Genomic DNA, 118,909 nt, shown 5'->3' on the forward strand with positions numbered 1-118,909 from the left:
GGCTCTAGGCAGCCGCAGAAGTGGGAGGTGGGCGTCTTCAGGAGTCTGAGCGGAGCAGGGGCGCGATTGGAGAGAAGGCAGGCGGAGAGTCCTAGGGGCCCGCGGGTGGGCGAGGGGTGCCGGCAGCGGGGCTGGAGGAGAGGTGTGGCCGGGGAGCGCCAGTGAGCGGGCAGGAGCCGCGGATGCGCCCATTCTGGGCTCTTTGATGACCGCCCTCCATTTCCTTCCTTTCCACCCTCCCTGTCCTGCCTCTGTGTGCGTGTGTCTGGGGAGGGTGGGAGAGCAAAGCCCTTCCATGTCAGCAGGACCTAGGATTGGGGGACCAGCAGGAGAGGCTTGAGTGTTTGCCCATTTGACTCTCCAAGTTTCTCCAGACTCATTGAATCCCAGATGGGGACTCTTGCTCTTTCTCTGGGGCTTGTAAACTAGTTTATCCTGAGAGGTATGGTAGCTGCTGAATTTCAGCGATTCATTCAGTTTCGCTCACTCACAGTTGGATTTTCTTTCCAGAAGGAGAGCAAGCTGTGCTGTCTCCTTGGGATCAGTACAGCCCATCTTTGGTGCCTCAGGGAGGCCATGCTCTGACAGGGTGCCTGAGGGAAGGTGGTCTTTGGGTGGGGCGTACACATCATTCCTGGGTCTTGCCTCTTCTCCTTTACCCCAACTGTCCTGAGTTTTTGTGGTCAAGGAGAGTTGGCAGCTCACAGTCTCCAAGGCTACTCATTATACTGTTTACCAAACACTCCCTGGCTGTCCTGATGAAAATCAAGAGACCAGCTCAAATAATTTAAACCTGAGCTGCGGATGTGAGCTCACACTTTTCTTCCCTCCTCTTGGGTTCCTCTCTTTGCAGTTATTTCAGAATGCTGAAGTTCTGTTTTAACCCTCCTAGGATTGCCAACTTGGATCCCAGGGAGAGGGGACCAGGTGGGTCTTATTGAGTGCTAGCCCTCCTGTTCCATCTTGAAACACTCTTATTCCCCCAGCTTTGCAAGCCTGCCCAGAGCTGCCTCATAAAGGTTTTTTTTTTTTTTTTTTTTTTTAAATATTTATTTCTAGTTTTCGGCGGACACAACATCTTTGTTTGTATGTGGTGCTGAGGACCGAACCCGGGCCACACGCATGCCAGGCGAGCGCGCTACCGCTTGAGCCACATCCCCAGCCCCCTCATAAAGGTTTGAATGGGCGCCAGTGCAACTTGGATTTCTCTTGATTCACCTGGAAAGCATTGATCTGTGTTCGTTTAAACTTAACTGGAGTTGTTTGGCAGCCTCCTTTGTGAAGTTGTGCTGGTTGAGATACGAGGCCACTACATCAAAAACTTTCCTGAGGGGCTGGGGATATGGCTCAAGTAGTATCGCGCTTGCCTGGCATGCGTGAGGCACTGGGTTCAATTCTCAGCACCACATAAAAATAAAATATTGTGTCCACCTAAATCCAAAACAAAAAACAAACAACAACAACAAAAACTTTCCTGAAGTGTGTTTTTCTTTTGACAATTGTCTTAAAGTTATAAAGAAATTGGCCATTAGGCCAATGATATTTATTACTTGGGAAAGTAATATAACACAGGAGTAGATGAACAACTCATTTGAATGGAAATGGTAGTTTTTTTAAATAATATTTTTTTCGTTTTATTTGTTCTTTTTAGATATACATGATATTGGTGTGTATTTTGACATATATAGGGAGTGTGACTTTTTCTAATTAGCATTCCATTCTTGTGTTGTACATGACGTGGAGTTACACTGGTCTTGTATTCATATATGAGCATAAAAAAGATATGACTGATTTATTCTACTGTCTGGAAATGGTATTCTTATCTCCTGCTGTTTTGGGAACTGGAACTTCATTACTTTTAGCCCAGATGTTAAGAGGTCATAATATTTAAATAATTTAAAATTATGCATATGTAAAAAACAATATCTAGGTTTTCAACAGGGCCTGCTGCTGTGAAGCAGGATTGCCTTTACCTGGTCCTGGGTGTCCAGTCCAGATTTCGGATAACCAGGTATTTCTGGGGTAGGAGCAGAGGGGTTCTTGTCCTTAGCCATTTCATTACTCCTCTGTCACTTGAAAGTCTGTGCTGAGTTAAGACATGATGCCAGGCTTCCTGCTTCTGAAGGGATCATCAGTTGATTATTCCAGGATGTGTGGAATATCAAACAAATTAAAGTAATATTTATAATAGCAATGGCACCCTGTGTTTAGATGTTGCTGTAGCATTACCAGTGCTCCCAGCCCCCCTCACCTGAACTGCCCAGCTGACTCGAGCCTGCCTTATCTGCCATCTGATTGTATTTCGGCTTCATGGAGACCGCCCTGTAGATTATGTGGGTAATGGCCATGTTCACATGAGTGATAGTGTCAGTTCATTTTTTTTTTTTCCCCAGTTGTTTGGAACTGCCACTGCATACCTGAAAGCAGCAGAACCACCTTGCATTCCATAGGTAGAGTCCTTTCTTTATGCCCCCACCTGAAAGCATTGTTCTTTTGAAACTTGGCTTCTGGTGGGTCTCAGTGCTGTTCTGATAGTTACGTTCTGCCTGCTGAACGTTACATCCTAAAACAATTCTCCAAGTATTTTGCACAATGTGACATTTTTGACATCTGTGTAGTTTCAAAGGTAACTGTTTGAGGGGTAGCAGGCGTCTGAGAGCACATATTTTGGTATTTTGATTAAAATCACATGTAAAGCCAGGTGCGGTGGTGCACTCCTGTAATCCCAGCAGCTTAGGAGGCTGAGGCAGGAGGAACTCTAGTTCAAAGCCAGCCTCAGCAACTTAGTCAGGCCCTAAGCAACTCAGTGAGACCCTGTCTCTAAAGAAAATACAAAATAGAGCTGGGATGTGGCTCAGTGGTCCAGTGTCCCTGAGTTCAATCCCTAGTTACCGCCCCCCCTCAAAAAAAAAATCACATGTAAAACAAAGATCCTAAATCTCTGCTTAAGTTATATATTGACTCATGCTTATTCTCATCAGTGTGTGTTTATTTTTTTTGCTTAATAAAGCAGAGTACCAGGTAATCATTATTTTTTTTTCTTAAAGTCTTTTCCTTTTTTTTTTTTTCATTTTTCCTCTCTCCCCCCCCCACCTTCTTCTTCTTCTCTGTGATGGGGAACCCAAGGGCTTAGTTACACAACCTAGCACATGCTAGAGAAGTCCTCTACCATTAAGGCTCACCCCAACCATTTATTTATTTATTTAATTTAGTTGTAGGTGGATAGCATGTCTTTATTTTGTTTGTTTATGTAGTGCTAAGCATTGAACCTAGTGCCTCTCATATGCTAGGCAAGCGCTCTGCCACTGAGCTACAACTCCAACTCCCACCCCTAGCCCATTTTTAAAAATTTTTAATCTTCAATCACTCACGTTTCTTGGCTCCACACAGAGAATGTGGCAGTGTATACAAAACAAACTCAATTATCAAAGATCTCAACAAGAAACTTTAGAAAGGTTAAATAAGGATAGAAACTTTGCTATAAATTTAGAAACCACAGGTGTGATGGTTTGTGTAACATGCTCTGTAGCTATATGAAATTTTTTTTCCCTCCTCAGAATATGGGATGGTAGTGTGATAGGACGTGATGGAGATCAGGAGCCCTAGGCTCTGTCCAGCCTTTCCCTGACTAGCCTTGAGGTCAAGGACAGTCAACACAGATCTTGAGGTCTCAGTTTTCATATTTTCTTTTTTTTTTTAAATATTTTTTAGTTGTAGATGGACACAATAGCTTTATTTTATTTTTATGTGATGCTGAGGATTGAACCCAGTGCCTCACACATACTAGGTGAGCACTCTACCGCGGAGCCATAACCCAGCCCCATCAATATTTCATATTTTCTTTTGAAAATTTTTTGTAGTTGTAGATGAGCAGAATACCTTTATTTTATTTGTCTATTTTTATGTGGTGCGGAGGATTGAACCCAGTGCCTTACACATGCTAGGCAAGCGCTTTGCAGTGAGCTACCTCAGTTTTCATATTCTTAAAATGTGGAGCTTAGAGGTTCTTAACCTTTTGAAACTCTGAAAATAACCATGATCCCCTTCCCCCAAAAGATGCATGTGGCCAGCTTGAGGGGCCTGGAACCCAGGTTAAGAGTGGGATCTGCCCCCCCAAGCCGCCTCTCTCATGGCCTGGTGGTATCGTAGTGGGCATCTCGCATGGCCTGGTGGTATCGTGCTGGGCATAGCACCTTCTTCAGCTGCCTCTTGCCTCCTGTATTCTATAACCCTATTTTCCTGATCATCTTTGAGCTAATAATAACAGTGGCTTTTATTTATAGAGGACACACATTCCAAAGCATTTTCACCTATCATTTTTTGTGTCCAGAACATTTCTGAGTGGATGGTAGTGGTAGATGTTCCTTTTTGTAATGAAGAAAGGGTCGCCAGGCGTGACCACCACTCTGACAGGATCTCGAGTGAGGCTTGTCCTGAGACTAGAACTGGACTCCAGTTGCCAGCATGGTTTTTTTCCATTGGGTTTGCTTCCTTGGTGGTTGTCATTATGAGTTATGTTTGGCAGTGTAAATATCCCAGAATGTGTCACTTGCAGCGGAAACTATTTGTGCGTCTCCTGAAGGACTGTTTTTCTGTTGGAATTTGGATCCCTAAACACCTTTCTGCCTGACCATGGAAAGGTTATTTATATATTTTTTTCTTGCCACATTTTTCAAAGGGGCAAATTTGTAGAGCTTGGGTTTTTGAGCAGATTTAATGTTTATTGATTAAAGAGTACATTGAGATGATGACTTTTCAGTTGCTTAGCACTTCAGAAAGTTGTGAAATAAATGTTATTTGAAAATTCCAAATGTTTGACTTGTCCCATCCAAATATGTCCTCCTGGGCGAGACGCTCCTTGTGGCTTGAGGTTCCTCCCTGGGCTCAGAGTCTCTGGGTGGGTTTGAAACTTGGGTGTGGATTGTGCCAGTGACCATGACTATCTAACAGTAGCTTCTTGTGGCCACATTCCTAACACCTTCAGGATTGAGTTTTGTCAGTTTATAAGCAGAATAGAGAGCCTCAGCTATGTAAAGAGCACATGTATGTGAAAGAATACAAAACTTTTTAAAAAAAATATTTATTTTTTAGCTTTTATTTATTTATTAGGTGGTGCTGAGGATCAAACCCAGTGCCTCACACATGCTAGGAGAGCACTCTAACACTGAGCCACAACCCTAGCCCCATGAACATGAAATTTTAAAGCTGCACAGATGTTAGATTGTTTATTTCTGATGAAAGTAATCATCCTAATCAGTGTTTTGATTGTGCAGCATGGAAGTTGGTAGAGCTGCTCACAGTAGGCATCACTCACGAGTGGCAGGTAGCAGAGGAATCCCCCATCCTCCTGTCAATCCATGCTGGGGTCTGTCAGGAGAAGGGCTGACTAATCTTCATCATTGAGGTGTGGAAAAGAGATCTGTGTGTATCACAGACCATTCCTTTAAGATACCTGCGAGTACAAGGTGGCCACACATGGCCTCAGGGACATTGGACATGAAGCCTCTCCCAGGGAAGGGCCTTCTTGCGGTGAGAGGAGCTGTTGGAGGCTCCTGCTAAGGCTGACTGGTGAGCAGTGTGCCACCACCCAGAGCAGAAGTCTGGTGGGAATCCAGGCAGTCAAAGGCGACGCTATGATGGAGAAAGAGCAGCAGGTTGTGCCACCAGGCAGTTCCAGTTACTGTGGAGTGTGGACGTGGCCTGCCACAGGCCTGCTTCTCGGCTCTGCCTGCACTGCCTCTTCCCTGCAGGTTGGCCCATCCCTTCCGTTGGCTTCCTCTTTGATGTAGATATCGACGGGGGGGGGGGGGGTTGGGCAGGGGGGGCAGGGAGCTGGGGACACTGATAAGCTGCCATGGAAGTGCTGGGGTTTCACTACTGTCACACTCTGGGCTGCTTGGAGGTTGTCTTAGCTGCTGGTGTCTGGACGGGCATCAGTAGCTGAAGGGAAATGGGTGAGGTGTGGTGAGGGGGCTGCACTGGCAACTGCGTTTCTGTTGTGCCTCTGGCACCTAGCTCTGCCTGCCACTCTGGGCCCTGAGATTAAGGGACTGTTGTGCTCTGTGGAGTCAGCTCAGGGTCAGCAACAGGCCTAGAAACAGTTATGTTTCACGGTGACAGTGCCAGATAGGAGGGGGTGCACAGTGGGAGGGGAGGAGGGCAGGTGGGACTGCTCACGGGATGTGGCTGAGACTGGCCTTTGCTAGCACTGAGGTGGGATGATGGAGGAGAGCCCTGGGCAGAGGCAGAGTCGTCAAGAACCTGTGTGCAGGTGGCATGTGGACGGGCTGCCGGGTGTGGAGGAGGGAAGGTCAGTGGGCAGGCTCTGTGTGCTGGGCTTGGGTCTGAACCCCCTCCTGGAGACTGGGGCCCACACAGAGCCACTTTAGGGTATTCCACAGAGGAGGATGAAGGTCTTGGCAGAAGCGGGAGGTGGGTAATGGGTCAGCTGCCTGGGTCTGCTCTTTCCACATGGTTCATGCTCACAAGTCTATGAGGTTAGAATGGAACCTTCACTGTCAATTCCTGCAGAAAAAAGGTCATGTCGCATTAAGGAATCAGAGGTTAGAAACATGGCTTTTTTTTTTTTTTTTTAGTTGTAGGTGGATATAACATCTCTATTTTATTTATTATTTATATATGGTGCTGAGGATCGAACCCCGTGCCTTGCATGTGCTAGACAAGTGCTCTGCCACTGAGCTACAACCCCGGCCCCTAGAAACATAGTTTTATTTTATTATTTTTATTTATTTAGTTTTTTTTTTAAGGTGGACACAATATCTTTATTTTACATTTATGTGGTGCTGAGAATCGAACCCAGTGCCTCACGCACGCTAGGTGAGTGTGCTACCACTTGAGCCACATCCCCAACTCCTAAACATAGTTTTAAGTAAGCCCTGGGTTCTGTTTCCAGCTCCACCACCAGGTGACCCTGTGACCTTCCTTGGCCAAATGTATCAACATTTCTGAGACTGGGTATCTTAGTTTGAGCTGCTGTAACACAGAGTACTTCAGACAGGTAGATTGTAAACAACCGGGATTTACTTCTCACAGTTCTGGAATCTGGAAGTCAGATCAGGGTACCAGTAGGGTTGGGTTTTTTCCCAGATTACAGACAGCTGAATTCTGATTGTACCTTACAGTGTACCTTATAAGGCCATTAATCCCATTCATGACGTCACCCCCTGTTTAGATCTCAGATCCCGCCTTCCAATACCATTGCAGTGAGGGGCAGGATTTGAATAAAAGAATTTGGGGGAGACATAGACATTCAGTTAATTGTACCAGGACACCGACAGCCCCTTTTTCCTAGGATTGAGGTAGGTCCTATGAAGTAACAGCCCCAGAGTTCATCATGTGTGCCTGATTGATAGTCCTGGCTTAATAATTTTGGTGTCACTCAAAGTATGTGTAAGTGAATATGCAAATTAAGCAAAGTGTACCTTTAAAGTGCCATGTTGATTTTATTTTATACAATTCTGAAAATCCTTCTAAAATGTTTTGTTCTTCCTTTAGGTAGAGTATATGTAATGTGTTAGACTTCCCTTGGTGACAGGGGTCCTGTGTGGCATACCCTTGTATCCTGGCTCTCCCAGCCTGTCTCCTCCCTTCTCACCAACTCTGGGTTTCTGCCTGCTTCTCTCGACTTTTTGGGAGTGAGGCTGAGGTTGGGCGCCTCTTCCCTGGGTTTTGAGGGCAGCCCTGCCAGGTAGGGGCCTTCCGCCCGGCTTGATGACTCTGTGCTGAGGGTCATGTTAGTGGCTTGCAGAAAGCCTGAGACTGGGATGAAGGGATGTGGTTGTGACTGAACATGGTGCCTAAGAACAGGAAGGGAGCCTGTGTGACTGTGATAATCACTCACATGTAGGCGAAGAAAAACGGAAGGACTTGGAAAAGTAAATGATAAGGGCGGGGACGCAGCTCAGTGGGTAGAGCGCTGGCCCACACACAAGGCCCTGGGCTCGATTCCAGCACCACCAAAAACTGTATGTGCACTGATCTGATCACATGTAAAATATTATTAAAATTTTATGCAGCAGTGATAGTTAAGGCTGTGGAATTATGGAAAGTCTTCTTTTTTTCCAGACTGTACCATTGCCCATTATGTTTCAGAATTAATATTTAAGTCATAACTTGATTTTATAATTAAAAGAAGTATATATAAAAACAGTCTGGGGGCTGGGGTTGTGGCTCAGTGGCAGAGCACTTGCCTGGCACATGTAAAGCACTGGGTTCGATCCTCAGCACCACATAAAAATAAATAAAGGTATTGTGTCTATCTACAGTTAAAAATTTTATTAAAAAAACCAAAAAATAATTTGGTTGCCAAGGTCTTTGCAGCTTATCACCAACTTCCCCACAGCCTTCATTTTGTTTTCAGAACAACCTTGTTGGTTTGTTCCCCTCTTCGTGGTTCAGAGGAGAAGAGGCAAAAGTGGATGGGTCAGTGACTTTGCCTGAGGCCACCGACCTAGACCCGGCCTGGGCCTGAGCCAGAGCTCCCAGGGAGGTAGTTGAGAGGCCCTCTGTCTGTACCTACAGGGTGGTCTGTAGTACATGAAATCAACTGTGGCTAGTGTTTTGAAGTTTCCTATTGAATTAAATGGAATTTTAGTATAAAGTGACGCCTAAAATGTAGTTTGTGAACATTTTCATATTTTAAACCATGTTTGTGTTCCATTATACTAAATTATGTTGCCACCAAGTGAGTGTGCCAAGGTTGTGAATTGCGGTCTTCAAAAGAACCACGGACCGGCTCTGCTCCCTGCACAGACCTCCAAGCCTGCTATTAGCGGTTCTGGAACTGGTTGATTTGCTGAAGCCGGCCTACCTTGGTGCCCTTTAGCTTGGACACAACCATGTTTTAACTAAGCAGTTGTGATCCTGCACCAGCACCTGTATCATCATTAGGGAGGCTGGGCCTGGGTGGGAATGGGATCAGTGGTGAGAGGGGGCACCCCCCTGCTGAGTTCTGGGGTTTTCTGAGGGACCATAAAAGAAAGTTTACATTCTTGCTAGTTGAATTCTTGCAACAAGATAACTTTAATTCTACTTTACCCAGTAGTAAACCAAAGTTCAGAGAGATTAAGTCACCTTCAGAGGGTCAGAGTTGATGCTAAAGCCTACACTTAGGTCGTTTTACCGTATTGCCTAAGTAGATTTGGAGCCACTTGCCCTCAAATGTGAAAACAATCTCTCAAAGTTAATCTCCCTCTACACCCCCTGAGAAACAGAAAATGAGGCAAATTATGTGGTCTTTGTTTAAGGCAGTATCTGTGCTTGCAACTGACCTGATAAAGGAAATTTGAAAGTTCTTAGTACTTCACGCAGCAGGACATGTGCAGCTGCTGATGTGTAGTCAAAACCTGGTCATCCCCGAGCTCACGCAGGTGGGTTGGTCAGTCATGAGGAGCACACCCAGGATTCCAGAGGCCCTGACTTAGGGGCCTCACCTTCCACAGCTGCATTCTAAGAGATGTCACCTGCTATTAAAAAGCAGGTAGTCGAAGGAGAAGAAATTGCGTTTTTGTGTGCTTGTCTTACACTGTACTTTGTAAAACTGAGAAAGGCTTACATTTTGTTGATATCTTGTTATCAAATGAAGATGATTTGTGCAGGTAAATTAGAGCAGATGTTTTAATGCTTGTGACAGTTATCATTTTTATGCCAAAATGATTTTTTACTTTTTTTTAAATATATTTTAAGTTGTAGGTGGACACAATACCTTTATTTTATTTACTTATGTGGTGCTGAAGATTGAACCCAGTGACTCACTTGTGCTAGGCAAGCACACTACCACTGAGCTACAACCCCAGCCTTACTTTAAGATCTTTTAAAAATTGAAGGAACATTCGGGTGTGGTGATATATACCTGTAATCCCAGGGACTCGGAGGCTGAGTCAGGAGTATTGTGAGTTGGAGGACAACCTCAGCAATTTAGTAAAACCCTGTCTCAAAAGTAAATAAATAAATAGGGCTGGGGAATGCCCCTGGGTTCAATCCCTGGTACTAGAAAGAAAGAAAGGGAGGGAGGGAAGAAGGAAGGACAACATAGAAAATGGGGTTTCCTGAAGAAATGCTTTTGTGTGTTATCTTCCATATGCACAGGGTTTGTTTATTTTTGTTTACTGTAGTTGTAGAAGGACAGAATGCCTTTGTTTATTTATTTTATGTGGTGCTGAGGATCCAGCCCAGTGCCTCACACATGCCAGGCCAGCGCTCTGCCGTTGAGTTGCAGCCCCAGCCCTGCGGGTTTTCATGAGTCCTAGAGTGGGTACCAGAAGCAGGTGCTGCTGCCCGTGGACTGCGTCTCTAGCAAGCATTAGACGGGCAGGAGCAGCGCCTCGCCTCTGCCGTCTCACAGCATTGCTCTCGGGCTGTCAGTCTGAACGCGGGGAGCCTGTGGGTCAAAGATGGTATTCTTACCTCAGAGTCATCCATTGTAAATGGGGGACATTTGAAGCCTGCACTGACCTCAGGAGTCTGCCTTCTTTTCAGTAATCAACACTGTTATGGTTACATTTTTCAGATTCACTTAAATATTTTATCAAATATTTTCCATTGTTTTTCCTTCTTGGTCCCTCCATTCATGAGGCTCAGCAAATATGGGGTAGGGTTGCTCTGCCTCTGAGGATAAGTACCAGGAGGCCTCCCCCATGTTCTTATCATCATCATCTTTAAATTTTTTTTTTGTGTGTGTGTGTGTGTGTGTGCGCGCGTGTGTGCTTGGGATCACCCCAGGGCCTTGTACATGCTAGGCAAGTGTTTACCACTAAGCTATACACCTGAGTCTACTCCCCAGAAGGTTTTTTAATGGCTGTATTATTCTGTTAAGGTAATGAGATTAAAACATTCCCTTTTGCTGGACATTTTAGGTTATTTCCTCTTTTTGGCTAATGTAGATGATTAACAGTTTTCAATTTCACTTTTATTTTTCTGCAGTTTGTTTCTGGGGATAAATTCCCAGGAATAGAAATCTTGGATTAGGCTGGGGCTATGGCTCAGTGTAAAATGCTGAGTACTTTCTCGCACGTGTGAGGCCCTGGCCCAACCCCAACCCCTAGTGCTGCCAAGAAAGGGAAAGAAATCTTGGATTAAAGGCTATGAATATCTTAAGAGTGTTTTGAAATCCTGCTCTACTCCTTGTAAGTCTTTATTTTTCTGGCATTTTGGGTGAAGAAAATGGGAGATTATTTCTCCTGAAGGTGCCTTGGTTTTTAGACCTTATGCATAGCTGTGAGATAAGAAACTTTTGTGAGGGTTTCTTGAATGAGTCACATTTCCTTCCTAAGTTTCTGGATATCTTTTTATTTGAGTTGGATGCTTTATTTTTGTGATGAAAAGCCCTTACTTGGGGCTGGGGGTATATCTCAGCAGTAGAGCTGGTGCCTAGTGTTGTGCAAGGGCCTGTGATTCCCAGAGCGTGCACACACACACAGAGTCCTTCTTTATTATTAATCCCTGAGCTAATGTTCTACATTCCGAAGGCTGTAAATGTTTATGGTAGCATTCCTTCATCAGTTTTGTCCTCAGGATACTCTGAACCACAGCAACTCATAGGACATGTTTTAGTTTGCTTTCCTGCATTTACGTTGTGCATGTTGAGGACTGGGCAAGGCTATTTCTGCTGGTTTTATTCAAATCGGACACCAGCATGGTGACACACACCTGTAATCCCAGTAACAGGGAGGCTTAGGCAGGAGGATCCCAAGTTTGAGGCCAGCCTCAGCAACTTAGTGAGACCTTGTCTCAAATAAAAAGGGCTGGGGATGTTGCTCAGTGGTAGAGCACCCCTGGAGTCAACCCCCACTACCACCAAAACCAGAAGACAACAACAAAGACTTTCATTTGGAAATCAGGATAGCTCTGGGTCCTGTGAGCCTGTGGCTGTTGCCTCTGCAGTAGCACTTTCTGGGCGCTGCTGTCCCGAGTGTCCCGTGTCTCCTCCTTGCTGGAGGTGAACATGTCAGAGGAGCTTCCTGGGGAGAGTGTCACACTGGTGCTTTCTCTTGGTTTTGTTCATTTGCTTGTTTGTTTTTTCCATCCTAAAGTCCACTGTGGCTTTCTACCATGTCCCCTCTGTGGGCTGATTGGCTTTTCCACCTACCACTGTCCTCAGGTATTCACTTTCAGACTGAGTGCAACCCTGTTTTCCTGGTGGCTCATTTTCCAGTGTTTGCAGAGGACAAGGTGCATAGTGGGGACATGGAGGGGGCCCAGGTAGGGAGCCAGGGGCAGGCCTGCCCAGCTCAGCTCTTACCCTCATCCCCTTCCTTCAGTTCCTGCTGTGACAACTGTGTGTGTGTGGGGGGTGTCCACCCCTCCCCTGGGGCTGTCTCCCCTTTAGTTTTCTGTCCTCCTCTTGGGCAAAAACTGGCTTTTCTTGGTTCCTCTTATCCCAGCTAAGCTGACATTCACAATCAAACCAAACCAAAGGACTTTATTCTATACTAAGGTGGGAATAAGAGGAACAATCACAAATGACACAAAAGCATAAGTGTTTGTTCCCAATGCAAGCTGGCTGTGGTGCCAGCCCTCCAGGGCTAGTCTACTCTCAGCTCTGCTGGGCGCTGTCACTTCCTGCTCCCCGCCACCCTATTTATTCTGTCAGTAGGACCAAATTTTTGAGTAATGCTTGGCTCTGTGCTTGGCTGCTGAGTTTTTATCACAAGTGTAGAGATTGTACTTTGCTCTGATTTCCACAGATGCCTAAACATGTCTGGGTTGCCGTTGCCTCGGCAACTGACTGAGCAGTGCTTGTGAGTGCAAAGGCTCTGGCCGGGCTGGGTGGGCGCCCAAGTCATCCTTAGGGCGCCTCAACCAAGCCGAATGATCACAGCTGAGTCCTTGAGGCACTTGCCCTTTGCTCCCCTTTGTCCATCCCATTTTCTTTTGATTTTCCTGAGAAATCTCTGCTTACCTGCCCCTGTTCTGCTGGGGGACATGGCACAGAGCGGGCCTAACCCTGAGGCACCGTCCCACAGTAGCCCTTGACCTGAGCATTATTCTGGGATGGTGCCCGGTTCCTCATGCTGTCCTGTCAATTTTCTTTTGTTTCTCAGACCCAGGGCTGACAGTTCCATAGAAACAGGGCCTTGTAGTAGGCCAGAGGGATAGTTCTGACTTAGCATAAGTCATGGGAAAAATGCACCGTGATTGGATCACTGGGCCCTGCAGTGTGTATCCTTTTATGAAGACTGAGTGAAGGGGTTGGTCTAATGGCTCCCAGACTTACCCTTTGCTCTTCTCTCTTAATGTGGGTTTTGTTTCCTTTTGGGTTGCTTCTTGCTCTTGTAAGCCTGTGTCTGAAGTTGCTCGATGGTGGTGGAGGACGATGGGAGCCGACTCATTGCCTCCCTTTAACGCTCAGGTAGGCTACTTTCCTTGAAGATTGTGCACGTGCACACACACACATGCACACGCACCTCATTTCCAGAATGGGTATTTTGGACATGTCTGCTACTTCTGCCAGGAACGTGTGGGTTTACAATGTTTAGAAATAGTTTTAAAATGGCTGTGCTCTTACTAATAAATAAAGGGATGGGACACCTCCTGGTATCCCTACCCTCCAAAAACTTCATGTTAGCCTTGTGATTGGCAGAGAGGGAAACAAACTCAGCCCAGGGGGAACTCCAGGGGGTCCTGGGGCTGGTGTGTGGGTGGGGCAGCACCCCTTCCCCAGTGGACTGGGGAATCGCCAGCGCTATGCACTTCACAAAGCCTGGGAAGTTCATCCTCTCCCTCTGAAGGCCTGGGTCCTGACCTGGGACCCAGGTTGCTTTCCCTGTACGGAGCCCCTCTCCAGCAGTGGGATAGGGACTGGCCTCTGTTGAGTTTGGGTCTGGGGCCCGCCCAGGGCTGTGGGACTACTGGTGTGTCTGGACTCCTTGCTAGATCAGAACTCTGCAGTCAGAATCCTGGGCTTGGCCTGTCCCTGCCGTTCATTGTGGGACCTGCCTCGCCTTTACAATGGAGTGCTGAGGGGACTGTTGTTTGTCCTGGATGAGTGCCTGTCAGGGCCCAGCACAGGTCGCCCACAGAGCTCCCTGTAGCACAGCTCCTGCGACGCGACCCTCCCCTCCCTCCAGCTGTGTGCTTCCCTTCTGGGGGTGGACACTTCAGAACTCTTCAGACCCATGTTCTCGCTTTGGTGCATGGGTGGTCCCCACCGTGGCTCTGGCTCCCCAGGAAGTCAGCAAGTGACTGCAAAGGACTACTCCTTCAGGGCTGTGCCCAGCAGGCATGGTTTAATAATCTGATACGTATGTGCTGCACCCCCACACATACAAAAAACATTCATATGTTACTGTTATAAACCATGCTGTGATATGATGAAATCCTAATTCATTTAAAAACTAGAATTTATAATATCCTCCTGTCACCTTGATTTCCTATGCCATTGAATGCAAAAAGTACTATCATCTAGTGATTTAGGGACTTTGTCAGTCTTATAGGACCCTTTTCTTGCAGGGATGGTTAGTAGGAGTTTACTGTTGTCCTTTTCCCTGCCCTCTGGCATCTGCGTGCCTGTCAGTTCAGGGCATGTTGTGCAAATGCGGTCCCTGGTGTGGTAGGGCTGAGCTGTGCACTGGAAGCAAGGTCAGGTACCCCAAACCCGATCAGGTTCAAATAGGAGATGCCAGAGCACTGGCGGTTCCCACGGGGAGGGCCCTGAAGGAATTCTGCTGAATCTCTCCCTAGAAATGGGCTCAAACATTTTTGCAAGCAATTCTAATGGGTTCCTAAAGCCCTATCAATTTGTACAGCAAATATTTGAATATCTGCTGTGTTGGCACTGGGGCTGCAAGACGAAAACAGTAGATGAAGGCATTACATTCTGATTAGGGGAGACAGAGTATAATTAAACTCCCTCTGGCCCAGTGTGCAGGGAAGGCTGGCCTCGGTGGGCTGAGGACCTAGGCTAGCTCCCTTCCAGCTGTCTCATCCCTGTCCTGGAGGTTTTTGTTTTTTAAATATTTTTAGTTATGGATGGATATGATACCTTTACTTTACTATTATTATTATTGTGTGTGTGTGTGTGGGGGGGTGCTGGGGATGGAACCCAGTGCCGCCTCACACATGTGCTAGGCAAGCCCTCTACCACTGAGCCACAACCCCAGCCCCTGTCCTGTTTTTGAACTTACCATGATTTTTTTTTAAAATTTGGTACATATTGAGGTTTATTTTGTGCCAGGTGCCCAGCTTTCCCCTGCCTGATTACACTCATCCTCAGGACAGCATTGTTTTGCAGGTAAGAAGCTGTGCTTAGAGGGTTGAGGTGCTGGCCCCCAGTGACTATGTGCTGATGATCAGTGTGCAGTGTGGGTTTTGGCACTTGGGAGCCAGGCCTGAGCATGCCATCAGAAATGCCAGCAATAATGAAGTGTGGGGCTGGGGTTGCGGCTCAGAGGTAGAGCGCTTGCTTAGCCCACTGAGGCACTGGGTTCGATCCCCAGTACCACATAAAAAAACAACATCAACAAAATAAAGGTATTGTGTCCATCTACAACTAAAAGTGTTCTTAAAAAAATATTGAAGAGTGGGCTGGGGATATAGCTCAGTTGGCAGAGTGCTTGCCTCACATGTATAAGGCCCTGGGTTCAATCAATCCCAGTACCCCCCCCCCCCAAAAAAAAAAAAAAAAAAAAAAAGAAATAGAAAGTGTGTCCCTTTTGTCCTGGCTCATGACTATTCCTCTGTCACCAGAAATTTAATCTTCTCTGTGACTGTCACATCAGGTTGCTTTGCTCAAGTAGGGAAGGGTGAGGTGGAGCATGCTTTAAGTTCTCTGCATGGTGGACATTACGGACACTTGAAGTTATTAAGTCTAACTATTTACTGTTAGCAAATTGTGTGATCTCATCCTCAGTCCCAAATAATTGCCTCATGAATGGCATTTGAAATGCAGCATTATTCTTGACTGAGAAGATATATGTGTACAACAGTTTTCTTGTTGTGACTTTTAAGGCACTGCCCACTGGACAGAGTCACTTCCTGAAAAGTTACTTTTAAAAAACACCTTTACTCTGTGAGGATGGAGGGACACACATTTGCCCCTGACTTGGCCCCTGACGTCAGAGTCATTATTCCTCCTGGAAGTTTGCAAGCTGCCATCTTCCTGGCTCTGGCAGCTGTGAGTTCTTTAAATATTTACACTTAATCGCTTTGTGGCTCTGCCTTTTTCTAAGACTTGCCTCACTTGATGTGGGATGCAGGATGCACGGTTGCTCTTTATGCCTATTTTGGAAGGGTCCTACTGTCTGGGTTAGGTTTCTCCGCAGGTGGGAAGGTGCTAGCCAAGCACGCCAGCGTCCAGCTGTTCTTCCTGGCGGCTGGGGCGGGTGGGTGGATGGAAGTGGTGCTGGGATGATGCCCTCTTTGTCTGTGTGATCAAGGGGCCATTGTTGGACAGTCCTGCAGTCTAGTGGAGTTTCCGGCTTTTGCAGGCTGCAAGAATGTAGCTCCAGATGTGGATGTGCAGGGGTGTTTAGGGAAGCCCTCAATATGAGCTTTTTTATATGCTGGGATCACTGTGGATTGGCATATAGGACCTCTTGCCTGGACCTTCTGCTGGGAGACCATGGGGTAGTGCATACCTGTAACCTTCTATACCATGCATGGACACAGAGACTCTGGGATACCCTGGCCCAGTGACCCCAGCCCACTTAACAAAAGAACTGTGTAGGCTTCCTCCCTGAGTATGTCCCCCAGGGTGGTTTGTGCTCTAGGTGCACATGCCTGAGACCCACAGTAGCCAAACAGTGACTATGCACAAGGTGTGTGTGGCCAGAACTACGATGTGTGGATTGGGGTGTCCCCACCAGTGTGTGTGAGGATCCTTGTAGTATAGGACAAAGACCCATAAGTACACTTGGTTTCTTGAAATAAAAAAATCCATGCTTATTTATTTGGTGATATCTGCCCCTCCTTGTTTGACAGATGGGGCTTGAGACCCTGCCTGGAGCCCTGGTGCCAGAGAACCTGGGTCCAAGAGCAGGCCTGCCCCGCTGGGCAGCCATTCTTTCCAGAAACCAGTAACACATGAGGAGGCTCACTGGCCACTGCCCGTTTCCCCAGTCTTCCTTTAGGGCTGCCTGATGTTCTTTGGGTTTTGTCAGCATTCTGGCAATCAGAAGGATTCCTGCCTACGCTGTGGTCTTCTTTAGAGCTCACATTTCATTTCCGCTTTAGCTCAGCAGATTTTAGCTGAAAGCCTTCCAGTGAGGAGTCTTCACGTTGGCGTCTGAGCTCTTCCTAGTGCAAACCCAGCCGCTCTGGCTCAGGGTACTGGTTCTTGCAGAAGCAAGCCAGTGCTCCTCAGCTGCAGGCAGTGCTCTAGGAACCTTGTGGAGCCTTCTTTTTGTGATCTTGTGTTTTTTGTTTTGTTTTGTTTTGTTTTTTAATGCAGCACTAGGGATGGAACGCAGGGGCATTTAACCACTGAGCTGTACCCTAACCATTTTAATAATTATTTATTATTATTTTAAAAAATATTTTTTAGTTGTTAGTGGACCTTTATTTTTTTTATTTATATGCAGTGCTGAGAATCAAACCCAGTGCCTCACACATGCTAGGCAAGCCCACTACCACTGAACCACAACCCAGCTCCTAATTATTTAAGACGGGGTCTTGCTAAGTTGCCAAGGCTGGCCTTGAACTTGCAATCCTCTTGCCTCAGCCTCCTGAGTAGCTGAGATTACAGGTGTGTACCTTCGTGCCTGGCCTTCTTGTGACTTATCCTCTGCTAGGGAGGAAGCAGTGTCTTGGTCCTACAGTGCACATGGCCATCCCTGGCACTGTCCTTCTAGGAGGGATTGCCAAGCTAGCCATGGAGACATAGCAGGGAGAGCTTTGCCTTGGGCTTGGTGAGCCCAGTTGCATTCCTGCCACAGGGTCACAGAAAGTGGTTGGAATGTGGGTTCTCGCCCACATGAGAAAATGATAGTGGTCTTCACGTGTGTCTTATGAAGGAACCTGTTTTCGTATAAAATTATGATATTGAACCTGTTTTAAAACGTCCTTTCTTTTAGTATTGTGGATAAGAGCTGGTAGGGTTTTTTGGTGGTGCTGGGGCTCAGGTCCCAGGCCTGGACATGCTGGGTAAGTAAGTGCACTACATTGAGCTGCATTACCAGCCTGGGACTGGTAGTTTCTGAAGAGAATACTTACTCGATAAAATGAAAGTTAACATAATTAACCCTATGTAATTCTCCCCCCCCCACTTCAAATACTCAGTGAGTTATAGTGAGTAGACAACAGGTTGTCCATATTTAAAGTGTACAGTTTGATAGGTTTTGTCATTTGCATTCATTGTTGCTGTGACACACTGGAGAGTGAATGCGTGGTCACTCCAGGTTTCCCTCGGTGGCTTTGTAGGCCCTTCCCCTCTCTGCTACAGGCAGCCACTGAACTGCTCCCTGCTGCTGTAGATTGATTTGCATTTTGGAGAGAAAGTAAATGGAATCATACACTGTGTACTTTTTGTAGTCTGTTGTCTTTGATTCAGCAAAATTATTTTGAGGTTGATCCATGTTGTATATTATTAATTTCTTTTTTCATCAGTTGTATGACTCTGTCACAGTTTGTCCACTTACCCACTGATGGACATTGGGTGGATTCTAGTTTGGGGCTATTGCAAATAATGATGCTATGTATGAGTTTTTGTATATGCATGCTTTCACGTCTGTGGGGGCCTGGAGTGGACTGGCTGGACGCCAACACCTTCACATTCTGCCGCGTGCTCTCAGAGGTGCGTGCCCAGTTCATCTTTCCTTGCCAGCAGGGGCCCAGCCTGTCTTTTCCTTCTTTGCTGTTCTGGGGGGTCTCTCTGGCTCAGAGTGGTTTTAAATGGCATTTCTCCTGTTTGTTGTTTATGTCTTCCTTGGTGATGTGTCTTTTCAAATCATTTGCCCATTTAAAAAATTCAGTTTTTTGTTTTATTAGTTTCGAGGTATATATTTTGGACATAGGTCTTTTATCAAATAATGTGATTTGCAGATATTTTCTTACCATCTGTGGCTTGTCTTTTCATTGTTTTTTTCAATTTTTAAAAATTTTTAGTTATAGTTGGACACAATACTTTTACTTATTTGTTTTTATATGATGCGGAGGATTGAACCCAGGGCCTCACGCTTGCTAGGCCAGTGCTCTACTGCTGAGCCCAGCCCTGTTTTCATTCTTTTAACAATGTCTTTTGAAGTGTAGAAGCTTTAAAAACTTAATGAAGTCAGTTTGTTCTTTTGTGGCTTGTATTTTTTGGCTGGTGTCACACCTAAAATCTTTACCCAATTCAATGTCATAAATATTTCCTCTGTCTCTTCCAGAAGTTTTAGGTTTTGCATTTAGGTCTGTGACCCATTTTGAGTTACTTTTTGTGAATGGTAAAAGGTATGAAATGAAGTTTTTTTTTTTTTTTTTTTTTTTTTACCTCTGGATATTTAGTCGTTTCAGCACTATTTGTTGAAAAGTCCCCCAAATTTGGGGGAAAATCTTGAACCTGGGAATGAGGGTTCTGGCACCAAGGTCTCTTTCCTTTCATGAGTGTGGATTGTTCTCTGCTGCTTCATCTGGCCTGGCCTTGTCTCCTGGCGTCCTTGGACCCTGGTAACTGGGTAGTGGGTGAGGAAGGGCCTGGTGTCTTTCTCCCTCTGCTCCATGCTGCTGGGAGCCCTGGGCACAGAGGCGTTACAGATTCCTGGTTGGTGGGTTCTGGGCAGCAGCATCATTTCCAGAGGTGACTGTGGAGGCTTGCCAGGAGAGAGAGATGAAAGGACAATAAGCCTTCTGTCCCTGGATGGGTGGCTCCCAGGCTGGGGACGAGGCTGTGTCTACAGAGGGCGGGAGGGGCTGTTCCTTGTTCTGCAAGGGCTAGCAGTGGTGTGACCTGCTGGCTCCATTGTGCCCTGGCCCTTCATGGCCAGCTGGATGACCATGTGGGTGGCCCAGTGTTGATTCCTCTTTTCACTTGAGTCTCAGAGTGGCTTGAGCAGTCTCACGATAGTTACCACTGCAGCAGCTTCCAGAAGGTGGGTGGCCTTCATTTGCTTTGGGACCTGAGGCAGTGGGTCTTGGTGATGCGGGTGCTGTTGGGGCCAGCACTGACAGTGCTGCTGCCACCCAACAGTGATGGAGCTGTGCCGGGTTTCTGTTCTCGCAACTAAAAGGCTCAGGGGTCACTCCAATTAAACTGGACTAACTGGGCTGCATGAAATAACCACACAAGAGACACAATACCTTTTTCTTTGGGGTCGCTGTGACGGCTCCTCTGACCTTAAGGGTCTGCAGAAAAAGAGCGAGAGCACGTGCTGATCCCTTTTATTGAGGAGAAGTTATTTAAATGAGGCAAGGGGTCAGGTTTCAGGGGGCTGAATCTATTTCATGATGTCCACTGTCAGCAGGTTGACTGACACCTGGGTAGACCACACGCCAGGGCACAGTAAGAGAAGGGGACACACACAAGGCACTTCCATGGAAGATTCTATCCTAAACAGGGCAAGGGGTTATATTACAAAGGAACAGGTGAGTATAGCTTCACCCATGGGGCTGTAGCAAGACACACTCATTCACTAGATACTGACCCTCAAACCCAAGAAGGGTAGGGAAAGCTCTGCCACATTTCTGTGACTGAGCGCCTTAGCACCCAGCCGGGGAGTTTGACTCAGTCACATGTAAGGATGGTCTCCCACAGAGCTGCTTCTCTGTTCTGAGCTCTTGTATATATTGCCCCCAGTCAGTCTTCACACAGCCTTATGAGGTGGTGACAGTCAGTTTTCCAGACAAGAAACTGAGGCATAGAGAAGGCGGCCATGTGTAAGAGGTCTTTGAGCCACACTTCTCATTACTGAAGGTGGAAGGATTGAGTTGCTTCATTTTTCACTGACCCTTTTATTTAGTTAGTTTTTATTGGTACATTATGATTATACATAGTGGGATTCGTAATGTGATATTCGCATATAACATAGTGTGATCAGTTTCATTCCTTGGTACCTTCCCCTTCTTCCTCCCATTTGTCACCAACTCTTGCATTAAATAGTTCTCTTTGGATACTGCATTTCCTTATCAGCAACAGGGAAGGGTTGGGCTGTTTGGATTAAAATTTTTCAGTGGCACCTTATTGCCTGTGTGTGTGTGTGTGGGGGGTAGCCACATCTGCAGCTCTTTTTATTTATTTTTTTAAATTTTGAGACAGGGTGTCACTAAATTGTCCTCCTGCTTCATTCAGCCTCCCGAGTCTCTGGAATTACAGGCATGTTCCATAGCACCGGAAAAGGCTTCTCACTTTCTATTTTTTTTTTTTTTTTTTGGTACCAGGTACTCGGAGATACTCGACCACTGAGCCACATCCCCAGCTCTGTTTTGTATTTTATTTAGAGACAGGGTCTCACTCTCACTGAGTTTCTTAGTGCCTCACCATGGCTGAGGCTGGCTTTAAACTCAGGCTCCTCCTGTCTCAGCCTCCCAAGCAGCTGGAATTACAGGCGTGCCCCACTGTGCCCAGCCCACATGGCTGCTTTTTTTTTTTTAATATTTATTGATTTATGTATCTTTAGTTTTAGGTGGATACATTAGTTTGTTTTTATGTGGTGCCAAGGATCGAACCCAGTGCCTCATGCATGCTAGGCAAGCACTATACCACTGAGCCACCACCCCAGCCCCACATGGCTGCTTTTTTAGGCTGAGTGTCCCTCTGGCAAGTGTCCTTGTCCTTGTGAGCTCTCTGACCATGAGGGGACTTGGCAGTAGCCATGAATGACAAGTGTTCAGGGACTGTCTTCTGTCTTTGATATCTGGGGCACACCTAAATTTTCCCAAAGGAGTTTTCTTTCAAGTTCTTTGGGAACAGGTATTTTAAATGAAATTCCTAGAGGTCTCAAACTTGAATGTAGCACTGTTCTCTGAGCATGGTGGCGTGGGTGTGTGTATGGGGGGTGGTTGTTCCTGGACTCTGAATGGGCTGCCTTGAGCCACCATGGTGGGTGTTCAGTGAGGTCCCTTGTTTAGTGATGTCGTCGAGGGGCTTAAGAAGCAGTGCTCTGTGGCAAGCTCAGCAGCCCATGCAGAGCAGCGTTGGCCAGTGTTTGGACACTGCCACATGGCAGGCCCTTTACTCTTTTTTTTTTTTTTTTAAGAGAGAGAGAGAATTTTAATATTTATTTTTTAGTTTTCGGCGGACACAACATCTTTGTTTGTATGTGGTGCTGAGGATCGAACCCGGGCCGCACGCATGCCAGGCGAGCGCGCTACCGCTTGAGCCACATCCCCAGCCCCCCTTTACTCTCTTGACTTCCACTGTTCACCATAGCTCTGCAAGGTCCGTATCACATTACAGGGAAAATGTGGGCTCACAGAGGTAGGTGAGTCACATAACTAGGTCTGAAAGGTTAGCCCCTGTGTTGTGTAGATTCAGTCACCCCCCAGTCACGGACAGTGGCTTCTCTTGTCTGAGTATCGAGGTAGCCTAGTGTCTGTAGGCTGTCAGGAGGTCCCAGGGGATTGCTTCCTGGTGGAAGTGGAGTAGCTCTACCTGCTTGTAGGTGTGTGTAACCTGCGCAGGAGCCTGGGTCTCAGGCTTCACTGTTCAGGAAGTGGAAATCAACAGAGGCTTTTAACCAGGGTGAGGTCAGACCTGGCCTGGGAAGGTTTTCCTGGGGTGGGTGGAAAAGGACAGGGACTGGATGGGGACAATGGAATGCTTTGTGCTGTGCTGCTCACTTCCTGGAACGTCCTTCCTGTCCTTCAGGTCAGAGCGCCAGAGCCCCTGCTCAGTGGCATTTAGTCTAAGGTTGCTCCCTCCCCAGCGTCCCTCTGCCGGGTGTCTGACATTACTGTTTCCACTCGGGTTTTGGTGCAGGTCTCCATTCCTCCATGAGATGTCCACAGTCATGCAGGTGTGGCCAGTCTCTTTCTGTGGCCTCTACTCTCGGGGTGCTGTGGGCTCTCGGAGTGCCCAGTGAGTGCCTGGCGTGGGGAAGCAGCGCAGGGCTGGCCACTGTGACGTCAAGCTGGTCTGGCAGGAGCAGGATGGGGAGAGGGAGCCAAGGTCATTTTTTGGTATTTAGTTTCACGTGACCAGATTAATGCTGCCCTGGATCTATACTTGTGCTGTTTCAGTTGGGTGGCCACTGCTCTTTCCCAAGCAGCTGGGATGTCTGCCAGACCCATGGCCACTCCTGCAGCCAGCTTTGTGGCTTGTGACAGCGGCATGGTTTTGCTGAGCATGGGTCGCTTTCCCTTCGGGTTGGGCGAGTTTCTTTTGCCAGCCATCATTTCCCTCTTTCACAACCTCCAGTGTAGCTCCTGGGCTCCTTTTCCCTTGTCAATACTTACTTTTTCTGTATTCTAGGAAAAGCAACTTGGGGTCTCTTGACAGAGACTGCAGGGCGGGGTGGGGTGGGCAGGCTGTCGACCTTGAGATTCACGGTCAGTCTTCTAACTCAGGACTTTGTGCTTGGTTGGCTGAACCTTGAGGCTTAGTCAGGGTGACCTTGATATGTCCTTTGTGCTGCTGGTGTGGAGGTGAAGCCAGGTAGCCAGTGGTAGTGGCCCTTGGTCCTGCAGTCAGGGAGGGAGGGCGTGGTGGGGTGGGGTGGAATGGTTCAGGAGGAGGTAGGAACCAGTGGAGTCTGGGTAAGCATGCGGGTTTGCTCAGTGATTTCTGGGTGGAGATGGGGGGTGGGGAAGGCTCTGATTTCAAACCTGTCCCTGGCTCCAGAATGTGATGTGGAAGAATGTGATGAGGGAAGACAGTTAATGGCAGCTGAAGCTGGGTGAGGGCCCTGTGCATGCCCACGCGTGTGTTCCAGGGGCTGCTCACTGTATTGCTCTCTGTGTTTACAAGGATTTTAAAACCAGGTGGGCCCTTCCCAGGAATCGGCTGAGTATTGTGTCATTGTTGGGGGTGCTGGTTAGTAAAGGGTGACCTTGCTGAGTCTGGAACTGGGCCTGGGTGTGGAGGGAAGCCGGCTCCGGGTGTTGGGAGCACAGTAGAGCCTCCAGGCACCTATCTGTGTCCCCAGGGGGGGGGGGGCTGTGGAGCCCATTAGGAGTGGCCTGAGAGCCAGCCAGCCTCTGGGGTGTGCACCCCATCACTAGAGGTATGTAGCCCAAAGAGGAGAAGTCTCCTTCTGGTCACATGGATCCCGCATACTTCCTGATTCCACATTTATATATTTAGCTTTCCTGGCCTTTGGTTACCAGCCAGAACAAACTAAACCCACATATGTCCATCTCCCAAGGTTTAATTTAGAATAACAAATACTAAATATGTGCCCCACTTTGGTTTTCCTCACCCCACTTTTTTGGGGGCCAGTAGTTACTGCTTCTGGATAAGCCAGTCACAGCTGCTTGGCTGGAGGAGCTCACTGTTGGGAAGTCGGGGTGCTGTGGATGTGCCAGGGGAGGCCGTGTCTCTCTGTAGTGGGAGCTGCCCCCTTCCCAGGGTTAGTGAACCCTGAGACCGTCACAGACGCCGCAGCTCTGCAGTCCTTCAGCTCAGTTGAGGTTAGGGAGATTTTACGACCTTTCCCAGTGGTTTGCTTTGCTCCTTTCCCCACATGTCCCAAAGCACTGGTTAAAGGGAGCATTGTTTGCACCTGGACTGGCTTTGGGTCAGGTGTAGCCAACCTGCCGTCCTGGGTCAGGCAAAGTCACCTTCTCTGACAGGACAGTCTCTTCCTCACCTCCAGGTTGTCCTGGGAGCTGACATGGGGCAGGCTGACTGTCCACATCAAGAGTCGCCGAGGGAAGCCTGTGTCCTGCAGCTTGTCTTTCAGGCTGGCAATTGAGAATTCTGCATTACTGACGGGTTCCTTCTTTCAACAAGTGTTCACTGAGGGCAGGCAAGGACATTGTTAAAGTCTGGCCTCGGGCAGGGCCGTGGACTGTGTAGGCTCCTCCCCCTGCCCTCCCCCAGGCTCCTTTCTCCACTGTCTCCTCCCCAACACTTGCCCTGACCAGCATTTGTCTCAGGAAACTGGGACCAGCCACCAGTGGGCTGCTGAAGAAGCTTCAGATAGGTCTGTGTGTACACATGCTTATGAACCTGTGAAATAGTGCACAGTTGTTTGTATGAAAGCTAGAAGTTGTTAATTTTTTAAAATTAAAAAATATAAAGGCTGGGGCTGTGGCTCAGGGGCAGAGCGCTTGACTAGCATGTGTAAGGCACTGGGCTCATCTTTGCACCTCATAAAAATAAACAAATGAAGGTATTGTATTCATCCACAACTAAAAACGAACAAAAAAACACCTGCTGACCACATTATAGGTGTGGGTGAGACAAGTGTACAAGTTTGGGTGAAAATCTAGAAAACTCGAGGATTCTGTGCTCATTTCTGTCTTCAGTCATCTTTAAGCAGATATCAGAAACTCAAGAGAATAAATTATGGATATGGTTTTTACAGAACAATACCTGGCAGTTCTGATCAGTGAGTGAGCCCTGAATGTAAAAGGAAAGGCCCGTGGGGTGGGGCATGGCTTAGTGGTGGGGCACTTGCTAGCAGGCACAGGCCCTGGGTTCAGTCCCCAGCACCTAAAAATGAGAAGGCCAATGAAGGATTGGCATGTGAGAGTGCATTAGTTTTTTTTTAGTTAAAAATAAAATGCCTGAACTATGTTTGTTTTTTTGGCACTGCGGATTGAACTTGTGGGCACTCAACCACTGAGCCACATCCCCAGCCCTATTCTGTATTTTATTTAGAGACAGGGTCTCACTTGCTTAACACCTCGCTGTTGCTGAGGCTGAGGCTGCTTTGAACTCTCCATCCTTCTGCCTCAGCTTCCTGAGCCTCTGGGATTACAGGTGTGCACCGCCACTGTGCCCAGCAAACTATATTTTTAAAAACAATTATCTCTTCTACTTCTTCAGTTAACCAGCAAGTGGCCAGTGTCTCACCTGAGATGAATCCTGAGATCACTTGGCCAGGTGTTATGTCAGTGCTGGGGACGGTGTTGCCTCAGGGAGGAGACAGAGAAGGTAGGGTGAGGGCGGGCGGAGGACCCTCCGCAGGCCGCCGCACAGCACTCGCGGCACAGCACTCGGCAAGACCTTAAAAATGTTCTTGCCTGCCCTCAGTGAAGCAGGACAGCTATGTAAGTTGTTTAAAGATAAGGACAAATAAATGAGAGTGTGTATATCGTACATTTATAGTAAGAATCAAAATTGTCATAAGCAGAGACTTGAGGACAGACAGGTCCTGCACACTGGGCAGCTTGCGGGTCTGTTTGCCACACGTGGGCAGTAAGCTCAGGGTTCCCTTTAGTAAGTAGGGGTCTGTATTTAAGTACCCACACCACAGGTTAGGCATGGCAAATGTGCTTAAAGAGAGGACCCTACCCCAGCAGGACAGCTCAGAAGCATAGAGAAGATGGCATTTGCCCCAGGTCATTAATTTCTTTTTGTGTTTAGTTGACTATTTTTATATTTAGTTAAATATTTACATTTTCCTATGAATAGAGATGTAAACAGATATAACTGGTCTTGGGCTGGGGCAGTGACAAGAACATCCAGAGTTCCTTGTTTTCCTCTGGTATTGGGGGATGGCACCAGGGATCTGCGCTAGGCAAGGGCTCTACCACTGGCCACATCCCCAGCTCCTTTGAAGGACTTTGGAAATTCCTGGGTCGCAGCCCTTTGTGGGGGCATGTCTGTTTTTGCTGGGTGACAGAACTCCATAATTCTGTTGTTTGTACTCTGTTGCAGGGGATTGGTCAAGAGGGACAGGTTGATAGGCGTGGTGGCACATGCCTGTAGTCCCAGTGGCTCAGGAGGCTGAGGCAGGAGGAACTCGAGTTCAAAGCCAGCCTCAGCAACTTAGTGAGGCCCTAAGCGACTCAGTGAGACCCTGTCTCTAAATAAAATACAAAATAGGGCTGGGATGTGGCTCAGTAGTCAAGTGCCTCCGAGTTCAATCCCTGCTACCAAAAATGAAACAAAACAAGCAATAAGAAAAGAGGGACAAATTTCTGTCTCTCAAGAGTTCAGTAACCTGATCAGAAAAGCCATTTTCTTTGGAAGAACTGGTTGGGGTGGCCTCATCGATTCAGAGAAAACTGAAGAGGAGCCAGGGGGGAAGAACTGTGGTTTCCAGGGGGAGGGAAACCCCTGGCTGGGGTGCTGGACACAGTGTGCCCATCTATCTGGAAGTGCTTGTAAAGCACCCTGTGGAATGGGAACCAGGACCACCGAGGGCCAGGCTGCGTCCAGAATGCAAGTACCCCCCGCGGGGTCTCAGTTGAGTCTGCCTGAACGTCTGGAAACCAAAAGTGCAGCACACCCCTCGCAGGACCTCCCTGAGCTCCCGGTGGCGGTGGCTGTGCAGGGGAGACCTCGCCAGTGTGCCTGTGTGGTGCACTTCGTGCAGGGGGGCCACAGCACTGGAGGGCCAGTCACTGGAACAAGGTGCCTCCTGGCTCTCCCACCAATGCACCGTGGGCCCTGGGTTCTTATTTTGTCCTACGTAAACGAGGGCTATTTGTACTATTTCTTACTGGATTTCTTAGAGGTCTTGGTGTTTGTTGTGTGCTCCTGCCAAGTGAAAGGAAAGACGGTCAGCAGCTGGAGCCTCAGCCTCAGCCCCAGCCCTCGGGCCGGCTGGCCGGGACTGCTTGGGGGAGAGCGACCCGCCTTCCCTTGTGTTTTAAGAGGACGCTCCTGTGAGCATCACCAGCACCTTGCTGTTTCCGCTTCCCTTGAGCTTCACATGCTTGAACTTAAGCGCTCTGGAGGAGGCAGGTCTGGGAGCGCTAGGTGTCCTGGGTGCTTGGTGCTGAGCGGCTGTGGTGTGCTTGCATCTCTCCAGGTGGCTAGTTTTGTTGGGTTTGCCAGACTGACTTGCTTCAGCCTCTGGTCGACTTGTGGCCACAGCATGTGGGCACACCCCTTTGGGCACCCCACCAGCACTAGGTGTTGTTTTATTCCAAGGTGAGAATTCCTTTGTTGTTTTCATTTTTTCCTGAATAGTGTAAAGTGGGACATCATTTTTCGTGTTTTTTGTTTGTTTGTATTTTTTTTTCTATGAATTTCATATCCTTTGCCCCCTGCCAAAGGACTGTTTTTCTTTTTGATTTCTAGGAATTCTTGGGCTGTTAGGCTCCAAGTCATTTATTGCATGTATTGCCAATACGCCCCCTGGCTATGGTTTCTATAATTTGTTTTTACTTTGTTTAGGTGTCTTTTGCCATAAAATGTTGAGGTTTGTATGTAGTCAAATATGCCTGTCTCTTTTTTATAAAAATATTTGCATTTTCTGTTCTATCGTGGTCTAGAGAAAGCAGTAAGACCAGTTTGATGTGTATGTGTGTCTTTATGCATGTATGTTTATACATATCTGCTACATTTCTAAATACATTCCTCAATTAAAAAATCTGAATACAGTACTATGTTAGAAGATGAATCCCCCTTGAACAAGTAAGTGTATTCTGTAAATGCAAGGGTAGCCAAACACCAGGGAGTGTAGTAGCCAGAGAAAGTTTCCCAGCCCTGCCATCCACTAATTTTCTGACTTTGGTAAAATTATTTAGTCTAACTAAGGCCTAGTCTCCTCATCTGTAAAATCGGCAGGACAAGAATAGTACTCCTGTATAGGATTGAATTAAGGACCAAATGGGATAATTCCCCTTACGTGGTTAGGACAGGGCCCGGTACATGGTAAATGCTCAGTTAATATCATATATAACAATTCTCTACATCAAATTAAAGTCTAAACCCATGTGACCATATCAACAGATGTCTGAAAGGCATGTAATACGATTCTATAGCTAATCCTAGGAAAAATAAGAGTAAAACAATCATAGAAGAAATCTGTTTCTGTATAGAAATATTTACCAGAACAGCAGTGAGCACATGGTGGCTGTTCTGTTCCACTCCAGGCTGGACAACTGGGAGTCGATGCCTGGCATTGGCAGGCTTTGGAGCCTGTGTGGGCCATGTGGCTCCTGCTGTCCAGAGCAGCTGGCCCCCAGGCCTGCACCTCTCACCACCCTGGGTGTGGCCTCTGGCCCCACCCTGTGGAACCGGGAATTCCTGGAGTTGGGCAGGGAAGAGGACTGTTCAAGTGACCCTCCTCAGAACATGCAGAGAAGCAGAGGAACAGGTTGTCCTAGAAGGAATTTTGGGAACCCAGTGAGCTCTTTGGAGCTCCCAGGCTTAGCAACAGGTGGGCTGGCTGGGCAGGAGTCCTTGGTGCTGTATCCCCTGTAGGCGAGGAATTAGCATAGGCATCTTTTCTACCTGCCCTTCTAGGTGCAAAATAAAAGGAGGCCTGGTTTCCACCTGAGAGGGGGGAAGGCCTCTCCACGCTGCAGGACTGCAGGCCAGATGGGACCTTGCAGACTGGGCTGGAAAGCTGGGGGCTGGGGGTGTGTCTCAGCACTGGCTTGCTTTTGCTGAATATCCGTATTTCCTTCTGTGTCTGTCTTGGGACATTTGTCTTGTTTACTTCTTATTTAGAAATGTTTTATTAGCTTAAACTTCACGTAAAACCATAGAGATGAATGTGTAAGTGTGTGTGTGTGTGTGTGTGTGTGTGTGTGTGTGTGTGAGAGAGAGAGAGAGAGAGAGAGAGATATAGATAGATAGATAGATAGATAGATAGATAGATACTGGGGATCAAACACAGGCCTGGCTCATGCTAGGCAAGGGCTCTGCTGCGGAGCTGCATCCCCAGCCCTTTTTAAATTTTATTTTTGAGATGGGATCTAGCTAAATTACCCAGGCTTTGCTTGAAGTTGTGATCCTCCTGCCTTAGCCTCCCAAGTTTGGTATTATAGGCTTGTGTTGCTGTACCTGGCTGTTTCTGTAACATAATGATAAAAGCCTCGAGCCAACCTCCCAGCTTCAGAAGGGAACCATTGTTCCAGAAGTTAGCTTCTGGTGGGTGCATCAGGGGTGGGCTTGGTTCTGGACTTTTCATCATTCCCTTGTTTAGAGTACTTATACACACATATATGTATCTGTAAATAATACATTCAGTTTTTGTGTAAAGTGAGAATTATGAATAATCTGCAGAGTGCCTTTTCATTCCTTTTTACTGCTAGATAATTTTCTGTTGTGTTCATTGTATTAGGGTTCTCTAGAATCAGCCATGTATCCCCTGCATGTTGTGTGTGTGTATGTTTGTATGTGTGTGTATGATTTATTATAAAGAATTGACTCATGCATTTATGGAGACTGGCAAGTCCAATATGCTGTGTTTGCTGTCAGGCTCTAGACTATGGTAGCTGATAATGCAGTTCTAGCCTGGAGGCTGGCAGGTAGAGTCCCTCAATGTTCCTGTTCTGTTTAGGCCATCAGTTGATTAGATGGGGCCCACCCACATTGTGGAGTGCAGTCTGCAGTCCACTGATTAAAGTGTTAATATCATCCAGAAATATCCTGGTAGAAGTATACAGAATGTTTGACTAAATATCTGAGCATTCCATGGCTGAGTCGAACATGCACAGACCGTATTTTTGTTCCATCAGCAGATCCTGAGTTGCTTCCATTTTTTAAATTATTATGAGTACTCTGGCTGTGAGCCTTCTTCACCAGTTCTCTTGGCACACAGAAATCCTCATTTTTCTTAGGTTTGCGCTTAGAAGTAGAGTTTGGCTGGTGGGGCGGTTTGCTCAGCATGCAGTGGAGGTAGTGAAGTAAAGCTTGCCTCTACCCTGTGAGGTCAGAGGTGCAGTCTTCTTTGTGACAGCTGGAGAAGCCGAAGCTCAGAGGTGAACTATGTGTGATTCTGCAGCTGGGGGCTGTGCACTGGGTTTGAACTGAGTCTGCGCTCCACACTGAGACGTCTGCACCTGGGCTGTGTGCCCAGAGCTCAGGCTGCCATTTCTCTTATGGACTTTTCTCCATTCTTCTTTGGGCATATGCTGGCCCCATAGGTGCCAAGCACTGTATGGGTACCAAGGAAACGAGGGCAGTGAGGTGTGATGGAGATGAGCATGGGGAAAGGCCCAGGCTCAAGGACCAGACAGAACAGGCCGCCTTCCATGGCCGCATAGGAGGGGTGCGGCTCTGGGGAAGGGGCCGTGCCTGGGGACTGTGTTAGGCTCGCCAGACCTGGGTAGAGAACATGCAGTTGGCCTGGGAGCTGGCCACAGCTTTACAGCCCTCCACCGCCCCCCCACCCCCAGTGTGTGAATTCCATGAGGATTTGGAAAGTTTCCAATTAAATAAAATACTTTTTTTAAATGAATGGGAAAAGCTCATATAACCTTGTTCTTACTGAGAAGATAGGGATGAACTGACGTGGTGTTGAGCATGACGGTACTGTGTGGATTCCCAGATGCATAATCCAGAGCACTGGGGAAGTCTTGAAAACATTTTGTCAGAAACTCATCAAATACTGGGTAAGAAAAAAAGAAGTTGCTCAAGAGGTCTTGATTCACTGGGAGAAGCACGTCAGGCTCTGTTATTTGGAAACTTGTTCTGGAGAACAAGTGTGACCTTCTTTAGGGTTGCCTTTTCAAAAAAAAATTTTTTTTAGTTGTTGATTGACCTTTATTTTATTTATTTATATGCAGTGCTGAGAATCGAACCCAGAGCCTCACATATGCCAGGCGAGTACGCTACTGCTGAGCCCCATCCCCTAGATTGTACCCCCCTTTTTAAAAAAACAAAAAAAGGTAATTTTAAAACATCACTGCCACTTGCTCGCACTCCTGCAGCAGTCTTGTGTGGTGTTTAGAATGGGCATGCTTCGCAGAGGTCCTCACTGGCCAGCATTCTCAGGCCAGGCGTGTCTGCTCCCTTTCCTGGGCACTCGTCAGCTTTGTCAAAAGTGCTTGCCTCTGGCTTGACCCCCACAGCAGAAGTCGTCATAAATCCAGTTCAGAATACATTCAGCCCCCGCATGGTGGCCATCATTTGAAATCCAGGTGTGTGATTTGGTTTCAAGGATCTTGTCATGCTGTTTCAAATGCAGGGAGACATTTTTATGAAGACTCACATCCAAGACTATTTAAGGGCCTGGTGGCATGTGTCTGTAATTCCTGCAACTCTGGAGGCTGAGGCAGGAGGATCACAAGCCACTAAACAAAGCAGGGGACTGGGCTTTATACAGGTTATGGGTTGATTTAGTGAGCATGTCAGTTTGGGCACTCAGGAATTTGGGTCTTTGGGCTGGGGGGTTGGTGGCCACCACCTGGAGAGGGTGTATCTGGGTATTAGTGTTTCCTAGAGACCATCACTGTAGGTGTGATGAGACACTTTCTCCCCGCCTACAGCCAACATCTGAAAGGATTTAGCTTGGCAGAGATGAAAGCTATCAGTGCATGGTTTTCTTTTTCACTCCGTTTCCCAGGCCTCACTATTTGGGGTTTTTCATTTTCCATATCTAATGCTAGGCATGTAGCTCAGTGGTAGAGAGCCCTTGGGTTCAATCCCCAGCACCAGAGTTAAATAAACAGATAAAAACATGACTGAATTCTTGGCCTGCTTGAGGCAGCTGGTAGGCTTAGGGTTTTTTTTTTTTTTTGTCCTCCCCTTAATTTTTTTATATTTATTTTTTAGCTTTAGGTGGACCCAATATCTTTATTTTTTATTCTTTATTTATAATTTAATATCTTTATTTATAATTCCTGAGTGCCCAAACTGACATGCTGAGGATCGACCCCAGTGCCTCATGAGTGCTAGGCGAACGCTCTCCCACTGAGCCACCACCCCAGCCTCTCCCTTAATTTTGAGGTAGAGTCTCATTAAGTGTCGTATTCTCCTGCCTCTGCTTCCCCTGTAACTGGGACTATAGGCACATTGCCTATAGATGTTTTTCTTTTTTCTCTTTTTTGCTCCAGAGATTGAATCCAAGGGCACTAAACCACTGAGCCACATCCTCAATTTTTTTTTTTTTTTTTTAAATTTCAAGATAAGTTCTCACTAAATTGCTGAGGCTGGCTTTGAACTCACAATTCTCCTGCCTCAGCCTCCTAAGCCGCTGGGATTACAGGCCTGTGCACTGCACTTGGCTTTTTTCCTGTTTTGTCTCAGCAGTCCTGAGTCTGATCTCGCATCAGAAATTGCAGAGGCAGGCTTTTGCTTCAGCTCCTTCTCGGCTGCCCTTACTACGAGGCTGTGACTTCAGGTGTCTTGGTGCTGAATTGAATCAGTTTCTTTTTCCTGGATAGACGGAGGGAGAGATGTTTTTGTAGTGTGGTGTCGCAGGGTGGTTTGTGATGCCAGCTCCTCTTGTTGTTCTCAGCTTAGTGTTAACCTGCAGACCCTCAGAAACTCCCAAGTGGATGAGGAGGGTGCTGGGTGGGCTGCAGCAGAGAGGGCTGGGGGCCCTGAGGGAGGTGGGGGTCAGTGGGCCAGGGAGCCCGCACGCTGCCTGTGGGGCAGCCTCGTGGTCTGGAAGTCACCCTGACTGAAGGCACCATCTGTGACTGTGGTCAGCTGGGGTGGTTCATCCTCCTGCGTGACCTTCAGCTTACAGAGGGCCTGGCCTTCGTTTCCAGGTCCCCTCTTTCTTTGAGATTTTTAACAGATTGTTTTCTTACATTGGGCTTCATCTTACCTGGATAAATGTTGAAATGAAGACCACGTTGTCACTGACTCTGTTTACCAAGGACTTCATAAATATTCATTAGGCAGTTTACATTTTTATATTTTTGTAATTAGCTTTTCTCTTTGAAAAATGTTTACAGATATAGAAGAGTTACAAAGCTGACGGAGATTCCTGTATTTTACGTGGCTTTCCCCAGTGTTGACATCTCACAAACCATAGCACATCTGTCAAAATAAAGACATTGACATGGCAACAGTATTAAGTGAATTATAAACTTCATGGATTTCATCAAGCTTCCCCTACCTTCCCTTTCTGTTGCAGGATCCCACCCAGGTTCCTGTTGTGCTTAGCTGTCACGTCTCCTTAGTCCTCTCTCAGGTGTGACAGTTTCTCAGACTGTCCTTGTTTTTCATGACCCCGGCAGTTTTAGGAGTATGAACTGGGAATTTGTTGAATGTCCTTTAGCTCAGGTTTGCCTGGTGCTTTCCCATTAGTGGGCTGGGCTTCTGGGTGGGGGGAGAGTCCCCCAGAGGTGGAGCGCTCTCCTGTCACAGCATGTCTTGTGACCTCAGAGTGACTCCTGGGGGGCTTGTTAGCCTTGTAGGTTTGCCCTTGTCCTTCCTTGGCTTCACGTGTGTGTTAGGTGCCCTGACTCCCCACAAGAGGGCTGTCCCTGCACCCCGGCTGCTTGCTTTGTGCCCCTTCCAGGGTGAGGCTCTGCTGCACCTGTTTGTCCGGGTGCTGCCAGGTCAGGTGGAGAGGTGCTGGGGGTGTTCACAGCACGAGACGCAGGATTGGTCAGGTGTTGACCATTGTTGAAGTTGTGAATCTTTATTCCAGTCTCTACTTTTAACGTTTGACATTTTTCATTGAAAAAGAGAAAGAGTAAAAACATCTCCAACGCAGAGCTAGGATGAGTCCCAGACTAGTCGATGTAGGTGTTCTCGTCTCAGTGGCTGCCAGAGCCCTGAATGCACTGGGCTCTTTCCCATGGCCTCTGTCAGCACAGCGTGCGTCTAAACCAACAGTAGGCGGCCCTGCTAGTGGCACTGTATAAGAATATTCCTCAACATCTTTGAGAGTGAAGCATCATTGGTGTGTCACCAGAAAAAAAATTCCAATTAAAAGGAGGTTACAAATTAGTTGGAATAAATTTATAGAAGAAAAAGAAGACCTTATCATATAACATCATGCTAATTTGTTGGCAACATTATCTGAATCTAACAAATTTGGAAACACCTTTTTAAAATAATCTCTGTGGTATTTTGATGCTTCAAACTGTGAGTACATCCTTTCAGTGAAGTAGCAGAGAAACATAGATCCTAGTCCAAGCTCCTGAACCCCAAGACAGTTACTGATAGTGGGGACTCTGTATGAACTGGGAGTGGTTGTGGGAGCCAGACCCATGGGCCTAAGGTCTGGGTTAGCTCACCCTGCCGCTGTGGTTGCCCGGCTGTGAGTTGTGAAGGCCAATGACACAAAATGCATACAGAACAAGCACACTTGGGGGCTGGGCTGTAGCTCAGTGGCAGAGCACTTGCCTAGCACGGTGAAGCACTGGGCTTGATCCTCAGCACCACATAAAAATAAACAAATAAAATAAAGGCATGCTATCCATCTACAACAGTCAAACAAACAAACTACTCTAGGCAGAACAAGCACACTTGTAGGGTTGAATTTAAAGAAAATGTCCACCGGTATGTGGTCAGTACTTAGCACTCTGAGCGTGCCAGTCTGTCTCTTGATTTGTTCTGCTCATCCAGCAAACTAACACTTGCTTATTCACGAGAATGTCTCCCTCCTGCCTACCTCTGCCTGGAATCAATTCACATCATTGACATCAGAGAACCTCCAGGTGACGTGGCAGCCTGCTGATTCCAGCCTCGCCGGAGTGGCACGCCCTGGTGGAGGAGCTCCCTGGGCTGAGGACTCTGCCTTGAGTCTAGCAGAGTCCTGACTCTCCCTAGGCTTTGTTTCACAAAACCTCCCACTTGGCATCATGGAGTAAATAGTGCAGAGTGACCACATTTTTCTCCCACATGAAATGGGTGAAAGAGGCTGAAGCCGGCTGTGGGGTGTCAGGCTTTGGTTAGTAGTAACTTTTCAGAGTTCATCCAGCATCAGGGATTTTGTGAAAGCCCTGTGACTTCTCTGTGTCTGCTTTTGGAGCAGGTGGCTCTGAGCCCCTCTGTTCTCTCTGGCTGTCTGTGCAGGTTGGAGTCAGAGGGAATTCCGCGGCTTTCCTTTCTCCCCTCTCCCACCCTTTTTGTAGTACTGGGGATTAACCCAGGGACGCTTAAACACTGAGCCACACCCTCAGCCCCCTTTTTATGTTTCATTTTGAGACAGGGTCTCACTGAGCTGCCAGGGGCCTTGCCAAGTTGCTGAGGCTGGCTTTGAACTTGCAATCCTCCCGCCCTGGCCTCCTGAGCTGGAGCTGCTGGGATCACTGGTGTGCGCCACTGTGCTGGGCTCCGCTAATTTCTTCACTGTCAGAATCAATGCGTTTGGTCAAAACAAAATATTCAAAAGAAGAAAATCACTGTCCATATCACACTTTTCTAGATCTTTGTATTCACACTTACACACAGTGATTTGTTTTTGAATATTTATTTTTTAGGTGTAGATAGACACAATACAATGCCTTTATTTATTTTTTTATGTGGTGCTGAGGATCGAACCCGGGTCCCGCCCGTGCTAGGCAAGCGCTCTACCGTTGAGCCACAATCCCAGCCCCACACACAGTGATTTTTTTAAGAATAAAAAAATTAAATAAAATCATATTATTTTAACTGTTTTGTAGCTTGTTCATGTTTAGCTTTTAGTTTCACACATGAGAGAGAAGTGTCCTTTGTCTACCTGACACCTTGAGTCAGGTCATTGTCACAAAAGCATGTGACTGCCTACAGGGCCATGTTCCTTGCTTTCTCCCTGTGATGCCTGCTGAGATGGCCGGCATCATGCTTGTCACAGCAGTCCCCACCCCTCAGCAGGAGCCCCAGAGTCCCTCTGGAGCTCATCCAGTCAGCTCCTGGTGAGGTGCCGTCCCTGTATTTTCCTTCATGTGACCTCTGAGCCAGCCCTGCCCGTACCTATGCTTGGTTCCTGGTGGTCTCTCTGTGTGGACTTTGTGGCATGGATTATGCTTTACGACTCATTGCTGGCCCACTCTGAGTTTCCAGGGGTTGACCGTGTGCCGGAGCCACGGCTGCTGTGCCTGCCCTCCTGAGCTTCAGCTCTGCTCCTCAAGGCCCTCTTGGCCTCTTCTGTGGTTTTGTGCTCGGCCTTTTTGGGAGCTTACCTCAGTCACCAGGAGGTGGGCTTCACCTTTCTCCAGGCCACACATTGTGCCAAGCCCTAGGTGCACACCTTCTCATTTAATCTCAACAAGCCCACGAGGTGGTTATCGAGCTGTCTCTACTGTAGCACAAGGGGAATCGGAGGTGAGAGATTTCCTGGTCCCGCAGCTACTCACAACCCCCTTTGGTTATTTTATCTGCTCCACTGTTTCCCACACAAGTGCATGTGGAGGGGCTGCTGGGACCCAACTCAGCTAGTTACTGTCCAAATCCTTGCAGGGCAGTGTCTCATCCCAAGCCCAGAGACCACTGGAAAAATTATTTAAAAGACTTCAAATATAATGTACTCCAATTTTAAGTGGCAAAAGTAGAAGAAAGATAAAAGTTATAAAATGAGACATGTTAAGATTGTAGTTGGTAATCTGTAATATTCTCCTTATTTCATGGAATGGAAGCTTTTAGAAGTCAGCAGCCATGCCTTTTAAATCGTACTTAACATAACACCATGCCCAGGCTTCAGATGTATGTTTGTTCCATACCAGCTTGAGGTACAGCATTGAAAATCCCGTCTTGGCATGTGGAGTACTTGGTCTTTTTCCATCTTTCCCACTTCTTTTTCCTTGGCATTGGTCCAAAATGGAGAAGGTGCAAGGGGAAGTCTGGAAGGTCTCGGGTGGTGATTGCATTTATTTACATATTTTTACCTCTCCTGATTTCACAAAGGATTTGAGCTGGTGGTTGTTGGGAATACGGGGGGGGGGGGGGGGTGGGGAGAAAGAAAGACCGACCTCCTCCTTCCATCCTCCTTCCATCGCCAGATCAATGACAATAAGATAAATGTTTCATTCTACCAAGCACCTCAGAGATTACCTTGAGCCCTGTCCCACTGTCCCCTTGAGTGTCCCTTGGCTTTAGGGCCCAGGGCACACTGTGCTGTCACACATAGCAGCTTCACACACTGCCACCTCTGTGTGACTGTGGGCAAGCCACTTCCCCCTGAGCTGCATTTTTCCCATCTGAAAATGGGCCAGTGCTCCTATCCTGCACACACTCAACAAATGCCGCAGTCCGGCTGCAGCAGAATAACCGGGGGGTGACGAGCAACTTGTGTACATTGATACAGCAGGAGTGGGAGCCCTTTATTGTAGGACAGGAGGGGTATATATACATTCCACACAGCTTATCTTAATTAACATAAACTAGATACAGCAGTCAACCAATAAGGAATCTCCACACTTAATGGCTCGCTGGCGTTACTTCACAAACCACTCCCTCTGGCAAAATGCCAGGCACCATCCTGACTTGTTTACAGACCCTAACAAACAAAGTTGAATTTGATGGTATTGTCCCCTTGCAGGGTTCCTCAACCCCAGTTCACGATGGTATTTTTCATTGTCATGCAGCCCAAAGATCAGCAGAACGATTATTTTATAAAGCTAAAAATGCTTAGTTTAAGCATTTTTTATATATTCTGAGGGTATACTGTAGGTTATGCATTCTGTAACCCCAAATCCAAAACACTCCAAATCTGAAACTTTTTGAGCACTGTCATGACACTGCAAATAGAAGACTCTACAAATGAAATTTTGTTTCGTGGACAAAATTATTAAAATGTTGCATAAAATTACCTTTGAGCTATGTGTATAGGGTATGCGTGAGACAGATGAGTTTCATGTTTTACTTAGGTCTCACCCCCAAGACCTCTCATATATGCAAATATTCTAAAATCTGAAAAAGTCTGAAATCTGAAACACACTTAACGTGTAACTGTTCTAGTGTTCAAATGCCTTTTTAAAAATTATAAAATGGCTTTGAAATGAAATAATGGGAGGTAAGAGGTTTTTCCTTTTATTAATGCCCTCAGTGGGCAAAATACAGTTGGCAGCCTGTGCTGGCAGCTTTAGCTTTACTTGTCCCTAGTAAGAGATGGTGGTCAGCAAGTTGTGAGCTCCTGTCTCGCCTCTGCTCTCCCTGGAGGAGGAGGAAGCTGTAGCCAGAGAGGGAGAGGACAGCCGAAGCGCAGGGGACGCAAGCCCTTGTTTGCCTGGCTCAGCTGAGCACTCTCTTTCCTGGGACTTGCCCACATGTCTTCCTTGCCCCCGTCCCAGCCCCAGCGTGGCTCCCTGCTTAGGTCTGCTCTGTGGCCCCTGTCATTCCGTGTGGTCCTCTGGGCAGTTGTTCATCTGCCCTACTGTAGGCTCTGAACTGCTTAGGGGCAGCAATGGTGAATTATTGAATCTGTGACTTCCATAATAAAGAGGGTGCTGACTGCAGGTTTTCAGATGGTATTCGCTTCCCGTGAGTGTAGCAGATATCTGAGCTACTCGGCTTATGAAAAGCAAAGGTTTGTTTTGGCTCACGGTCAACAAAGTTGAATTTGATGGTATTGTCCCTTTACAGGGTTCCTAACCTGTTTTCGGGAATTTCATTCCATGGTCAGTTGGCCATGTTGGTTTTGGACTATGGCAAGAACGTGTAGCAGAGCATAGATGCTCACCTGATGGCTGGGGTGCAAATGAGAGAAAGAGGAAGAGTCGAGGGCCCCATAGTTGCCTTTAAGGCTACACCCTCCATGACCTGAAGAATTCCCACTAGGCTCCACGTCTTTAATTTCTGCCATCTCCCAAAAGTGCCACAGTGGGTGGGGACTGAGCCTTTAACACACAGATTTTAGTGGGGACAATCAAGGTCTAAACTTCAGTTGGCACAGTGGTGCATGCCTGTAATCCCAACAGCTCAAGAGGCTGAGGCAGGAGGGTCCTGAGTTCAAGGCCAGCCTCAGCAATTTAGCAAGGCCCTAAACAATTTAGATTCTGTCTCAAAATAAAAAGAAAGCTCAGTGGCACAGTGCCCCTGGGTTCAATCCTAGAACCAAAAAAAAAAAAAAAATCCAAAATTTAGCAGATGGCTGAATTAGAATAAGAGTAAATGAGGGAGAAAATCATGTTACAAAACATTAACATAGCGGGCTGTCTAACTTTTCCTGAAAATGCCCTGAACGCACCATGAACCTTGCTTCTCGAGGTTTCCTTTCTGAACTTAGAACTCCTTTTCCATCTTCAGTGTATTGCCCAAAAGAGGCCTGAGCTTTTCTGACTGCGTGCAGTGTGGCATCTCAGCCACCACGGTGACATCTGGACCACTCAGACGTGTTAGGAAATTAGGTGTTGCTTTTCCTGATGGCCTTTGGGGTTTATAAAATGTGTAAGAAAAAGCTTAGCACATCCTCTCTGTCCTGCGAGTGCGCAGGCGAGCTTTCTCAGGGGCTTTCTGCCTTGATTGTCTGGCAGCAGCTGCTGCCTTCTCTCCCTTCCTTCCTCTTCCCTCCATCTTTGGACAGCTGCCAGAGTGGAGAAGTGAGGTGAGGGACTTCCACTTTGTTTTGCTTTGCCAAAGATAGAACTGGTTCTCAGCTTTGTCCTGGCACCTTCTTTGATAGAGAGTTCTAGAAATCTGGCTTAGTGTACCCCTCTTTATGGGTGGCTGTGGGAGGAGCCCAGCAGGATGGCTCTATTGGACGTGGGGCTGACAGGATTTGAGATTGGTCCCCACCCTCCCCAGCCTGCCCCCAAGACTGACCCATCACAGTGTTTTCACATGATCTTAGTTATTGGTAGGCATTTTCCAGAATTTAATGTTTACTTAGCATTTGAAGACACAGTCTGCACGTTAGCTTGGTAGCTGTGTGGTGACCGTTGGAGCCCTCCACGGAAAGCTGCCGTTTCTGTCACCTCCCTGGCGTTACCACATTCTGTTGCAGTGACACATCAGAATCCCTGGTGTGTGGCAGAGCGCATTGTCCCAGGGCTTGAGACGCAGTGAGGAACGCTCAGGCCAACACGAGGGCACTCGTTCTAGTCCGTGACTCCGGCACCTTGCGATGCGGTTCGTGGTCAGCACCATCTCCACTGCGGCAGAAGCAGGGCCTGGAGGGGTCTGGGGAGGGCTTTTCTTCCTGCTCTCCCCCTCTCCTGCCTCCTTTCCCCTTGTCCCCCTCTTATCCCTTCTGTCTTTCTCTTTGAGATACTGTGACAGACAACTGAATCCTCCAGGTGTGGACCTTGACTGGGGGACACACCTGTCCAGATGGAGCATTTCCACGGCCCTCAGAAGTTCCTGGAGCCCTTTGTAGTCCCCGCCCCACCCCGGCCAACAGTGATGTGGCCTGCAGAGGGGTCTTGTCTGGCTTGGGGTTCATACTCTCAGACAGATACAGCACGTGCTGTTCGCCTGGGGCTACCTTTGCTCAGCAGAATGCTCTTGTGATTCCCCACGTCTGTCACTTGGTAACCCGTCCTTTTTCATTGTTGAGTAGTTTTCTATGCGTGTCACTGCCACACACAGTTGTGGTGTGTGTTGAAGAAGTCCTGCCACTGCAGGGGTATATGCGTGGTCCTTTTTAGTCCCCCACTTCCTCCCCAACTTTCTGTAGGTTTATGGCAGGCAGAGTGACAAGCCAGATTTGGGGCTTTTTCATAAAGGCCTGGAGTCCTGGGAGTCCCTACGCAGTTTGGCTTCTCAGAACAACTCTACGCTGGCTTGGGCAGGCAGTACCGTTGGGATGCTCGCTCTTCTGGAGATGGGGACATTGGATTCCTAATGGCTAAGGCTTTGTAGTCAGGGGCTCCTTCTGGGCTCTTGCGTGGCTTCTGACATCCTTCCTGATGGTGGAGCACCTGGCTCTGCATTTTGGGCTCCTTAAGTTCAGGGACCCGGATATGTGGGGATTGTGGAGGCTGCTGCCCAGGTGGGACTGCCAGACGCCTCCCTCCCCTGTGGCCACTGCTGTGGAGGCGCCCGCTTTGTTCTCACCTTGTTCTGCCTCATCTTGATCTTTAGTCTTGTGGGGTGGGGAGACTGATGGATAGGACTGCAGATTAATAACCCAAACCAAATATAGGCAGAGACAGCAGGGTTGCAGGGTTGAGGCCAGCCTCAGTAACTTCAAAGGCCTTAAGCAACTGACTTGGACCTGTCTCAAGATTAAAAAAAAAAAAAAAGGTTGCAGGGAGAAGGGGGCTGGGGATATGGCTCAGTGGTGTAAAAAGCTCCCTGGGTTCAATCCCTGACACCAGACAACAACAACAAAAGCCATGACCCAGTCTATGTGCCCGCCACCACTTTATGAATACGGTGTAGGAGGCGGGCTGCCTGGTGCCGGGGGCGGGGGGTGGGGGAGTTGAAGGGAGGAAGGTCCACTGATGAGTGGCTCTTCTGAGGTGATGGAAACACCGTGCGTTGAGGAGGTGATGGTGCATCCCTCTGTGGGTATGCTAAACACACGGGATTGTGCTCTGTAAATGGTGAAGTGGGTGGCATGTGAGTTAGATCTCAATAAAGCTAGGAAAAAAAAAAGGACTAGGGCAATAGCTCAGTGGTAGAGCACTTGCCTTGCATGTGTGAGGCATTGGGTTGGATCCTGAGCACCGCATAAAAATGAAACAAATAAAACAAAGGCATTCTGTCGTTGTTGTCGTAGTCGTCATCCTCCTCCTCCTCCTCGTCCTCCTCCTCCTCGTCCTCCTCGTCGTTGTCCTCCTCCTCCTACTACAAAAACAGGACAAGGTGACTCTAAAGCAGGGATAGACCAGTAGAGGGACAAGGGGAAGATCATGCTGTATAAATTTTGTCCCTTCCTCACATAACATGCCCTGTTGCCAGATATCCAAATTTCTGACCTGAATGTGATAGAGGATAGTCTTTGAAAGAATCACATGGGCCTGAATTTGACTCCTGTTCTGGCTTGTTAGCTGACAATTTGCTTAGCCTGTCTGTTGTGGACGCCCTTCCTGTAAAATTGGGCTAATAGTACCAATCTTATGAAGTTGATACGTAATTATTTATTTTTCCTAGTTACTGGGGTTGAATCCAGGGGCACTTTACCATTGAGCTACATCTCCAGCCCTTTTTATTTTTATTTAGTTGTCAAGGCTGGCCTTGCACTTGAGATCCTCCTGCCTCAGCCTTCTGAGTAGTAGTTACTGTAAAATAGCCTGTGAACTTAAGCCATTTCACTGTGTAGCATCAGACAGAGGAACAGCCATGTTAGATCCTTGTCCCATTGTCTTTTTTTTTTTCTTCTCTATTTTTGGGATGGGGATTAAACCCAGGAGCACTTAACCACTGAGCCATATCTCTAGCCCTTTTTATATTTTATTTAGAGACAAGGTCTCACTTAGTTGCTTAGGGTCTTGCTGAGTTGCTGAGGGTGGCTTTGAACTCACAATCCTCCTGCCTCAGCCTCCTGAGCTGTTGGCCTTACAGGCATGTGCCACGATGCCTAATGGTCCCAATGTCTTTTAGTTTGGCTTGCTTAATACTTCTATTGGCTTGAATTGCTACCAGGAGACTTCCCATCATATGATGTGCTGATGTGTGGGCACTAAGCCACTGGATGAAGACCAGGTGATGGATGTCCTGGTCATCTTTAGCAAACTGGCTGGACTTTCAGTTGTTGAATTTTTTTTTTCCTGCCTTAATCCACATAGTTTGAGTGGGCTGAAGGCAGGTTCTTAGAGAATCAACTCCTTTGGGAAGACTTCCCTGACTTTGCTACTAATTCTGGATCATTGCTCCCTTCCTTTGCAATGTCCCCCAGCACTTGGTACATGCTAGGTTCTAGCATTTATCTGCTGTCACCGTTTTTACTTATTTACAGTTCTGCTTGGCCCACACACCGAGAGCCAGTCCAAGGCAGGGACTTGGCTTCTTCAGCTGTGGGGTGCTAAGTCCCTAAGGACTGTCCCTGGCACTCTTTATTGAATGAGTGCCCAAAGACTTCAAGTCTTTGGTGACAGGAACCAGATTGGAACTGGAAATACCAGCCGAGGTGTTGCATATGGAGGTTACCAGGTGGGTTTCTGGGGTGGTGTTTCTATGCCAGCACTTCCCCCTGGGGGCTGTGTCCCTCCCCAGAGCAAGACTGCTGCCTGAGCCAGTCCTGTCCCCTGCCAGAGGGGCTACTATTCCTCCTGGAGTCCTCTGTTGAAGCGTGGCTGATGTTATTGCCAGGCGAAAGTGCCCCAGCCATGCTGGAACGCTGGGCTGGCTACTTCATAGTCCCACTACCGTTCGTGTTCTTGATTCAGGTTGAATTTAGAGGTTTATTAAGTGGCAGTTGTATCAGAGACCCAGTTCTGATCCTTGAGGAAAGCCAAGATGGAGAAGCAGTGGGTGTAGCAAGCTGAGACTCAGATGGCTTACTGACCGGGTTCCAATCTGCACCCCTCTCCCGTAGTAGCTGTGGGTCACGGGCAAGCTTTGTGACCTCTCTGTGTACCCTCAGTTATCAACTGTGGAAAGTCGAGCTGACAATATTTCCTCCATAGGGTTATTTTCACAATTAACCAGAAATAAAGTAAGCATTATATAAATGTTTATTGAATAGCCCTTTGTTTGTTGGATTTTTAAAAAGATAGAATGAGACTCTTTTAAAACAAAAGTTTTTTAGTTGTGGATGGACCTTTGTTTAATTAATTTATTTATATGTGGTGCTGAGAATCGAATCCAGTGCCTCACACATGCTAGGCAATTGACCTACCACTGAGCCACAACCCCAGCCCCAGAATGAGACTCTTGAGATGATTTTTTTTTTCTCTTTTGGTACTTAAGAACCCAGGGGGCTCTTAAGCACTGAGCCACATCCCATCCTTTTTTATTTTTTAAATACTTTTATTTATTTTGATGTGTGCTAAGGATCGAACCCAGTGCCTTGCATGTGCTAGGTGTGTACTCTACTACTGAGCCACAACCCCAGTACCACCCCCATCCCTTTTTATTTTGAGACAGAGTCTCATTAAATTGTTTAGGTTGGCTTTGAACTTGCAATCCCCTTGCCTCAGCCTCTCAAGCCGCTAGGATTATGGGCTGCTTCACCAAGCTTGGCATATTGTAAAAGATATTTTTTTTAAATTAAAAAAATTTTTAGTTGTAGATGGACACAGTACTTTATTTATTTATGTGGTGCTGAGGATTGAACCCAGTGCCCGACACATGTGAAGCAAGCACTCTACCACTGAGCCACATCCCCAGCCCTTTTTTTTTTCTTTTAATATTTTTTTTTATTTTTTAGTTTTCAGCGGACACAACATCTTTGTTTGTATGTGGTGCTGAGGATCGAACCCGGGCTGCACGCATGCCAGGCAAGCATGCTACCGCTTGAGCCACATTCCCAGCCCCAGCCCTTTTTTATATTTTATTTAGAGATAGGGTTTTACTGAGTTGCTTAGCGCCTCAATAAGTTGCCAAGGCTGGCTTTAAACAGGCGATCCTCCTGCCTCAACCTCCCAAGCCTCTGGAATTATAGGTGTGCGCCACTGTGCCCTTTTCCAATCTTATTGTGAGAAAGTATCTTGCTATGTTTCCCTGCTCTTAAACTTGTGATCCTCCTGTTGCAGGGTAGCTGAGATTACTGGCATGCATCATTGCGTCTAGCTAAAAACTCTTTTTTTAAATTTACTTCTTCACGGACTGGAGTGTGAACCCAGGGGCATTTTACCACTGAACTATATCCACGGTCCTTTTACAATTTTGAGACAGGAACTAAATTGCCAAGTCTGGCCTCAAACTTGCAATCTTTCTGCTTCCGTTTCCCAAGTCTCTGGGATTACAGATGTGTGCTGGCTAAAAACTCTTTATTGAAGAATATCATGCATACACAACAGTACCCGATCACAAGTGTGCCTGTGCCTGAACTTTACACGCAGCGTGCACATAACCAGTTCAAGGACCAGAGCACCCTCGGAAGCCCGCCTGGACCTGCTCCTGCTGCTCTTCTCCTGGCTATGACACACGGGGACTTTTGCCTAAGGGGACTCAAGTGCTATGCGGTCTTGTGGGCACATACATCTTAGAATTAGGAAGGATTTCTTTCCTGCCTAAAGTTACTTTGTTTTTTTTTCTTCACTTTCAGTTCTTTCTCAGAATGGAAGATGTGGGGTGTGTTTCCTGTTTTACTCTTCGTAATGACACTTGACTATTTGAGTGCCCTCCCTCTTAGGAGACAGTGTAGGACCCTGTGTCCCCAATCCTATCTCCGACGTCAGGGTTCACATTCATTCTGCTAACAAGCTGCATTGCGTGATGTGTGCAGCATGGAAAGACATGGTGCTCTGTGTGTGTGGGGCAGTGTGAGAAGAGTGCCCCCAAACCAGTCCCTGCCACTGGCTCCTCAGATACAGCTGTGCCTTTTTGTTGTTCCTAAGCAGACCTATCCCAATACAAGAAGGGAGGCTGGGAGGATAGTGTAAGTTGGTCTATATACAAGTTGACTTTGGGGCTGGTGTTATATAAATTTCTTTGTCAGACTCCTCCTTCCTGATTTCCCATGGAAACACCAAGGTTTCTGTGGCCCCTTTCAGAAAAGAGCTTTTCTGTGCTAGGCGCGGCAGGCAGGCAGGAGCCTGCAGAGCCCTCTGAGAGCCTGGTGCTTTACAGTGACTGCAGCAGTGTAAGGGAATGACCTGATCTCGGCAGCCAACAGGAAATGATGAAATTTGCTGGAGAATTCGGCAGGGAGACGGAGGTCAGACTCACCAGCAGTGCTGGGCAGAGGCAGGTGCGGAAGCTGCTGGCAGTCAAGGGGCAGGAGCCTGTGGGCAGGAGCGAGCCAGCTGCTGGCCAAGTGTGCATTTCCGGAAGGTAGACCTCCTGCAAGACAACGTTCATGGCTGGGTTTTGCCGAGCGACTGGTTTACCAGCAGTCTCACCTTGTCAGCAACCCAGGTAGTTTCGGAATTCCCGGAGGGAAGTGTCCCCTTGGGCCAGTGCTAACCGGTGTGGACCTGCCATCCTGTGCAGTGAGTATGTTCTTGGTGGATAGGTTTTGGACAAACTCAGGAAGCTTGTGCCTTAGCATTTGGGGCTGGCTTTAGAAGGTGTGCGTGTGGCGTGACTTTGCTTTTGGTCTCAGCCTGGCTGCTGCCTCCTGCTGCTGCCTCCGGCTGCACTTTCTTCTTGCCGGGAGCTTGTGGGTTTCCGAGCTCCCTGTACTATAGGCTGGCTTGTCCCTCACTCAGACACGTCATGCTTATCACATGCTGCCAGCGCCTTCCCACCAGCCACCTCTAAGCTGGAGGTCCAGAGAGAAAAGGAACAAGGAGCCTGTGCAGTTGGCCGAAGTTGCTGTTTCTTGCCTGCCCAGGCTCTGAGTTGGCATGCCACCTGCGCCAGCCCCTTCCCTGTCCCCCTGAGTCAGCGCTTTTTAATTTCCTTCTCAGCTGGACCCTGTGCCCTTGTCTCCATCAGAGGGGCTGCCACCAGGCCCTGTGCATGTCCTTAGCAGATAGGGAAATGTAGAAGTTTTATTATTTTATTGTCTTAATAACGGAGCAGCCTCACACACACGTTTTTAACTATTTCTTTTCTTAGATGTCACACTCTGGAATTGAAAAAGCGTGGCTCTCTCTTCCCTTTATGCAGCACTGCAATTCTAATTAGAAGGTTGTTTTTTCGTTTTGTTTTGTTTTTAAATCCCAATACAGAAGTAATCACCACTAAGCAAACTTCACTTATCAGATTACCTGTGGCCATGAATGTCCACGAGGCAGGATTCTGTTGCTGTTCTCCAGAAAATGCCATGCTGTGTGGTCTGTACCACTTGGAGAAGCATGTTTTCCTGCTGGGTTGGTACCTACTGTGATTCGTGTATGTCCAATACTTTCATAGGGTCTCAAAGGAACGGTTTCTAGAAACCTCTGAGGTAGAACGCATCTGTGAGACTTTAATTTGATCCGCCAGTTTTGTCTTTGTTCTTATAGCTCTGCATATTTTTTCTCAGATCCTGACCTTGACAATAAAATATACTGAATTCTAGACCAATTTTAAATGGTACGTTTATGAAAATAATTAAGAGGTTTCTTAACTTCAGAGCCTGCCCTGCAGGTATGAGATTTGTGCCAATAAGTAAAAATAAGCCTCCCTTTCTGTGCTTTTCTTTTTTGTGCAGTATTAGTCCTTTGACTCTCCTCTACCCACAAATTCTACACATTTGGTGGCATAATTTAAAAGGCGGAACACATTACTTAGCATTGTAGTGGCTGTTGGGATGGGTATGGCCAGGCCCCTCATCTTAACAAAGGAGTGGGACCTCGAGGTGATGTGGCTTGTTCAGGGTCCTCGGCCTGCAAGCAGAGTGAGTGTGGAGCCCAGGTCTCCCACCTTCTAGGTCGTGACCTTTCCACCCACATTATTGTCTCAAGATAGCAGTGCCTGGCTGAATGGCACTTTCTTCTGCTCACTTTTAATTTGTTTCCTTTTCAAATACTCAGCTTTTTGTTCAATAATGATTTCCCTGTAGGTACTGTTTGACACAGGTGTGTACTGAGTACTATGTGATAAATTATATAGTGCACAGTGGAGTGCTTTTAGTACAAAGAGCATTGAGGTTTTTGCTTCTTACAGATGCATTTTCTAAAGAGTTGTCTGTTTTATAGTTTTTCCTGCCTCTCCCCTCAGTCAGGTCCCCATCAAAGAGGACTTCACTGTATGATTATGTGCTGTATGAGGATGCCCAGCTAAGATCACAGCTTACACGGAGCAGACAGATACTCAGTTCTTATTTGAAAGAGGATTCCTCAGGATGTGAAAGGAAAACCCTGAACTTTTCTCCCCCATTTCTCAGCATTTCGGGTCCCGTAAAGAACTACCGACAGCGCTCAGAAGGTCTTGAGAGGGACTGAACAGGTTAGAACACTGTAGTGGGATGTAAAGAAAGAGTGATTTTATTTATAAGAGAATTTACTCCCAGCTTCTCAGGATCTCTGAAAACAGTCTCTACAGGGGCCTTGCTCAGCCGTAGGTCACTGAGAGCGTGCGAGGCCTGGGGTTCAATCCTCAGCTCCGGGGCTCGCACTCACACAGAATTGCCTAAAAACTGAATTTGAAATCTTCTGGAAATTCAAGTATGAAAATAGAAGTGCACTGAGAACAGTAGGTGACTTCCCTTAGACCTTGGCATGCCTCCCACCGTCTGTGCAGAGCCACCTGCAGCGCCCCAGGTAGATTCATATAATGACAGGCGTTTGTATTTTCTGAAGTATTCAATGCATATGGTGGTGCTTGAGGAGTTTTTGAAACAGATACACTCCAGGAAAGTGGTCATTTTCATACATATTTTAATTGTACTTGAAATTGAATTTAATAACTTTATACCTATTTTAATTAATGAGCTACTAGGATGAAGAGGGATACACGAGCAATATTTTTATGCAACAGGACAGAACTTCCCTCGGGAGTTCTGGTGGGTAGGATTTGTCAGCATCCTTGAAGAAGTTGACTCTTGGATGGGGAACTGGATGGTCACTGCTGGTGGTCAGCAGGCCCTGGGCTGCAGCAAGAGGACTGGGAGCCGCCCAAGGTGCGGCTCAGGTCACTTCCTTGTCTGGTGACTTGTGTCCCCTGCTAGCACTTCAGACTTGCTGCTGTCTTTTCACACATGGGGCAGCATGGGTACTGCTTGGTACCCTTTCTTTCTGTCCCCTAATTTCTGCCTACATTAATGTTGTGAGACTTAGAGACGTGAAGGGACAGCGGCTCTGCAGCTATGGCTTTGCTGCAGACAGGAGGTTAAAGGGTAGCCCTGGGGCTGCTGGGGCCCAGATGTCTCTGAGAAGTTCAGCTGTCTGTCAGCACACCATCGTGCCATCGGGGGGGTTGTTTGCTTCCATCCCTGCGTGGGGCTTCTCTCCAGACCAGAGCTGAAGAAACTTCTCCCCGCACTCTAGGCCTGTGCTTTCTGTATGTAAGATGGTAACTGTAAAACAGAGGTCATTGATTTGAATGAAAGAGTGAGTGGACTAATGACTTGCAGCCTTCTGTCTGTATGGATTTGGGCTGTTGCTGCAGTGCCTGAAGCGTGCTGGAGAAGGCTGTGCAGCTGAGCTCTCTCCCAGCTCGAGGTTTGTCTTGAAGGCACTCTAGTGGTCTCGACACATTTGCATATCTCAGGACAGGCTGGGTGTCTATTTGATGTCTTCCCCAGCCCTGGGAATCTGGCATACTTTTCTCATTCGACCCCCATCATCCATGAATCATAAGAAAATGACTCTCTGTGTGGATTCATGAAGCATATTGTTCCATTTTGGGAAACAGAATCTAACAAAGTATTCTGAATTTGAAATGTGTGCCGGTGGTCATCACGGTAGTACGGGATTTAAGCTTTCTTTTTTTTTTTTTTTTTTAACGTAAAGCTTGGACTGTGAATTTCATAGTCTCATTTCCCATCAAGATTTGTTCTATAGTGCAATCCTTCTAGGAGTGCAGGGGATGATTTTATTGGAAATGGTTACTTAACAAGACATTAACGTAATTAAGCTGAAATGTTGAACTTCCCTAAATTCCTATAACATACAGTGGTGGCACTAGTTTAAGAAAGTAAATGAAGCACAGGGCAATATGGGGACAGTGAAGTGCTTTTTCTTTTCTGATTTTGGGAAGAAAAAATGGTGCAAGGCACAGTGGTCTGGCCAGCAGTACCTGTTGACTTGGAAAGCTCACCTGTGGAGGAGGTGAGCTCAGGGTCACTTAGATCCAGTCCTGCCTGTGCAGGAAGAATGTTAGAGCAAGGTCATGAAGAAAGCAGCAGACAGCTTTTAGAGGTGAAGTCTCTGCATTCTTGACATTGAACTCTGTAAGACATTAAATTTATTCTTGGGCACATCCAATAAACTGCTAAGATTGAAGACTTTGAATTGGGATAGCAGAAGTTGTACTGATGGAAATTCTTTGTGTGAGGCTTATGCAAACTGTGATTGTCCCAGCATCTCACTGCCTTTGTTGATGGACATGCTAATATCTGAGTGAGCTCCGTGCTTATTTCCAGCCATCGATTAAGTTACTACCTGGAGGGACAGTCTACCAGGATGCTGGCTGGATGGACTGATTTGTTCATTCATGCACACATACATTCGTTCATTTAATCCATCCATTTGTTCTCTTGTTCACATCAGACACTGCTAGACCCTGGGATCCACAGATGGTTGAGACTGAATTCTTTCCAGGTCTAGTAGCACACATGTAATCCTAGGTACTCAGGAGACTGAGGCAGGAGGATTGTAAGTTTGAGGCCAGTGGGGGAACAGAAGAGGGAGGGGAGAGACAGAGATAGATAGATAGAGAGAGAGAGAGAGAGAGAGAGAGAGAGAGAGAGATTGAGTTCTTTTTTTTTTAATGTATTTTTTAGTTGTAGTTGGACACAATACCTTTATTTTACTTATTTATTTTTATGTGGTGCTGAGGATCAAACCCAGGGCCTCACATGTGCTAGGTGAGAGCCCTACTGCTGAGCCACATCCCCAGCCCTGATTGAGTTCTTGTCTATGAAAAGTCATAGACCAATGGGGAGAACACGTCTATTTTATTTTTTTTAACCCAGTAGTGCGATTGAACCCAGGGGTGCTTTACAATTGAACTACATCTGCAGCCCCCTTTATTTTCTGAGACAGGATCTCATTAAATTGTCAAAGCTGGCCTTGAATTTGAGATCCTCCTGCTTCAGCCTCCTGAGCTGCTGGGATTATAGGTGTGCACTGCAGGGCTTGTGTTGGGATAAGCATTTCTAAACTGCAGGGTGGCGAGTCTTCTTATAGCGCTAGAGGGACCTTATTCTTCCGTGAATAGAGGAGGTCATGGAAGACTTCTCAGTTTGGGGATGAGTTTTGAAGAGAGGTTTTGTGAGGTAGACGGGGGAAGCAGAGGGAACAGTACATGCTTGAGAGTTTGATGTCCTCTAGAGCTGTGTTGTCCCAGTGGAGGGTTCTGGGGCTGCAGCTCTGTGGCTGCAGCTCTGGGGCTGTTCTTGGCTCTCTCCAGGGAAGGCTCCTCGGTGGTTTGGATCCGTTCGCTCACTGTGACCTCCAGGAGCCCAGACCTGTGGAGGCCTCGGCCAGGAGGCCCCTCTTGTGCTTCCTCATGTTCATGGCTCCCGCCGCCTCCTCTGCTTCTGGTCTTGATGCTGTGTGTCATCTCCTCCGGTGTGCGCTGTTCCTGCCCTCTCTCTGTTAGAAGTACATCCTTTAGAATTCCTTCTCTGCACATTGGTTTTGGAGATGTGTATTTTACACGCCAGCAGTCTAGTTCTCGAGAGGCCGTGTGACCGGGTTCTGGCGGGCGTGGCTGCTGCTCAGCGTGTTGAATGGCGTGTTCCAGTGCTTGCTGCCCTCGTGGTGCTGTTAGTCCAGTTGTGATCTTTTTGAAGGGCGCTGTCTTCTCCTTTGGCTGTGTTCACAATCCTCAGTGAGCCTGGGAGGTGTGCGGTGAACTTGTCTTGGTGACTCTAATTTAAAGTCTTGCTTGGCTCCTTGGACTTCTGGACTGGATTTAGTGTCTTTCAACTTTCTGAAATATTTTCTTTAAATTCTGATTTTTCCTTTTCATCAATATTTTTTCTTTCTGGAATATCATTAAATATAAGGTAGACTTCACTATTTACTAATAATCTGTTATTTCTCTTTTTTCTGTTACCTCAGAGAGAAAGCTGACTTATCTTCTTATTTATATCGTAGAGGCTTTTTTTTTTTTTTTTTTCTGCAGTGCTGGGGATTAACCAGGTCTTCACATGTGGTAGGCAAGTACTCTACCTCTGAGCTACACTCCTAGCCCCTGATTTCTGCTTTCAATTTACTACTTTGGTGTCTTTAGATGCCCTTATTTTCTTGCCAGTTCAGTGCCACGTCTATTCTTTATTTAGCTTTGAAAGTCCTTCCACAGGAGAGCTACTTAGACACCTGACTGCTGATGACAGCAACGGGGTCTAGCTGCTGCGTGTCTGCGCACCCTGCACGTTGCTGGACTCAGTCACCAAGGTGTGACTGTTGAGTGCCTGTTGCCCCAGTGCTGGGAACTGAGCAGTGAACTGGAGGAGAGAGAGAGAGACGATGTATAAATACATCATCTGGCAGGTGGGAGACGCAGCAGGCTGTCAGAGGCTGGGAAGGACAGGGCAGGCTTTCCTAAGAAGAAGGGCGAGTTTGAGCACCGGCTGCCTGGTGCTGGGTGGCGGCAGACTAAACCTGGAGACACAGAGGTGCCGAGGTCAGCTGGGCCTGTTGAATTTGGGGAACCATCGGCAGGTAACTCCAGCCGAGCTTGGGGTGGGAGCTGGGTGCTAGAAGCAGGGGCCAGATCACAGGGACCTGTGGGTCGGGGTGGGGAGTGTGGATAACTGATGAGCAGCTCTTGGCAGGTGTTGAGTAGCTGAGGCTAAGATGGTGGGAAGTGGCCACGCTCCCACTGGCTTAGGGTGCATTGCTGGGGTGTGGGCATGAGGTAAAGGGCAGTTGGGATGACCCACCAGGGTGTTCTCCAGAGAGGGGCAGATGGATCGGGGCTGAAGGAGCAGGAAATGGGTTTTAGCTGGTGCCTCCAGGCCGGGGTGTCGGGGGAGCTCAGGGAAGAGTCAGGAGGCCTCAGCATGGGGACAGGTTTTAAAGCCACCAGAGTTTTCTAGGCTTTATTCCTGGGTAATTGTCCACTTACATGTTTTTAAATAAGCTTAAGCATCCAGCTGTTTAGATGTGGTTTGAAGATACTTTGCACTGGCTGGCCGTTGGGCTTGTCTTCTGAGTTCCCAGCAGTGGCTCAGAGGTTCCCAGGTTCCTCCACCCACCTTGGTCCAGGCCTCCCGCGGCTGCCTCCTCTTCCAGCTGCTCATGTGTCTGCCCGTGCTCCCTGCCAGGGTGCCCGTCTCCCCTCCTTCACTTCCAGTTCCCCGCCATGGGCCTCGTTTTCACTGCCATCCTGGCTCTTAGCAGGCTTCCAGCTCTGAGGGTCATCTTTACAATTATTTTTATTTTTATTATTTATTATTTTTGGTGGTGCTGGGGATTGAACCCAGAGCCTGGTGCATGCAAGGCAAGCACTCTACCAACTGAGCTATGTCCCCAGCCCTAGAATATTTTATTTATTTATTTATTTATTTTTAAAGAGAGAATTTTTTAATATTTATTTCTTAGTTTTTGGCGGACATAACATATTTTGTTTGTATGTGGTGCTGAGGATCGAACCCGGGCCGCATGCATGCTAGGTGAGCGCACTACCGCTTGAGCCACATCCCCAGCCCCCTAGAATATTTTAAATAAAGAAAATTGGGAGAAATATGTATGTGTGTATGTATGTATATTATTATTATTATTATTAGAGTGTGTTAAATATATAATGTTAGAAACAACTTTTGATTTAATATTAATTAAATCAGCTTTTTATAGCAAAGTTAATATTTTGTTCAAAATAATTAAACATTTGGGATACAGGTTATTTCTCAGGTCAGTCAGACTGACACGTTTTATGAAGGATCTTTGTGTGTTAGAGAGAAAAGCATTGTCTTTGAGGATAGATAGTAAGCAAGATATTTTCTTCAAGACTTTCCAGATAATATTTAGCAAGACAGGTCTGGGAATCAGGCATTGTGTCATAAATGTGAATGTCATTGATTCTCTCCTTCATAAAGTGGCCACTGGAAATGTTTATGGGGCAGGTAGCATGTGGAAAACAAAAGTTTTCAGGGGTCAGCCAAGGCACGAGGGCTGCTCGAGCCCTGCTTGCTGAGGGCGTCTGCCCCGTGGAGGGACAGCAGGCCAGAGGGGCGGGCAGGAGTTATGGGGGACAAGGGGGTCGGAGTTAGGGAGCCTGGCATTTCCTAAGTACCTAGTATATGCAGGCCCTCCCAGGGGTCACCTAAATTCCTCATAACTTCCCACTGAAGTAGGTCAGCCATATTTATCCCCGTTTTCTGATAAGAAGGAGGCGGCTTAGAAATTGACCTGCTCCTGTCCCAGGTACCGTGGAGTTCTTGCCGCTTTCCTCATTTAAGGGAAACCTGTGATTAATTTATGCTTTGTTTTAGCATGGTAATTTCAGAATGTTAGTGGGTTCTTTATTCATTTTTCCATGTTACTGGAAAATGAGAACTCAGTTTTCTGTATGGTCACTCCAGGTCCAACCTGGCCCTGTGCTCTGTGCTCTCTAGAGGAGAGCGCTTGGCTCCAGGCCATACCTGTGGACGGCTAGAATGATTTCTTGAGAAAGTGGCACCATGTAGAACGCAGAGATGCTCACAAAATAGTTAAAAATCCCGTCTTCGTGGGGTTTGCACGACTTGTTGACTTGGAAGACGCTTGTTGATGCTCTAGCTTGAGAAGTACCTGAGCGGTTCCTTTCCTGTCAGTCGCTGCATGTCTGTTTCTTGCTCTCCAGTCTCCTCGTGTTGGGCTGGGGGCAGGCCTGGGGGACAGGCCGTGTGCTCTGGGCTGGAAGTGCTGCTCTTTTATTGCTGGTTGGTGGGGTGGATGGAGCAGAAGTCACTCTTACGGTGACTTGCGTGACAGGCTGTACCCGTTCCTCGCACCCTGCTATTCATAAGTCTCTGTTTCCTTCTGTCAAAGCCACAGCTTCTCAGGGCTCTGTCCAGGGCCAGCCAGACCCTGAGCCTGGCACTCTCTTGTTTCATCACAGGTCTCTTCCTGAGATACACTCCCTACTTTTCAGATGATGAGTTCCTGCTGAAACATCAGTCCTGGTCACCCTTTCTGATCCTGTCCACGTCCCCATAGTGTCTTTGCAGAACTTTTTCCTAGTGTGTGGCCATGGTGTTGGAGGAGGTTGTGCATGTTCCCGCCAACCCTGTGGGAAGGCCCCCCCAGGTGATGGGCACCTAGCCAAGGGGGTCATCCCTGTGGCTGCTGCTGAATTTGAAGACCCTTATTCTCCAGAGGCCGTGCCAGGTCCCAGAGGTGTGCCATTTTATCTGCACAGCCTCTTAGGCAGATTGGATTCCATTTTACAGATGAGCAGGTATTTTTCTCTGAAGTGCTTGGAACATTAAAAAGTCCCGTCTTGTGAAGAATCAAAGTTAGGGCCGTGGTTGTGGCTCAGTGGTAGAGAGCTTGCTGACCCTGGGTTGATCCTGGCACCACATAAAACTAAACAAAATAAAGGTATTGTGTCCATCTAGAACTAAAAAAAAAAAAAAAAAAAAAAATTCGAATCAAAGTAGCAGATTCCAGAGACTGTCAGAGACCTGCATCCCAGCCGCCCAGTTCTGTTGCATTGCTCTCTTAGCTGTCTCCGATCTCTCATTTTCCACTTTGCAATTTATACCCCTTTATCCAGAGATGTCCCTCCCTCAAGGGTTCTGCCCCATCAGAGTGTGGGGTGGGGAAGAAGCCCAGAAACTGCTGCCTGTCTGCACGGAAAAGCATCCGCTCCTCCTCTGTGGACAAAGGACCACAGAGGCCCTTTGTGTGACAGGAAGTCCTGCGTCTAGAAGGGGCTGCCTCAGAGTGGAGGGGTTCAAAGAAGCTGGAGGGGTCGACCTGGGGCCACTCTGACTCATGCTGTTGTTAATAGTGCCCTTTGTCTGTCTTGGGAACCTGCGTGGCTCCTCCTCGGCTGCCTCCAGCCCCTGTTCCAGGCGGTCAGCGTTTTTCTTCTCCCTCTTCCCCCCTCACGTTTGCCCCCGTGGAGAATGCCCCCATTTTCTGGCCTGAATAAAGGACAACCTCTTGACCCATTCTATATTTTTTTCCCTTCTACTTTTGTCAAAGATTATTTATTTTCTGATTCTTCTGGGTCTATGTAGTTTTTTTTTTTTGGTGCTGGGAATTGAACTCAGGGCCTTGTGCATTCGAGGCAAGCACTCTACCAACTGAGCTATATCCCAGCCCATGTGTAACTTCAGTTTTGGGGGTTTTTATTTTTGGTGTCTAGGATTGAACCCAGGGATGCTTAATCATCAAGCCACATCCCCAGCCTTTGTTAAATATTCTATTTAGAAATAGGGTCTCCTGAGTTGTTTAATGCCTTGCTAAGTTGCTGAGGCTATCTTTGAACTTGCAGTCCTCCTGCTTCAGCCTCCAGAGCTGCGCTATCACGCCTGGCCTTTTTAGGATTTACATGTAGTTCTTGAATGGGAAACTCTGTAGCTTAAGGAAGAGGCACCCACGAGGAAGGTGCATCTGACTGAGAGGGGATTTTCAGGAAGTACTCAATGTGACATAACAGCTGGCCCTGGTGGTGCCCCTCAAAGACTGGCACAAAGGGGAGCAGAGACTCTAAAGTGCAGGGAATAAAGACGAAATGCAGTCCCGAATCAGTATTCCAGTCCTCTATAGCCTTGTCACCTCTCTTGTCACTTTGGGGGACTGTGGTTAGGATGTGAAGACACCCTGAAGTGAGGGGGTCCTAGTGTGCTCAGTCCCGATGCCTGGCCTGATGTCAGGGGAACGAAGCGTGTGCACACGTGTGTGATGCAGGAGGGCTTCTGAGCCTGTGTGGGAGCACCTCGGCAGCACGTGTGGCAGAGCTGGAGGGCTCCCTGCTGTGCCCTCAGTGAGTGGCTGCGTGTGGCAGCCTGGGCAGTCAGGGTGGCTGCGTGTGGTGGCCTGGGCAGTCAGGTGGCTGCTCGTGTCTGTGGGCAGGAGGAGCTTCTGTCTGACGTGCCTCACTGGAGCTGAGATTTTGAGATCTCAGTGACCGTGGGCATAGTGCTCTCCATGTTCAGAACAGGAGAAAATCAAACTGCAGAAACACAGTGTACCCAGCAGGCGGGTTAGAACCGGGAGGAGGGGGCGGTGCGATGGTGGGGGTCAGTGTTCACCAGGAAGGTGAGCAGGAAGGAGTGGGCATCAAGGACTGGCAGTACTGCTTCTGTGGGGCTCTGAGGCTGGGGATGACGATGGAGCAGCGGCCAGCGCCAGACAGTGGGTGGTGGGTTCCGAGCAAGGACCGAGGAGGGCTGACCCATGAGGGACTGCTCTTCAGGTTTCTGGTGTGTTATCCCATTAATGCAGATACCAGCTCAAAGGAGGAGCCTGATTCTTGATGACCGGCAGGAGCCGAGGCACCGAGGCCTGGGCAGGTCTGGAAGGTCTGGATGATGAGGTGCTATTGTGTGGGTTTCTGGAGGTGCTTTGGCCCCTACAGGGTAAGGGGAACCCAGAGGGACCTCTCCCAGGCCTGACACTGCCAGGTGGCCTGCCAGCCCCCCTCTGAACTTCAGGAACCCCACTATGGAGGAATTCCTTCCTGGAATTCCTGTGGAGGAGATTCCCCGTGAAGGAGGCATAGCATTTCTCCTTGTTTATTTCAAACACACGCATCTTCTACAGACCAGAGGCTGCCAAGCCTCGGCCCCTCCCACCCTTGTCCCTGCCAGCCTGCTTCACTGACTTGGCTCATCGACGTGGTTAGGATTGGTTCAGACATCCAGTCACCCGGCAAACATTTGAGTGTCCACCTATAATATAATAGGCCCTCTAGGGAGGCAGGGGGGAAAATGCCAACCCTCGCCCCTGACGTTCACGTGTGATCAGTGTCTGGGTGCAGTTTTGCTTATGCCCAGTCTCAAATGCAGAACGGCTCACCTGCTGTCCTTTATGGTGGCCATGCAGTGTCCATTCTTCAGTTTACCCTGGTGTCCTTGGTGTTTGAACTTGTAACTTGTCTCCAAATGTCTGCTACTGTGATGAACAATCTGTTCCTTCTCTTTTCCCTTGGGGCTTATTTTCTCAGAGCGCAGTCCCCAGAGGGGACTGCGGGGTCAGAGGTTGGTGGCTATTAGCTGCCTTGTTCTGTTTCCAGATTTTTCCATGAAGCCTGTCATCCATGTTGAAACACCTTCCTACTCCCTCCAGCCCCACCCAGCTGGCATTGTCGAGTTCACTTGTATTTTTACAAGTTGTTTCCATTTGTTGAGGAAGTTGTGCTCTTTCTGCCACACAGCAGTTGGTTGTGTTGTATTAGGCTACGTCATCCCCCAGGAACAAGCGGACCCCAGATTTCAGAGACCAAACACAGATGTCTTTATTTTCGCTCTACAGTCTCCTGTGCTGTGGCTGAAGTGCCGTCGCACGCAGCCACCCAGGGGCCGGCCTGCCTCAGGAGCCCGCTGTCCTGCAGCTGCCCCTCGAGGCCTGCTCAGTGGCTGGGACAGCAGCAGGAAGGAGAGGGCCCGGACTCTGTGCGGCCTTTCTACCTGGCATGTGACCCAGACAACTGGCCCAGCCTGGCTGAGCAGCTGGGACTTCCACCGCCACTCCCGTCTCTGGCCTGGCGCGCTCTCCTCCTCTCTGTCCCTCTCAGCTTCTAAGACGGTGGAATTGGATCCCCAGTCTTGGTGTCAGTCTTTAGAATATTTTTGGTGATGAGATTTTATCAGCTGTGTCTTATTCCTTTCTTTGCTTTCTACATTACGTTGTGTTATTCAAAGGTTCAAATAATTACATGTTTGGAGCACATTCTTGTTTTTCTCTGATATATCTTTTTTTTTTTTTTTTTTAAACATTACAAACTCATCTTCTCAATGCCAGAGAAGAACTGTTTTCTTTGAGTTGCTTAAAATGGATCTTATTTAGTTCCCAGGATGCTTCAAGTTAATCAAAGTATGTAATGGCGGTCATTGTAATCCAAGGTAACTTTGGTCCCTCATGATGCCTGTTCTGAAACGTTAAACTTACATGCACACCATCGCCATACTCCTTAGGATCAAAGCACTCAAACAAGTTAGGAGTAGCTTGTCTGGGTGGAGGGCGTTAGTGAAAGACAGACCTTCCCCATGACTGGGATTAGGATGATGACTGCTGTCTTGCTTCTTCTGTTCAGTATTGTGTCAAAGGTTCCAGCAGGAAAACTAGGCAAGAGGAAAAAATAAAAGGCGTATAATTGGAAAGGAAAAAGTTAATCTGTCTCTGGTGACAGGTGGCACGATCTTATATAGAGAAATCTTCCTTAAACTTGTAGTCCACCAAAACCTAATAGGTTTAGTATCCAAAATGCTTGGGGGAAGAAGTATTTCAGGGTTTGGAGTTTTATAGATTTTGGAATATTTGCGTGGACTTTATTGGTTGAGTATCCTTCACCTGAAAAACCAGTATCTGAAGTGCCCTCAAATCAAGAGCTTTTTGAGTACCAACGTGACACTCCTCAAATTTCAGATTTTGTATATTTGAAGTAGGGATGCTCAACCTGTTTTAGAACTAGTACAAGTTTGGCAAGATTGCAGAATACCAGGTGTGACGGTACACACCTAAAATCCCAGCAACTCGGGAGGCTGAGGCAGAAGGATCACAAGTTTGAGGCCAGCCTCAGCAACTTAAGTGAGGCCCTAAGCAACTTAGTGAGACCTTGTCTCAAAGTAAGAAATAAAAGGGCTGAGGATGTGGCTCAGTGATCAAACGCCCCTGGATTCCATTCCGAGTTTAAAAAAAGAAAGCCAACAAGCCAGTTTGGAAATTCCTAAAATTCAGGGACCTAGAATACTTAAAAAAGTTTTAAAGAACCAAAACAAAGTTGGAGTACCCACATTTTCAAATTTCCAAATTTTTACCAATCTTTTGTGCTCTAGACAGTGTGGTACTGGCATAGATGAACACACAGAGCGACGGGGTAGAATTGAGAGAGCATAACGAAACTCCTGTGTTTGTGGTCAGTTGATTTTGGCAAGACACTAAGCTGATTCAGTGGAGGGAATGATAATCTTCAACAGGAGGTGCCAGGATGACTAAATGTCACATGAGAGGAGCCAGTTTGGATCTCTGCCTCATGCTGTGCATAAACTGAACTCCACATGGTAGACCAGAGACCTCAGCCAGGCTCTGTGGTGTGTGCTCAGAGGCTGAGGTAGGAGGATCACAGGTTCAGGGCCAGCCTGGGCAACATAGTTGACCTTCATCTCAAAAAACAAACAGGGCTGGGCTGGGGCCGTGGCTCAGTGGTAGAGCGCTCGCCTCACATGTGCAGGGCCCTGGGTTCGATCCTCAGCACCACATAAAAATAAATAAATAAATAAATAAATAAAAGTAATGTGTCCAACTACAACTAAAAAATAAATATTTCTTAAACAAAACAGGGCTGGGGTGTGGCTCAGTGGTAGAGCACTTGCTAGCATACACGAGGCACTGAGTTAGATTCTGAGCACTGCATATAACTAAAAAAAGAAAAATTAAAACAAATAGACTTAACTGGATCAGAGACCTAAATGCAAGAGTGAAACCTGTAAAACTCTCAAGAATAAAATATTGACGTAAATCTTTGTTACCTCGAATTAGATGATGATATCCTAGATATAAAGCCATCAACATCAAAACACAGATAACAAAAGAAAACGTGGATCAGTTGAACTTCGTAAAAATTAACCTTTCTGCTTCCAAGGATGCTGTCAAGAACGTGAAAAGGCAAGTCACAGCACGGAAGGAAACACTCTGAAGTCACACATTGATCCAGGACTCTTAAAACTCAACAATGAAAAACAGACAATTAAAAAACGAGCAAAGGATCTAAAGAGAGACCACTCCAAAGATAGTGTTCAAATGGCAGTAAGCACAGGAAAACATCAGTGTCATTAGTCATCAGGGCGATGCAAACCAGAATCAGTGAATCAGACGGTCATGATAAGAACAAACGCTGGTGAGGACGTGAGGAATCGGAAGCCTCACGCATCGCTGGCAGAGTGGCGCATCCACTGTGTAAGACAGTCTCGCTGCATGTCGGGAGCCCCCGACTCTGGGAAGCAGCAATTCCATTTGTAAGTTTCTACCAGAAAGAAATGAAGACACATGTCCACAAATTCTCATGGTCGTCTTCATACTGCCCCACAGTGGTAATGGGTAAATAAGTTGTGGTGTGTCCATTCAATGGAATATTCTCTAGAAACGAAAGGAATGAAGTACTGATAAGGCTGCAGCAGTCTGGGCCTCACAGACATTGTGCTTAATGAAAGATGCCAGTCACACAAGGCCACACCGTAAGTGGCTGGATTGTGTGTGGTTCTATCTTAAAGCTGTTAGTGAAATAGCAGAACTTCCTAGTGCTCAGTGCTCAGCAGTTGGCCCTCCTGAGCAGCTCTCCTGGCTACGCCATTTCATTTCTTTGTCTATTCTGGACAAACTTACACGAGGCCCTTACAGCCAGACTCCTGGGCACCCTGCATCCAGGGTGGTGCAGAGCTGTAGGGGACTTGCGCAGTGGTCCATGGTGGTGTGTGTTTGGGGGGTCAGTTTCAGACTTTGGCCCTTTTTAGTGGAGTCTGCAGGGACTCAGGACAGGATCTGTGGCTCGGGAGTGAAGCACCTGAGGAAGTCGCCCCCAGGAGCCACTGAGAGCAAGGGGACAGAAGGAGCATTTTTCCAGGACCAAAGGTTTCCCTTCCAGCAGTGGCCGCGGTTAGTTACAGGAGATGAAGAAAGCTGACGGCCATCAGCCCGGCCCCTGCACAGTGCCATGAACATGAGGCCTTTGAAAAGACCATTCGTCTGGGCCAGTGTCGGTTTTCTTTAAGGTAAAATCATGGAAAAAAACTGTGAAATCCAATTTAAGTTTAATCAGCCAGAACAGAAGCAGTGAACAAACCCTGCTGAGCATAAAAACCATCAGGAGGCCTTTTCATTGTATGTACAGAATTCCACTCTTTTTGAACCTTCTAAATTGTCTTCCAGGATGAAACCCGAGGCCTCAGGGCAGGGGAGGCCGAGGGGGTGCTGTGCCAGCTCCAAGGGAAGCCCAGGGGTGAGCGGGGCTGCCCTCCCCAGGCCATGCTTGTGAGGGCACCTGTGTCCCTGTCCCCTGGCCAGGCCTGCATACTGGGGGCCCACTTCCTACCTGACTGGCCGCCCTTAGAGACTGGCCTGCTCTCCCAGCTTTCATCATCCATAAAAGAGGAGCGGACACGGAGCTCAAAGTGCTAGAAGTGCCTAGTGCTCGTGCCTCTGCGCGCAGCCCACACCCCTTAGGCAGAGCCCCAGGTCCCAGCTTCTGCTCAGAGACAAGATGACACAGGCCCACAGCCTTGCGACTCTCTGCAAGCCACTTCTTTCATTGCAGAGTCGGAAAACCTATTTTTGGAGTAAAATGACTGCTGTAATGACTGAGTAGTGGAGAGCGAGTTTGAGTTTTTACAAGCATGTGCTTCCATGTAGCTGCAGTCTGTCTCCCCTGAACAGCCGGCTGCGTCACAGGGGCTGGGTGCAGGTGCGAAGCCCACTAGGAGCACCTCAGCCTCCATGGAGCAGGCGCCTGGTGCGCAGGCAGGAGGACTCAGCTCAGGAGTCTGTGACGGTTCTGCTGTGCAGCCGCCTCCTGCAGGTCATCAGAGGCCTGCTCATGCCCTCCTCCCACTGCAGTCTCCAAGGAGGCAGGAACACGCAGGCACTCAGGACGCCTGAGTGACCCAGTGAGGGACCGCAAGAGGCAATGATAGTGACCTGTCATTTGGCCTAACCGCTGGACAGGGCTTGTCCCTCCCTCTGGTAGTAGGTGAGGAGACGGAGGCTGCTGGAAAGTGACTTGTAAAAGCCAGGTTTCCCGACTCGCCCTCCCTCTGTGCGTTCTGCCCCTCAGCCTGGAAAGCAAAGTAGTTACATATTTCTCATAAAAACCTTCCCTGGCGGTGCGCACGGCTCCCCACATGGCTGGCCCTCTAGGAGCTGGAGGGCACCGTGGCCGAGTGGCACGCTCTGGTTCACCTAGTGCGGACGTAAGTGGGTCACCGTGGATCATTTCTCTTTCAAATCTTTAGACTGTTCCTGTTCATTTCCTTGCACTGCTGTTGGCATTCTCACATTGATATCCGACTTGAAAACTGTGTCCTTTTTGTCCTTTTTAAAGTAACTCTATTTTAAATCTGTGGAACAGTGACTCAATATTTAGGTTGGAAAATCTTCAGGCTGAATCTCCATATTCCCAGGGTCCTTGCCAACCAGATGTCTGAAGAAACATTGCTGTACAGTCAGCCTAAGGCACACATCTGTCAGCTGACGTGTTTCATTATGTAAGAAAAATGATGCTGGGGACATTTCTGACCTCATGCTGCGAGCGGCATCAGTTCCATCCTGGGGGTGAACCGACAGCTGAGACCTTGTGACTGTGGGCCTCCTCCTACCTTTGCTGTTGGTTCTCTGTACCCTGAGGCTGCCACACCCCAGAGCATATCTAAAATGACCAGACGCCTGGCCATCAGCTTGTCTTCTTGCACTGTTAGGTTTAAAAAGTTATTTTAGGGGCAGTAGTCATTTCAAGGGGCAAACAGTTATTGTAATGGTTATTGCATGCACCCACACCCACTATTTCTTTTATACTGATTTCTCACAAACAGTATTTTTTTCACAACACGTTTATTCTATTTATTTATTTTTATGTGGTGCTGAGAATCCAGCCCGGACCTCGCACGTGCTAGGCGAGCACTCTACCACTGAACTACAGCCAGCCCACGAACAGTATTTTTTTTAATACTGACTTCTCTACCTTCAGGATCCAGGGCCGACAGCATCTCCTCTCCTCCCTTCCCTGGTCTCCCTGCTCACTTCCTGAGCGCCTGATTTGGGTCCCAAATCAGGGACCCAAATCTGCTCTGTAGATGAGCAGAGCAGAAGCCCTTCCTCATGGAGCTCCAGGTGGAGGCCGAGGAAGACATTCTAGGGGTGGCCCACAGAAGGCAGAGAGGGGTTCAGAATTGCTTGAACCAAGCCAGTAGAAGCCCCCAGGGGTCCATGTCTCTGACTGGCCTCTAAATGGTGTGGGACCCCTGGGGTTCTGGACCTTCCTGCTTCCTGGAGCTGTGTTGGGTAGAGAAGGCTCAGGCCATGTTCCTGCTCCTCACCCACAGGGGGCCTTGAAGGGACACTCGAGGTGGGAGCCACATAGGGCTTGTGGTAGGGGTGGGTGTGACTGTTGAAAGCCTTGGGTGTGCTGGTGTGTGTCCAACCCCTCCTTGTACAGGACTCAGGGCAGGGCACACACATGCACACACAGCAGCTCCTGAGCACAGGCTTGCGGATGGTTGTGCCAGGAAATCTAGTCCAGGGGTCAGTGGTAGACATTGAGGGTGAAACAGAAGTTGCAAGAACGAGGTCATTTTGTTCCTTAAACTCATGTGTTGTCATTGCTCCTACTGTCTGGGTGGTCTTGGCGTCACCCTCTCCCCTGGGCTCCTGCAGTAGCTGTCTGCCCTCTGCAGACACTCCAGCAGCCTCCCTGGCCGCGGCGTGGGCTCTTCCTTTTGCCTGGGCTGGAGGCCCAGGCGGCTCCTCCTCCCAGATCATTTCAGGTGTCAATGAGGCCGTCCCAGTCATTCTGTTTTAAAGCGCCTCTTTTCAGCTTCCTCCTGGTCCCTTTCTCCCACCCTTTTCCTTGCCTTCTTTCTCTGCCTAGCAACTTCTCTGTCAGTCACCTGTACTAGAACACACACTCCGCAGGTGCAGGGATTTCTGTTTTTTTCTGTACCTGGTGGATTCCCCAGGATGTACTTGGTTGGGGAAACATCCCCAGAATGTTCTTGGCTGCATGGATTCCCAGTGCTGGGTGTGGGAAGAATGGAAAGTAAATAGAGGCTGGGTAGATGACCAGTGTGTGCCCAGTAAGTGTATGCTAACTTAAAGTAAAACCGCCTCTTCATTTGTTTATTTAAAAATCATCTGTTTTGACACCAGGTGCACAGTATGTATTCTCATTTATGACTTCCAGCAAGTCCATCCTTTGCCTGTGTTCCCAGCCTCCCCTCAGGTCGTTAGAGTCTGAGCAGACTGAAAGATCACCTGCCTTAGGAACAGGGAGATCCAAGGTCCAGGGAGGCTGTGCCCTGCCCCCAGGAATTCTGCTCAGCCTCACTAATTATGCCAGAGCCAGCGAAGGGAGCCTCTGCGAGTCATTGCCAGACAAGAGGCAGGTGCCTCCCTGTAATCCCTGAGCTAAGCCTCAGGTCATCCCCACTTGGGGTGAGGACTGAATTATCTCGGAGACCTGTGCACTCACTGGACACTTGCACTCCCACCATGGCTATTAAACTTGATGGCTGAGGGTCCTGTGGAGCCCTTCTGGAACCTGCTCCCCAGGACGCACATTGATGTTGCTGCCTGCAGGTCTGGTGCACCTGCTGATAGCATGTTCTCGTCAAAGGAAGTAGTTGTCCCTCCTTGAAGTTGGTGTGCATTTGGGTGGTTTCCTGGCGTTTTGGTAACAAGACAAATTGAAATTTCAGTGATTATGCAACTTAGTGAATAATTTTTGTTGTAAAAGATTGAAAAACCAGCCTTACAGAGTTGATTTTCAGGGGCTGCCAAAGTACAAGTCCTTGAAAGGGCTCAGCCAGCAGCAGAGCTTGTTCTCCACAGGTGTCCTGGAGCTCTGACTCCAGACCTGGGGGTGGGAGGGGACCTGGTGTGTTCACAGGGTTGCAGGCAAGGGGCAGTTGGTACCCGAGAGTGTTTTGTTTTTTTTCTTTTTTTCTTTTTTTTTAAAATGGCGAATGAGAGAAGAGATATTGCAAGTTAGGGCAGGGAAAAGGGAACGGGGCAGAGGGGCATGTCCTGGGTACAGCAGTCACTGAGCAGCTAGCTGCAGGTTCCGTGCAGGCACCAGGGCAGCCAGGCGACTTGAGTGTGGTCCCTAGGAGCTGACGGCTTGCTTGGGGGAGCAACAAGGTGGCCAGGTATGGGCACTGTGTAGGACTGTAGCAGCATGGAGGAGGAGGGGTGAGGTTCCAGCCTGGCCTTGCAGCTGACAGGAGTGGACTAGGAAGGGCAGTCAGGCCACAGCGTGCCACACGTGAAGTGCGGGAGGTCAGGGCTGAGCAGGTAGGGCAGGCATGAGTGGGAGGCCCTGAGGGTCTCCTGTGTGAGGCTGCAGGTGTAGTTAGAGGTGGTGCGGGGAGACCGGATCCAAGGTGGGGGGTGTTCACACAAGCCAAGAAGGGGAGCACGGCATTGCGCACAGCTGCAGCTGGAAGGTAGAAGCCATGCCGTTGTTCTTGAGATTCACTGATTTGAACACTGGGTTTGGCACACTCTAGGGCCCTGGTTATTGTTTTGAATTTAGTTTGCTCTTATTAATGGCCTCAGTGCTCCCGATGAATGTTCATTTCTGTACTCCCAGCCCAAAACATAAGATCTTATTCATGTGATAAAATTAGAGAAAAGTTCAAAGCTGCCTTTTCACTCCTGTTTGCCTCACGTTTCTGCAGTAGGGGAACGCCTGGAAGACAAGTGTGTTAAAGAACGGGCTGTGCTCCAGCACTTAGGGGAACAGGGTGAGTCAGTGTAGCTTTTTGCTGGTATTTGAGTATCCGGTTTATTTTTAAACAGCTCTGCGCAACTGGAGTTTCTTTGGTGGTTTCTGTTACCATGGCTCCATAATATTTCTTCAAATCTGCTTGTTCATACTTTCACACACTTGAGCATCAACTTTACAACCCCTTATACTCAGAACCTCTTGTTCATAATGTCCATGTTCCTCCAGTTGTGACGGCAGTTTTCTCCACAAGGGAGGGGTTGGTTGTTTCAGTCACCTACAGAGGTTGGGAGAGGGAGGGTTGGCTCTGTGATGGCCCATGCAGTGGGCATGGGCTGTGGGGCTCCACTGGAGTTTGAGTGGACAGGTCATGTCCTCTGCAAGCAGCCACTTCCACTCCCAGGTTCATGGTGGGAGAACAGGCTGCGTGGGCCTCATGGGTTCAACCACTGTGCAGTGTGGTCCAGACAGCCAAGAGACCCTTGGTTCTCGGGCATCATCAAGCATGAGTATAGTTTTTTTCTCTTGATCTTGTTTAGTAATTTGTTTTTGGACTTGACTGAGACTTCCACTTTGGGCAGATCCGTTGCTTCAAGAATCTGTAGTCTAAAGAAAAACCATGTTGGTATTGTTATTCTCTGGCCATGTTTGCCTTTCCCGTTCTTCCAGGCATTTGGGATCATTCTAGGAGATTCTTCTCTGCATTTCAGTGCTTTGAGAAATGTGAATTTACTAAAGAATTGTTCAGGGTTTAAAGAAAGCCCCAAGAATGCATGGAACCATAGAGCTAGTTTGTGTCTAATCTCTTGAGGTCTGTGACCACCTCCACTTGAGTGATTCCTGATGCTTGAAAATTTTGAGTGTAGTTGACTGACGTATTTCCTGACAAAGTTGGTTCTCCTGGTGCAGAGGGGACTTGAAGAACAGAAGCAATGCAAACATGTGGCCTTCTAGAGGTGTGTGCTTCTGGGATGTTCTGGAGGCAACAGGAGGCTCCAGATGGGGAGGGCTTCTGATTTGATGGGCTGTACCACTGGCTGTTGAGCAAGAATTGGCATTTTGCCTTTACTTGTTTATTTTTTTAAGGATTGGCTCTTTAAGGATCACCAAAAAAAAAAAAAAATTAAGTTTTACTCTCAGCTCAAGAAATGTCTTTGGTTAATCTGAGTCTATCTTTTTTTTTTCTTTCCTGTGTTATCCAAGAGTTGTTAATATATAGCCTTCATGAGTGAAATCGATAGTGTAATTACTGTAAAGTTCCTGACCCTGATACGCTTTTCTAAAGTCAACACTTTACTCTTCAAAGACCTCAGCATGTGTCTGCCAGTTTGACAGGCAGGGAGGACCTGTCACTGTGTGTGAGGGGCCTGTGGGACCCCCTCTGGGAGAGGCCTGCTGTAGACAGCACCAAGCTCTGAAGACGCCTAGGAAGAGTTAGGATGAGAGCAGCGGGTTAGAATGGTGGCGGTGGGCTAGATTAGAGAGGATGGTCAGGGAGTGTCCCTGAGGAATGGCCCAGTGGTCTCGGGGAGCCAGCCGTGCAGTTATTTCAGGGAAAAGCATTCCAGGCAGAGAACAGCATGTGCTTGTGTCCCAGAGTTCTGAGGTGGCGAGGTAACAGTGGGACGGTCGCCGTGCTGGAGCAGAGCAGGACCAGCAGGAGAGGAGCATGGAGGGGACCCGCAGAGCCGGCCCCGAGTGACCTGCCACAAGGGGAAGGAATCGGGGTTTAACAGTGACGCGCAGTGCATTTGGAGCAGGAAGGTTATGTGATTTGAGTGTCTGCACAAGTTACCATGAGGAGACTAGAAATTGTAAATGAGGGTGGGTTTTCCTACCTAATGTTGATATTCCTCCGGGAAACATCAAACTTGTACTTTCATTTTGCTTTGAAAATGTGAAGTTATTTTCATATAACTACCTGTATCTGTTATGACCCGGGATTCTGCAAAGTTTTCTGGGCTCATTTGGAAGAGAGTGTTGTGTCATTAAACAATAAGAGCGGCATGATCTGTGTGGTCCTGGTAATTTAAAACAGTATTTATAGCATGTAAAATAGTTCTTAGTCTAGCCAGTAGCTGGACAGTTACGAAGTGTGACAGTGTCTCAAGTTTGAACCACACAGGGATTTTGGGTAGAAAGACCCCAGTTCTCCCTGCCCCCTCACCCCATCCCCTCTGGGCAGGCACCAGTGTCCCATGGACACTGATGCCTGTGCCCTCTTCTGCCCCATCCACATCCCACCTCCACCCTTACCTAAGGTTTCCTGTCTGGGGCGCCTGCCACTCCCTGTATACCTGCGGTGTCACTGGTGTCACTGGCTGGGAAGCTGCTTCCTTAGAACCCTGGGTGGAGCACAGCTACTTCCACCTTGATTGAGGGGTCATCTAATCTTGACCTTGAAGAACAATTAGTCCCTTGACCTCATCTGAGAGGCACTTCAGGGAGGAAGATAGTGTGAAAGGAGGTGCAAAGCCCTGACAGAGCAGGGCTCTCTTTGGAACCCTGAGACAGCAAAAGCAGCCTGCAAACTGGACCAACTGGAAGTAGGTCACCATTGTAGAGTGGACATCCTGTATTTGACAAGATACCCAGCTGTGTGGTCAGTATGACATCCATTCTAAGAATGGGCAAGCTGATCTTGAGAGAAAACCCGGTGGGTAAGTCACCTGCAGGTGCGCTGTTCCCGCCTAACCTTTACAACCCACTGACCCCTGCTGCGACCGTGCCTGGCCTCCCAGAAGCGTCTTTGGTGAGAAGTCTTGGGACCTGGGATCAGAACACCCGTGAGTTCTTGAGGCAATGTGTGTTGGTTGCTATCAGCTTTCCCTTTGAATTTTAGCATCTGTAGGCATAAGACACGTTGGATTGATGAGCTTCTGGGTCACTAACATTGTAATTTCTGTGATGTAGATGTGCTTGGGAAGCTTAGGCTTTGTGTGGCTTGTTTCACATGAGACCTCGGGAAAGAGTTCAAACCTGGACACGGGGTCCTGGTGCGTTGGGATGTGCTCAAAGGGGGCTGTAAGGCTCAGGTGCAGTGAAGCCCCAAGGCATTGCATCGTCAAAGTCAACACAGATACACACTCTCCTCGTTTCTTAGCTCTACTCCATGCAAGTTCTTTCACAATCTGTTCCCACTAGGAGGCTCTTCTAAAAGTTTTCAATTTCATCCAACTCTGTTCTTTTCAAATGAAGGCGATGAGATGCTAAAACAATAAGGGGTCTGTCCAAAGTCCCACAGCTGTTTGATGGCAAATTTGAGAAGAGTCTTCCAAATTTGAGCCCTGAGAGCCCTTTGTGAGATTAAAAAAAGATTTTTGAATCATTAAAAATTATGTTCAGTGTAGCTTTCTTCATTCTGTTTATTTGCAGATATGTGAATGCCTGGGATATTTTTCTTTTAAAATTGGCGTTCCAGCTGGGTGTGGTGGCGCACGCCTGTAATCCCAGCGGCTCAGGAAGATGAGGCAGGAGGATTGAGAGTTCAAAGCCAGCCTCAGCAACTGTGAGGCACCAAGCAACTTAGTGAGCCCCTGTTTCTAAATAAAATACAAAATAGGGCTGGGGTGTGGCTCAGGAGTTGAATGCCCCTGAGTTCAATCCCTGGTCCCCCCCCCCAAAAAAATAAATAAATAAAATAAAAATTGGCATTCCAGGCAGTGTACACCAGTGGTTCCCTTCTCCCCACATCTAGGCCACAAGCGCACTGTACCCATTCTTGCCTATTGGGTGCACTTAATCCCATTCAGATATTGGCATGTCCTGCCAAGTTCAAAGAAGTCGTCCCCGTGGGTATCTACAGATGAAGCACTCTGATAGCTGATACTAAATAAGTTTCATATTTAAGATTCTATGAGTGTCATTTATGTCCTTGATGTTTATTAAAAACCAAGCCAGCCTGATTCCTGTTCCTGCCAAGAGTGACTCCACGCAGCCAGCCCTGCTTTCCTGTGAGCTCTCTCTGCTTCCTCCACTCTGTCCACTTCTTACTCATGGCCGGTCATGTTTGGCTTCCTGAAACTTCCTCCTGTAAGGTGGATAGCGAGTTACAGGGTGCTGTAGGCGGTGGGGGGTGGGGGGAGTTACTGCAAGGACTCCCAAGACGGCAGCGCTGTGTGCCGCGGAGTGTCTGTGGGGGGTGGTCTTCCCGCTCCTCTTAGGGTGTCTCCCACTTCTTAAGGGGGTGTGATCTGCCCTTTAAGTGCAGAGGGAGGGTGTCAGATTGGAAGCTTGCCCACTGTCTTCAGGATGCTTGAGCCAGACTGTCCTGGTGGAGTCATGGGACAAAGGTGCAGAGCTGTACAGGCGGTGCCCTGTCCCCAACTTGGCTCTGACAGGACAACCTGAAATGCTGACATCCGATGTAAGTGCTGGACCACAGGGTGATGTGTGAAAGCTTTTGAAAGTGACAGGGAGACAGGTGGACCTCAGGGAGAGGTGCCTGCCCTGTGGCTGAGGAGGGGGCCACAGGCTGGTTGGCTGTGATGACAGTGGGGCCGGCCCAGGACGGCAGAAGAAAGGCCGGGACGCAGCATCTGCGCTGGAGCAGAGCCTGGCGTGGAGTGCCTGTGGGTGGTGCCCTCGTTGGCTGTGACAGCTCTGTACTGTGGTGGCTGAGGGATGGCATTTGGATTTTCAGTTGTCATGGGTCTCTCAGTACTGGTGGCCGCAAAGAGCAGAGCTAGAGGGATTGTGCCCAAATGGAAGTTGGAGGCTTCGGCACGGACGCTGTGTCTCGGCTGGGTTCTTTGGCTGAGAGGAATCTGGATTCGCTCTCCTTTCCAGGCTGAGATTTTTCTCCTTGCAGGAGGAATAGGACTGCTCTGCTAAGAGGCGTTTCCCTACATTTCCTTTTCTTTTTAACTGATATTTCAGCCTCTGAGTCACGCTTGTGTCTGGGGAACTGGCCTGTGTCCTGGTGGACTCCTGACGTGCCCCACCTCTCGCCAGCCCACCCTGCAGCTTGCTGTGGATGGTCTACACCACAAGGTGGTTTAAGATCCTATGCTAGCCAACCTGGTTTTCAGATGAGTGTTTCCAGGGCGACCACAAGCTGTGTCTGCCTAGGGGCGCTGACTGTTTTTCTAAAACTTTATAGTCCTACGGTTCTGCTGTTCACAGTTGTGAAAACGTACTCTGGCTCTTCTTACTGCCCAGGACCGGACAGCCTTGAGCTTCAGCGTCCTCCTCATAGGGACGCCTTTAAACTCAACGTCTTACAACCCAGTGTTTTTTTCCCGTCCTGAGTTAAGTGCACCTCGCAGTGTTGCAGAGATTGCTGATCTGTATCTCTTCCCTTTGAGGAGTGTTCAGTTTTCCAGATGAAATCATTGGAAACGAAAGAGGTTGGGCCAGATACTTGAGCTTTTACAGCTAGAGGCACAAAGCAGTGCACTGGCTCAGCCTTCCTCCCGGAGGCTAGGGGGCTAGAGAGAGGCAGGAGACCAGTGCGGCAAACAGAAATGGCCCATGGCCAGGCTGGCAGCAGCAGGGACTCGGGCCTGGGACCCTGGGCTGTCGGGCAGTAGGAGGGCCTGCTGGGTGGCTGGGGGTGGATGATGGCCGAGCTGCATGCCCCTGACCGTGGTTACTGAGTCCGTTTGTGGTGTGGTGTAACCTGTACCGTAGTGTTCATCACATAATTCTAACCACTGGAGTTAAAGCATCTTCAAATAAACGTGCCAGTTAGTTTCCATCTGTGGATCTTCAGTCTGTATGAATAACTGGAGTCTTCAGTTCAGCTTTCCCCTTTCTCCCCTTGTGCTGGTGCTGGGGATTGAACCCAGGGCCTCACGTGTGCTGGACAAGTCCTTTACCATTGAGCCACATCCCCAGCCTTGTTCATTTTTTCTTATCCTGAGTTCCTCTCACAAGTTTTATTTTATTCTTTAAAACTTTATTTATTTATTTTTAAATAATTTTTTAGTTGTTGATGTACCTTTATTTATTTATTTTTAATTTATTTATATGTAGTGCTGAGGATTGAACTCAGTGCCTCATACATGCCAGGCAAGTGTTCTGTCACTGAGCTAAAGCCTCAACCCCTCCTCTTGCAAGTTTTAACAGTGACTGTTACTGTGGGACTCTGGCTTTTGGGGCTGTACCATTGAAAAAGGCATCACCAGCGCCTGCCCTCCTGGAGCATGCATTCTACTGGGCAAGGCAGATAGTGAACAGAACAGGGAAGTGAATCACGTAGCTTGTTGGGAGGCCATAGTGCTTGGGACAGCAAGACAAGGCTGGGCGGGGGCTGGGAGTGCCAGGCCATGGAGGCAGAGGGGCCTCACTGAGGTAGTGGCTAATACAGGCCTGTGTAGAAGGAAGGCCACTCTAAGGAGGGGATGACCAGTTGGCTGTGCCCCTCAGTGCCACCACCAGCAGAGTTATCTGGCTGGAGCTGGGGTTGTGCTGGCTGGGGAGAGGCCTGGGGACCAGGTAACTTGGGGGGAGGTGAGCAGAACACAGCTGGAAGGATCTGGGCCCTTTCTCTGCATGAGGTCACTGCAGCGGCTTGGCAGGAGCCATTGGGAGGGCCCATTGTTGAGAATAGACTAAAGTGGGGCTGGGCATGCTGGGAGGTCCTCTAGGAGACAGGTGACAGCAGTCACGCGAGGGCAAAGTGAGTGGCAGTCGTGATGGTAGAAAGAAGTCATCTCTTTGGGTTTGCAGAGGGGAGCCAGCCCAGGAGTACAGGTGGACCCCAAGCTCTCCCAAAGCCCCGAGCATGTCCTAGGGTGGGGTTCCCCTCCTTTCCAGCTCAGGCCAGTCACCAAACAATGGGGTATTTGCTGGGGTTTTATTAGCTAGTTTGTATACTAAAAGCTTCTCATACCGATGGTCAACATCCTAGAGTAGTTTGGGAGGTTACCAGGTGAGACCTGAAGGTCCCCCCTTACTCCTGTGACATATCCCTTGAGACCCTGCAGGAACTCGTGGGCACCAGGGAGCTTTTACAGATACCTGGTCATTTTTTTAATACTATGGGATGACTCTGCTTGTGGGGCTGTGGCTCTTTTCACTCTGGGGCACCCTCACAGGCTCCTGGTGTCCCTCCGCAGGCACACCTGCACTTTTTACTCTGGATGGACACGTCGTAGCTTCAATTTTTTTGTTGTATTGGTTTTGTTTGTTGCTATTGAAAGCAATGCCATGATGAACTCTTGAATTTGGCTCTTGGGTGAATTTGTCTGTAGGATAAACCTTCCGAAGAAATAGCTGGGTCCAAGGGTGGGGCTGGGTCAAGCGCATCTCGCATTGAGAAGGCGTGCGTCAGTGCGGCTGCGTGGCTCTGAGACGGCGATGACAGGAGAATGCAGGCTTGTGCTTGGGTTTTATAGCATTTCCTTTAAGTAATTGAGGCTTTTATTTTTATTTTTTTAATATTTATTTTTCAGTTTTTGGTGGACACAACATCTTTATTTTTTTTTATGTGGTGCTGAGGATCTAACCTAGCGCCCCACGCATGCCAAGTGAGCACGTTACCTCTTGAGCCACATCCCCAGCCCAAGGCTTTGATTTTTAAAACCAGAGCACAGATATTAAAATCTGAGTTAGCAAGATGCCATGTCACCCTTCCCTGGAGCCCTCAGTGCCACCCTTCTGCCCTCCCACCCTGCTGGGTGCTGTGGCAGGCCCAGCACTAGTGCCCTCTGCTTCTCCTGGAAGTGCCCCTCGCCTGTCTTTCCCATACCCACTCCTCATCTTCCTGGGGTCCTCCGAGAGGAGGACAAGCCCTCTCTCATGCTCTTTTTCTAGAGCCCCATTCCTTTCTGTTCTAGTGTTCCCACATGCTGCAGCTGCATGCCATGTGCCCTAGTAGGACATCAGCCCCAAGAGGGCAGGGACCATGTCTGTCCCACTCACTGCTGCATCGCCAGGCTTACAAGAGTACCTGGTCCTTGGTGGATGTTTGTAGCACAGATGGGTAAAGAGGTGCCTTACCTAAGGAAGGATCCTCCCCTCACCTGGGCAGAGCAGTAGCAGGAGAGCTTCCAATCACTTCCCAGTTCCTGGAGAACATTCCATCCCAAGTAACTTTCTTTGCCTCCCAGGAGGAGAGAAGCCACGAGCACAGCCTTGTACTCCACGAGGCTGCAGTGCAACCCAGATGCCGGCCTGCCCCAGGGACAGGCCCTCTGCGGCTCTGTGGTCAGGGATGGGAGGAGGCTTCCAGGGAGACTCGCCAAGGAGTACTTTGTACGGAATGTTTTTGCTTTAAGCAATGGCCTTTGACCCAAAGAATGACGTGTGTGTGTGTGTGTGTGTGTGTGTGTATTTAATTCATTAATTAATGAGAGAATAAATAAGATAAACTGTTCAAGTGAACACTCTCTCCTTTTTGGGGGGGTTCTGAGGATTGAACACAGGGGCACTTAACCACTGAGCCATATCTTTGGCCCTTTTTTATATTTTATTTAGAGACAGGGTCTCACTGAGTTGCTAAGTGCCTTGCAAAATTACTGAGGCTGGCTTTGAACTCACAATCCTCCTGCCTTTGCCTCCCAAGCTGTTGGGATTACAGGCATGCACCACCATACCTGACTCACTTTAATTCTAAACGTTTACTGTGGGATAAGGAATGCTGAAAGGACTTTCACAGATGGACAAAGCTCACTAAACTGGCCAGTATCCACAGAGCAGTAGTCAGTGGCATTATACTTGGCACAATTTACATTTCTATGGACAGAAATGATTCTAATTACTATGGTTAGCTTCATTTCTACAGTACTATGAAATAACAGTCAAAGGCAGAGGTAACCTAGATTGCTGAGCTAGGAAGCATGACCATTAAATTTCAAAATCCTCCACAATTTTCCCTTAGAAATATGTTGTACATGCTGGGAGAAAGAGCACACCAGGAAAAGGCCAGGCAATAGAAGACTGTTTGTTCTTTTCAAATTCGTGGAAGCTGTTAGGAAACTTCACTGGGGCCTGATTCTTAAGGTATGTGATTCCCCATATGTGTTAGGGTATCTCCATACAGTCATAACTTCTTATCATTCCCTACACATCATTCTTGACCTTGTAGAATGACGAGTATCTTTAGCAACAGAGAGATTAAACCTAGACTATTCCAGTGCTCCAGGGAGTGGTGTACTCACAGGCAGAGCCCAAGATCCCCGGGCATATGAGCGCCAGGGAGGAATGACCTCTACTGGTTTTTCTTTTTGGAACAAACTAAGGTGATTAAAGGGGACTAGAGGTACTTATGCAATGTGTATCTTTTGTTTGCCTGATACCTGTTATCAGGCCCCAAGGGGAGGAAGGAGGTCATGCCAGCTTCCAGCTGAGGCCAAGGGCACCCTCGGCTTCCTGTTCACCTCTGAGACTGCATGCACTCAACCTCAGCTGCTGCTGACTGACGGTGTTCACGGTCCTCATGGCAGAAGTCAGTGGAATCGGAGATCTGGGCCCCTTTACCCAACCCAGTCATTCTGGATCCCTGAAGAGTGCCTGTTAGAATGTGGGCACAGTGAGCATCTTTGGAGGGCTTACTGTGAGCCAGCCTGGAGGACCCTGAGAGTGTTTTTCAAGAGGATGGGGGGGGGGGAAAGGTGGTGATCTGTACATCTTACACTTGGGATTTTCTTGCAGTCGAGCTGTGGTTTGCTGCTTGTCCACTTTGATGAGTCCGGGGGTGCACGCTGTCATGTGAGTGGGAATGTTATGGTCTCCAAGGAGCTGACCTGAGGGAGCCACCCATGAATGCAGTTTGCTCAGTGACCATAGCAGCTCTGTACTCCTCCCAGCGGATGATAGGAGTGGGCGCTGCTGTGACCCGCCCACACCCTCACCACCCAGCCTTCACTGAGGCCCTCTCACACACAGTACTGTGGGCCCCCTGAGCTAGAGGGGAAGTGGGGTGCACAGAACAAAACTCCTCGTCCCCAGGCCTTCAGGACTTCAGATGCTCCTCCTGGCTGCCTGCACTGACCCTTACATTTCTCTTTATCCTCCTGTTTTATGGAAGAGGAAATTCCTGTGGTTTTATCATGCAGGTCACTAGCTGCTGCTGCTGCTGTTTTTTTTTTTCTTTCTTTCTTTCTTTTTTTGAAACGGTGTCTTTATGTGTCCCAGGCTGGTCTTGAACTCAGCTGCCCAGGTAGCTGGAATTACATGCATGTGCCACCACACCTGGCTACTAGCTTCATATTTAATTTTGTCTATTATACTAAAATTACTTATTTTGGTATTTAATAAAGTTCTAAAAAGAGTAAGTTTCCTGACTTCTGCTTTTCTGTGGCAAACCATTCATGTCTCATGGTGATGCAGTCACCCTTGACGCCCTAGAGAATTCTTACCAGAGTTTTGTTGGGTTTCTCCCTTGTCCCCTGCCTGGCAAGGCCCCTCCCCACCCCTGGTGTTTGGGTGGTTCCTTTGTGTTCTCTAGCCTGGTCCATCTGCTTGCTTCTAGTCCACCCTCCATTCCTGCGGCTCTGCCTCTTTCTTGTGTCTCTGCATTGTCACAGATTCCTTCTTGTCGCCTCAGTGGACCCTCGGCAGCAGGAGTGTGCATCTTAAACTGGCTGTTTTAGTGTCACGGTTTTGGAGGAAACAGTTTGGGGAAACATACGTACTTGCCTTCGTATTTTTCCGCAGTGATGGGCATTCAGTACCCACCAAAGGCTCGTTCCAGAATTAGTTGTGTGGAGTTCAGATGACCACGTGGCTGTGCTAGCTTGTGGGGCACGTAGCATAGCCCGTGAGATTGCATCAGGGCCAGGAACCGTTCCAGGGCCAAAAACTTGTGCCCAGAACGTGTCAGGGCGGGAACCCTCTCCTCACCCCAGCACGAGTTGTCTGGGTATTGATTTGAGTATTGCAGCTCGATTTCTGTAGGACGAGATCATCAGTCAAGTCCTGAGGATCAGATAGTGTGAACCGTGCAGAAGTGCCAGCCCAGGCCCTGGCATAGGAGAGAGCAGTAACGACTCATTTGTCTGTCGTGTCTTGTTTTCCCAGAGTTCTCTTGTACCTCTTATTGCTGTGGAGCCCCTCAGTACCTTAGGAGGTGACAGGGCCTGTGATGCCTGCCTCACAGAGGACGGTGACCCTCATACAGATGAATGCCTGAATTCCAGAGGCAGAGCGGAGGCCCATTTTCTTCTCAGCTTCCCGCTGTCTTTCTGGAACTTTTTCTTCCAGATGAGAGGCAGCAGTTAATTATCAGATGCACAGTCTGTATTTTTTGGCATTGATGGGGAGGGGTTAGACGTGTCCAGTACCTCCAGGGTTAGAGAACAGCCTGTCCCACAGCGTGTGCCCAGGACGGGCAGGTGCCAGGCCAGCTCCTGCTCCTGGGAGAAGGGATGGAGCAGAAGCAGCAGCATCTCTTCCTTTAGCAGGAATGTTCCCCTCCGAAGTCTCAGTTTCCCCAAACTGGGGATTTCCTCAGCTCAGAGGATACTGGAATCACAACCATTTAAATGGTTAAGGACATTTGTGTGTGAGGGGGAAAAAAGAAAAGGAAAAACAACTTCTGACTAAAAGTCCCTGCTGTCCTTGGGGTGCTGTGGGGATCCCTACCAGTAAGAAGCTCTGCGACTCCAGAGCAGAGGGAGCTCCGGCTGGCACTCCTGAGCAGAGGGCTCTGGACCAGGGCTTTGAATCCCTCACACCTTGGCTGCTTTCCTGAGAAATAAGGACAGTAATATACCTGTGGGGGGGTTTGAGGAACCAGAAATAATGTGTCAAAGCTCCCCTGGAACAGCTAGCAGTGCCGAGAGGTGCTCAGAGCACGGTGCTACCTTGAGGTTGGCTTACTCCACCCCTGGAGAACGCTTGCCCTGGACTCCGGGTGGAGCAGCAGACCACACCTGTGAAGCGAACACGGCAGCTTCCAGTCAAGAGAGCCACCCGTGAGGGTGTAATTCAGTCACCAGAGAGTTATTAAACACCTATGTGATGTCGTTAGGCAGCTAGTTTAGTTCCTTCTCTGGTGGCTTGTGTGTGGAGTTCAGCGTGGTACCTTTTGGGGTACAGCCTGCCTGCTATGGTTCAGATCAGCTGCTAATACTCACTTAAGAAGGGAGACCCTCACGGGAGGGTCCGTACTAGAACGGAGAGCCAGTGTTCATCTGCTTATGAGGGGCATTTTGTACCAGAAGCGCATTTTCTCTTAGAACAAGGCTGTGTCCCTTGCCCTCTCCTCTCACCTCAGCTACTTGTCTGCAGCTTTAGGTACCAAGTCGTGTGTGCACCCACTATGCGCACTTGCCTTCTCCCGTGAGAGGGGACTGTGGCGGTGCCAGGAGGCGAGCTGGGAGGGAGTGTGGAGCTGTGGTAGGCCTTCTTCCCTCCCTCCCTTACTTTCTCTGCCAAACTTTTTTCTCAGTGCTTTGTAGGGAAAACGGGTTACTTTTCTTTTTTTCCTAAGTTGTAAATCCATTAAAAAAGAAGATGAAGAATGTCAAAGTTGATTGGTACTCTAACACCCCTTTCACATTGGGTATTGGCATTTTTCTTGTGTAAATATGTAGAGCAGACATCATGAAATTTTATTCTAATAGTCATCAAACATTTATTACCAATTTTACTCATTTACAGTGTTATAGAGCAAATCCTTTCTTCTGTTTGCATTTGACAAGATTTAACATTTCTTATTTCCTCACTGTCCGAGTCTAGTTTTATCACTAATTTTTAAATCATTGTTTTTTGAGGTGAGGTTTCACTTCAGACTGATCTTGAATTCCTGGGCTCAGTGATCTTCCTGCCTCAACTCCCAAATAGCTGGGCCTGGAGGCATGCACCACCGTCCCAGCTATATTTTTGAATTTTATTTAAAAGAAATTGAAGTGTGCGTAGCTCATGGACTATCTGCATCCTCAGCACTAGCCCAGTTCCTGAAACTTAGATACTCACTCAATGGATGAGACTTGCCCACAGCAGCTGGTAATAGCAGGTTTCCTCTCTTCCCATTTCAGGTTGACAGAGACCCTTGTGCCCTGAGCCACACGACGATTCCTACTCTTTCCTTCTACTCTTGCTGACCCAGTTCTGTGCCTGGGTGTGTTGATGTGACTCGAGGTCACTTGGGCCCAGGAGTAGGCCATATTGAGTCTGTGGTACCAGTCAGTCTCATTCATTGTGTAGAATATTCCTTTTGAGCATAAAGCTTGAGAGCTGATTCTGTCACATATGTGAAACCACCACTTGTGGATTTCCAGGGACAGAGGAAATTTCACTGGTCCCCCTTGACCCATCTTGACCACCTTTATAGAAAGGAAGCCCTTCCTTTCAATACTTGAACAGATCCCATCTGCCTGTTACCCCTTTCCCACCTTTCCCTTTGTTCTGTGGAGGAAGGGACTCCTGCCCCCTTGGTATTTTCCTGGTATTTCATTCATGATAACCATGAATTGCTAATTATATGTGATGTACTATTAGATGAAGAACTCAGATTTTAGAACCTGGTTTTCAAGCTTTCTCTCACCATTTATTGTGAGCTGTGTGACCTTGCATAAGTAACTTGACCTTCAGGCTTTCAAATCTGTTCGTGTATAGCAGGAACAGGCATCCTCTCCCATAGATACCCTTGGTGGCTCTGGTGTCTTGGATTTGTTACCCCTTCACTCTCTTGCCCCTAAAAGTTGGCTGCTGTGCTGAGCCTCTTCTTGGCTCCAAGTGCTTAGCAGGCACTTAAATTTTGTGCAGAACTGATCTTCTCTTAGCGTCTGAACCACAGCTACATGCAGACAGAAAATGGCCTGGTGGGGCCACCGTGAGGCTCACCCCATACAAAAGTCCTGGTATTCCCTGAGGGCCTGGAGCAGAGACAGCTGCTCTAGTAGGGAACTTTCTGCTGCTGCAGGAATGGGCTGGGTGACTCCAGAAGATCCCTGGCTGGTAGCATAGGAGTCCATAGGAGAAGGGAACACTGTGAAATGTGGCACCTAGGCAGGGTGGCCTTTGTGATATTTTAGCAGTTTGCAGAGTGGAGCCCCAAAGCAGGAGTGCTCACTGGGGGTCCTCTCAGTGAGAAGAGCCCACTGTTGGGTGCATGGCTGTGACCAGCTCTGCCTCTTCAGCCTGAGTGGTTTGGAGTGCCTGGCTCTAAAGTGCCCTAACCTGTTCCTGCTGGGTATCGATGACCGCGTTTACTTCTGGAAGCTCTGTGGTCTGCCAGAATGAACTCTTTCCACCAGCAATTAGCGTTTAGGTGATAGGACACCTGACTTAACTAAGTTTTAGGTTATTTTTTAATTTTTTTAAAGAGGGAGCGAGAGAGAGAGAATGAATGAATTTCAACATTTATTTTTTAGTTATCGGTGGACACAATATCTTTGTTTGTGGTGCTGAGGATTGAACACAGGCCGCTCGCATGCCAGGCGAGCGCGCTACCGCTTGAGCCACATCCTCAGCCCTAGGTTATTTTTTGAAAACGTGTTGGTATAATGGAGAGAACACTACAGGGTGCTAGGTATTTAACCTCCGGGAGCATCAGTTTTCCCATCTGTAACACAGACAAAAGGAATGATAGTAATTATAATTACTTTATAACCATAATGACAATAGTAATTAGTGTTCACAGTTTTTAGTGTGGATCAAGTGTTGTTCCAAGCTCTCTTTGTATGTATTTGACTCACAGCAATCATGTGATGTAGGTTTCATTATTATCTCTCTTTTATAGATAAGGCAATTAAGTCACAGAGAGGGTAGGTAACCTGCCCACTGTTGCCCAGCTGTAAGTAGCAGCTCTGGGATTGGTGCCTGGGCAGCCTGATTCTAGTGCCTGTGTTTATTACTATATCTCTAGATTGTCTCCCAAGAAATGGTGAGGATTAATGGATGACATAGGGGCGGTACCTAGAACAAAGCCTTGTACCTTGTAGGTGCTCCAAGAAGGAGCATAGCTGAGACCAGCTCCTCCCACTGCTAAGCTAAGGCACTGGCCTCTTGGCCCTGTAGCTCGGGAAGTCCCTGTCTCACCTGGGCTGCATGCAGGTTGCCCTGGCAAATCCATCTGTGCTATGAATGTGGAGGACCCTCCATCTTCCTGCTAGCAGGGGAAATGATTGCTCTTTGCCTGGGCCTGCCTTGAGTCTGTTACTCAGAAATGGTGGGTTTGTCTTTCTCTTTCTAGTTAAGCCTCACACAGAGGGTTTGAGATTAAACTGGTGTGAATTGGGCTTTCTCTGGGTGAGTCCATCAAAATGGGGAGTGGGATCAATGCTTAGCCAAAGCGGAATGTGGTGGAAACTCTGGAGAATGAGGTCAGGTGTTGAAGGTGGGCTTGAGTCCACCCAGGTTTCATCCAGTCCTCGCCCCTCCAGATGGTTAGGATGGGCTGGGGCAGTCCTGACCCAGGGGCCCTGCTCGCCACTTCCACATATTCTCCATGCATGATCTCTGTCCTTTCCTTGAGGGATGGGGAAGGTTATTCAGCCAGGGTATCAATCGTGTTGATCTGAGAACACAGACTGTTCTTCAGGGAGTTCTTTAAGCTTTTCAGGAAGATGTTGAGGTTTCCTCGATAATATGGAGACAGATGGAGGAGCTTGTGCTGTACACAGGCCAGTGCCCAGAGCTGCTTACGTTCATGACTTTTTTTCTTACCCAACAGAAACCTTTCAGCCTGTGTGGATGGACAGTGGAGAGCATGGAAGTTCTGGATGGGGTGACTTCCTTTTTCCTTGAGAATGGGAAATTGCAGTGACCTGTGCTTTTCCTCCTTAGGTGTGTCTGCAGATCTTGAGCATCTGAAGCTGACCCCTGAGTCCGGGAGCTTGCTGCTGCTGCCTCACCCTTTAGAGAGATGTCTGTTCCCTATGATGACTCCGTGGGCCTGGAGGTGTCCAGTGACAGCTTCTGGGAGGTAAAGCCTGGCACCCTGCTGGTGATGCAGAGCCCGGCCTCAGTCCTGGCAGCCTGTGTGTTGGTCGAGATGATGAGATGAACACACCCAGAGGCCGCCAGGCACTTGTGGTCAGGTCTGGATGGCAGCAGGGAAGGGGCGGTGTTTGCCATTGGCCAGTTCAGGCTCGCCTTCACTCGCAGGGAGGTGACGCTGGTCCTGCTGGGAGTCGGGTACCTGAAGAGGTTGGGGACCTTTTTCATTCTAGATGTTTCCTTTTCTGCTTAGCAATTTTGTGACCAGGAGCAACATAGGCTGATGACTCAACTTAGCCTGAGGCAGCTTTACTTTTGTTGGAATGGAGACACAGACAGCTGTGATGTGACATCATGCTGCAGGGTGCAGGCAAGTGGCCAGAGGGCTGACCACACTGCCCTTGAGCCCGGTGCAGCATCTGCTTGCTGCCCTGTGCCTGTGAGGAACTCCCTTCCTGGCTGCAGTGTGAATGTTTGTGTTGTGTTTTGTTCCAGAAGCCATTCTTCCTGAGCCCCACTTACTTTTCCTGCTCACTGCTGAAAGGAAAGTCAATTGTGTTGTTGTTTGGGTGGTGCTGGGGAGGGGACCCAGGGCCCTGCACATGGGAGGCAAGTGCTGTACACTGAGCTACACCTCCAGCCTAAAAGTCAGCTCTTGATCTCCTGTTGTCCCTGGGGCAAGACCCCTGGAGCTTCTTGGCAGCTGTGGACTTCATGGAAAAAAGCAGCGCCCTGCAGTGGAAAAGACCTGGGCGTGGGTTCCAGCTAAGCCGCCACAGCTGTGTGACTGTGTGACTGTGGGCAAGTGGCTCAGCTCATCCGAGCCTCAGGGTCTTTATCTGTAAAGGTGGATACTGGTCCCCAGGGAAGACTGCCAGATAAAGTGGGACAGCCATCAGCATCGCACGGGCGCCCTCCTGACACAGGCGCTCTGGTGATGGAAGTTGAGGCTGATGTCCTGGTGTTGGCCAGGGACAGCAAGAAACAGGGTGTCAGTTTGTGGCAAGTCGAACACGTCTATGTTATGATTTAATGGGGACGGGAGATCTCAGAAGCCCAAGGTTTGAACCGAGGGGCTCAAATGTCCATCATTTGTACTCTCCTTTCCTGTTCCAGTGAAAGGCCCCAGTGGACTTTGGACTAAATCCTTCATTCCAGGATGAGTATGACCTGAGCCTGGTGCGGTGGTACATGCACAGTCCCTGCATTCCGGGGGCTGAGGCAGGGGGATCGCATGAGCCCAGGAGTTCAAGGTCAGCCTGAGCAAAGTAGCAGCCTGTCTCAAAGAGCTGCCTTCTGGAACACGAGAACATGAAGGGTTCTTTCTTCCAACCGGACCTCTGTTTCCTTCCCAGGGAGCACTTCCTCCAGGAGGCCTCCCTGGACCATTCCTGGCCAGCGTAGGCAGCCTTTGTGCCTGCTCATCCCGCATGTTGTATGGTCACTGCTTGCTTCTTCATCTGTACTATGAACTCCCTGCCAGCAAGGACTTGTTTCTCACATGACAGTCTGGGACTTAGCAGAGAGCCCGACTGAAGGGAGGAGTGGCCGGGGGTGCGAGTTGATCTGAAAGGATGAGGCCAAACTGGGTGGTGTGTTAGGACTGCTCTCGAGATGCAGACAGATATTTGGAATAAGATATGTACTTAGATAACACTGAGCAGAAATCACTCTTTTTCTCTAAGCATTTATAGAGACCTGCTAGGCACCACGCCCTCTTCTGGACCTGGGGACACAGCATGGATAAAGCAGACAGAGGGACTAAAATGGTCCTAGTTGGAGGCTGTGTGGGTCCAGCAGAAGGCCCTGCCTGCCGACTCGGGTTGGGATGGCCCTGGGCTGCCTGCTCCTAGAGAGTGGTGACCCCCTGGCCCTGTCGTGTCCCAGGCAGGGCGCATCAAGCTTATACACATGGGTGGTGTGCTTTTGATCTGTGACCTTTTCTGAGGGCATGTTAAGCTTCAAGAAGTTTAGAAATGGAAACCAGGGCTCTTGGTTGGTTTTCACTGCACCAGGCCCTGCAGTCCTTCCAAGGCTGCAGCTGCCTCTTTACAGATGGGAAAACCCAGGCTCAGAGTAGTTTAGGACTGCCGAGTTCGTGTAGGGAAAAGGTGTGGAGCTGGGATTTGGGCACAGGGCTCCCTCCACTCGTAGCCTCTGCCAGAAGGGAGTCGTCCTCTGTAGTGGTGGCCGCGCGTGAACACAGCAGGGTCCTCTGTGGGCTCAGAGAGGTGAGAAGGCCTGATTGGCTTCCCAAGCAGTTCCGTGGCATTGCTGGGCCCTGCTTCCCAGGTCGGTCATAATGATTACTGAGAACCTCCACGAAGAGCCTCACAAGGCACATGACACCCTCTTCCTTTTTCCTCGACAGAGACTCTTTACCCTGCCTGATGTGACACACACAGCATAAGCATGCTGCACTTGTTGGCAAGTGCACAGTCTTTATTTGAGGTTCTTCATATTTCTAAGAGAGTCACATTGCTGCTGATGGCCTTTGGTCACTCTGGGACTGCTAGACAGGCTGCTGTGGCCTGCTCTTCAGAGCTCTGTCCCTAGCTTTTTAGGAGTAAGTTGTGTTCTTGTGAAGTTCTTTTCAGCCAATGAGATAATGTGGTTTTCCTAAGATCCTGCACTTCTGTGGTAGGTGAATGTCTCCACTTTGGTCCTTGGTCCAGATGGTAAGGTGGTGTCCTGAAGGGTGCTGGGCTCCTAGACTCTGGGGCTGCCTTTGTCATGGCCTGATTTGTCTGGTTCTGGACCTCATGACTTACAGAATTAAACCTTCTGAAAATTCCTCTGTGATTTTACAGTTCAGAAGACATACATATGAGCCGTGGCTGGATGCCTCTGACAGCATCCAAACATCAGCGCCGGGCGTTGGCTTGGACTTTGATGTTAGAGCAGAACTCAGCCAGTGCTGCCCTCTGTCCAGCCAAGGGGTTTTTGAATGGGGATTCTGGGTTTTCTCCAGGCTTCCTTTATACTTCTTGGTCATTCAGGTGAGCCTGTATGAGTTGAGCACTCACCATGTGCCAGACCTGAGCTTGGGACATGTCCCTCAGGTGAATACGACAGGGACAGTTTCCGTCCTCGTAGAGTCCACAGCTAGCATCAGTGCCCTGGGTTCCTTCTGTTTTTCTGTTTTTTTGTTGTGGTGCTGAGAATGAACCCAGGGCCTCTCACCTTCTGGGCAAGTGCTCTACCCCCGAGCTGAGCCGCACCCCAGCGGGTTTTGTTTTATGTTGAGCAAGATCTTGTCGGGTTACCCAGGCTGTCCTTGAACTTGCAGAGCTGGGATTGTAGGTGTGCAGCGCCACGCTGGCTTATCAGTGTGTGCTTGGTAGCCTTTAGCACCCTGCTGCACCTGGCCTTGGCTGCTGTCCTGTGGCGCAGCAGGAGCACGGTGGACTGTTGGCTTGTGATGCCAGTGCCTACCACTGGGCGTAGGACAGGGAGGTACTGAAGGTCCTCCCAAGAGCTCTCTCCCTGCTGAGCCCAGTGTGTCCTCTGCAGGAGCCTGGGTTCAGGTGCAGAACTGGCCAGTTCTAGCAGGCAGCCACTGGACCTCCAGACAGCTCACTGCATGCAGGGTGGACACCACAGGGTAGAGCAGGCATGGCTGGTGCCAGTCCCCTTCACCTAGCTGCCCATTAAGAGTTGAGAACCAGCCAGATGGTTCATTTTAGCTGCTGCCCCGAGCATGGATTCTGTGGGTGTGGTTTCGGCTTGGGCCCTCCACGGGCCCCGTTTGCAGCCCTCTTGAGCCTGTGCACTCACTCACTGCTAGTGCTAGGGAGAATCGAGTCGTGCTTTTAGTGGGGAAAGGAAAGGTAGAGTTCAGGGTGCATCCCCACAGGGTAGACTCCACAACCAGGGTGGCCTGCTCCTGAATAGGGACCAGCTGCCCGTGCCAGGTGCCCACACGCTGGTGCTGACTGGCACTGGACCAGCAGCACTGATCAGCATGTTGAATCCAAAGCCTCTGGTATCAGGGCAGAGCCAGGGTCCAAGGGGCTTCTGAACCCAAGGGGCCTCTGTAGCGCCAGCTTTGCTCTTACCTGGGCCCTCAGTGGTGTGTGTGAGCCTGGCATGTGGTGTTAGGAGTGGTGGCGGAAGTAGACCCTCCTAGGTGCGGGCAGCCTCCTGGCTGTCCACAGGGTTAGAGTAGCTCTGTACTTGCCTCCTGAGAATCCAACACTTCAGGGTTGGCCATTGGGACACCACTTCTCTGAAGAGGAACTTTCTTTTCTCCCTGGGTTTCAATGATTTGGAAGTAACTGTTTAAGGGGTTGGAGACACATTTCCCTTTCTAACCAGTAGAGTTTAGAGTGGGAGAGGCCTTTAGGCTCAGTGACACTGTAGTAGCTTGGCTCCATTGTTGGTTTGGGCTGGCAGGGTGAGGTGGAGGTACCCAGGTGCAGTCAGCGGTGCCGCAGTCTGGCTGGGCACAAATCACGAGCCACTGAAGCAGGAACAAACTTTATTTCTGAACTCCACCAGCACACTCCACACACGCTCCCCGGGAATTCTCTCGAACGCCACCCACGCTGCTCCTCCAGGAACCACCAACCGGAAAATCCCTCCTCCGGCACTTCCCCAACCAATGGGAACTCTCCAGGAATCCCCACAAGAACTCCAAAGTAGCAGGCCGAGGTGGACAGCAGGGGTCTAATATACACAGCTTAACATAACCATTATCATCTCAATGGCTTGCTGGCGTCACCTCTCAACCACTGCGTTCTGGCAAAAATGCCATGCGTCATTCGGACTCATGACTCGGCTATGGCTCTCAACATCTCCCCCCTTCTGTTTAATTAAACACCAAGCATGTGGCTTAGGGACCATGCCTGTTAGGCTGTCCAGTACCACATATGGTCCTTACCCGTCATCGGATGAGCTGACCTCAAGGCGTCAGCCTCCTGCCTTAGGTTGGTACCACTGCAATTACCTGTCACTGACTACCGGATAGGCCTGTGCACCAGTGGGGGGGGTGAGGTTCTTTGCCTCACCTCTGTTGGTTCTTGGGATGAGCCTCGTTGGCATACAGTGGAGAGAGGAGCGGGGTCTGTGCACCACTTGGTGGCTCTATGCACTCTCTCATCGTGGCTCCAGTGGTGGCCCCAAGGCCAGCACAGTTTCCTCAGCCACCTCCAGGACCACCGACAGCTTGCACGGAAGCCTGGAGTGTGTACTGGCTGAGAAAGCCTTCCCGCCTGTGACTGCCTCAGGTGTCCCCAGTCCTCTGCTCCTAGTTGAGCGGGAGCTGCAGCTGCACTGTGTGCTGATGAGCCTATCAAAGTTTGGCTTGTGGGGAAATCCCTTCCTCCCGGGCTTTTGGAGAGCCCACCGCCTGCTGTGATGGTCAGCGCCTGCCTGTGTGAGAACTGCTCGCAGCAGGAGATGAGAAGCCGCTCTGCATCCCAGCTCCATGGCAACCGTGGAGGCTGCCTAGGCCTGTGATTATCTTTTCTCCTCTTGCCTCCAGCTCAGCAGTACTGAGCTGTGTTTAATCAGGGTTTGTTTGTTTTTTCATTCGGCTGTAAGTGACAAAATGATAGCAAGGCCCCATTTTAGGAAAAGTAGGTACACTTCTAATAGGTTGTGAAAACACTTGGTTTTGCCTTGGGAAAGGGCCTGCTGAAGTTTGGAGCCACAGCTCATGTGTAGCTCCGTGTCTGGCTGAGCTGCTGGCCTTGCTGAGGAGTTTCCACCAGGCCACGCCCGGGAGGAGGGGTGTCTGTGGAGGGAAGGACTAGGCACAAGGCGGGGGTGGCTGGAAATCAGGTGGTCCTCTGGAGAAGCTGCCCAGGCAAATTACCTGTGGGGGTTCTGTGCTGGGCAGGGGTCATCCCAGCCTGTTTAGAGCGCCGGCCTCAGGGGACAGTCCTTCTCAAGGCGCCACAGCCCTTTTCTCTCCCCTTGCCATCTGTGCGCAGGGCCCAGGGGCTGTTCCTCTGCAAAGTCTCACCACCGCCCCCGCCTTCTGGCAGAGCCACCCACCCACCCACCCAAGCCCTCCTCCTCCACTGGCTAACCCAGCTTAGGAAGGGAGAGACTCAGGGGTGCTGTGGCCACTCCACACAGAAAAGGCATGTGTCCATCCTGTCCTCTAGGAGCTTCCAGGCTGGCCCTGAACAGAGAACATCCTGGTGGTCAGCCAGGCAGAGACTGTTAGAAAAGGCAAGATGGATGAGAATTTTTAAGACAGTGGAAGAAAAAAGAATGAGAATATAATAGATCCTTGCTTTTGTCATTTCCTCTGGGTGCTCCAGGGTCAGCTGCCCTATACCCTTGCAGATCAGTGACTCAAAGGATGAAATATTAAATATTTTGATTTCACCCCAAATTACACATTAAGGTTATTTCAATTATAGTTTTATTATTTCTAATTTAGATGAGCTAGTTTCTCCTTTCATATGTAAAATAAGCAGTCAAAACTCACCTTGCCCTTGACAAAGCAGATAAGAATTAAACTTGTGGGAGTCTGTCCTTCTGCAGCCACTGGAAAACCTACCTTTAGCTCCAGCCCAGCTGCTGCAGCTTTGAGATCTCAGCCTGGTTTGCTTATCTGTGAAAAAGAGGTGGTTGTTCCTACTTGGTAACAGGTGGCAGTGGTTGGAGGTGTGCACTTCCTAGTCTGGTGCCTGGCTGAAGCTAGGTGCTCAGTAAGGGGGAAATGGCGTTTATTACTAAAACTGGCAAGTGATAATCGAGCATGTAATGACATCAGAGCAGGTTTACTTACAAGTCACCTAGTCTGGGAAGCCGTCCCTGGCCCCTCCGTCTGCCTCCCTCCCGGGTCACAGGTGGCTTTCTGCCCAGCACCTGGCTGCAGTGTACTGAGGAGCTCTGGTTTCCTGAATTGCGCCCCCCTGTGGTAATACAGGCAGGGAGACTATTGTCCAGCATGCAGGGTGTCTTTCAGACTGTGGGGAGGGGGAGCCCGGCCTGGTGGCTTGCCCTGTAGGCAGCAAGGGGCTGGCAGGTGAACAGCTGGCTGGGCGGCCGCCCCACAGCATGGCTCTGTCTCCTAGGTTGGGAACTACAAGCGGACGGTGAAGCGGATTGACGATGGCCACCGCCTGTGCAGCGACCTCATGAGCTGCCTGCATGAGCGTGCGCGCATTGAGAAGGCCTACGCACAGCAGCTCACCGAGTGGGCACGGCGGTGGAAGCAGCTCGTGGAGAAGGGTAGGGAGGCTGGCCCTGCGCCAGGCGCTCACTGGGGCTCTGGGGAATGCTCCATGCTCTCTAACCTGTGTCTCCCAAGATCTGGGCAGTAGGATACCTTACATTTCTGCGGCTGTGATTTTCACGGGGCTGGTGGGAGCCTTTCGCCCACTGCATGAGCTTTTGTCCCTTTTCCTTGGGGACTCTGAACTGCTCTTTGCAAATAGCCCTTGAGCCTCCTGTTCCAAACCGGTCGTCTGCAGGCACTCAGCCTTGATGGCCAGCTTGGAACAGATGCTGGGGCTGACTTGTGAGGAAGCTCCTGTCACCTGCAGGTGCTCTGCTCACAGTCTTGCTTTCTCACACCAGAGCTGTTCATTTCTAAGCCCAGATCAGGCTAGATGGTGACAACTGGCTGGCTTTGTAGCTGCGAGTCTTAAAGGGAGTGACTACAGTGTCACATGGTGGACTTTTGTCCCTTTGCCCTCCCTACCAACATCTGTGTCCACAGATGCCACTGTGAGGGTGGTGCCCACTTCCCAGCCTAGGGGTGGGACTTGATTGAGTTCCTAGGAGGGACACAGCATAGAGGAGCTTCTCGGGGGTGCTTGGGGTAGGCTCTCCCAGGGCCAGCTGACCTCAGAGGAGCCAAGCAGGGAAGCCAAGCCCCTGAGCATGGGTTCAGCCCTGCTTGACCAGGTGCCTGTTCCTTCCCTGGATGCTGAAGCAGGTCATTTAAGGGGCTTACAGCACAGCCTGGCACAGGGTGTGTGAGCTTTTGTCCCCTTTCCTTGGGGACTCCAGACTGTTCTTTGCAAATAGCCCCTGTTCTAGCCCTTGTCACCTGCAGGACACACGCAGGCTTGCTGGCTCAGAACTCGGGTTCGGGGCTCAGGTTGTAGAGAGGCACATAGCCCTGGGCGGGGGAGACCTCCCTCAGCCAGTGGTAGCCCTCTGCTGCCTTTCCACCGCTGTCAGCGTCCGCCCTCGCCCGGGTGTCTGGAGGGCACTGTGACTCAGACAGCAGGCTGCCCTTTTTGCAGTCCCCTCATTATGCAATCCCAAGGGATTAATGGTTCAGAGGGGCCACACTTCTGCTGTTCCCAAGCATGAGTTGTGTACCCCACTCCTCTGTCATTTCTTGGCCCAGTCACTGCTACTCCCTGTGAATACCTCAAGGACCTGGCCAGGGTCTCATTTTTACCCTCAGCTTTGTCATAGCTCTGCTCTTCCCCTGCCGGGTCCCCTTATCAAAAGTGACAGACCAGATTAAGTTTCCTTCCTGAGCATTGTGGACCAGAGCAGCAAGGAGCCCCTGAGGTGGTGTAGCCCCCGCTGCACTGCGAAGATTGCCATCTGGGCCTGTCTCCTGCTCGCCTTCCTCCCCTCCTCCCTCCTCCTCCAGGGACAGGATTGGTCCTGCCAAGGAGACGGGCCTCCATCCCACAAGCATTCTGGCTGCTGCTCCGGGCTGGGAGCCTGCCTAGGAGGCTGACAGCCACAGCGCTGGCCAGGGGCTGGCTGAGAGCCCCGCCGTCAGGTGGTGTGGTGGGTGCAGAGCAGCCTGGGATAGAGGGGACCCATTTCAGAAAGCCTCCCCTTCTCTGGCCATCTTTAAGCAAATTAATGCCTCCAAAGTATAGAAATTTGCATTTTTAAAGAGCTCATTGCCTTAAAAAAAGGAAATGCGTGTGGGCCAGTGTTTCCATGTGAACAGCTGCAGGGTGACAGGAAATCCCCGACACCAGCTGCGGCCAAGTAACCCAGTTCTTGTCCCATGCCAGGGCCCCAGTATGGAACGGTGGAGAGGGCCTGGATGGCGGTCATGTCTGAGGCGGAGCGGGTGAGCGAGCTGCACCTGGAAGTGAAGGCCTCGCTGATGAACGAGGACTTCGAGAAGATCAAGAACTGGCAGAAGGAGGCCTTTCACAAGCAGATGATGGGAGGCTTCAAGGAGACCAAGGAAGCGGAGGACGGCTTCCGGAAGGCCCAGAAGCCCTGGGCCAAGAAGCTGAAAGAGGTGCCTTCCTCCCGCAGGCCACTGCTGGCTTGACCTCTGTCCTGCTGGCCACCCCACCACCAGGGCTCTCTCCCGCCCACACTCCCAGGAGCTCGTGCTGCTGCCTTAGCCATGGGAGGCCACAGATGGTAGAGGAAAAGCCACCCCTCAGCCCAGAGTCTGAGTGACTGACATTTACCCAGATCCCAGACACGAGTGCTTTATGAACATTCTTTAAATGTAATCCCTACCAGCCCGACTTGGAAACAGGCTCAGAACTGTATATTAGTGGTGGAGCTCAGAGCGTGAGCTCTCACCCCTAACAGCACTTCCCCGACCTGGGGAACTGTCTGCTAGAGAGATTGCTTCCTTTTGGTTTAGTAGAAAGGAGTGACTTTTGTTATTCTTTTGCTTGGGTTTTTCTCCTAAATTTGCAAAGGGTACTGATATTCCATTTTCTAAAATGAGCAACCGGTCACGGAGTCTGTTCAGGCCCCTGCTAGCTGGAGGCCGACCTCAGCCACCCCAGCCCGAAGCTGTGCCCTGCACCCTGCTACAGCCTGGGCCCCCTCCCTGCTGGGCACACCTCCTTCTCCATGTGGCTTTTCTCAGGAGCTGTGCTGCCTGCCCTCTCATAATTGTTCAGAAAATGCCTCCAGTCTCTGGGTTTTTACAGCCATCTTTCTTTTCCTTCTCACCCCTGGGCCCATTCACAGTGGAACTGTTTCCCCTCTCACAAGGCCGATGCTCCGAGTGCCTCTTTCCCTCTAAAGTGAACCTAGGGCTCTGGAGCACACCAGGGACCCGTACTTTGACACCTCCATGCGAGTGTGTGTGGAATCACGGGCGGCAGCATGTGCGCCCTCCTCCCCCCCCCAACACACACAGCCCGCTTACTCGCCCACAAGATAGCCCCTTTGGAACTTCCCTAACTGGCATGCGCTGGCCTTGGATAGCCATGCCTCCTCCCTGGTGCTCCATGTCCGCTCAGCTGACTTGCTCCAGCCATTTGTGAGTCTGTCGGCCCCCTGGTGTTCCTTGGCTCTTGCCTGCTTTCTTGGTGGTCCTGTTTCGGAAGTAGAGTGCATGGAGCCTGTGCCTCCTTGTGCCTTGGCTCCGCAGCACACACAAGCCCAAGTCTGTGTGACCTCTGGTGAGGATCCTGGACTTTGAGCAACGAGGCCTTCAGAACTCATTCTCCTTGTAGGTAGAAGCAGCAAAGAAAGCCCACCATGCAGCATGCAAGGAAGAGAAGCTGGCTATCTCCCGAGAGGCCAACAGCAAAGCAGATCCATCCCTCAACCCTGAGCAGCTCAAGAAATTGCAAGACAAGGTAGAAAAATGCAAGCAAGATGTCCTGAAGGTAAACTGCGCTGTATCTGTCACATTGTAAGCCTTTTGCAATTGCTTGGTTGGCTGGGTGGATGTAGAGATAAACAGCGAGAAACACTTCCTTCCCTCTGGGTACTGACCTTACCTCCACTGTGGTGCCTGCCCCAGGAGAGGGGCAGAGCCAAGTGCTGGGCAGGAGGGAAGGAGGTGCCCAGGGGGAGGGTGTATCTTGGAGCCCATAGGAAATTGAGGGCTGGGAGAGGGGTGGAGCTGTCCTGCATTCATGGCAGTGCCAGGCCCGAGAGAGCATGGCAGAGGCTGTGGGAGCCTGGGCAGCAGGTAGTCTCCTTTGATGAGGAGACAGTCAGTGCCCAGGCAATTTGAAATCCTGGGCATGCTTCTGTTTCCCTATAAAAGAAACTTGTGCCTCCGGGGGTGAGTGAGGAGATGACAGGAGATGATTTTGTGAAAGTGCTCTGTAAAGTGAAGTGCCCCACAGATCCTGGGAGCAATTCTTCCTGGAAGGTCCCGGAATCACAGGAGTCTAAAAACTAAGCAGCATGTTGTAATTTTGAAATTTCTTGTAAGTGAGGGGCCGGCCCCTTGTCCATGTCCCCCTTCCTCTGCTCTGTGGTGAGGAGCTGGCTGGAGGACGCCCTGCTGACAAGCTGTCTCAGGGGTCTGGCCAGACCTGGCTTTGCAGGAGCAGATGGGCTGGAGCTAGAGAGGGCTGCGCTCCACAGACAGAACTGGAGGCTACACGGAGCAGCAGGAGTCGGGGGCTGATTCCCAGGCCTGCGTCGAGCGCCACCATGCCCTGTGGATTGGGTAGTGGCACACGTGCATTGTGAGAGAGGCAGCCAAGGCCAGAGTTGAAGTCATATGTTGCCCAGTGGCTCAGGAGCAGGGGTTTTGACCCCGGGGCCAGTGCCTTTCCACACTATTCTCCTGCTGGGGAGGAAGCGTGATCCTGTGAGAGTCCATCAAGTGTCAGAGTCCCTTTGGGGAGCAGCGCCTCTGGCCTCCATTGCTGGGGTGGGGCCAGGAATTAGGGGGTTTTGAAGCACTCCAGGTGCCTCCCTGTGGGATTAAATGAGGGACCTGGGCCTACATGCTGGATGTGGGGGGTGCCCCTAGGTTTTAAGTCAAGGAGCAGGGTACGCTGGCACACGCCTGTAATCCCAGCGTCTTGGGAGGCTGAGATAGGAGGATCACAAATTCAAAACAAGCCTCAGCAATTTAACAAGGCCCTAAGCAACTTAGCGAGACCCTGTCTCTAAATAAAATATGAAAAAGGGCTTGGGGATGAAACAACCCACCAGGCACCATGGTACACGCCTGTAATCCCCATGGCTCTGGAGGCTGAGGCAGGAGGATCACGAGTTCAAAGCCAGCCTCAGCAATTTAGCAAGCCCCTAAGCCACTCAGTGAGACCCTATCTCTAAATAAATACAAAATAGGGCTGGGGGTGTGGCTCAGGGGTCGAGGGCCCTTGAGTTCAATCCCTGGTACCCTCCAGAGAGTGGGGGGGAGGGAGAGAGGGAGGGAGGGAGGGAGGAAGGAGAGAAAAGGAAAGAAGGCAAAGAAAGAAAGAGAAATAAAAGGGAAGGGGCCAGGAAGAAAGGAAGAAACAAGCCAAGGAGCGCTCCACCCTGGCCAGAATGGAACTAGGTGCGCTCGAGGGCGCCTGGAAGAAGACGGAGCCGCCTCTTGTGGATCGGTTGTGGGGTGCTTTCATGTTTCACAGACACATCAAAGCCATGCTTCTGCACAACAGAGGTGTAGTGTCTGTAGGGGGTTTCCTCCTGGGGCCTCCCCACCTCTGTTCTGCTAGTGATGCAGATGCCTTGGAGGTTCTTATAGCCTTTGAGTCCTGCGGAGAGCCCAGTTCCCCCGACCCTTGAAAACGCCAGCATTGACTGGTTGCACAAGGACTTGGGTTTGTGTAGCGGCCAGGCAGAGATTGCATTGGGCAATGTCCATCAGAGAGGAAGCTCTTGCGTTTGGTGCCAGAATACTCCAGTGCCCCAGAGGGCGAGGTCTGCCTCTCCATGCAGTTCCACTGGGAACTTCCTGCAAGCTCTGACTGTAGGTCTCCTGAATAATGAGGACCCAGCTTAGCACATGGGCTGCGCTGGGGGAGAAGCGGGGCTCAGCACCATCAGCACAGCCTGGGGGCAGGCCAAGTCCAGGGGTGGGAGCACCGACTGCACTCCAGGGGCTCCCGGGAAGCCACCTGTTTCTAGCTCCTGCCCCACAACCTGGGTGCTTGAGCCCACTGCCCTGTGTGTCCTGTGTCTTCCTGCTGAGCATCCCCCAGCCCTGGCAGGGATGACCTTCTCCTGTACTCTTGGAGGACCCACGCATGGCCACCTTTGAGAGCTCAGGACAGAAATGAGGAACCACAGATGCCAGGAGAGGGGCCAGGGAGGAGCAGGCCCCAGGGGATGGGTGGGACCTCCCCCCAGACGATGGGGACAGGCTTCAAGAAGAGGGACCTCTGCTAGACATGGTGGTGCACACCTCTAATCCCAGCTACTGGGAGGCTGAGGCGGGAAGATTGCAAATTTGAGGCGAGCCTGGGCAACTTAGACCCCATTTCAAAATTTAAAAAGGGCTGGGGATGTAGCTTACAGGTAGACTACTCCTGGGTTCTCTTCGGAATACAGAGGGCTATCCCAGCCCCTGAATCAGCAAAGGGTGACTGGGAAGGGAGCAGGATGGGCAAGGCTGGCAGAGCAGACTCAGCATCCTGGGGGAGCAGAGAAGGTGCCTCAGAGGCCTTCAGGCTTGGGAGGGACTCGGTCCTTCCCCAGAAGGCCCCACACATGAACAAGGGAGACCAAAGCAAAGTTCCCAGGTGGAGCCCCTGGCTACCCCCTTGTTTCTCAGGGTCTCATGGTGGAGAACCCTGCAGGAGAGAGATGGCCCCAGCCCTGCTATGCCTCCCTTCATGCCAGGGGGCTGCCACCAGAAAGCAAAATGCCCTGGCCAGCAGAGCAGTGGGCCAGCATGATGTGGTGGGGAGAGTGTGGAGTCTGTGGACGAAGCCACTATCCCCAAACACCTGCCTGCCAGGCAGGAGCCTCACATGTTTTCTAGCTGTCCCTGGGTGCTCTTGAGATAAGGATGAAACCCCTTCTCAGGACCGTCTGGAAAAGAGCAGCGGTGTGGGGGACAAGGGATGAGACCTTGCAAGTGCCTGCTTCACCGCCTTTGCGCCTGTTGTTTGCACTCAGAACACTGTGAGGTGGGGAGTGTGCCCATTTTTTGCTAAGGAAAGTAAGGCTCCAGGAAAACAAAAGAGCTCTGGGGTTCAGCCCCAGCCCTCTGTGGCACTTAGAGCTATGACTTTGTTTCTGTGGTGACTCACTGAGCCATTGCTGCTGGGCACCAGGGCCAAGGCTGCAGGGTGGCCCTTCCCAAAGGCAAAAAGGACAGGTGTGTGGCACGGGTGGCATCATGCACACTGAGCTCTGGAGTGACCCCTGCTTTGCCTGTGTCTGTCTGCCTGGGCCTCACTCCAGTGAGAAGCAGGGCAGGTGCACAGAAGCAGGGCGACTGGGACTTGAGCTTGAAATCCGTCTGAGAGCTCCTGCCCTTTGGGTTTGAAATCCTGGGGGCCTGAGAAGCTACCCAGCAGGTGGGGTGAATGGAAAGGAAATGAACATCTTCTTGTGCCTGGGTTTTCATTTAGACCAAAGAGAAGTATGAGAAGGCCCTGAAGGAGCTGGACCAGGGCACTCCCCAGTACATGGAGAACATGGAGCAGGTGTTCGAGCAGTGCCAGCAGTTTGAGGAGAAGCGGCTGCGCTTCTTCCGGGAGGTTATGCTAGAGGTTCAGAAGCACCTGGACCTGTCAAACGTGGCTGGGTAAGTTTCCCTTCTGCTGGAAAAGACAGGGGAGTTGCTGGGGAGCGGAACTCGGGTGCTGTGCTGCAGGCCTGGGGGCAGTGTCAGCCAGAGGACTCCCACTGCAGCCCTGAGCCCAGGGTCCCTCGTGCCAAGCCCCTCTGCAGCACTGCCAGCCAGCACCTTGCGCTTCTGGGCAGGAAGGGGCCATAGCTGTGATCAGCCGCAGCTGGGGGTCTGATTTGCCCCTGGACGTGAGTCCCATGTTTTCCAGGCTGGGCGTCCCCTGTCTCTGGACAGGTTCAGGCTGAAGTCCCTCATGAGGTCCTCTCACCCTTGCTGTCTACTCCCCTTCACAGGGGTCCTAGACCTCCTGGGGGAGGCTCAGACCCCTCAAGGCTTGGTTCTGAACTCTGACACAGGATCTATGACGTCTCTCCTGGGCCCTCCTTGTCTTTGGTCAGAACTCCAGACTTCCTGGGGCATTGAAAGAGTTCTACTTTTGTCATTCATCTAACAGAGCCATTAAGAGAGAAATCAGAGGTCAAGATCTGTTTATAGGAAATTATATTCTCCTTGTTATCTTCTTCATTTTAAAAAAAAGAAAAACAACAATTATTGTATAGCCAACCTGCCACCATGCAATTAATCTTCATGACATCCTTGAAAAGTACACAGCACTGTCCCTGTCTTGTTGATAAGGACATGGTGGATAAGGGTTAATGACCTGTCAGGCCAGGGGAGTGGGTGTGTCCTTCTCTCTGCATGTGGGGTCACCTCTGCCTCATATGTGATTAACCTCAGACTGCAGCCAGGTGTGTGCATCTTGACTCCCTGTCTTCCAAGCCACTGGGTGAGGTGGCCAGTTGCATCCTAGGGCTGCTGTAACAGTTCCAAAATTTTGGTGGCTTGAAAACTGGAGATGTTTGTCACCTGACAGTTCTGGAGGCCAGAAGTCCAAAATCAAGGTGTAGGTTATGCCACACTTCCTCCAGGGCAGATCCTTCCCACCTCTTCCAGCTCCTGGTGTCTGCCAGAATCCTTAGCTTCGTCAGCTTCTGACCACATCACTCTAGGACTCCTGGTCTTCTCTCCATGCCTGTGTCATCATGTCACCTTCCTTCTGTATCTATCCAAATTCCTCCTTTTAAAAGAACACCTGTCTTTATTGATTGATTGATTGATTGAGCTGGGAATTGAACTCAAGGGCACTCGACCACTGAGCCACATCTCCAGCCCAATTTTGTATTTTATTTAGAGACAGGGCCTCACTGAGTTGCTGAGGTGGCTTTGAACTCGCAGTCCTCCTGCCACTGCTCCCCCAAGCAGCTGGGATTACAGGTGTGGGCCGCCAAGCCCAGCCCTTATTGGGGGTCTTAATGTTCTCGTTTGAACTTGCTTACATCTAGTAAGACCCTGTTTTCAATCAGGTCAAATTTAGAGATCCTGGGACTAGGACTCCAGTGTGTCTTTATTAGAGGACAAACTCAATCCTTAACAGAGGGCGACATGCCTGCTTAACAGAGGAAATGAAGGCCCAGAGAAGGGGGCTGACTTGCCAGCGACGCAGATTATGAGTGAAAATACCAGCTCCAGCTCTGACCCTGGCTCTTGCTTCCTGGAGTGACCAGAGCAAGGCCCCACGGTGCAGTGGGCATGTCCTGCCTCTCAAGCGGCCTTCAGACTGGACTGTCTTTGCACTCTGCTAACCACCAGCTTTCTGAGGGCCATGGGGGAGGGGGGCTTTTGGCACTCTCCAGTTGCCTCTCCCTCCCCTCAATGTGCCCCAGTGCAACCGCACAGTGGTGCCCGCACAGCCCATGAGTGCCATCTGACCCGGAGCGAGGCTCACTGCCTGCCTTCTGCTCTGATCCACCGTCATTTGTTGGAAGCAAGCTGTGGTGGGTGGTTGTCCCCATCTGTGCATGTGACAGCCAGCAGCCTTCGCCTACCAGGGAGAGCACTCCTGAACCACTGGGAAATCGACTCATGCTGGCTACGAGACCTGGGGGCCTGCTGCAGCTGGCACTGGGTGGGAGAGTGGTGGCCGGCCCCATGTCCCACAGCACCGTGCTGCTTTCTCTGATTTAGTTACAAAACCATTTACCGGGACTTGGAACAGAGCATCAAAGCTGCTGATGCAGTGGAGGACCTGAGGTGGTTCCGAGCCAATCACGGGCCTGGCATGGCCATGAACTGGCCACAGTTTGAGGTAAGAGGAGGCTGCGTTACCCCATCCTCCAAGGAGGGGACCTGGACCCATGGCCAGACTCTGTCAGCATTAGTCCTGGTTATTAGGCAGCCTTCTTGGGTGGCTATGGTATGGACCAGGTTTGGTCCCAGGTGCCCCAGGCAATACTGAAGACCTTCTGAGTCTCTAGGGATAGTGCAAGGTAGGGACATTGACTGTCACTTGCTGACCACTGGCACTCCCTTCCTGCTGCTGTTCCCACAGCTGCAAGGACATAGGGGACCTCCTGTCCTGCCCCTTCCTCCAGGGTTGGCTGGGAGGGCAGCAGCCACAGTGTCCCCTGGCCTCCCTGCAGTGGGCACCCTCCCTCTCCTAGCCTCCCGTCTGTGGGCTGAGCCTTCCAGGGTCTTTACATCACAAACCCCAGGGCCTGGGGAACTTGGGTGATGGTTGCATAGAAGGCAGTGGCCAGAAGTCCTGCCACCCCGTTCCCTGAAAGAGGGCGAGCCCCTCCTTGTGGCAGGCCTAGCCCATGGTGTCAGCCACGTCCCTGTGCACTGGGAGGCTCTCTGACTCGCTTGGCTCCTGCCTCACCGTGTTGCAGCCGTGGGGTGAGTGAGCCACTTGCCCTCATGTGGCTCAGTTTCCTGAATGTGAGATGGGAATGACAACCTGGGGTGGTGGGGCGGTGACCTGGTCCTGCTGGGTTATGGGCTCGACTCTGGTCCCTGAATGTTGGCACTGGAGAATGCCAAAAGCCACCTCCCCCATGGCCCTTGGAAAAGCCAGGGCCACCACACACGGTCCCTTCTCAGTCTGCACTAGGGTCCGACCTCACCCTGTGCTTCTATTCTCTGGACTTTCACACGGTATCTCCAAGTGCCAGGGTGGGGCCCCTGGGGCTGAGCTCTTCCCACCTGCCCAGCAGAGGCTGCAGAGCAGGCTGTGCCCCTTCTAGGAGGCTTTGGGGTTAGTAGGGGCCAGCCCTCGAGTGCAGGTGGCCCTGGACGGGACAGGCAGTCTCCCCTCCCCTGACAGCCTCCTGGGAGGAGGTGTGAGCTGGAGTCTGGGCACTGTTTGGCATTCAGCCCACAGTGGTGCTGCTCCTCCAGTGGCCTGGGACACTGTTGTTGGAAGCAACAACAGTGGGATTCTTCTGTGTCCCTCGGAGATGCCCGTTAATATCAAGAGGGGAACTGAGGGAGGAATATCTGACCGACTGTCTCCCTGGAGAGGTGTCCTGGCCAGAGCCTGTGGGTTCCCTGTCCCCGTGCTCTCTGGGCACACATCTGCCACTGGCACCAGACTGCTTTTCCTTTCTCTAATGAAGTTATTTGCTTTTGCTTTTCATGCCACCAGGATGAAGTAAGTCTGATTTATGACTAACTCATGGCTTGCCCAACCCCCTGTGGTGTGTCTCACCCAGCTCGACCCTGGGGGCGGGGGGTACCCCAGCTCTGTGGCAGAACAATTGATGCCCCTTTGTGTCAGGGCTGTTAGCTGCTGGCCCTCCTTCCAAAATCACTTGATGCCAATCCCATCAGCCTTTGGAAGCCACCCAGGCAAGATGGGCTTATATTCAGAGGTCTCTGTAAGGAACAGTGAGGTTCCAGCTGAGCATTTGGTTAGGAGAGTAATTAATAAACAAGGTAGCCCACTGGGCTGCCCCCTTTGTCGTGCCGTAGTCAGCCTTGGTCTTGTTTGCAGTGCAGGGTTGAATGTCCCCACTTGGCAGGGTTGCTCAGACCTCTGCAGAAGTTAGTGTGTAAGTGGGAAGGCTCCTCGGCACCTCAGGACAAGGCCATGTGTCCCAGTCAGGTCCCCAGAGCACTGGCTCCCTACATCCCTGGGAGGCTTGGGACACCTGGCAAGGCCGACCAGAAGCTGAAAGACTGGTGCAGGAAGGAGTGGGAAGTGCCGGGGCTGGGTACTCGAGTCAGCCCTGGCTCCGTCTGCACCCCACTCCTGTGTCGGGACAAGTGTGCTCGTCCCAGGAGGTGGGCTAGGCCCTGTGGTTATAGGGTGCCGACCTCCAAGCCCTGTAAACAGTAAGGATGGGCTCAGGTCGCTTGGCCCACAGGTGGGTGCTGGGGATCCCGAGATCACGAGGGAGGTCACAAGGGAGGCCGGCAGCCATAATGGCAGATGTCACTGATGCACAGGGCTGATCACTGTCCTGCTAGATAGATGTTTAGACCTCTGACTGGTTCTCTCCCTGACCCCTGATGCCCAGGACTGGTCTGCAGATCTGAATCGAACTCTCAGCCGGAGGGAGAAGAAGAAGGCCGCTGATGGCATCACCCTGACAGGCATCAACCAGACAGGCGACCAGTCTATGCAGAGCAAGCCCAGCAGGTGAGTGCCAGGAACGGGCTCAGTCCACAAGAGGCCACCTGTGGGAGGGATCTCCTGGGCCATCTGCCTGGTCCCTCGGTGGCACCAGCTTGTTCAGCTGAAGGAGTCCTTGGTGGTAGAGGGACCCTAGAGGAAGGGTCCTCCACCCCCAGACATCTTTCCTGAAGCCCCCCTGGCTCCTGAGGACTGGGCAGTATCTCAATAAGATTGTCTTGCTGCCTGGTGCTGGAGCTGCTGAAAGTTCACAGGGAAGAACTGGGCGTTCATGTCCCCAGGGAACGGCCGTATGTGGACGTGGCAGGTAGAGGTAGCGCATGCTCGAGTCCTCCAGCAGGTCAGGGGCTGTCAGGGTGGATGTTTCCTTCCCACGCTCTGTACAGGTGCCAGTTGAGGGAGCGGCAGGGGACCCTCTAGTGTCCCCTTTTTAAACTACCTTCTTGCTGACAACATTGGTTATTCCTGGGTCAGGTTTTTTTCTAAAAATTAGTTGTTTAGGCCAGGCGCTGTGGCCTGTAATCCCAGTGCCCATAAGGCTGAGGCAGGAGGATCATGAGTAGTTCAAAGCCAGTCTCAGCAAAAGTGAGGCAATAAGCAACTCGGTGAAACCCTGTCTCTAAAAAATAAAAATAAAAAGGGGCTGGGGATGGGGCTCAGTGGTTGAGTGACCCTGGGTTCAATCCCAGTACCAAAAAGAAAGAAAGAGAGTTGGCTGCACAGTTGTTAGATGCTTCTGGAAAGCGTGTGTGCTATAGAAGGCCTATTGCAGGACTTGCCCAGAGGCCACTCTGTAACACTTAGTCACCTTGTGACTGGGTCTTCCCAGGAAGACTCAGCCAGGCACGTGGCCCGCCTGTCGCCCTGGGCACTGTGCCCACAGGCTCCCAGCAGATGTGGCTGGTCTTCGCTCAGCCGCTGTGCACGTGGTCTGGGCAGATGGGCTCGGCAGTGAGCACTGGCTAGAGAGCAGGCCTGCCCTGTGTGCTGGGGCAGAGGGTAGGAAGGAGGCCCGCAGGCTCCTGGCTGGCCAGAGACACTGTACCAATGTGGGTGCTGGCGTCAAGCCCCCAGAAGAGTCTGCAGAGAAAGGTGCCAAGGAGAGCCGCCGTCCCGTGCTCCATGCCAGACTGGACCCCATGAGGCAGTGGCTGCCATTCAGGCCATTCGGTGGCATCCGAGGTATTTCCTTACCTCCCTTTCCCAGCTGTGGGATGATGGATGCTCAGACGAGTTCCTGTTCCCAAAAGCAGTGTTGCGCAGTAGAGGGGCAGGACGTCAGCCCAGAGTTATTTGGTGGTCATCCACCACCATTTTTTTTTTTTTTTTAGTTGAATTTCTTTTAGTCCTAGATGGACACAATACCCTTGTTTTATTTATTTATTTTTATGTGGTGCTGAGGATGGAACCCAGGGCCTCGCACTTGTTGGGCAAGCGCTCTACCGCTGAGGCCCAGCCCAGCCCACCCAGTGCTTAGCACCCTGCAGCCTCTTCATCTCACCCCCCTCACTTCCAGTCTCTCTGGTCCCCACGCTGGGCCTGTCACACAGAAGAGCAGATAGAGTTGTGAGAGCGGATCGTCTCCCACAACACTAGAGAGACCCTTCGCGCTTCCTGGAAAGGGTTGCAGAGGAGCCTTTGGTCCTGACTCTGGAAGCTCCAGCCCCAAGAGAACCAGGAAGCTGCCGCTAAGCCTTTTAGTAGTGAAAGGAGGAGGCCTCTGAAAAGCCCTGACCACACAGCACGCAGAGCTCAGGAACCATCGGTGTGATCTGGGGCTGGAGAGCTGGAGAGCTCAGAATGGCCCCTGCCAGGCTGTCGTCCTCCCAGGAAGGCCCACTGACTCTGCCCCTTTGGATTGGCCCCATGTGGGAACAGGGGGAGGGGAAGAATGTGGAGAAGCCCCGAGCCAAGAGCAAGTCAGATGCCAGCTGTGGCCCATTGCCCCCCACCCCTAGGGCCTCTGCACATCGATGCTTCCAGGTGGAAGGAAGGAAGGTGGGCATCCGGTTGTCTCTAGACTCTTGAAGTGTTTTGAACAGCTGAGGTTTGACCGCGTGTTTTGCTAAAATAACCATTTTTGTCCACATGACATATTCCTCCTCCTCTGTACGAGGAACTAGTTTGTCCTGGAAGGGCTGCGCTGTGATCCTGTCGCTGGGAGTCATCAGGACCCTTGGCAGGCCCCAGCTGGGGTCCCTGAAAGCTCTGTCTCTCCCCATAGCAACCTTAGTGTCCTGAACAACCCCGCCCAGTCTGCGCAGTCACAGTCCAGCTACAACCCCTTTGAGGACGAGGACGACACGGGCAGCACCGTCAGTGAGAAGGAGGACACTAAGGCCAAAAAGTTGGTGAACACACGTCTCCCTCTGGTCTCCGCCTCGCTCGCTCTGTCTCCCTTTCTCTCTGTCAAGGTTCTCTCGGGGTCTCCGCTGCTCGGCACTCCAGCAATGCATGAGGCCTGCAGGAGGTGGGCGCCTGCCGCTCTGCACGCCAGGCCCCTGCTGGCCGTGGACGGTCTCTGGCTTCTCCACTTCTGGGGAGGGCACAGCTAACGCTCTTTGGTTGCTTTTTCTCATCCTGCATTAACCCTTCAAGGCCCTGGCACCACTGCCACAGGAACACAGGCTGTGCTGGGGACCTGCTGGAACAGGCCCAAGTCTGCCTCTGCAGCCACTGATGTGGGGCGTCTCTGGTCCCACTGTTGGGGGCTCAGGACGAGTGCGAAGGGCATGAATTCTCACAGGGATCTGGCTCCACCCAGGCTAGTACGCCAGAGGGAGCTGTGCCCCCTGAGGAGCCCTCAGCCCAAGGGGCAGAGGCCCTGGGTGGGGGCCTCAGTCCTTTGCCATCCCCATGCTGAGGGCCCTGTGGCCACCTCTGTTACAGCGTGAGCAGCTATGAGAAGACCCAGAGCTACCCCACTGACTGGTCCGATGACGAGTCCAACAACCCCTTCTCTTCCACGGATGCCAACGGGGACTCCAACCCGTTTGACGAGGACACCACCTCAGGGACAGAAGTGCGAGTCCGGGCGCTCTATGACTACGAGGGTCAGGAGCACGACGAGCTGAGCTTCAAGGCTGGTGGGTGCTGGTCCTCCCTGCCGCCTCCCCTCCGTCCCCGCTGGGTGCGGATCCTCCCTGCGGCCTCCCCTCTGTCCCTGCTGGGTGCCAAATCTCAGAAGACAGCCAAGTGCCTTCGTTTCTCTCCCAGGAGGCCCGCCCTTGCTGGCCACTGGCTAGTCATGCCGGACCCGCTACTGGCCTGAGCAGCAGGCCTCGCTCCCTCTGCGCAGCACAGCAGCCCACAGGCCCTGAGGGAAGCCTCGTCTCCCCAGGCCCCAGCTGCCAGGCTTTGCCCAAAACCCAGAGGGGTCTCTGACCCCATCATCACCCCTCTGCAGCCATGGTGCGCGCTCCTTGCCACGGGCAGTCGGGGCCCTGTTCGCGTGTGCTCTGCTGCACGTTTTCCATCCTGCTCTCTTTAATGCTGGCAGCATTTCACCAAAATGGGCCTGGGTTTGGTGAGCACTCCCTCAGAGCCCGCCCAGGAGGTTCCTTCCCTTGCCCTGCACCTCCCTAAAGCCAGAGCCACCCCTCCAAGAAGAGGGAGGCCAGGCTGGAGCTCAGCAGCAGGGCGGGGTGTGTGCCCCTCAGGCCCCACCTGTGGAGAGGCTAGGTGCCCGTCCCCTCCCCTAACAGCCAGGCTCCTGACCCTCCTTCCCCGGGGCGCTCAGTAAGGCCAGCCAGCTGCCCCAAACGCCTGTGCCCAGCACTGGTCATCAGGCATCTCTGGCCTGCTGTAGATTTTTCTTTCCTGTGGTGCTGGGAACCTAACCCAGGTCCTGCACGTGTTAGTCAAGTGTTCTACCACCAGGTAGTCGCGTGCCTGACCCTAGAAGTGTTTTATGTACCTTTAAGCCATCTTCATCCACTTTTCTGATTTCAGTGATCCTTGTGGTCACTCACTACTTTGTTGTTTTATTTACTTTTAACTTCTAATCATTTTTGCACTGTACGTATTGGACTTGGCAGCAGTTTTATAGATTTCAAATGTGTCCTCCAGCTGTGAGTAAATTGTCAAAAAAGAAACGCTGATGGGAATGAGTGTTCTCTAGCCACCAGCCGCACTCCTTCGCTTTCCTGCCCATCTCTTGTGGTTTTGCTTTTTTTTACCATGGAAAGCAGTGCCCTACCTGGGTTCTGTCCGCCCCGTGCAGCATCACCCTCCAGCAGCCTCTGCATGGACATGGGGAGCAGCTGGAGCTGGGCAGCTGCCTCTAAGTGCAGCCGCTGTGAGGGCTGGACCGTAGGCCGGAGGGGCAGGGGAAGCTGGCAGCTCATTGTGGACACAGACTCACGTATTTCCAGCCCATTTTGTGGGAGCCCTGCTGCAGGGGTGGCAGGGCAGTGGGAGTTCGAGAGCACAGTCAGCACCAGCCTCACTACCTCCCGGGCCCTGCGTGTTGAGTGCATGGGCGCACGGCACCTTCCCTCCACAGACAGCAGATACCCCGAGAACAGGAGCTGCACATGACGGCAGACGGCAGCCCCAGCTTGAGCTTTCCACCCACTGCTTGCAGCTGATGACACCTGGGGTCCAGGCTGCTCTGCTTGCCCTAGCTGGCAAACATGGGACCTGGGACTCTGCCCCAGTGCCACCTCCCATCCCAGCTCCCATCGCCACACCATGGACCTTATTCCCCATCTCTCTGAGCTGGGCTCTGTCCATTTCTCTCATCTCTGTGTCTCTCCCTCCAGCAAGGCTGGGCCTGGAGCTGGGGCTTCTTCAGGTTGGAATAAACAAAAGATAAGTGAAGCCACACTAATGCACAGAGCCACAGGGAGGTTCCAGAATGAAGCCTGTGACTTCCATCTCAGCATGTAGAGGAGGATTGACAGATGTCATCTTGCACGAGCCAGGTGCTAGGGAGGGAATGACAGGTCTGAGTCATACATGATCTCTGGCCTCCCATAACCTGGAAAGTGGCAAGGACAGCGATCAACAGAGACCCAGAGACCATGGCCTCAAGAGCTAGATGAGATAGGAAGAGCTGGCTGTCTGGGATTCAGGAAGGGATTCACCATTGAGAGCCTGGACTGTGAGGAACAGGGGACTGGCAGGAAGGCAGAGGCCAGGCTGGTAGTATTCGGCTCTGCAGCATCTTTGGGGATTATTATAGCAACTAAGAGCCGGGTGCTGCAGGGTCACTATGTGAGAGCTGTTTTCTTTAGATCCTGGGCTCCTGGGACTAAAGAAACATTAGAGAAATAACCAGGCCCACTGCCCCTCCACCCAGAAGCACCCTTCACAAGCTCTCCTGCAGCCGGTATCAGGTCAGTGTCACCCACCCTCTAAGACCACTCCCTCTTTGTTTTGCAGGAGATGAGCTGACGAAGATAGAGGACGAGGATGAGCAGGGCTGGTGCAAAGGACGCTTGGACAGCGGGCAAGTTGGCCTGTACCCAGCCAACTACGTCGAGGCCATCCAGTGACAGGCTGTGAGCAGGCTGGTGGAGGGATGGAAATGGCTGGCCCTGAGCTCCGCTAGCCTAGGCCTGGGCAGCAGCACCTCGGGTGCCCCAGCAGCCATGTGGCATCCACCCCACCTGCAAAAGATGGTTTCTTGGCCTCCTGGTGTCCTTTGAAGGCAGACAAGCTGATCGTTTCCCCTGGGACTCAGCCCCTTTCCAAGTGCATCTGGGGAGGACTGGGCACAGGCAGATGCAGCATGGAGAGCCAGGCCCCTCCCTGCCCGCTAGCTCTGTTGGCTTATCATGGATCTGTCTATTCTTGACCTCGCCTCCTCCAAGTCAATGGTGGTTACACTGATTCTTGTTCCACTGATTATTTTCCCTGATGAGTCCCATAACTGTAAGTTTAATGAACAAACTTACATGCCAATTTCTGAGTAAAGATTTTGAGGTTTTTAATTTAAAGGCTATGTACAGTTATACTTTTTTATACACCTGTTCTTCCATTCATTTGTACATAAGTGATGGTGAGACTGAGCCGCACCGTTCTGTTCTCAAGGACACAGTACCTCCATTTCCATGCCATGCTGCTCATCAGCCAGACCTCTTCCTGGGCAGGTGCAGGACCACAGTCCTGCGACAGGGAGTGCCCTTGGCAGAGACCTGGCAGAAAGGTGGGGGGCATGCGTGGTGAGGTTTCAATACAGAGTGCGCACTGCAGAGAGAACCTTTTGAAGAACTCCCCAGAGTCGCCATATTTAAAAATTATTTTCATTCTGTTGCTTAAAACTTTACTCTTGTACAAATTAACATTCTATCAGTGATTGGGAAGGTTAAAACATTAAAAGGTTAGCTTTTCAGGCAGATGCATATGTAGATTAAGATGCTTTATATTGGACTGCCATGTCTTGCTGTATATCTGTATATATTATTTGATATTCAGAGAATCTAAAGAGTTCACCTAGTGTTTAAATGAGGTTTAATAGCTTCTGAACGTGGGTGTCATTGTAAACTGCTTGAAGCCTGAGGTGACCACCTGGGGTGTGGCTGACTGGCTGGCTGGACCTCCTCTGGACTCTGAGGCGGCCCTGGCCTCTGGCTGAGGCTGTCCTCACTGGCCAACTGTGGCTCCAGCGCCTTGACAGGCCCCAGTTCCGCCTCCCTGCAGGATGCTGTGCAGGCTCTGCCACAGAGCCGGTTGGACTTGCAGGCTGTGCAGAGCTGTATGTTTCTCAGGAGCTAAGGGAGGCTGGGTCTCACCCAGTGCACAGTTCCCTTCGAAGTCCCAGTGGTGGGCGGAGGGGAAGGTGCAGGAGGGCCTTGGTCTTGCTGCCTGAGCGGCCCAGCAAGCTGTGCACTTGCTCAGTGTTCACAGCCAGCGCGGGTCTTGCTTGGAAAGTGGGTGCGTCTGTGTGTCACGCAGCTTCCCAGCAGAAACCCTTGTGCCTGTGCTGCAGAGTTACCAAAAACTGTTGTCTTTGATTTTTAGGAGTTCCTTTAAATGTACAGTATTTTAGAGCAAAATCAATAAACAGTCGATCTCATGCTTCCCAGAGGCCTCTGCTGTGCATCTACCTCCCGCTTGCGTCAGTGGTTTTCCCAGGGTCATTGGCTTTGGAACTGGACCAGATCCAGGGCACAGGGCCTCTGCCCAAGGGGTGTTCCACTGCCCCCGACAAACCAGAGGTTGGGGTGGGCATCTGCCTAGCATTTACCTCTCCACAGGCCCTCACAGCAGCAAGGCCAGTTATCACTCGCCCCCCCATAGCTGTCCTCAGAACATCTTTTCCTGAGCACCTACTGTGCGTTGGTCCTTGTGCTCCACTTTGTATTTATATCTTCTGCAAACAGGTCCTCAAACAGCCCCATGGTGGGACTGAGTCCCTGTTCCATTTTACAGAGGAACAGCAGAAGCTCCCAGGGCCAGATCTGCCCCAGGAGGGCTGAGGCGCTCAGCAAAACCCCAGGGCCCACCCTTCCACTGGGCTGGGTAGAGTGGGGAGGTGGGCTGACCTGGGCAGCACCTACCGGTGTGAAGTGGGGCAGGGGAGGGGCGAGGGTCGCCACAGCCACACTCACCAAGCCCTGCAAGGCTGCCCAGCCAAACAACCCTCTGGCCATGGGGCTCTCCCAGAGGAGCCACCTAAAGGGGGGCAGCAGGTGGCACCTCTGCCCCGTGCTAGACCCATTCTTACGGCCACCCCACCGCGCATGGACATGTGGTGGTGCCTAGGCCTACTGCCCTGTCCTGCTCTGCTCTTAGGGGCAAACTTGGGAAGCCCACCTCTTCTCCGGGCCTCTGTTCCCAGGCAGAAGGATGTTGGCCTTCCCCCTTGGAGGGTTTGGGTAAGGGGGAGTCCACGGGCACTCAGGAGGCATCATTGTCCTAATTCTGACGGGCACTCAGGTGGGGGCTGGGACTCTGCCATCCCTGATTGGCCTTCCCACCACCTCCATGTGGAGCTGCTATGTTCCCCTGGCTCCTCCTCGTTCTGCCTCCCACAGCCACCCACAGCCACCATGCTGAGCCACAACCACCACTGGAGCTCCACACTGCACTTGGGGGAGTGTCAGGGCCCCAAACTGCTCCTGAGCAGGAGCTTGGTTCAGGTGGCTGGAAGTGTTCCTTCCTCTTCCTCCCAGCCACACCTCCCCACCATCTCCCACCATAATGCAGACCGAGCCTAGGGACCCAGGCAGGGACCTGACTGCTACACCTGAGATAAAGTGCTGCGTTTTTGCAGACAGGAGAGGACTGCCTCTGTCCCAGGCTTTGGGACAGGGCCCTGAGCCACCCAAACACATGGAAGGCCTCTAGTCACCTGGCCTGGTCTTCTCTGAGCAGGCTATGGGTGGGGCTGGGCTACACCAAGGCCCTGGGCGCTGGGACAGCCCGTCAGGGCAGGGATGGGCAAAGTGGGGAAGTGTTGAGAGCCACAGCCGAAGTGGCCACAGCAAACTTCCAGCTGATTGGCTCCTCTGCAGTGATGCTCATTGGGCTGTTTCCCTGCCCTTTCAGACCACAGAGCTGCTCATTGGGGGACTCTTTTGGCTCTGCCCACACGACCCAGCCAATCGGCCTCAAGAGCGGGAGGAGTGGGGGTTGAAAGGCTCGCAGGAAGCCAGTGGTGACAGTTGGGCTCTGAGGGAATTCCTGAAGAGCTCATGTGGTGCGGCGTGTGTGTTCTAAAAATAAAGTTCGTTTCTGCTTGACAAGTGGCTCATGAATTGTGCCCAGCCAGACTGCGGCAGGGAAGGGCCTCTGTGAACCCCTGATCAGCTGCCTTCTAGTTCCTGGGGTGACTGAAGCCAAGTGAGAGGAAGGTGAATCCTCTCCATGAATGAGGAAGGATGTGTATAAGGTCTGACCCTTAGGTCGCCCCTCCTTATCCACTCAGGGTCATTCACTCAATGGGCATTCATTGGCTGTCTACTGTGGGGGAGACTGTGGTGCCAGGATAGGCATGAGGAAGAGCCAGGTTTTGCCCTTGGGGAATCCTCGGAGGCTCAGGGACCAAGTCATTCTGACTCAGAATAGGAGATCTGGAGAGGAAGGGGCAGGAATGTCTTGAGAGTGCACATGGATTCCGGAAGCCTCAGGAAGGTAGGCTCTGGTCCTTGAGCTGTTCCCCTATCCACAGAGCAAAGCACTTGAGTCCCCCTTAGGCAGGAGGTCAGTCAGGCTGGACTGCAAATGGGCAGCGAGGATGCAGCCCAGGTGTGGCCTGAGCCTCACTTCCTGCAAGGTGGGATGACTAGTTAGGATGACTGCGGAGAAGCCAAGAGACCCTGCCAGCAGTCCCCCGTGCCCATTGGAGCCTATAATGACCCTTCTCCCTGTCGCACAGTTCAAGCCAGGAGTCAGGAGCCCCCCAGGCCCATCTGCCCTAGGTCCCCTCCATGGCAGAGCAGTCCCCCTCCCCATCTATTCCCCAGACACTTGCAGGGACTCATACCCCTCTTGGTCTGGTCTTCCCCACAGAAGTGTTGGCAGTGACCTCAGAGCCTGACTGTGGTGGGAACAAGCAAATGGGCCTGGGGCCGGGATGGTTGGCCTCCATGAAGCCTGAAGGGTGCACCTAGGCTGAGCTGGGCCTGTCGAGGCCACAGTTGAGTACAAGGTGCATTTGCAGCCCGGTGCGGCCACCACCAGGCACAAGGTCAAAGGAGCCACTGCTGTGGTACAAATGTTTGTGTCCCCAAAGCTCATATGTTGAAATCCTCTCCCTGTGGTGATGGCATTAGGATGAGGGTGAGGTAGGTTTGAGAGAAGCCCTTGTAAATGGGATTGGTGGCCTTATAAGAGAGGCCCTTGCCACCATGGGAGGACATAGGTATAAAGAAAAAAAAAAAAATCCCTGAAAAAAAACAGTAAAATAAAAAAAAAATAAATTTCTCTTGTGTCTAAGCCTCCCAGTCTGTGGTGTGGTTTTTTTGCCTTTTTTTAAAAAAAAAATTTTTTTTAGTTGTAGGCAGACACAACATCTTTATTTATTTTTATGTGATGCTGACGATCGAACCCAGTGCTTCACACATGCGAGGCAAGTGCTTTCCCCCTGAGCTCCAGTCTGTGGTGTTTTTTGTCATAGCAGCTGAGCTCACTGATACTCCTGGGCACCTTCAGTGGAAAAGGTGACATAGCCCATTATTTCCAACCAGCCTTGGGCTTAATATTTATCAGCGTCATGTCAGACCCCGGGCTGAGCACTGTTCCCTGAAAACAGTAACGTAAACCTCACGATGTATGAACCTGAGTTTACAGGGGAGGAAACTTAAGCAAGAGAGTCTGAGTGACTTCTGTTGGCCCCCACAGCAAGTCAGGCAGAGGTGGGGTTGGCCCTCAGGTGTGCCCAGCTCCAGACAGCAGGCATGGACTCTCAGTGGCTGTTGTCTACACAGCAGTTCTGGTCACCTCGTGGGTTTATTACAACTCGGCTCCCTGGGCTGCATTCCCCTGAGTTACTAGGTTAGGAATGGGGCCTCACGTTTGCATATCTAACAAGTCCCCAGTTGATGCTGGCCCAAGACCACATTTGACAACACCAACCCCTGAAACTACAAAGAGCTACCCAAGCTGTGTGCTTACTGTTTTGTCTGTGTGACCAGCAAACATTCCATAATGTCCCTCTGGGGCACAGGAGATGGATGGACCCCAGGAGCCAAGGACTCATCTGCCTGGCCCAAGTGGGTGGGAACATTATGGACAAGGAGGATCCAAGGAGAGGGACACAGGCCAGCGTGACATCTCAGCCTGAGCTGATTCCCAAGCAAGGGCAGGAAGGATTAGGGGGTGGCCAGGTGGTAGAGGGAAAGGTGTCTTCCAGGGGTGAACAGGCTTCTTGGGTCACTGATGAGCTGCATGTCATCAGACAAACCCCTTCATCTCCCTGACCCTTGGCTTCCTTGTCTGGAAAATGAGAAGTGGTTTGTACCTGTCTTCCCTCATGATCCCCGAGGTCAAGGACGCTGTGTATGGAGGCTGTCTCCACCCCACAAACCACCCCAGGCCAGTCATACCCAAAACATGCAAGTCCCAGTGGAGATGCCAATCCTCCCCAACCAGCCGCTGGGCACCAAGGGCACCTCTAGCCGTGAGGAGCAGCCCAGAAGGCGTCTGCACTGTCCCCACCACTGACAAAGGGTTTCTCTTCTCTGAAGCTTCATGACGATGAGCAGTCCTACAAAGACAGAAAAGCCACGTCACTGTTTATGAGCGTCACTGTGAGGTCATATTCCCTGCACTCAAATTTGGATCCAATTGTGTGACATTAGCTGTGTGACCTTGAATAAAGCACTTGATTTTTGTAAGGCTCAGTTTGCTCATCTCTAAAATGGGAACAACAGTAGTAAGCATCTGCGTTTCGCTCTGCGCCAGGCCCTGTTCCAAACCCTTTAACATTCGTTAACTCCTTTAACCCTGGCAGCAACAGCATGAACTAGGGAATGTTAGGATCCCCATGTTTGTAGGTGAGGAAACTGAGGCACAAGAGGTTAGGTAACTAGCCCAATGTGTGACAGCTATTGCACAGCAGAGCTACGGTTCAGACCCAGGCCCTCACCTATGAGGGCCCCTGCCTGAGCGGTACAGCAGATGGCCCTCTGCCTGCATGTGCTGTGCCTACCCAATGTCACCTCCCACAACTGGAGTTACCACACTTACTGAACTGCCTGACTTGAAAGGCCCCTCCTGTGCCCTCAGCCCCTCACCACAACACAGCCACACGCCCTGTCACTGCTGGTTTTTCTCCCCCGAGGAAACTTTCGAGGCAGGGACAAGAACATCTTTCACCCCAGTGTCCAGAAGGCTGAGCTGAAAAGAAAGAGGAAATAAGTTTAGGCCCATCCTGTGAAAACCAAATTATATGACTTTAGGCCTCTTCATATCCTGTGGGAAGGACCAAGAAAAGAACAAGTGAACTAAATAAGTAACGTCATTCTTTTTGAGGAAAGGACACCTAACTGACTGTGGGCCAAAACTCAGGTGCAGAACGGAACCGGGAGGCAGGCCTGGAACAGTGCCCGGGCCAGAGGTAGAGGATCGAGGGAGCCCGAGCCCTGGGCCTTCAGATCACCAAGGCCGCATGATGCACTGAACCATGGGCTGCACAAGACCGCTCCCAGGTGAAGGCACCTGGCCGTTCCTCCCCGCTCCTGCCCTCTGGATCTTCTCACACAGCAATCAAGAGTCTCTTCATTACCCAAGAAACAAAGGCTCAGAGGGAATTTGGAAATTTAATAAAAAGAAGCAGCAACACAGTCAAGTCATTCAAGATTCTGACATCCAGAGGTCACATTGCTGACATTCAATGGTCGTCTTTCCCGTTTTTCATGTGTTTTCCTTGTTGTCATTGTCACCTCCTGTATGTGTCTTACATAATTGGGACAGTGTTACAAATGGAGAATCTCATCCCCAGCCTTTCTCGCATCCCTAAGCACGTGTCCACTAACGCACTGATATTCCCCACTCCCACATCGCCGAGCACTTGCTTTAGTTCCTATTTCTATTTTCATTCTAAGGTAATTCACACATAATAAAACGCTCCTGTGCCAGTGTAGAATTCGAGTTTTGACAGAACACACACTTGTGTAACCACCACAATTAAGATACAGAACTATTTCCACCCACGTCTATGCCATCCTTTACGTCCCCAGTCTCTTGAAACCACTGACCTCTTTTTTGTTTATACTTTTGCCTTTTCCAGAATGTCATATGAGTGGAATGACATCATAGTTAGCCTTTAAGGACGGTCTTATCTTCTTTCACTTCACATAATTCATTTGCAATTCATCCATGCAGTTTAATGTATCAATATTTTGCTCCTTCTTATTCTTGGGAGTTTCCACAGAAGGAATGTAGCAGAATTCATTAATCCAGTTGAAAGATATTTGGGTTGTTTTTAATGTTTCCAAATAAAGCATAACTGATTGAAAATACAACTGTTATAAACATTCAAGTACAGGTCTTTGTGTATCCATTTGCTTTAATTTAACTTTCCAATTATTTTTGCTGAAATTGCAAATATTACAGTAATAAAGATATTCCAAACCATTTACCCCTTAAAGAAGGAAATGCGTCAGCTTCTACTTTTACTTCTTATCAAGTGTTATGTAAATATTTTATCTTTTAAAATGGGATATTTGTGCATTTCCAAGTGTGCACTGTCTGAATACATACGGGTTGACACAAGTCACGAGTCTGGTCCCAATTCAGTTGATTGGTTTTCAAATGTTTCTGACCTACACAGAAGTGACGTGTCTAAGAGACACGTGTTCATTTTTTTCTTTCAGAACTGAAGTCCATGGGCGTTGTCCTCCAGGGGCAAGGAACACAGGCTATACTTATCCTCCCTTGTGATTCATCCTGGGACTGTCTAGGCACGTCTAGTTTTCCTTCAGGGAAGCATTTGGCTCTCAGCGGGCCCTGGCTGAACTGTGAATAAACTCAGGTCGTGACCCTGCCAGGAGGTCCTCACCTGGGTGAGCAAGGACAGTTCCACAGGAAGCAATGTGGTCAGTGGGCCAAGCCTTTCTTTCAGAGGGAGAGGGGCTGACATTGTTATGTCATGTGCACATACGAATACGTAACAAATCCCACTGTTGTACACTGTCACACACAAGAAAAAAAATGAAAAATCAAAACCAAAACAAAAAAATCTTCTTGCGTTCTTTTTATCCCTCGTTTCTCAAATATCGTCCCATGCGCCTTTTCTTTCTTCTCTATTATTCTTACTATTCATTGCTACTTTTGAAAGACCCATCTTCCCACTTACCCAGGCAGAAATGAGTGAGGACTCAGGACACCAGATTCACGATGAAACCTCACATCTGCACCACCCTGGGGCATTGACCTTAGAGAAAAATCTCTTTAATAAAGTTCCATACCTGTCAGAATACAAGTGCTCCACAAGAAGGACAAGACCCAGTAGAACAGGTCCTCCTATGAAAAGTTCTCTTTAGTTCCTCAAAAGAGTAACTTTCTCTCCTGTGGTTTTCTGAATCTCATTTACAGTCCTTACCACAAGGTGCAATATTTAGTGGATGCTGTTTCTCCCACAAGGATCTTCCTGAAGGTCCTGTACATGGAATGATACAGTATGTAGATTTAGGTGACTGGCTTCTTTCACATAGTGTAATCCTTTTGGGATGTATTCATGTTGCTATCAGGTTTCTTTATTTTCATAAATTTTATTTGTTTTTGGATATATATGACAGTAGACTGCATTTTAAAAAATATTTTTTAGTTGTAGATGGACACAATACCTTTATTTATTTGTATGTGGTGCTGAGGATTGAAACCAGTGCCTCCCATGTGCCAGGCAAGTGCTCTGCCACTGGGCTACAGCCCCAGCCCCATTAGAGTGTATTTTGGCATATCATACACACATGGAGTATAACTTATCCTATTTATGATTCCATTCATGTGGTTGTTCATAATGTGGAGTTTCACCGGCCGTGCATTCACATATGAACATAGGAAAGTTACATCCAATTCATTCTACTGTTCTTCTTATTCCTACCCTCTTCTCTTCCTTCATTCTTCTTTGTCTAATCCAATGAACTTCTATTCTCTCCCCACACAGGTTCCTTTATTTTTTAGTAGTCTGTGTAAATATACCAGAATGTGTTTATCCACTCCCTGGGTGATGGACACTCAGAGTTTCCAATGTGGGGCAATGTATGAGAGTTCTAATGGTTCCACAGCCTTGCCAAAACTTGGTCTTGCAAATTTTAAAACTTTTAGCTATCATAATAGGTATATAGTGGTATCTCCTTGTTGTTTTAATTTATATTTCTCTAATGACTAATGAGGTTGAATATCTTTTCATGAGCCAATTACCACCTCTATATCTTCTTTGGTAAAGTGCCCTTTTTAATATTTTATTTTTTAACTATAGTTGGACACAATACCTTTATTTTATTTATTTATTTTTATGTGGTGCTGAGGGTCAAACCCAGGGCCTTGCACGTGCTAGGTGAGTGCTATACCACTGAGCCACAACCCCAGCCCCCCCATAAAGTGCCCTTTTTAAAAAAAATCATTTGGGGCTGGGATGTAGCTCAGTGGCGATGCGTCTGCCTTGTATTCGCAAAGCCCTGGGTTCGACCCCCAGTTCCAAAAAAGAAAAAAAAAAAACCCACCAAAAAAATACAAGATTAAAAAAAATCATTTGTTTTGCTATTGCTTACAAGTCCTTTATCAGATATGTTGTGCAAGTGTTTTCTCCTAGTCTTCATTTTCTTTGCAATTTCTTCTGGAGAAGAGAATGTTAAAATACAATATTTCGCCTATATTTTCTTCCTCTTCTTCTTCCTTCCTTCCTTTTTTTTTCTTTTTTTTTTAGAAGACAAAAAGTTTTATTTGGGGCTATCTGTTTCAGAGGTCTCAGTCCATAGATGGCCAACTCCATTACTCTAGGCCTGAGATGAGGCAGGCATCTTGGTGGAAGGACATGGCAGAAAAAAGCAGCTCAGGACATGGCAAACAGGAAGCAGAATTTTGGTAACTACATATTACCAAACCTAGGTCTATGATCCTTTCAAGTTAATCTTTTTTTTCTTCCTTCCTTTCTCCCTCTTGTTTCTTTCTTTCCTCCTAAGTAGGTGGGGCTACAGGTACATACAGCTGCAGCTGGCTTTCAAATTAAGTTTTCATATGATTATGAAGAATGAGTTGAGGTTTATTTTATTTTTTGCATATGAATGACCAGTTGTACCATTGATACAAACACTATACCCTTTCCATTGATTACCTTGGAACCTCCATGGAAATCAATCAAACTAACCTTTAAGAATTCGTTAAAATTTTAGCTATTTCCTAATGCCACCTTCTATGGCAGACACCTTCTTCTCTGCTCTGCCACTGGTGAAAAGTTCTCATGGCCTAGTTCTCTGAAACTGCACTTCCTTGGTTGTCTTGAAATCTCAGCTCTCTGGTGGGCTCAAGAGAATTACTATGATTTCGTAGAATATTAGCCTTCTCTCATTATTATTTTACAGTTTTCTACAAGCCCATTCCACAAATATTTACTAAATATGCAGCGTGTGCAAGGCATTGTTCTAAATGTTGGGGACAGAGACGCTGACAAAGCATTTGACCTCAAGAAATTTATATTCCATTGAGAGGAGGCAGACAGTCAAGCAAATAAAATACTACATACTATTAGGTGGCAATAAGTTCCATGAATATTTAAGCACAGAGAGAAAAGAAAATGAAGGTTAAAATGGCACCTGCCTACCTCCTTATTAATGTAGATTCTGTCTACATTTCATTGCCCTTTTAAAATTACCCTCGAGAATCTCTGGAGTGGAGCATGGACAAATACTCCACCCTAATCTGGTATAACTTAGTAAGATCTCAGCTCCAAATAATAAATGGGACCATCGTTACTATCAGGAAAGACTGATCCTCATTAACATGCCAGGCATTCTATATAGAGTCAAACTGGCACCAAAGGGGCACAAACTACTCGGTTATATACTATGAATGTAAGGAATAATTTTCAAGCAGAGCTGTCTGCAAAAGTAACGCACTGTTCTGGAAGGTGGTAAATTTTTCCTTCCTTGGAAAAGGTCCAGCCCTGGGCGTGTGAATCCGCCACTTCCCCGCAGGGTCTCCAGGCAGCATTGCCAGCTTTGGGAGTGGAAGGGTCCCCCACGGCCTTTCTACAACTGCACCCAGAAGCAGCTCTTGGGGCTGCTGGGCAGATGCTTTGTCTGGAACTTCCTCGTGGAGACGAGCAAACCATGCTTTTAGAGAAGGAAAGTAACTTGACCGCGGAGCTCGGAAGCACCTGGATGAACTGGGACCGGCGCCCAGGTATTGTACTTGACGGCAAAACCTGTTAGTTCCCACAGGGGCCCCAACCTCGGGCCGCGTTTCCCAGCGTCTCCCCAGCCACCTCAGTTCCAACCTCTGGCTAAAAATGCCAGCAAACGGTGGGGTGGCGCCCACGGGGCGGAGGCTACAAGTCAAGCTTCTGTCCGGGGTCTTCCTGGCTGGAGGTGCACGTTGGGCCTCTAGGAGGACCACGATGTCCTCACTGACGTGACACCAGGCTTGAAAAGAACTAATTTTCCAGCACAGATTTCCACTTGAAGCTTAGTTTATGCAGGAGCAGGAAAATTAAAAAAGAAGGCGACGGCGACAACCGGTGTGAGGGCTGCCCTTCCCTTCCCCCAACTCCTTTGCCATTTGCAGAGCTACATCTGCCACTCTCATGAGAAGGCCGCGAGAAGACTTTGGCCTCCTAAACAGCCCGCAAGCGAAAGGGCGACCACCCAGCCGAAATGCTGGGGCATGCGGGGACGTGCGCGTGAGAGCCCCAGCCCCGGAAAGCCTCGTTCCGCCACACCGCGTGCAGACGCGGGGTGCCGAAGGCGGCAGAACGCAGGCAGAAGGCGCGCGACCCTCCTGCGCACGCGCGTGCGGCGCCGGG

The 118,909-nt window shown here is 49.8% G+C and overlaps 1 protein-coding gene and 1 long non-coding RNA gene across 9 annotated transcripts; both read left to right on the top strand.

Moving 5' to 3' along the window:
* The first annotated feature begins 6 nt into the window (after positions 1-6).
* Positions 7-20,603, top strand: LOC125616807. Its single transcript, XR_007347563.1, has 3 exons — positions 7-1,019; positions 1,176-4,699; positions 20,593-20,603. It is a non-coding gene; the product is annotated as an uncharacterized LOC125616807 (long non-coding RNA).
* A 25,561-nt stretch (positions 20,604-46,164) lies between these two features.
* On the top strand, positions 46,165-108,526 carry Pacsin2 (protein kinase C and casein kinase substrate in neurons 2). Of its 8 annotated transcripts, none has more exons than XM_048803037.1 (12): positions 46,165-46,581; positions 82,451-82,589; positions 89,638-89,794; positions 91,558-91,793; positions 92,980-93,135; positions 96,802-96,977; positions 99,048-99,168; positions 100,507-100,512; positions 101,381-101,502; positions 103,703-103,843; positions 104,386-104,582; positions 106,882-108,526. In XM_048803037.1, the coding sequence occupies exons 2-12, from the start codon at positions 82,530-82,532 to the stop codon at positions 106,992-106,994; spliced, it is 1,485 nt and encodes a 494-aa protein (XP_048658994.1). In that variant the 5' UTR covers positions 46,165-46,581; positions 82,451-82,529; the 3' UTR covers positions 106,995-108,526. The 8 variants fall into 8 exon arrangements, with proteins under 8 accessions (XP_048658994.1, XP_048658995.1, XP_048658993.1 ...); XM_048803038.1 differs by having other exon boundaries at positions 46,339-46,507; XM_048803036.1 differs by lacking the exon at positions 46,165-46,581 and adding an exon at positions 77,838-77,872 and having other exon boundaries at positions 82,448-82,589.
* Positions 108,527-118,909: the final 10,383 nt, after the last annotated feature.

Source organism: Marmota marmota, unplaced genomic scaffold (genome assembly GCF_001458135.2).
Source record: "Marmota marmota marmota unplaced genomic scaffold, marMar, whole genome shotgun sequence".
NCBI classification, from domain to species: Eukaryota; Metazoa; Chordata; class Mammalia; order Rodentia; family Sciuridae; genus Marmota; species Marmota marmota.

Coding starts and splice junctions, on each gene's coding strand:
- Pacsin2 (XM_048803037.1), top strand. CDS start 82,530: ATGTCTGTTCCCTATGATGACTCCGTGGGCCTGGAGGTGTCCAGTGAC. Junction 89,795..91,557: donor GAAGCAGCTCGTGGAGAAGG/GTAGGGAGGCTG, acceptor GTCCCATGCCAG/GGCCCCAGTATGGAACGGTG. Junction 104,583..106,881: donor CGAGCTGAGCTTCAAGGCTG/GTGGGTGCTGGT, acceptor TTTGTTTTGCAG/GAGATGAGCTGACGAAGATA.